A 144,179-nucleotide genomic window follows, 5' to 3' on the forward strand; every position below is an offset into this window, starting at 1 on the left:
GTATAACCTGGGTATCTTCTGTATATAATTATATATGTACAGGTGGTATAAGCTATACATCTTCTTGTATATAGTGATATGGAGCATGCTGGTATAACCTGGGTATCTTCTGTATATAATTATATATGTACAGCTGGTATAAGTTATACATCTTCTTGTATATAGTGATATGGAGCATGCTGGTATAACCTGGGTATCTTCTGTATGTAATTATATATGTACAGCTGGTATAAGTTATACATCTTCTTGTATATAGTGATATGGAACATGCTGGTATAACCTGGGTATCTTCTGTATATAATTATATATGTACAGCTGGTATAAGTTATACATCTTCTTGTATATAGTGATATGGAGCATGCTGGTATAACCTGGGTATCCTCTGTATATAATTATATATGTACAGCTGGTATAAGTTATACATCTTCTTGTATATAGTGATATGGAGCATGCTGGTATAACCTGGGTATATTCTGTATATAATTATATATGTACAGCTGGTATAAGTTATACATCTTCTTGTATATAGTGATATGGAGCATGCTGGTATAACCTGGGTATCTTCTGTATGTAATTATATATGTACAGCTGGTATAAGTTATACATCTTCTTGTATATAGTGATATGGAACATGCTGGTATAACCTGGGTATCTTCTGTATATAATTATATATGTACAGCTGGTATAAGTTATACATCTTCTTGTATATAGGGATATGGAGCATGCTGGTATAACCTGGGTATCTTCTGTATATAATTATATATGTACAGCTGGTATAAGTTATACATCTTCTTGTATATAGTGATATGGAGCATGCTGGTATAACCTGGGTATATTCTGTATATAATTATATATGTACAGCTGGTATAAGTTATACATCTTCTTGTATATAGTGATATGGAGCATGCTGGTATAACCTGGGTATCTCCTGTATATAATTATATATGTACAGCTGGTATAAGTTATACATCTTCTTGTATATAGTGATATGGAGCATGCTGGTATAATCTGGGTATCTCCTGTATATAATTATATATGTACAGCTGGTATAGGTTATACATCTTCCTGTATATAGTGATATGGAGCATGCTGGTATAACCTGGGTATCTTCTGTATATAATTATATATGTACAGCTGGTATAAGTTATACATCTTCTTGTATATAGTGATATGGAGCATGCTGGTATAACCTGGGTATCTTCCGTATATAATTATATATGTACAGCTGGTATAAGTTATACATCTTCTTGTATACAGTGATATGGAGCATGCTGGTATAACCTGGGTACCTTCTGAATATAATTATATATGTACAGCTGGTATAAGTTATACATCTTCTTGTATATAGTGATATGGAGCATGCTGGTATAACCTGGGTATCTTCTGAATATAATTATATATGTACAGCTGGTATAAGTTATACATCTTCTTGTATATAGTGGTATGGAGCATGCTGGTATAACCTGGGTATCTTCTGTATATAATTATATATGTACAGCTGGTATATGTTATACATCTTCTTGTATATAGTGATATGGAGCATGCTGGTATAACCTGGGTATCTCCTGTATATAATTATATATGTATAGCTGGTATAACCTGGGTTTCTTCTGTATATAATTATATATGCACAGCTGGTATACGTTATACATCTTCTTGTATATAGTGATATGGAGCCTGCTGGTATAATTTGGGTATCTTCTGTATATAATTATATATGTACAGCTGGTATAAGTTATACATCTTCTTGTATATAGTGATATGGAGCATGCTGGTATAACCTGGGTATCTCCTGTATATAATTATATATGTACAGCTGGTATAAGTTATACATCTTCTTGTATATAGATATATGGAGCATGCTGGTATAACCTGGGTATCTTCTGTATATAATTATATATGTACAGCTGGTATAAGTTATATATCTTCTTGTATATAGTGATATGGAGCATGCTGGTATAACCTGGGTATCTTCTGTATATAATTATATATGTACAGCTGGTATAAGTTATACATCTTCTTGTATATAGTGATATGGAGCATGCTGGTATAACCTGGGTATCTCCTGTATATAATTATATATGTACAGCTGGTATAAGTTATACATCTTCTTGTATATAGTGATATGGAGCATGCTAGTATAACCTTAGTATCTTCTGTATATAATTATATATGTACAGCTGGTATAAGTTATACATCTTCTTGTATATAGTGATATGGAGCATGCTGGTATAACCTGGGTATCTCCTGTATATAATTATATATGTACAGCTGGTATAAGTTATACATCTTCTTGTATATAGTGATATGGAGCATGCTGGTATAACCTGGGTATCCTCTGTATATAATTATATATGTACAGCTGGTATAAGTTATACATCTTCTTGTATATAATGATATGGAGCATGCTGGTATAACCTGGGTATCTTCTGTATATAATTATATATGTACAGCTAGTATAAGTTATACATCTTCTTGTATATAGTGATATGGAGCATGCTGGTATAACCTGGGTATCTTCTGTATATAATTATATATGTACAGCTGGTATAAGTTATACATCTTCTTGTATATAATGATATGGAGCATGCTGGTATAACCTGGGTATCTTCTGTATATAATTATATATGTACAGCTAGTATAAGTTATACATCTTCTTGTATATAGTGATATGGAGCATGCTGGTATAACCTGGGCATCTTCTGTATATAATTATATATGTACAGCTGGTATAAGTGATACATCTTCTTGTATATAGTGATATGGAGCATGCTGGTATAACCTGGGTATCTTCTGTATATAATTATATATGTACAGCTGGTATAAGTTATACATCTTCTTGTATATAGTATATGGAGCATGCTGGTATAACCTGGGAATCTTCTGTATATAATTATATATGTACAGCTGGTATAAGTTATACATCTTCTTGTATATAATGATATGGAGCATGCTGGTATAACCTGGGTATCTTCTGTATATAATTATATATGTACAGCTGGTATAAGTTATACATCTTCTTGTATATAGTGATATGGAGCATGCTGGTATAACCTGGGTATCTTCTGTATATAATTATATATGTACGGCTGGTATAACACAGACTTTATGATTGGCTGATCTTCCTCTCCTTCCTGTCTTCGCGTGCTGTGATTGGACGGGATAGTTTCGGCTCTACCTGCAGCTGCCAGACACACGACCTGTTTGCACTGATTTCCCTTTATATTGTTGGTTGTGACTCCTGAGTTGTTACTTTGGACAAGTTCTGGCAGGAATCGTCGTCTTCGTCTTCTTCTTCTCATAAAGTTAAGGGCACGGATCCAGCAACAACAGCGAGTAGTGAAATACCAACAAAATGAGTCCTAATCTGTGACGGATCCTCAGAGAATATAATAAATGTTTCCTATAAATTGGATTTACGAGAATTAATTCATTAATTTTAATATCTTAATTTATGATTACAGGAGGATCCCAGATTGTATCAGAACTTTCTTATTCTAATCCTTATTCACACGATAGGGTTTCCCGTTCATAAATCGGCCGGCACCCGGCTGCATTAGGAACAATAGACCCCTAATGGGGCTATTCACACGACCGATTTTTTGACGGCCCAGGAAACCTGGCCATCAAAAAATGGGACATGCCCTATTTTCGGCCATTTACCCGGGCGCCCGGCTCCCATAGAAGTCTATGGGGCTGGGTAATACACGGCCATCACCGGAATGTGTCCCGAGTGATGGCCGGGTTTTCCGTCGCTCGCGCTCTCTCTCCTCCTCCTCACAGCGCAGAGTGCATGTGAGGAGGAGGAGGGTCTTTTTTTGCTCCTTGTAGGAGTCGGAATCCCCAATCCCCGGCGGGGGATTCCGCTACAGGAGAAGTGCGTGACTACACTGTCCATATATGGACACAGTGACGTCACTCACTTCTGAAGCGGAATTCCCGACCTGTGGCAGGGATTTCCTCTCCTGGAGTAGTCAGTGACGACACTGTCCATATATGGACATTGAAGTCAGTGACTTCTCCTGGAAGGTGGGGGGGGGGGGGGGATTGGTGCAACCTACAGGGGGCTGTGTGGCATTACCTACAGGGGACTTGGTGGCATTACATACAGGGGGCTGGGTGGCATTACCTGCAAGGGGCTGGGTGGCATTACATACAGGGGGCTGTGTGGCATTACCTACAGGGGACTTGGTGGCATTACATACAGTGGGCTGGGTGGCATTATATACAGGGGGCTGGGTGGCATTACCTGCAGGAGGCTGGGTGGCATTACCAACAGGGGGCTGGGTGGCATTACATACAGGGGGCTGGGTGGCATTACATACAGGGGGCTGGGTGGCATTACATACAGGGGGCTGGGTGGCATTATATACAGGGGGCTGGGTGGCATTACCTGCAGGAGGCTGGGTGGCATTACCAACAGGGGGCTGGGTGGCATTACATACAGGGGGCTGGGTGGCATTACATACAGGGGGCTGGGTGGCATTACCTGCAGAGGGCTGGTGGCATTACCTGCAGAGGGCTGGGTGGCATTACCTGCAAGGGGCTGGGTGGCATTAGCTGCAGGGGGCTGGGTGGCATTACCTGCAGAGGGCTGGGTGGCATTACCTGCAAGGGGCTGGGTGGCATTACCTGCAGGGGGCTGGGTGGCATTACCTGCAGGGGGCTGGGTGGCATTACCAACAGGGGGCTGGGTGGCATTATCTACAGAGAGCTGTGTGTGGCAACAAATTGAAATGAAATTCATCCGATTTTAAAGCAGACAGGGAAAAAAACTGATGCAAAACGGGTCAAAATCGGCCGTTATAAAGGGCAACACGGCCCGGAACGGAATCGGAACAGATGCAAAATGGCCGGGAAAAACGTCCGACACTTGGACCCTGTCGTGTGAATGAGGCATTATCCTTATTACCTATCTTTCGTGTCTCTTAAAAATATTTTTACTATCGTATTCATTTCTAAAGATATCAATAATTGACTTTGGTCCCGTGACAACACTTCCTGTCCACATGCTCTGACCATACAGTGTTAAAACAGGGACACGGAGCTCATAGAAGCCAATCAGGTCTCATATTTAACCTTCTTATCTGTGCTAGAAAAATGAAAGCTGGGTCTAGACTGTTTTTTTCTAGAACGCCAAATGTTTCTATGATAACACTGAGCACAGGGACAGGAAGTGTTGTCATGGGGACACAGGCGCAGACGGTTTTCTTAAAGAAGTCCTGCATTTTACGAATCAGAAAAATATCATCTGAGTCACTTTCACTGGATATTTTTATCAATGTGCGTTTTCTCATAAGATGTGAGGGGGAGGGGCAGCGGACGGGATTGCTCCAATATTCCCTCTTTGACACACAGGACGTGTTTGTTTTTTTCTTAAGGAAATAAATCATTACTTGTAAGCGCTTTTATCTTCTCTGCTCCACCCTCAGACAAGTTTGCACAAAAATACAAGTTGTCGTAGAAAAGATTCCTATGAGATTTGACTTTTTAAAAGATGCAGTGAATGAACCTGTGAATATTTCAGATGTCGCCCCGGGCGGAATATTCTATGTGAGGGCGGAGGCTGCTGACAGATGGACACAAGTGAATCTTATTGTATCTTGTATTCTGTGTAGCATTACATACAACAGGCCACAAATGAAGGCATTTATTACCAATAGGAAGATCTCTGCTTGCTGTCAGAAAATGGGAACACTCCAGAGAATGGGAACCCAGTTTTGGCCTAGTCCTGATGACAAAGCTGATGGATCAATATAGACAAACGTCTGTGACAAACTGTCTCCTGGACTCCAGACTGATACTTCTTAGGTCCTGTTCACATCACGTTTTGTCTCTCCGTCAGGAACAGATGTACAGAAAGAAAAAAACTAGCGTTTCCGTTCGCAATATCATTGATTGCAATGCTATTTTTTTTCGTTCAGTTGCCCTCGGTGTCCGTTCCGCTTGGTTTCCGTTTTTTGACATGAACAATAGCGTGATGTGAACAGGGCCTTAAATGATAACAAACCCTCAGTGTGAACAGAATTATGGGCACTGAAGGGGTTACGGAAAGGCCCTAGGACTGCAGGGAAGGGGGCAGGAGGGGGCAGGAGGGGGCAGTTGAGCGGGAAAGGGACTTGAGGTCATCATTGGTTAAGGGGTGTAAGAAGGGGAGGGGGCGGGACCGCTCTGCCTCTTCGCTGGATTGCGTGCCCCCCCCCTCGTCGTTGGAAGCGGCTGTGGTGCGGCCCACCCGTCTGGTGGAGTTCCAGGCTACCCGAACTAGGAGACCCCCGTCACAAACGTCGGCCGGGAGGGCGGTGTGCAGGGCGTACGGGCGGTGTGCAGGGCATACGGGCGGTGTGCAGGGAGTACGGGCGGTGTGCAGGGCGTACGGGCGGTGTGCAGGGCGTACGGGCGGTGTGCAGGGCGTACGGGCGGTGTGCAGGGAGTACGGGCGGTGTGCAGGGAGTACGGATGGTGTGCAGGGCGTACGGGCGGTGTGCAGGGAGTACGGGCGGTGTGCAGGGCGTACGGGCGGTGTGCAGGGAGTACGGGCGGTGTGCAGGGCGTACGGGCGGTGTGCAGGGAGTACGGGCGGTGTGCAGGGCGTACGGGCGGTGTGCAGGGCGTACGGGCGGTGTGCAGGGAGTACGGGCGGTGTGCAGGGCGTACGGGCGGTGTGCAGGGAGTACGGACGGTGTGCAGGGCGTACGGGCGGTGTGCAGGGCGTACGGGCGGTGTGCAGGGAGTACGGGCGGTGTGCAGGGCGTACGACCGGTGTGCAGGGAGTACGGGCGGTGTGCAGGGAGTACGGGCGGTGTGCAGGGAGTACGGGCGGTGTGCAGGGCGTACGGGCGGTGTGCAAGGAGTACGGGCGGTGTGCAGGGCGTACGGGCGGTGTGCAGGGAGTACGGGCGGTGTGCAGGGAGTACGAGCGGTGTGCAGGGCGTACGGGCGGTGTGCAGGGCGTACGGACGGTGTGCAGGGAGTACGGGCGGTGTGCAGTGCGTACGGGCGGTGTGCAGGGCGTACGGGCGGTGTGCAGGGCGTACGGACGGTGTGCAGGGCGTACGGGCGGTGTGCAGTGCGTACGGGCGGTGTGCAGGGCGTACGGGCGGTGTGCAGGGAGTACGGGCGGTGTGCAGGGCGTACGGGCGGTGTGCAGGGAGTACGGACGGTGTGCAGGGCGTACGGGCGGTGTGCAGGGAGTACGGGCGGTGTGCAGGGCGTACGGGCGGTGTGCAGGGCGTACGGGCGGTGTGCAGGGCGTACGGGCGGTGTGCAGGGCGTACGGACGGTGTGCAGGGAGTACGGGCGGTGTGCAGGGCGTACGGGCGGTGTGCAGGGCGTACGGGCGGTGTGCAGGGCGTACGGGCGGTGTGCAGGGCGTACGGGCGGTGTGCAGGGAGTACGGGCGGTGTGCAGGGCGTACGACCGGTGTGCAGGGAGTACGGGCGGTGTGCAGGGAGTACGGGCGGTGTGCAGGGCGTACGGGCGGTGTGCAGGGCGTACGGGCGGTGTGCAGGGCGTACGGGCGGTGTGCAGGGAGTACGGGCGGTGTGCAGGGAGTACGGGCGGTGTGCAGGGAGTACGGGCGGTGTGCAGGGAGTACGAGCGGTGTGCAGGGCGTACGGGCGGTGTGCAGGGCGTACGGACGGTGTGCAGGGAGTACGGGCGGTGTGCAGGGAGTACGGGCGGTGTGCAGGGAGTACGGGCGGTGTGCAGGGCGTACGGGCGGTGTGCAGGGAGTACGGGCGGTGTGCAGGGAGTACGGGCGGTGTGCAGGGAGTACGGGCGGTGTGCAGGGCGTACGGGCGGTGTGCAGGGCGTACGGGCGGTGTGCAGGGCGTACGGGCGGTGTGCAGGGCGTACGGACGGTGTGCAGGGAGTACGGGCGGTGTGCAGGGCGTACGGGCGGTGTGCAGGGCGTACGGGCGGTGTGCAGGGCGTACGGGCGGTGTGCAGGGCGTACGGGCGGTGTGCTGGGAGTACGGGCGGTGTGCAGGGCGTACGACCGGTGTGCAGGGAGTACGGGCGGTGTGCAGGGAGTACGGGCGGTGTGCAGGGCGTACGGGCGGTGTGCAGGGCGTACGGGCGGTGTGCAGGGCGTACGGGCGGTGTGCAGGGCGTACGGGCGGTGTGCAGGGCGTACGGGCGGTGTGCAGGGAGTACGGGCGGTGTGCAGGGCGTACGGGCGGTGTGCAGGGAGTACGGGCGGTGTGCAGGGAGTACGGGCGGTGTGCAGGGAGTACGGGCGGTGTGCAGGGCGTACGGACGGTGTGCAGGGAGTACGGGCGGTGTGCAGGGAGTACGGGCGGTGTGCAGGGCGTACGGGCGGTGTGCAGGGAGTACGGGCGGTGTGCAGGGAGTACGGGCGGTGTGCAGGGCGTACGGGCGGTGTGCAGGGCGTACGGGCGGTGTGCAGGGAGTACGGGCGGTGTGCAGGGAGTACGGGCGGTGTGCAGGGCGTACGGGCGGTGTGCAGGGCGTACGGGCGGTGTGCAGGGCGTACGGGCGGTGTGCAGGGCGTACGGGCGGTGTGCAGGGCGTACGGGCGGTGTGCAGGGAGTACGGGCGGTGTGCAGGGCGTACGGGCGGTGTGCAGGGAGTACGGGCGGTGTGCAGGGAGTACGGGCGGTGTGCAGGGAGTACGGGCGGTGTGCAGGGCGTACGGACGGTGTGCAGGGAGTACGGGCGGTGTGCAGGGAGTACGGGCGGTGTGCAGGGCGTACGGGCGGTGTGCAGGGAGTACGGGCGGTGTGCAGGGAGTACGGGCGGTGTGCAGGGCGTACGGGCGGTGTGCAGGGCGTACGGGCGGTGTGCAGGGAGTACGGGCGGTGTGCAGGGAGTACGGGCGGTGTGCAGGGCGTACGGGCGGTGTGCAGGGCGTACGGGCGGTGTGCAGGGCGTACGGGCGGTGTGCAGGGCGTACGGGCGGTGTGCAGGGAGTACGGGCGGTGTGCAGGGCGTACGGGCGGTGTGCAGGGAGTACGGGCGGTGTGCAGGGAGTACGGGCGGTGTGCAGGGAGTACGGGCGGTGTGCAGGGCGTACGGGCGGTGTGCAGGGCGTACGGGCGGTGTGCAGGGAGTACGGGCGGTGTGCAGGGCGTACGGGCGGTGTGCAGGGAGTACGGGCGGTGTGCAGGGAGTGCGGGCGGTGTGCAGGGCGTGCGGGCGGTGTGCAGGGCGTACGGGCGGTGTGCAGGGAGTACGGGCGGTGTGCAGGGCGTACGGGCGGTGTGCAGGGAGTACGGGCGGTGTGCAGGGAGTACGGGCGGTGTGCAGGGCGTACGGGCGGTGTGCAGGGCGTACGGGCGGTGTGCAGGGAGTACGGGCGGTGTGCAGGGAGTACGGGCGGTGTGCAGGGAGTACGGGCGGTGTGCAGGGAGTACGGGCGGTGTGCAGGGCGTACGGGCGGTGTGCAGGGCGTACGGGCGGTGTGCAGGGCGTACGGGCGGTGTGCAGGGAGTACGGGCGGTGTGCAGGGAGTACGGGCGGTGTGCAGGGCGTACGGGCGGTGTGCAGGGCGTACGGACGGTGTGCAGGGAGTACGGGCGGTGTGCAGGGCGTACGGGCGGTGTGCAGGGCGTACGGGCGGTGTGCAGGGCGTACGGGCGGTGTGCAGGGCGTACGGACGGTGTGCAGGGAGTACGGGCGGTGTGCAGTGCGTACGGGCGGTGTGCAGTGCGTACGGGCGGTGTGCAGGGCGTACGGGCGGTGTGCAGGGCGTACGGGCGGTGTGCAGGGAGTACGAGCGGTGTGCAGGGCGTACGGGCGGTGTGCAGGGCGTACGGACGGTGTGCAGGGAGTACGGGCGGTGTGCAGTGCGTACGGGCGGTGTGCAGGGAGTACGGGCGGTGTGCAGGGAGTACGAGCGGTGTGCAGGGCGTACGGGCGGTGTGCAGGGCGTACGGACGGTGTGCAGGGAGTACGGGCGGTGTGCAGTGCGTACGGGCGGTGTGCAGGGCGTACGGGCGGTGTGCAGGGCGTACGGACGGTGTGCAGGGAGTACGGGCGGTGTGCAGTGCGTACGGGCGGTGTGCAGGGCGTACGGGCGGTGTGCAGGGAGTACGGGCGGTGTGCAGGGCGTACGGGCGGTGTGCAGGGAGTACGGGCGGTGTGCAGGGAGTACGGGCGGTGTGCAGGGAGTACGCGCGGTGTGCAGGGAGTACGCGCGGTGTGCAGGGCGTACGGGCGGTGTGCAGGGCGTACGGGCGGTGTGCAGGGAGTACGGGCGGTGTGCAGGGCGTACGGGCGGTGTGCAGGGAGTACGGGCGGTGTGCAGGGAGTACGGGCGGTGTGCAGGGAGTACGGGCGGTGTGCAGGGAGTACGGGCGGTGTGCAGGGAGTACGGGCGGTGTGCAGGGCGTACGGGCGGTGTGCAGGGCGTACGGGCGGTGTGCAGGGCGTACGGGCGGTGTGCAGGGCGTACGGGCGGTGTGCAGGGAGTACGGGCGGTGTGCAGGGAGTACGGGCGGTGTGCAGGGAGTACGGGCGGTGTGCAGGGCGTACGGGCGGTGTGCAGGGAGTACGGGCGGTGTGCAGGGCGTACGGGCGGTGTGCAGGGAGTACGGGCGGTGTGCAGGGCGTACGGGCGGTGTGCAGGGAGTACGGGCGGTGTGCAGGGAGTACGGGCGGTGTGCAGGGCGTACGGGCGGTGTGCAGGGAGTACGGGCGGTGTGCAGGGAGTACGGGCGGTGTGCAGGGCGTACGGGCGGTGTGCAGGGCGTACGGGCGGTGTGCAGGGCGTACGGGCGGTGTGCAGGGAGTACGGGCGGTGTGCAGGGCGTACGGGCGGTGTGCAGGGAGTACGGGCGGTGTGCAGGGAGTACGGGCGGTGTGCAGGGCGTACGGGCGGTGTGCAGGGCGTACGGGCGGTGTGCAGGGAGTACGGGCGGTGTGCAGGGCGTACGGGCGGTGTGCAGGGAGTACGGGCGGTGTGCAGTGCGTACGGGCGGTGTGCAGGGAGTACGGGCGGTGTGCAGGGCGTACGGGCGGTGTGCAGGGAGTACGGGCGGTGTGCAGGGAGTACGGGCGGTGTGCAGGGCGTACGGGCGGTGTGCAGGGCGTACGGGCGGTGTGCAGGGCGTACGGGCGGTGTGCAGGGCGTACGGGCGGTGTGCAGGGAGTACGGGCGGTGTGCAGGGCGTACGGGCGGTGTGCAGGGCGTACGGGCGGTGTGCAGGGAGTACGGGCGGTGTGCAGGGAGTACGGGCGGTGTGCAGGGCGTACGGGCGGTGTGCAGGGCGTACGGGCGGTGTGCAGGGAGTACGGGCGGTGTGCAGGGAGTACGGGCGGTGTGCAGGGAGTACGGGCGGTGTGCAGGGCGTACGGGCGGTGTGCAGGGCGTACGGGCGGTGTGCAGGGCGTACGGGCGGTGTGCAGGGAGTACGGGCGGTGTGCAGGGAGTACGGGCGGTGTGCAGGGCGTACGGGCGGTGTGCAGGGAGTACGGGCGGTGTGCAGGGCGTACGGGCGGTGTGCAGGGCGTACGGGCGGTGTGCAGGGCGTACGGGCGGTGTGCAGGGAGTACGGGCGGTGTGCAGGGCGTACGGGCGGTGTGCAGGGAGTACGGGCGGTGTGCAGGGCGTACGGGCGGTGTGCAGGGAGTACGGGCGGTGTGCAGGGAGTACGGGCGGTGTGCAGGGCGTACGGGCGGTGTGCAGGGCGTACGGGCGGTGTGCAGGGAGTACGGGCGGTGTGCAGTGCGTACGGGCGGTGTGCAGGGCGTACGGGCGGTGTGCAGGGCGTACGGGCGGTGTGCAGGGCGTACGGGCGGTGTGCAGGGAGTACGGGCGGTGTGCAGGGCGTACGGGCGGTGTGCAGGGAGTACGGGCGGTGTGCAGGGAGTACGGGCGGTGTGCAGGGCGTACGGGCGGTGTGCAGGGCGTACGGGCGGTGTGCAGGGCGTACGGGCGGTGTGCAGGGAGTACGGGCGGTGTGCAGGGCGTACGGGCGGTGTGCAGGGCGTACGGGCGGTGGGCAGGGAGTACGGGCGGTGTGCAGGGCGTACGGGCGGTGTGCAGGGCGTACGGGCGGTGTGCAGGGTGTACGGGCGGTGTGCAGGGCGTACGGGCGGTGTGCAGGGAGTACGGGCGGTGTGCAGGGCGTACGGGCGGTGGGCAGGGAGTACGGGCGGTGTGCAGGGAGTACGGGCGGTGTGCAGGGCGTACGGGCGGTGTGCAGGGCGTACGGGCGGTGTGCAGGGCGCACAGGCCTACCCAGTCCCGACCTTGGCAGTGGGTGGGGCAGGGTATGCTGAGGGTGTTTCTCTGCAGCACCAGCCGGAGTTTAATTTACAGGGCGATACCGGTGGTCTGGCCCCTTCTTTTGTGCGCGCCTTTACTGGAGACGCGAAATGTTGTAGATAAGGATGTTGTGCGCAATTCTGCCGCTCGTTCTGTTTTTTCTTCCTTTATAGGTTGGCAGAGGCGTCATGGCCGGAGAGATCACGGGTGTCACCGGCGTCATGGCAGATCCGTCTTCACGAGTAGAAGCTTTTCTGGATCAAAGACGTTGTTTTCCTCGTCTGCATCTTCTCCTTCTGAAGAGGGTCGTCGTCGTCATGGAGACAGAAGTCGACGGCGGGCTGTTAGACGTTCGCATCACGCGGGTGACCACGAGATCGGCCTGGCACTTCAGCGACAGGAGATCGGGTTGCCGTGGTTCCGGTTACATCTCCACCACTTGAGGCACCCGCGGTCGTTGCTGGCACGCCTGCTGCGGGTGAGACCGTCCTCCGGCACAGTCTGCTGATGTACGGTCCGCTGATGTACGCTCCGCTGATGTACGGTCCGCTGATGTACGCTCCGCTGATGTACGCTCCGCTGATGCGCGGTCCGCTGATGCACGGTCCGCTGATGTACGCTCCGCTGATGCACGGTCCGCTGATGTACACTCCGCTGTTGTCTCTTCCACACAGGAGAATAATGATGAAGATCTTGTGTCTGTGTTACGTTCTGTGTTGAGCCGTATGGAAAATAGTTCAGTTTCTTCCTCGGTGCGGGGGGCGGGGGGGGGGGGGGTGTTGGTCTGTCAGCCTGAGAAGTCGGTGGTTTCTGGTTTAACGTTTAGGGACTCAGTCTTCTGTGGTGTCGCCCGCTGGGGACTAATTTGTCCCAGGAAACAAGGGAAAAAATCTGGAAAAATGATTACGTGGCTATATGGTCGCTAATCCCGGGTTGAAATGGTGACGGTGGAGAAAGAGAGGACGTTTGAGCCGGGTGCGGAGAAGAAGCCAAAAGTCACTAAGACTTTCGGCAATTGGTTTCCTGAAAAAGGTAGCAAGCTCTTTGTCTATCTGGATACGGTTTTTAGCGCCAAGTTGCAGGGCGGTGCTTCTTGGTGGCGCTATGATGAAGCATTCAGGCGTTGGCTGGCATTGTCGCCAAGCGTTGGCTGAGTGGCGAAGCAAACCGACGTCTGGTTGCCGCTGATTTTGGCACAAAATGTGGTGCGCCCCTTTCATGGCGCTGCTGCTTCCTCGGACCACGAAGGGCAGTGCCAGTTCTTTGCTTCATGCAAATTCCGGCAAGAATGCTCTATCTGCGCAGGGTTCCATTCGACCTTGCGTTGTTTCCGTAAAAATAGGCATCCTGCAAAACTCGGGTTATCCGGCGTGGGGGAGAACCCCTGTGAGCGCACACGCGATGCAGATGTGGCCAGATCAGTGCCCCTAGGAGCGGGCAGCAGAGTTCCTCAGTGACGGTTTTAGGGATGCTTTTTATATTCCGCACGTTCAGTCTGATGTTTTGCTGTTGTCGGACAATTTAAAATCAGTTAATGAGAATGTTGTGATTGCGGTCGAAAAAGTGGAGAAAGAAGCGGCTTTAGGGAGGACGGCGGGTCCTGTTGTGGACCCTCCATTGTGTAATCTCAGGGTCTCTCAGCTTGGCCTGGTTCCCAAAAACAAATCAGGGAAATTTCTCATGATCCATCATTTGTCTTTCCCGGTGGGAGAGTCAGTCAATGATGGGAACTCCAAGGACGGAGGCCGCGGTTTCTTACACTTCGTTGGATGCAGCGGCTGCCTTGGTTTGGGGCGCGGGCGCGGTAAGTCCGATATGGAGTCGCTTCTGGGTTTCTGCCGCTGCATGAGGGTTGTTTTCATCTCCTTGGTCTGGACGGCTTGTTTTACGTGTCTTTGCCTCCGGGCTGCTCCATCTCCTGCATTTTGAAAGTTGTTTTCTAGTGTGAACGGTTCGTTTTGAATCTGTTTTTTCTTCAGTCGTTCATTATCTGGATGACTTCTTGTGGTCCGAAGAATTCCTGTCTGTTCGTATTTGTTACGTGCATTTAGGAAATTGATGTTGCAGATTGGAGCGCCTATTTCGGAAGAGATGGGCGGGGGTGCTGGTCGGTGGTCTCCGGTATCTGGCGCCGCTGACTGCAGAACATCCCACATTTGCTGAAGGGTCCATAGAGGGAACAAGACGATCCAGGCCTGACAGATGTTCATTTGGGTTCAAGTCTGGAGAATTAGGGGCCGGGGAAGTATTTGGAGGTCGGGGTCTTCCTGTCGGACATTTCTAGCCATGTGACATGTCGCATTGTCTCGCTGGAAGATTCCACCTGCCCCAGGGAAGACAGTCATCATGTAGGGGGGACGTGATCTGCAACAATGGTTTCATACCCAAATCAGTTCAGAGCCGTCCACATGGATGAGAGGCCCAGAGAACGCCATGAAATAATCCCCCGACCATAACGCTGCCGCCACCGGCTCGTGTCCTTCCAGCAATGGCTGCCAGATGTTTGTTCTCGGATGTTTCTCGCCTGACGCGCCATCGTCCATCCGTTCCATGAAGCAGAAAACGTGACTCATCGGAGAAGACGACCTGTGCCAATCATCGGTGGTCCAATTCCGATACTGCCGCTCAAATTGAAGCCTTATTTTCCGCTGCACCTTTGTTACACAGGAGCGGTGACCGTCCGTCGGCTCCGGAGCCCAATACGCAGTCGGGTTCGCTGTTGTATTAGACACGTCTGGTCGCCCCCTGGATGATTTTCACGGTGAGCTGCTCCACTGTAGCGAGTCGTTCTACCCTCGCACACCTTCATAGCCGTCGTTCACCTGTCACATCAATGGCGCCTGGTGCTCCGCAGTTTCCACGTCGGTTATTTCCATTTCTCCAATCACGATACACGGTCACCACAGCAGCACGCGAACAGTTCACAAACTGCGCTGTGTGAGAAATACCGACTCCGTGGACCGAAAACCGATAATCATCCCGTATTACAACTCTGATAATCGCTCGTTACCCATGACAACAACGAGTGATATGTGATCAGACAGCCGACCGCACCCCTTATATACCCACCAAGCCACGGCACATCACTCATGGGCTACATACACGCTGCCGACGTGGAAAACAGGAGGTGATCATAATAACGGGACCCCACTGTGTATATGGTATTAGGGGACAGTGTCATCTCCTCATCTTACTATCTGCAGGATCCATTTAAAATTTCATATATTACCTCTGTCCCTAAAAATCCATCTACTGTAATACAGTAATTCTAAGACAGGGAGGAGGGGGGATGCAGCTGCAGGTTCATGCTGTGAGAGGGGATAAGGGGGATGCAGCTGCAGCTTCATGCTGTGAGAGGGGAGGAGGGGGATGCAGCTGCAGCTTCATGCTGTGAGAGGGGAGGAGGGGCAGCAGGATGGGACATTACACCAGGAGGAGATCACCCACCCAGGAGGCATAGAGAGAAAATGTGCAGCTAAAGAAACAAGTAGAGGAAAGAAACTACCCCCATAATCTGCAAGATACACCCATCATTGCTGACTGCTCCACATCTAATCCAGATCTACAGATACAGGACGAATAAGTTCAGTATATATATATATATACAGTATATGTAAGTAACAGCCGCCCTTTCTTCTGGGATCGGTGGTACCTGCTCATTTATTCACCAATATTATCTTCAGACATTTCAGAAGGATATTTAATGGTGTAATTCCCCTTTAAACAGCATTAGTCACAGATTTTTTTTTCACATTGTGTGTTCTGCGCCCACAGGACGGTGGTGGAGCCATTCATGTGGTGCTGTATTTATATTCTCAATTGATGGACTTCCCCTCTAAATCTGCTGCGTGTGAGATCTGATGCTGCGACTTCTTTATTACTTAGTGTTGGAGAACTGCTGACGGTGCGAAGAAGAACGAGTCTGACGGCGGATGATGAGAGTCCCGGCGTCTGTGCAGATAATTACAGAGTCAGAAAGTGTCATCATTTAGATTCCCTGCACTTTCCGGGCTAAGTGTCGGGTGGAGTGAGCTGAAGGCTTGTAAACAGCAGCACAGAGCACCGCAGCACCGCCAGTCTCTGCTGCCCCACAGACTCTACACTTCTTACCGGATTGTTAGGACTCAGGTGCAGCCATTTCTCCCTGTAAATATCCGTCCTGGGGTCTCCTCTTCTGTCATGTCGCTAAAAATTCCATCCAGCTGTTTTATCTGACTCTGGGAAAGCTGGGTGACAACCAATATGGCCTAAACGAGAGAAACCACCAAATAAAGTTCAATTGTTGGTTCTATTCACCCCACACAATGTATGCAACGTTTTCACCCCAGAGGGTCTGTCAAATATGGCGCCATTCCCGTTTCCACATGGGTTATCATCCAGCTTTCCCAGAATCCTGACCCTATGCAATGATATAGTGGGGGGAATATCGTTGCGTAACTAGGTCGATGTGCCATTCAGGAAAGCTGGGTGACCAGCGATGGGGGATGTCTCCGCAGAGGGGTTCTCAGTACAGGAGGGGGTACATGTTGGCCCCCTCAGCCCCCACCCCTGATTTTCCGTGGCTCGGGTATTTCTCTCTCCCGCTCCAGGGCAGACACCAGAACTTGTTTTACTCCATTTCTGCAGGAGGTGGAGACGATTTGACGTAACATTCAGGGTTTTCCATAAATTAATGACACGGCTTTTAAATTAACGAGAATATAAACTTCATCCGTGGATTAAAGAGGCGACATGAACACCCCACACGGGACCCATCCCAGTCCTGGCGCAGTCCCGGAAGTCCCGCAATTTTACTGTGACTCCCACACGACTGCAGGTGACCATCTACTCCGGACCATAACTCATCAGAGAAACCCGTCCTAATCAATGTGTACCGCCCCACCCCCGCTTGTTTAAAAGGGGGGTCCAAACCTGAGTGCGCCCCAATCAATTATTAGGTCCTGATCTAGACTTCCACACACAGCTTATAGATTGTTACAATGTATCAGTGCAGGTAAGAGCGATCAGCCTGGGGTCCAGGACAGGAGAGATTTGTGCTGCTTCTGTGTTTATGTCAGAGGATTGCCTGCACTGTTACATTGTGACAAACCATCAGCTGTGTGAGCAGGACCAGTGTTGAATTTGTTTTCAGCTAATTAAATGAGTATTTCCAATTTAGACATTAAGGTTACGGTCCGACCTCGCGGTAACACCCGGCAAAATCGTGCGGTCATGACCACTGAAAGTGAGCGGGGCTTGTGCCTCATACGTCCACCGCTATGTCAGGCCTTAATATCCACGGGATATTCCAAAAACGTCTTATAGATGCGGGTCCTAACTCTGCGACCTGCACCAACCTCTGCAATAGTCGTCATTCGACCCCCGTCCCTCCTGCTGAGACGGTGGCCGCGTCCAGGCGGTGAATTATTGGGGAGGTGGGTGCGTGCTGAGCGCATCTCTCTCCATTCACTTCCATAAAAGTTAGAGCAGAGCCGGACCCCACCTGTCGGACCTCTCGTGGATATGCCATAAACGGCTATGCTGGGAAATGTTATGTTTTCAATCATTGACAGCAAGCAGTGATCTTGTAACGTGTGACCAGCTATTTCAGAGCATGAAGTCTTTTGGATTTCTCTGTTTAGCCACTAGGAGCGCTGTTCTGGGTTCTGCTCCTTTTTATGGCGCACCTGAAAAAAAAAGTTGTAGGTTTTCTTTCAAATAATAATAATTAAAAAAACACAAATATGTAAAAAATGAGGTTTGGCGGTAAAATGTGGTCCGGGGTCTCAGGTGAAGCTCGGCATGTGTCATGTGATAGTGCGATCAGGTGCACTGGTGACAGGTAAGGTGGGGGATGGTCTACACGAGGCGTCAGTAAACACTACGCGTTTGCCTCGCGGCTCTAATGTACATTCTCTGTAGCCCTGAATTATCGTTCCGTGTCACCGGAGCAGGGACCACAGTGTCCCCACCAGTGTCCAGTCATCTCTGTGGGGGAGGGGGAGGGCTGCGTGCACATAGGACAAGTTTGTGAACCTGAAGGCAAATGTGAGACCTTGACATCTGTCCTTGTCATATTACTGATTCCAGTGCAGAAGTCCTAGTCCCCGAGATCACTGCAGTACCTCCACCAAACACTAGGGGTGCTGTAATCCTCCTCCCGGGGGCATCAGGTCTATAGCAAATATTAATAATCCGGTAAACGCCATTCTATAATATTTGAAACTTCTGGGACAATGTGCTGCTGAGCCATGTATCTAATCCTATCATGTGTGATACTGTCTGCTGAGCCGTGTATCTAATCCTATCATGTGTGATATTGTCTGCTGAGCTGTGTATCTAATCCTACCGTGTGTGATACTGTCTGCTGAGCCATTGTATCTAATCCTATCATGTGTGATACTGTCTGCTGAGCTGTGTATCTAATCCTATCATGTGTGATACTGTCTGCTGAGCTGTGTATCTAATCCTATTATGTGTGATACTGTCTGCTGAGCCATTGTATCTAATCCTCTCATGTGTGATACTGTCTGCTGAGCTGTGTATCTAATCCTATCATGTGTGATACTGTCTGCTGAGCCATTGTATCTAATCCTATCATGTGTGATACTGTCTGCTGAGCTGTGTATCTAATCCTACCATGTGTGATACTGTCTGCTGAGCTGTGTATCTAATCCTATTATGTGTGATACTGTCTGCTGAGCCATTGTATCTAATCCTCTCATGTGTGATACTGTCTGCTGAGCTGTGTATCTAATCCTATCATGTGTGATACTGTCTGCTGAGCTGTGTATCTAATCCTATCATGTGTGATACTGTCTGCTGAGCTGTGTATCTAATCCTCTCGTGTGTGATACTGTTTGCTGAGCCGTGTATCTAATCCTATCATGTGTGATACTGTCTGCTGAGCTGTGTATCTAATCCTATCATGTGTGATACTGTCTGCTGAGCAGCTGTATCTAATCCTATCATGTGTGATACTGTCTGCTGAGCTGTGTATCTAATCCTATCATGTGTGATACTGTCTGCTGAGCTGTGTATCTAATCCTATCATGTGTGATACTGTCTGCTAAGCCGCTGTATCTAATCCTATCATGTGTGATACTGTCTGCTGAGCTGTGTATCTAATCCTATCATGTGTGATACTGTCTGCTGAGCTGTGTATCTAATCCTATCATGTGTGATACTGTCTGCTGAGCTGTGTATCTAATCCTATTATGTGTGATACGGTCTGCTGAGCTGTGTATCTAATCCTATCATGTGTGATACGGTCTGCTGAGCTGTGTATCTAAACCTCTCGTGTGTGCCTGTCCTCGCTCTCTCGTTTTACACCTGACATGGGGGGAGTTACGTGATAATATTGGATGATAATCGTCGGTCGCTCTTTTTTCGGAGGTTTTAGTAATGGAGTTTACGCGGCGCCTCCTTCCCTCGCTTGTCGTACGTGTTTTATGCCACATTTCTTATGAAAGGTAAAGGTTGCAAATATTGGCGCAAATTTACACCAGGTCATAGCAGGCGTCCGTTTCATTTTCTGTCAGTTTAATATGCGCCAAATTTATTATAAAATGCGCCAGTCTTCGTGGCTACAGCCCGGTGGAGTTGCGGTTATTTTGGCCGCCAGCTCCTGATTTGTTCTGTGGACATTCATTATATTCCGCGCCTTCCACCGCATCGTCCCCGGAGGCGACCAACACCGTAAAAATAATTTACTCATCGCTGGAAAGTATCGTAAAACGTCACCGCTCATAAATCTGACTCCAAAAACTCCATTGACTGAAATCTTCAAAGACTGTCACATCTGCTAAGCGAGCGCACGGGGGATGGGGTGTCAGTCTACACTGCGTCTCTGTCATTCTGCTCGTGAAGCAGGCAGCACAGGATGAGCAGAGCTGCAGGTCCACACCAGGTAGAAACGATGTTGCAGTTTCTGGAATTGTGCGGGAGACAAAGGAAAAAAGAAACAGAAGGATTTGGTTTTCTACGTTACAATGTGATTATCGGCGACTTCTCGCGGCAGAACTCCGATACGCGGCGCAGCTGAGCCTTTGGTTGGCACGTTTTTAGGGCGATACATGGGATTATTTTAGGCGGACTCTCCTGGATGTTGTGACAGGACGATGATTCCTTGTTATAATGAGAAGATGGATGTGACATCACGGCGCCGCGCAGCCCCCACCTCGTCCTACAAGAAGTCGCCTCCTGCGCTAAAAGTGTCACACCCGACAGCGTAGCCCCCACAACCTGCCGCCATCTGATCCATTATAGTCCTGGAGGCGACGACTCCACCCGGGAGATCCAGTCTGAGGCTCGGCTGGGATTACCAGTATTTCTCACTTTTCTCCCATGATCCTTTGTTCTGCCGCTTCCTGTCCGTTGGAGCGTAAATTGAATTGTTACGTTTGTTTGTTTTTTTGCACGTTGCGGTCCCTCGGTGATAAGGGGGTCTCTTTGCTGGGAGCCCCCAATATCTGCCACACCCTGATTTCGGTGGATGTCTATGGGTATATTCAGACGCAGCAGAGACGTCCTGTTGCGGTTTTTGACAAATGGCGCAATTTTGCAGCGATCTCCCAAAAAATGTAGCATTTTGCAGCGATTTTGCTGTCGTTGCCAGAATAAACCTTTGACCTTTATGTCTGAATGAACCCTGTGACCTCCAAAGCCAAGAACTGCGCTGGACGCGGCTTTAGCTGATGGATTTCTATCGCTCCCCCGGGGGTCTTCATTAGAGATTTCTGGGCCCCATATAGTAAAATGCTCAGGGGCCCCTCCCACTGGATTGTGCATGTTATTGATGGATTAGATTGTGAGCTCTGCTGGGGAGAGGTGATTGAAGGAACACCCAATACTGATACACTGTGTTATGTCTGGTGCACGAGGGGGCGGAGCATGACACGATTCCATGCAGCACCGGCTTCTACCTATAAGATCTCTGTAGGCTTCTTGTTCATCCTGATCTTCCTGGTTCATGAATAGAATGACAGAAGTCCACTATAGACTGACACCGGCCGGACACATTAGATCAGCTCCGGTATTAATATTCTGCTGCTCCTCGCCGGTGACGACGGTCCTGGGCTGGGGCGACAGAGACCGCGGTCACGTGACCAATAAACGTTTGCGATTTGTCTGCGACCAATAATACGGCAGGTTTGGATTTTTGGCGACTGCCGTTTGTTGTAACGCGACTACGGTCATTACTTGCTTAGTCGGATTACGACATGGCGGTCCTCACGTCGCTCCACTGAAGTCGCCGCGTGTGACTGATGTTTTCCTGCGGGGATGCGTGAAATCATTTATACAACAGTCCAGCGCGGCTCCGCCACAAATCGCAGAAATCACGTGGAATTGTTTTTTTGGATATTCTTTCTTTTTTGTGACTTTTTGCGGTGTAACAGAACATTGCCGCGGCCTTATTAACATCACTGACTGTGGCCCCCGGAGCTGTGAGGGCCCCTGGCAGATATTCCACATTATAACCTGTAGATTTGCTGGAAGCCGCAGATATAAGCTCCGTGTGTTGACAGTCCCGAGAATAGAGGGAGCCGCGTGTGCAGCGCTATCTCAGGTGAGTGTCTGCAGGAGGAGGAGCCGCATGAGGGGGAGGAGCCGCAGGTCAGCACACCTGTCTGCCGCGTCACCAGTGCGTTGTGGCCCCGCCCCCTGCCGTGTGTGACGGGGCTCTCAGCCTATAGCCGCCCGGTGTGGGTGTGGTTGTCCCGGCCCAAACATTGTGCTGAGAACTGGAAGTCCCAGTGTGGACGGAGACAAGAGGAGGAAGCATCGGGGAAGCGGCTTCTGCAGGTACGGAGTCCTGTATATAGGGGTCTCTGTGTATATAGGGGTTCTGTATGTAGGGGGCTCTGTCCTGTATATAGGGGTTCTCTGTGTATATAGGGGTTCTGTCCTGTATATAGGGGCTCTGAGTATATAGGGGGGCTCTGAGTATATAGGGGGGGCTCTGTGTATATAGGGGGCTCCGTCTCACCTCCCCTCTGTCCTGTTCTTGCGCTCGTACAGGTAATTACAGTGTGCGTGTTCTTTCCTGCGGGTTCTGTGCTGTAGTAACAGGTGGCACAGGAGATAATGGCAGCCGGGTGTTTGGGGGGCACCTTATAAACACCAGTATTAGTCACACAAGTCGGAGCTGTCACTTCGGCCTCATTATACGGGGTCTATAGGTGATTTACCGTGTGACGTCATCATCCGCAGCTGGTGGTCGGGTTCAGGTTTTGCATTGCACCCAGTAAAGGGGAAGTGTAGGGACTGGCAGCAGCTGCCACTGCCCTGTACCAGACCGGACCCTCCCAGGTGACTGCGGCATTATGGGAACTCTGGCACATCACTGACCGGGCGACATGATGAGTGTTATAGTCCTCCACAACCCACAGTTATCAGCGACCCTCCCTCCCTTCTGAGGCTGCGGCCCCCACAACGGCAGCTACGCCTGGTCCCCGTCCCCCCCCCCGCCCCGGTGATGGAGGTCCAGGAGAACGAAACCTAAAGTTTATTTTATGTCCATGAAATGGAATGCAAACTACTGCTCTCTGTTATCAGCCGTTTCAGGTCTGGGAAAGTCTTCTATGTGACATATCTGAGTGTGAAGAACCTCCAGAGACATTTACAGCATGATCCCCCCCCCCCCCTCCTCTTATAACGCTGCTGCACATTATAGGGTACTGGCCCTTTAAATGTTGATTTGTTTGAGGTGTCGGATCTCCGGACCCCGTATACAGCGCTGCACATTATATAACAGGAGGGACGTCGTGCTCGCTGTAATCTGACTACAACCGGATTGTTTCGCCTGAGGTCAGAGGAGGGGATTGGACTTGCAGAGTGTCTGCTCTACACGATGTGTTGAGACTACAACTCCCAGCATCCAGTATAGTCGCCGGCTCAGATCGCTGCTTTAGTGCCGGTTCCTGTATTTACAGTTGTGTCTTTTCCGCAGGTAGAGAGGCAGTTTGTGTGACCGCGTTATCCGAGATGTCCACCTCCAGCTACTGGGTGTCCGAGAACGGCAGCTCCTCCGACAAGGACAACGTCTTCTATGAGCGATTGAGGACCTATAACCCCATCAGCAAGGCCGTCCATGTCCTGGATAACTCCGCCCCTCTGTCCCCCGTCTCTCCGGGCCCCGGGGTGCAGTCATTGGTTTGGGCCCCAGAGCAGCAGGTTCATCAGATCCAGGTGAGTAGGACACTGGGGGGACAGCCGCCTCCTTACTCCTCACCACCGGCTGTTCTGCTGGGACTTGTAGTGCTGCGGAGCAACAGGTCAATAGGGTTGTGGCTGAGGAAGACTGGAGAGAGGCAGATTTTATCTTTTTGGAGAACAGTTTCATATAATATTTCGGTGCACACCATCCAGTTGGGGCGGGATCTGTAGCTATGTACGTCCTGATCTTCCTGGTTCATGAATAGAATACCAGGACTACAGTACAGACTGACACGTCGGGCTGGTTCATTAGTCAGCGTTGCGATGTTTCTGTGCAATGTCGTTCGTTTGCATAAATTCTCAACGAGGAAAAAAGGGACAATAAACCTGAAGATAATTTTACTGCCATGTAGTTGAATGCAAAACGATTGTCCCCTGTTATCAGCCAGTTGTAGCTGTACAGCAGCTCAGCAATAGTAGATGTGAGGTCCCTATGAGATCAGGAGATCCTGCACAATCCACTCCACAATCTGCAAGGAATGATCAGTCCGTAAATAGATTCTTATTTGAGCGCGGGTTTTATTCCTCCTGTGGGATCTGCCGCTCTGCTCATCCTGATCTTCCTGGTCCACGCGTGGAGCGTCCACTACATTTACTAATGAGATTTGGCGTTCAGTGATTTTTTTTGCCGCGTTTTTAATGTCGCCGCCGTCGCGTGTCTTGGGTTTTCTGCTGAGGATTTCGTCTTTAGGGGGATATTTTCCTGGGTTGGAGGATTCCGGAGAACGCACGCCCTCTCATCATTTCACAGTTCAAAACTGAAACGCCGCGCCCTGTGTCAGCAATGTACGCCGCGTCCAGCCCGACACGCAGTTAACCCTTCAAATCCCCGGGGAATTCCTGTTATTAATATCTCGTCTTATCTTATTGTTGTTTTTGCTTTATTCTTCTTCTATTATTATTATTTTATTATTTATTTATTTTTATTATTCTTCTTCTTTTATTATTATTATTTGTACTTTTTTTATATTCGTTTTCTTGCTCCGACGCCGTTTCTCCCGCTCGCTGATTGTCCCGTTAGTTTTCTTACTGCACTCGTCTCGTAGATTGTATGTGGTTGAGGCGTCACAGGCAGCTGCAAAGGGTCCCATGAGGAGAGGGGCCACAACTCAGAGTATTTCCCTTTCCTATGGACGGTGTGAACTTTCCCTTCTCCAAAATCACTGCAATGGAGGGGGAAACGGTCGGGGGGAAGGGGGTGAGGAATGGGCAGCAAGTCAGTTTTGGTCTTTAATATGGGGTCCTATTTGCTCCATGTAAGCCCCCGTTATGCTGATCACGGAGTGTGATGGGTTAATGATAGCGGCGGGCCAGGTCTCGTATCCATCTTTATAGGATCCTGAATGAGACTTCATTATATTTATCGTCATTCTCCGGCTGCGGCGCGTCCTACAATGTAGGTGATGATTGTGTTACATGTGTGCAAATCCGCCGATCAGCCGTAACGTTACAACCACCGGCATAATGTTGTGCAGTCGCCCTCGTGCCGCGCGTACAGCTCTGACACATTTCGCGGCATCGACACCACAAGACGTCGGAGGTGCCTGTATCTGGCACAAGATGTTGGCAGCAGATTCTGTAAAGCGACGGTCACCTCTCCGGTCTACAAATACTTCTATTCCCCATGAAACAACAATTCTGGGACGTATCTTCTTAGAACTCTGCATTGTGCTGTTCCTCTGTTATTCCTCTTAGAAATGTATTACTAAATTGACAATTAGGTGTTACCAGCAGGGGGCGTATCCCTAGAGAGACTAACATTGTCCAATCACAACTGATAGTGAGACTGTGTTATCTGTGGTGTTACATAGGACTGCAGGTAACACTGCTACATTATCTGTACTCAGAGTTATCACTGTGTTATCTGTGGTGTTACATAGGACTGCAGGTAACATCTACTACATTATCTGTACTCAGAGAGATATCACTGTGTTATCTGTGGTGTTACATAGGACTGCAGGTAACACTACTACATTATCTGTACTCAGAGAGTTATCACTGTGTTATCTGTGGTGTTACATAGGACTGCAGGTAACACAACTACATTATCTGTACTCAGAGAGTTATCACTGTGTTATCTGTGGTGTTACATAGGACTGCAGGTAACATATACTACATTATCTGTACTCAGAGAGTCATCACTGTGTTATCTGTGGTGTTACATAGGACTGCAGGTAACATCTACTACATTATCTGTACTCAGAGAGTTATCACTGTTATCTGTGGTGTTACATAGGACTGCAGGTAACATCTACTACATTATCTGTACTCAGAGAGATATCACTGTGTTATCTGTGGTGTTACATAGGACTGCAGGTAACACAACTACATTATCTGTACTCAGAGAGATATCACTGTGTTATCTGTGGTGTTACATAGGACTGCAGGTAACATCTACTACATTATCTGCACTCAGAGAGTTATCACTGTGTTATCTGTGGTGTTACATAGGACTGCAGGTAACATCTACTACATTATCTGTACTCAAAGAGTTATCACTGTGTGTTATCTGTGGTGTTACATAGGACTGCAGGTAACACAACTACATTATCTGTACTCAGAGAGATATCACTGTGTTATCTGTGGTGTTACATAGGACTGCAGGTAACACTACTACATTATCTGTACTTGAAGTGTTCTTTCCTTTCACAAAAGTAACAGTTACATTGTAAACTCGGCTCTGCTACATCTTTGCGCATATTATGTATGTACGATGGCCTGCTCTGTTATTTTGTGTGCAGTCCCAGCGTAGTGTGAGGATGCTCTAGATACATTCTGTTGTGTCTTGTCTGAATCTCCATGGTGACAGTGCAGGGTGTACAAAGCTGCATTGTTTGTTGCTATAGAGTCCGCTCTTCCCTCCTATCACTTCTGCAGTGCTCTTGTTGTGTTTGTTACATTGTAACACTCAGGCAATAAATGACCAAAACAGTGGTAAGGTGTAATGTGGTGGAGTGGCCACTAGAGGCGCTGTCTGGTGAGGCCTATGTCAAAGAGAGAGAACCTAGACAGGCTGAAAACTGCTGGTGAAGTCCTTACCAGTCCTAAGTTACCACTGATGATGAATCACCCAGCTTTCCACATACCCTGAATGTGATATAAAGTTGCAGTGCTGTGCAGAGTTCCATTTATCCCTTCAAGCTCTCTTACAGCTCTTCAAGTGTCAGTCTTCACTGTAGTTCTGAAATTCTATTCATGTATTCGGCTCTCTGGATGAACGGTTATAAGTCCCTCATGGATAAGCACTGCAGATCATGGAATTATTATACTAATTATAAATAATGAAAAAGAACGATATAAATACGAAAAAACAAAACGATATATATTACACTTCTGTGGCTGGGCTGCACGGGGCCATGACTGTTGTCCTATATAGGGCTGACCTTATGTTGGATGCTGAACTGTGCGGTACCTTCTATTTACGGCCCCTTCCACACATGGTGTTTTGTCATACAGTGTACAAATATCCATACCAACACCATACAGCGCCATGTGTTGGCCAAATAACAACTATACACTTTCCTAAAATACTATACAGTGCCATCCCCATACGCTGCAAAAAGAATACATTGTATAGTGCCTAAGTAGTGCAGTGCCACATAATGCAAATGCCACCATAGAGTACTCAAATAACACCACCATACAGTGCCAAAATAATACCACCATACAGTGCTCAAATAATACCACCATACAGTGCTCAAATAATACCACCATACAGCGCTCACATAATACCACCATACAGTGCTCAAATAATAACAACATACAGTGCCCAAATAATACCACCATACAGTGCTCAAATAATACCACCATACAGTGCTCAAATAATACCACCATACAGTGCTCAAATAATACCACCATACAGTGCTCAAATAATACCGCCATACAGTGCTCAAATAATACCACCATACAGTGCTCAAATAATACCACCATACACTGCTCAAATAATACCAACATACACTGCTCAAATACCACCATACACTGCTCAAATACCACCATACAGTGCTCAAATAATACCACCATACACTGCTCAAATAATACCACCATACACTGCTCAAATAATACCACCATACACTGCTCAAATAATACCACCATACACTGCTCAAATACCACCATACACTGCTCAAATACCACCATACACTGCTCAAATACCACCATACAGTGCTCAAATAATACCACCATACAGAGCCCAAATAATACCAACATACAGTGCTCAAATAATACCACCATACAGAGCCCAAATAATACCACCATACAGAGCCCAAATAATACCACCATACACTGCTCAAATAATACCACCATACAGTGCTCAAAAAATACCACCATACAGAGCCCAAATAATACCACCATACAGTGCTCAAATAATACCAACATACAGTGCTCACATAATAGCAACATACAGTGCTCAAATAATACCACCATACAGTGCTCAAAAAATACCACCATACAGAGCCCAAATAATACCACCATACACTGCTCAAATAATACCAACATACAGTGCTCAAATAATACCAACATACAGTGCTCAAATAATACCACCATACAGAGCCCAAATAATACCACCATACAGAGCCCAAATAATACCACCATACACTGCTCATATAATACCACCACACAGTGCTCAAATAATACCACCACACAGTGCTCAAATAATACCACCACACAGTGCTCAAATAATACCACCACACAGTGCTCAAATAATACCACCATACAGTGCTCACATAATACCAACATACAGTGCTCACATAATACCAACATACACTGCTCAAATAATACCACCATACAGTGCTCAAATAATACCAATATACAGTGCTCAAATAATACCGCCATACACTGCTCACATAATACCACCATACAGTGCTCACATAATACCACCATACACTGCTCAAATACCACCATACACTGCTCAAATACCACCATACAATGCTCAAATAATACCACCATACAATGCTCAAATAATACCACCATACACTGCTCAAATAATACCACCATACAATGCTCAAATAATACCACCATACAGTGCTCAAATAATAGCACCATACACTGCTCAAATAATACCAACATACAATGCTCAAATAATACCACCATACAGTGCCCAAATAATACCACCATACAGTGCTCAATACCACCATACACTGCTCACATAATACCACCATACAGTGCTCACATAATACCACTATACACTGCTCACATAATACCACCATACAATGCTCAAATAATAGCACCATACACTGCTCACATAATACCACTATACACTGCTCACATAATACCACCATACACTGCTCACATAATACCACCATACAATGCTCAAATAATAGCACCATACACTGCTCAAATAATACCAACATACAGTGCTCATATAATACCACCATACAGTGCTCAAATAATACCACCATACACTGCTCACATAATACCACCATACACTGCTCACATAATACCACCATACACTGCTCACATAATACCATCATACACTGCTCACATAATACCACCATACACTGCTCACATACCATATGACTAGATGTCACCAGATTACCGCTCCGTGTGTAGTTTAACATACGATTTCTGGTGGTCACAGGGTCCCCCTTCAGTGATGGCTGATGCACCGTGACCGCACAGATCGCACGCCTATAAGGCCGGCTACAGACATGATCTCATGCTTCATATGAACAAAGTCTGAGGTTTGGTCCTTGTCCCTTTAAGAACTTTTGTGGCTGCTGTCAGTGACTTGGGTGCGCCTGTCTCCGGAGCAGCCGGCTCGCTTGAGATTTGTTTGTTCAGCGGAGGTCCCCCTGAGCGCGGAGGTTGTCGGCTGCGTTTACCTGATTCATTGTGTAGTGCAAGGACCACGGCTGAGGTGCCCAGAGCGCGAGCGAGGGCGCAGAAATGGACAGGCGAGGGCTACAATGGGTGAGGACGCGGTGCTTGTAGTAATGCTGTGTGGGTGACGCGGTGACAGGCTCTGGATGTGAGGCCGCAGGTTATCGAGTACAGGTGTCCGCCGTCCCGCCTGAATCAGGGTGTGGACTGAGGCTCCTGCTACACAAGTTGTACCTGGTCCTAACAATTAATCACCAATTACACCCGGGGGTTTCTAGTCCTTTTTTTTTTTCTGCCTGAGGCAAAAATTTAAATGGTCACCCCTTACCCCAATATTGGAAATAGGAAGAGAACAATGAGGGATCATAGATCTGTCAGAATGCTGCCCCCTTGCCACCTGGAAAAGCTGCTTCATGAGGCAAAGCACTCCCCTCAAGAATGGTGCTCCCCTGATGACATCACAGGCTGCTGTATATGGTGAATGATGACATCACAGGCTGGCAGTAAGTTGCATGGTATGATGGAGGAGTGACGCTCATGTTGGTTGCTGAGTGATTTTCCAGTATAAATAAAGCTTTAACCACTGGCCACTGTATACTAAGTTCTTCAACTTTCTAATAGATTTTGATTCAATTATTAACCAACTCAAGATCGCTGCTTGTATATGACATCACATGCTGGTGAATATGGTGTGTGATGACATCACATGCTGCTGAATATGGTGAGTGGTGACATCACATGCTGCTGAATATGGTGAGTGGTGACATCACATGCTGCTGAATATGGTGAGTGGTGACATCACATGCTGCTGAATATGGTGAGTGGTGACATCACATGCTGCTGAATATGGTGATTGATGACATCACATGCTGGTGAATATGGTGAATGGTGACATCACATGCTGGTGAATATGGTGAATGGTGACATCACATGCTGGCGAATATGGTGAGTGATGACATCACATGCTGCTAACTCCAGCACTACTCGGTTGTGCGGAGGAGGCCGTTCATTCATTACAGCGGGCTCTGTACCCGGCTGACGCCCCTTTTATGTCATTTCCCGCACAGTCTTGTTATGAGATGAATGTGGGTCCAGAGTCCGCAGGGATCTCCCTCCATGTCCTGTAGATCATTAACAAACATCATGCTTTTTCTTAGATGAGATGGAATCAAGTGAGGTGTAAATGGTGCAGGGTTTCTAATTGCTAGTGAACCCCTATACGTGGAGGTCCTCACACCCCCTCCCCCAAAACAGAACGGCTCTATAGGGCCGAACTGAGACCCCATGACAACACACCAATACGTTCTTACAGCGTGTACAGATTGTGATGTCACCTCATATGGCAGTGAGTGATGTCATTGGTAGTGAGGTGGGTCCAGGAGCCTCCAGCTTTGGGTCAGGTGGTTCGGTAGTAGGTTGCATGGTATGATGGCGGACTGACGCTCGTGTCGTTTGCTGAAGGATTTACGGTATAAATTTTGCTTAATCACTGGATCCTGAAAGCCCAGCAACTTTCTAATGCACTTTGTTTCAATTATTAACAATTTTTAAGATCTCTGCATGTTGTCAGTGAATGGGAACATTCGTGTTTACATCTAGAGACTAAAAACCTGTCCTGACCTGATACTTCTCACAGCTGAGGGTTTGGTACAATTATATCATTTTAAACAATTCTCTTTGTGCTACATACAGCAGTTTGTTAGTGTAACATGGATATCCGGCTGTTTAGCTGCGCCAGATATGGCATCCATTTTGTCGCTGACGTTTCCTTCTCCTTCTTTGTCTTTTGATGACATCACCAGTTACATGTCAGCTGATCTACTGATACCCTGAACACATGGAACTTGCTATCATCATGGCGGCAGAATGCGGGACGTTGGCTGATTTATTATTTGTCGCTGAGCTGCAGGTGGAAATGTTTTCTTGCAGCAGCGCTATACGTGGCGACTGGCGGCAGCGCAGAGTTGCAGCGACTTCATAATAGTGATGTAATCACACTGGATGGAGCGGTCTCGCTGTAATAATGAACACTCTATAATGGTACACTGTATTAAGCGTGATGTCATTGTATATGGCGGCCGGTGATGTCATTGTATACGGCGGCCGGTGATGTCATTGTATACGGCGGCCGGTGATGTCATTGTGTACGGCGGCCGGTGATGTCATTGTATACGGCGGCCGGTGATGTCATTGTATACGGTGGCCGGTGATGTCATTGTGTACGGCGGCCGGTGATGTCATTGTATATGGCGGCTGGTGATGTCATTGTATATGGCGGCAGGTGATGTCATTGTATATGGCGGCCGGTGATGTCATTGTATATGGCGGCCGGTGATGTCATTGTGTACGGCGGCCGGTGATGTCATTGTGTACGGCGGCCGGTGATGTCATTGTATATGGCGGCTGGTGATGTCATTGTATATGGCGGCCGGTGATGTCATTGTATATGGCGGCCGGTGATGTCATTGGCGGTAGCACGGGGTCCCCGAAGTTTAAGCCTCTGGGGATAGTGCCAAATGTTTTGTTTTTGCACGGGATGGGGATGGGGATGGGAAGCTGCCATTGCAATCTTCAAGGTTGACCTCTGGAACGTTAAACCCAGTCGGGTTCCTGCTCTGGACAATCACTCTCATCTGCTCCACTGCCCTCCAGCAAAACAAAGATTTACCTCCGCTGTGTTTTTGACTTTGGCCTCAGCAGTTTTACGACTTTGAACTCAGCGGATCCCAAATCTTCTTCACTGAGGGCAAAATGAGATGAAATGGTTCTATCTGTGTCTAGGAAAGCTGGGTGACCACCGATATGGCCGCCATTACAGCTTCTATTTACTTATCACGTAGCTGTTAGAAAATGAATTCTGCGGCTTGGAATCTGTCAGCACTGTGCGGACAGAAACGCCTCTAACTGCTCCCAGAATGCAATTCTCCTTACAAAATTCCATTGTGGGTCTATTGCTACATCAAATAACTGCAGCATATGGGTGAAAACCCAACATCTCCCACAATGCACCACAGCAGAGCATGCCCTGTACAGGAGCATGGCACAGTGACACCGGGGGCATAGGAGCATGGCACAGTGACATGGGGGGGCAGGGGAGCATGGCACAGTGACACCGGGGGGCAGGGGAGCGTGGCACAGTGACACCGGGGGGCAGGGGAGCATGGCACAGTGACATGGGGGGGGGCAGGGGAGCATGGCACAGTGACACCGGGGGGCAGGGGAGCATGGCACAGTGACATGGGGGGGCAGGGGAGCATGGCACAGTGACATGGGGGGGCAGGGGAGCATGGCACAGTGACACCGGGGGGCAGGGGAGCGTGGCACAGTGACACCGGGGGGCAGGGGAGCGTGGCACAGTGACACCGGGGGGCAGGGGAGCGTGGCACAGTGACACCGGGGGGCAGGGGAGCGTGGCACAGTGACATGGGGGGGCAGGGGAGCATGGCACAGTGATATGGAGCACTATGAGGTGGATTCTCTGTGGGCCGGGGGTACTTATAGGGGGTGCAGAGGTAGCAGTCGCTCCCAGGACCCCTCTGCCACATAAGACACCAGTATTCGGCTCTGTTAGGGGCCTCCGTTGAAGATCCGGCAGGTTTTACCAGCATGCTGCGCTATTGTGTCCGGTAACATCACGGACACCCCGAGGGAAACTATTAACGTCAATGGGATCCATCGGAAAACGCCGGTGTCGGTTGTGCAGCGAAACAGTTGGTTCCGTCATTCCCTTGTTCTGCTCCTCTGACGGAGCAGAACAGCACGACGCAGGTGTGAACAGAGCCTTATACGTGGCACGTGGTAGGTGTTACAGATTTTGCATTGGGGCCCTGCAGCTTCAGGTTACGCCTCGGTCTCTGGGTGTGTAGACTTTTGGGAGGTGTAATTGGGGAGTCTCCCCTGCTCCGTGCATTGGGTTTTATTTGCAGATGAATGAGCTCCATTATTAGGCCTGTACTCCGCACGGTTTAGTCACATCTGAGTCTTGGATTTTCCTGTTTGGTGGGGCTGAGGACATCACACCTGATCATTATCCCTGACATCGCTGTAATTCTCAGGCTTCACCTTCTAATAAAAGGGCAATTACTGCCGGGACTCGTCTCCTGCTCCGTTCTCTGAGTGTTTTTAGGTTTCTTTAAGGTGGAGCTGAGGCCCAAATGAGACAAAAAGCTAAAAATAAATCCCTGGTTTTCATTCTTCAGCAGGTTCCTGTCTGATTCACGGACGCCCTGTGCAGCTTGTGGGATTTTGCCCCTAATGCTGATGGTTTCCACCGTTGATGGACATTGGCTCTGTAGTCCTCCCCTCGATCATCCAGCCGCTTCTGTTCATTGCAGGTTTTGCCTTTTTGTTATCTTTAATTATTTTATTTTCTACATCGCTATAAAAATAATGTTGGTACAAGGAAGCCACTAACAAGCTGCTGTTGACAGATCCATTTCTTTTCTGTCTAGTAATTTGCGTGTATAATAAATGCTGCTGTGAAGGGATATTCGGCAAGGGATAATAAGGAACCGTAGGGACTCCACGTTTATTCTCCCCTAGAAACAATCCTGGTGGGGGAGAACGCCTCTGTAATACGACGTACGCTTATATACGTCATGATGACATTTCTGGAGGTTGCCGGAGATAATAGGGTTTATAGTCCTGGCAGGGAATTCCTGGGACGGGTCCTCTGGTCGCTCGGCAGCTCAGACCCTGGAAGATGTTTTGTTACTTTGTTGCAGGAGAACAAAACGTAACGGAATGGATGTCCCACAAAAGGGACCTAAGCGATTTTTAAAGAGACAGTACACCTGCAGCGCCTCATGTGGTTTGCAGATGAATTGCTTTATGTGCTTAGATGGGTTTTCCCAACAAAGTGATGTCAGGATATGTCCAAAATTACTGATTGTGGGGTCTAACCTCTGGGACCCCAAACAAGCACTAGAACAAAGGGGTTGTATCACTGGTCAAACACAGCGCCACCTTCAGATTATTTATTTCTCTGCATATCGCTGCTCCCAACATCGCGCCCTGCGGATATAGAAGCGTATGTGATCATTAGCGCTGCAGTCCCTTTATTCTAGTGATCATTGAGGGTCCCTCTGCCTTTTTTTTTCTACTACACGGGGTTTGTTAGTGGTCTGTAACTATGGAGACACATCGGTTTGCGTGGGAGCTGTAGACTTAATACGGGAGGTGAATTTTAATCAAGACTATTTGTAAAGTCGCCTCATTTTGTATTCTTCATGCATGGGTTTCGTAAGCGTTCAATAATGATACCGTCTGTGCTGCGCAGAACGATCGCTATAACCACAAGGTCGTCTAGTTTTGCTCTCTGATTCTGGTCATTTCTTCAGACCTTGTGATGTTGTATCTTCGGCTTCTGTAGGATCCACTTCTCAGGGTCAGATGGTCTTGTCTGGCTGGGCCGCACATTCTCAGCCGCTCCTTCGTGATTTGCTGCTGAGCTCGGGGTCTGATCCTGACCACAGAGATATTTGGCGCGTGGCCTCGGTATGTAACGTGTGCCCGATGATCCGCACATCTCATACCGGGAGAGCGGATGGGGTGTCACCTGTTTAGCATAATATATTTATTTTGCTCAGATTTATGAGCTTCGCATGCAGCGGGGGTAAAATGTGACGCAATATTCCGGAAGGTCAGTGACGCGTTATATAGGAGACATTTTATACTCCCATGGGATTCCCATTTTATCTGAATAAATCCTAATTGTGATATGAAAAATGTGCAACTCTCTAATATAGTTTATTTTCATTCTTTTGCCTTTTTCAAGATCACTGCTTGCTGTTAGTGAATGGGAATGTACATTGTTTGGATCCAGAGGCTAAACACCTGTACAGAACTGATAATTCTCACAGCTGAGGGTTTGTTACAGTGTAGACAAGAGAGCTCAGCCTGGAATTCAGGACCGGAGAGAGATTTGTGCCTGGGCTGGGTTTAGCTCACAGAGCATTGCCTACATTTATATATTGTAACAAACCCTCAACTGTGAGAGCGACGTCCACATGGCTTGTTATCCAGTTTTCCATGAACTTTGAAATGAGAATCTGTCTAGTAAAGTTCCATTCATTGCTCCCTCATCACTATATAATCAGGCTTATTTGCCATTCAGGGGTCTGGGAAAGCTGAATGCTGCAGATATAATGAAGAGGAGACTCCAGGGCTGATATGCGCTGAATGTGACTTTACAAGATTTACTCTCCTGTTTCACCGGAATGCACGAAATGCCCTCAGTGTTTGTGTCAATCTCATAATTGGTCACGTCAGAGGTTGGGGGGAGTTGTCCTCCGAGTGCAGGAGCTGAGATCAGTCATTACAGCACAGGCCGCAGCTTGTAGTGACCGAGCCCTCCGGACGCAGCTCAGATCTGGGCCTCATGAAGGTGAAAGTCACCGACAAACTGGGAAAAGTTCTCCTGACCGCCGAAAATAAACATGTAAATAATATATAATAATAATGACGATAAATAATAATATATAATGATAAATAAATAATAATATGCAGTAAATAATACGACCACTCTATGTTTCCCTTATATTTTAGAGTGGGGGTGGGTTGCTTTTCCTTCGATGCTCTGCTCTGGGTGGGGGTTTATACTGATTTAGGTGTTGGCCCCGGGTGTGACTCCAGTGCAGGGGCCCAGCCGACCTGTCATGATGATCTTCTCTATGAGAAGTCTTGATGACCGGTCACTTATAATGATCGCTGCAGAACCTCTTTACTAGGTGTCGATCCGCCTGCGATCACAGTGAAGTGTTTGTTCTTGGCACTGAGGACTCTTGTAAGAAGCCTCGGGCCGCGCGTCCTCCGTGTTGGAGCAGATCGAGGAGACTCTTGGGATTTTCTTCTGTTTTGTGTCAATGTTTACATGGAATAAAATCCTGTTCCGGCTTCTTACGTTGTCAAGTGTTTCCTGATACAGTAAATACAGACCCGAGATCAGCGGCTCCTTACAATGAACGTGGCTGCTGGGAAAGTCTCCGCTGCATGTGATCTATTCCATTTATTTACTTAGTGAGATACGACGGGCGCGAAGGTTTATGGCTTTTCATTCGCTTTCCAATTTGCTATGTGCTCTGTTGTTTTCTGTTGTCAGCCATTCCAGGTTCTGAAGAGGCTTCTGAGGGATGTGTGAGAGGAATTGTAGAAATCCCCGGCCGCCCCCCCCCCCCGTGATCCCTACTTTGTCACGTGTCTCCAGTACTATCATATGTGTGACTGATATCAGCCGCTCCTCCTATAACACTCCAGCACTATTATATCCTCCAGAGACATTACATCATATGTGACTGATATCAGCCGCTCCTCCTATAACACTCCAGCACTATTATATCCTCCAGAGACATTACATCATATGTGACTGATATCAGCCGCTCCTCTTATATCACTCCAGTACTATTATATCCTCCATAGACATTACATCATATATGTGACTGATATCAGCCGCTCCTCTTATAACACTCCAGTACTATTATATCCTCCAGAGACATTACATCATATGTGTGACTGATATCAGCCGCTCCTCTTATATCACTCCAGCACTATTATATCCTCCAGAGACATTACATCATATGTGTGACTGATATCAGCCGCTCCTCTTATATCACTCCAGTACTATTATATCCTCCAGAGACATTACATCATATGTGTGACTGATATCAGCCGCTCCTCTTATAACACTCCAGCACTATTATATCCTCCAGAGACATTACATCATATGTGTGACTGATATCAGCAGCTCCTCTTATATCACTCCAGTACTATTATATCCCCCAGAGACATTACATCATATGTGACTGATATCAGCCGCTCCTCTTATATCACTCCAGTACTATTATATCCTCCAGAGACATTACATCATATGTGTGACTGATATCAGCCGCTCCTCTTATAACACTCCAGCACTATTATATCCTCCAGAGACATTACATCATATGTGTGACTGATATCAGCCGCTCCTCTTATAACACTCCAGTACTATTATATCCTCCAGAGACATTACATCATATGTGACTGATATCAGCCGCTCCTCTTATATCACTCCAGTACTATTATATCCTCCAGAGACATTACATCATATATGTGACTGATATCAGCCGCTCCTCTTATATCACTCCAGTACTATTATATCCTCCAGAGACATTACATCATATGTGACTGATATCAGCCGCTCCTCTTATAACACTCCAGTACTATTATATCCTCCAGAGACATTACATCATATGTGACTGATATCAGCCGCTCCTCTTATATCACTCCAGTACTATTATATCCTCCAGAGACATTACATCATATGTGTGACTGATATCAGCTGCTCCTCTTATATCACTCCAGTACTATTATATCCTCCAGAGACATTACATCATATGTGACTGATATCAGCCGCTCCTCTTATAACGCTCCAGTACTATTATATCCTCCAGAGACATTACATCATATGTGTGACTGATATCAGCCGCTCCTCTTATATCACTCCAGCACTATTATATCCTCCAGAGACATTACATCATATATGTGACTGATATCAGCCGCTCCTCTTATAACGCTCCAGTACTATTATATCCTCCAGAGACATTACATCATATGTGTGACTGATATCAGCCGCTCCTCTTATAACACTCCAGTACTATTATATCCTCCAGAGACATTACATCATATGTGTGACTGATATCAGCCGCTCCTCTTATAACGCTCCAGTACTATTATATCCTCCAGAGACATTACATCATATGTGTGACTGATATCAGCCGCTCCTCCTATAACACTCCAGTACTATTATATCCTCCAGAGACATTACATCATATGTGACTGATACCAGCCGCTCCTCTTATATCACTCCAGTACTATTATATCCTCCAGAGACATTACATCATATGTGACTGATATCAGCCGCTCCTCTTATAACACTCCAGTACTATTATATCCTCCAGAGACATTACATCATATGTGACTGATATCAGCCGCTCCTCTTATATCACTCCAGTACTATTATATCCTCCAGAGACATTACATCATATGTGTGACTGATATCAGCTGCTCCTCTTATATCACTCCAGCACTATTATATCCTCCAGAGACATTACATCATATATGTGACTGATATCAGCCGCTCCTCTTATAACGCTCCAGTACTATTATATCCTCCAGAGACATTACATCATATGTGTGACTGATATCAGCCGCTCCTCTTATATCACTCCAGTACTATTATATCCTCCAGAGACATTACATCATATGTGACTGATATCAGCCGCTCCTCTTATATCACTCCAGTACTATTATATCCTCCAGAGACATTACATCATATGTGTGACTGATATCAGCCGCTCCTCTTATAACACTCCAGTACTATTATATCCTCCAGAGACATTACATCATATGTGACTGATATCAGCCGCTCCTCTTATATCACTCCAGTACTATTATATCCTCCAGAGACATTACATCATATGTGACTGATATCAGCCGCTCCTCTTATAACACTCCAGCACTATTATATCCTCCAGACATTACATCATATGTGACTGATATCAGCCGCTCCTCTTATAACACCCCAGCACTATTATATCCTCCAGAGACATTACATCATATGTGTGACTGATATCAGCCGCTCCTCTTATAACACTCCAGTACTATTATATCCTCCAGAGACATTACATCATATGTGTGACTGATATCAGCCGCTCCTCTTATATCACTCCAGCACTATTATATCCTCCAGAGACATTACATCATATGTGTGACTGATATCAGCCGCTCCTCTTATATCACTCCAGCACTATTATATCCTCCAGAGACATTACATCATATGTGTGACTGATATCAGCCGCTCCTCTTATATCACTCCAGTACTATTATATCCTCCAGAGACATTACATCATATGTGACTGATATCAGCCGCTCCTCTTATATCACTCCAGTACTATTATATCCTCCAGAGACATTACATCATATGTGACTGATATCAGCCGCTCCTCTTATATCACTCCAGTATTATTATATCCTCCAGAGACATTACATCATATGTGTGACTGATATCAGCCGCTCCTCTTATATCACTCCAGTACTATTATATCCTCCAGAGACATTACATCATATGTGACTGATATCAGCCGCTCCTCTTATATCACTCCAGTACTATTATATCCTCCAGAGACATTACATCATATATGTGACTGATATCAGCCGCTCCTCTTATATCACTCCAGTACTATTATATCCTCCAGAGACATTACATCATATGTGACTGATATCAGCCGCTCCTCTTATATCACTCCAGTACTATTATATCCTCCAGAGACATTACATCATATATGTGACTGATATCAACCGCTCCTCTTATATCACTCCAGCACTATTATATCCTCCAGAGACATTACATCATATGTGTGACTGATATCAGCCGCTCCTCTTATATCACTCCAGTACTATTATATCCTCCAGAGATATTACATCATATATGTGACTGATATCAGCCGCGCCTCTTATAACACTCCAGTACTATTATATCCTCCAGACATTACATCATATGTGTGACTGATATCAGCCGCTCCTCTTATAACACTCCAGCACTATTATATCCTCCAGAGACATTACATCATATGTGACTGATATCAGCCGCTCCTCTTATATCACTCCAGTACTATTATATCCCCCAGAGACATTACATCATATATGTGACTGATATCAGCCGCTCCTCTTATATCACTCCAGTACTATTATATCCTCCAGAGACATTACATCATATGTGACTGATATCAGCCGCTCCTCTTATATCACTCCAGTACTATTATATCCTCCAGAGACATTACATCATATGTGTGACTGATATCAGCCGCTCCTCTTATATCACTCCAGCACTATTATATCCTCCAGAGACATTACATCATATGTGACTGATATCAGCCGCTCCTCTTATATCACTCCAGTACTATTATATCCCCCAGAGACATTACATCATATGTGACTGATATCAGCCGCTCCTCTTATATCACTCCAGCACTATTATATACTCCAGAGACATTACATCATATGTGTGACTGATATCAGCCGCTCCTCTTATATCACTCCAGTACTATTATATCCCCCAGAGACATTACATCATATGTGACTGATATCAGCCGCTCCTCTTATAACACTCCAGTACTATTATATCCTCCAGACATTACATCATATGTGTGACTGATATCAGCCGCTCCTCTTATATCACTCCAGTACTATTATATCCTCCAGAGACATTACATCATATGTGACTGATATCAGCCGCTCCTCTTATATCACTCCAGTACTATTATATCCTCCAGAGACATTACATCATATGTGACTGATATCAGCCGCTCCTCTTATATCACTCCAGCACTATTATATCCTCCAGAGACATTACATCATATGTGTGACTGATATCAGCCGCTCCTCTTATATCACTCCAGCACTATTATATACTCCAGAGACATTACATCATATGTGTGACTGATATCAGCCGCTCCTCTTATATCACTCCAGCACTATTATATCCTCCAGAGACATTACATCATATGTGACTGATATCAGCCGCTCCTCTTATATCACTCCAGTACTATTATATCCCCCAGAGACATTACATCATATGTGACTGATATCAGCCGCTCCTCTTATATCACTCCAGCACTATTATATACTCCAGAGACATTACATCATATGTGTGACTGATATCAGCCGCTCCTCTTATATCACTCCAGCACTATTATATCCTCCAGAGACATTACATCATATGTGACTGATATCAGCCGCTCCTCTTATATCACTCCAGTACTATTATATCCCCCAGAGACATTACATCATATGTGTGACTGATATCAGCCGCTCCTCTTATATTACTCCAGCACTATTATATCCTCCAGAGACATTACATCATATGTGTGACTGATATCAGCCGCTCCTCTTATATTACTCCAGCACTATTATATCCTCCAGAGACATTACATCATATGTGTGACTGATATCAGCAGCTCCTCTTATATCACTCCAGCACTATTATATCCTCCAGAGACATTACATCATATGTGTGACTGATATCAGCCGCTCCTCTTATATCACTCCAGTACTATTATATCCTCCAGAGACATTACATCATATGTGTGACTGATATCAGCCGCTCCTCTTATAACACTCCAGCACTATTATATCCTCCAGACATTACATCATATGTGTGACTGATATCAGCCGCTCCTCTTATAACACTCCAGTACGATTATATCCACCAGAGACATTACATCATATGTGACTGATATCAGCCGCTCCTCTTATATAACTCCAGTACTATTATATCCTCCAGAGACATTACATCATATGTGTGACTGATATCAGCCGCGCCTCTTATAACACTCCAGTACCATTATATCCTCCAGACATTACATCATATGTGTGACTGATATCAGCCGCTCCTCTTATATCACTCCAGTACTATTATATCCTCCAGATACATTACATCATATGTGTGACTGATATCAGCCGCTCCTCTTATATCACTCCAGTACTATTATATCCCCCAGAGACATTACATCATATATGTGACTGATATCAGCCGCTCCTCTTATATCACTCCAGTACTATTATATCCTCCAGACATTACATCATATGTGACTTGTGACGATCACCGATCTCTGGTCACGTCACAGGGGTGAACTACACTACTGAGTTTATTAATTTACCTCATAAATCCACGCCCACCTACTCTAGATGACAGGATTATGCTAAATTACTCCCGTAGTTTCCAACACCCCAATAATTTATACCACAGTATGCTACCACCACCTATACTTATCTAGGCAATAGGGGCCTACGTCTCTATGTTCCCTTAACACCAGTTCCTATAACACAGGTTATCTAAATTGAACATAAAATACAGGTAACGTTCCTCACCTTCGGAAGATTAAGTTCTGTAAGACTACAAGGAAGAGACTTATAAATATTTCAGATTTAATACACAATAGTGCAGTGCAATACATAAAATAGTTGTCAGAATAAAAGATAAAAAAATATACATACAGTTACAATGCAATCAAACAGTTTATGAAAATAAAAGGGATAAAAGAAACAGAACAAAACCTTACTGATGTACAGCGGCGATATCCTGGCTGTGGGGACAGCTGAAAATATGGGCAGTCACTCCAACCGAGATATGGATCCCCAACGACTGACACTGACCCTAACTTCTCATGGCATTTTAAACCCAGTTTTTTCCCTCCAGTTCACTGGCTGGTGATGTCACTGAGAGGAGGCTGTTCATATGATAATGAAGGGTACTCCTCCCATTACACAGTTGTATTTCTATAGAGAAACATAAAAGTGATCATGTGTCCTTGCAGGAATCCCCTAGAAATATAATATTACCTGCATTCACCTGTGCAGACATTTACCAACCAGGGCATATCAAACACCACTATAATAGGCCCATGTTTTTAGCCAATAGCCAATCCCCGGTAGTTCCTCTGAGGGTAGGGATCTGAATTTGACATATATATGAGGGCTATTTTCCCTGATCATAACTAGCTATGTGGGTCATTACAAATATAAATTATGACGGGGTTTGCCTTGATGTATCATACTTTCTTTGAACACCATGCCATTCTCCCATGTTTCTCCTGGTCCACAGACAGACACACCACAGGCATCCATTTGCATAGCTTTAGATGTTTGGTCAGCCCTAGTGACAAATCCTTAATCAGCACATCTCGCACCTTGGTGAGGAAAGAGCCAATTAAACATTTGTCAGACAGTGGACATCCTTTGATGGCCAAAGATCTGCATTTCCTATGCAAATCAGATGTATCTTCTGTGTCAGAGGGAGTTATGAAATTACCTCCTAGTAACCTACTTTTGATTCTCTTACCTATAACACCACATGACTGATATCAGCCGCTCCTCTTATATCACTCCAGCACTATTATATCCTCCAGAGACATTACATCATATGTGACTGATATCAGCCGCTCCTCTTATATCACTCCAGTACTATTATATCCTCCAGAGACATTACATCATATGTGTGACTGATATCAGCCGCTCCTCTTATATCACTCCAGTACTATTATATCCTCCAGAGACATTACATCATATGTGTGACTGATATCAGCCGCTCCTCTTATATCACTCCAGTACTATTATATCCTCCAGAGACATTACATCATATGTGTGACTGATATCAGCCGCTCCTCTTATAACACTCCAGTACTATTATATCCTCCAGAGACATTACATCATATGTGTGACTGATATCAGCCGCTCCTCTTATAACACTCCAGCACTATTATATCCTCCAGAGACATTACATCATATGTGACTGATATCAGCCGCTCCTCTTATATCACTCCAGCACTATTATATCCTCCTGATATCAGCCGCTCCTCTTATATCACTCCAGTACTATTATATCCTCCAGAGACATTACATCATATGTGACTGATATCAGCCGCTCCTCTTATATCACTCCAGTACTATTATATCCTCCAGAGACATTACATCATGTGTGACTGATATCAGCCGCTCCTCTTATATCACTCCAGCACTATTATATCCTCCAGAGACATTACATCATATGTGACTGATATCAGCCGCTCCTCTTATATCACTCCAGTACTATTATATCCCCCAGAGACATTACATCATATATGTGACTGATATCAGCCGCTCCTCTTATATCACTCCAGCACTATTATATACTCCAGAGACATTACATCATATGTGTGACTGATATCAGCCGCTCCTCTTATATCACTCCAGCACTATTATATCCTCCAGAGACATTACATCATATATGTGACTGATATCAGCAGCTCCTCTTATATCACTCCAGCACTATTATATCCTCCAGAGACATTACATCATATGTGACTGATATCAGCCGCTCCTCTTATAACACTCCAGTACTATTATATCCTCCAGAGACATTACATCATATGTGTGACTGATATCAGCCGCTTCTCTTATATCACTCCAGTACTATTATATCCTCCAGACATTACATCATATGTGTGACTGATATCAGCCGCTCCTCTTATATCACTCCAGCACTATTATATCCTCCAGAGACATTACATCATATATGTGACTGATATCAGCCGCTCCTCTTATATCACTCCAGTACTATTATATCCTCCAGAGACATTACATCATATGTGACTGATATCAGCCGCTCCTCTTATATCACTCCAGTACTATTATATCCTCCAGACATTACATCATATGTGTGACTGATATCAGCCGCTCCTCTTATATCACTCCAGTACTATTATATCCTCCAGACATTACATCATATGTGTGACTGATATCAGCCGCTCCTCTTATATCACTCCAGTACTATTATATCCTGCAGAGACATTACATCATATGTGACTGATATCAGCCGCTCCTCTTATATCACTCCAGTACTATTATATCCTCCAGAGACATTACATCATATGTGACTGATATCAGCCGCTCCTCTTATATCACTCCAGCACTATTATATCCTCCAGACATTACATCATATGTGTGACTGATATCAGCCGCTCCTCTTATATCACTCCAGCACTATTATAAGCTTTGGATACATATTTCTATCTGGTGATCACAGTATACAGAGACCGATTAATGTGTCTCTAGGTGAACAATATACCTGCTGCATGAGTTTGTTATAATTCACAGGTCTTACCTTTTATCATCTCCAGTTATGTCTGATATCTATTAAAACCCAAGTAGGAGGAGAAGTTAGCTACTTCCTGCCTCACAGAGGTCACCTTTGAACCATACTTCCCATCAATTCTTGTTTCTCACTCGGGAGGCGGATGGGTCTGTTGTTCTCTCAGTGTGATTGACTGCTGGGGAAGTTGAGCAAGGGAAGGGGTGGAAAAATTAACCCCATGAGAGCCAATATGGCTGACAGGAAGTCCGTTTTGCAGATTTTATTCTCTAACTTGTTATTCACGTTGTATACAAATTGTAAAAATACTGGAAATATAAATGGTGGTAACTGAGTGTTTGTTGCAGGAAGTGCAGTCACCCGGCCCCTACACACAAGGAACGATCAGAAGATACATTGTGCAGAACCCGGAGCAGGTGCAGGTGAGTTATATGGCGGCATTTACGTGAACACGTGTGTCGGGGGCAGCGGCGCCTCCGGTCGGGTGACGATGCCGCTGTGTTAGGCGCTTGCTGCAAGGATGGACCAGAATTGTTAAAAGTGAACTTCCCCTCTAACACAATGTAGCCCCATTCACACACCGCGCAGTGATGCAGCAGAGTTGAGCCACTAACACAATCCTAGAGTTCACCTCATTACGGTGGAGTTCTCCTTTAAACAAGGTGCAGTGTTGAATGAATGTTTTTGGTTCATCCGTTACGTTTTAGTATAATAATAATAATATTTATTTTTTTCTCAGGACGTCCAGGCTCCGTTCACACAGGGAACAATACGACGTTACATCGTTCAAAACCCTGAAACGGTGAGATTACGTGATGCCTAAAATGAACTTTTCTGAGCTTCCTGATCTGCTGCAGTGCATTGTGGGAGATATAGTGTTCGCTTTAAACTACTGTACAGTACCTCAGAATCACGGTGCATCATAGAACCTCAGCAGAGGTTTTACGGACTCACTGTAGCAGACAGATGAATTGTGAATGCAGCTCTGGTAGTGGCTGGAGTATAAGACATGATGTAACTAAAAATCAGCAAAGTGTTTGAAGTTACTCAAAATGATCTGTGGATTATTAAAGGTGACGGTGCATCTTCTATAGTTACTTCTCCATGGGTATCTGTGGCCGCATTGGGGGGTTTATATCTATTTTTGTGGGGCGTCCGGAGAACAAGCAGGAAAATCACAAAAATAATAGAACATGTAAACTCCATGCAGATGTTGCTCCGGTCAAATCATTCCTTAAATTAGTGATCTTCATCTTGCAGATGTCAGAGCAATGCTGGGAGTTGTAGTTTAGCGAGAGCTGAAGACCAGTACATTGAATGATTGATGGTTCTGCTCCGCACACTCCACATACAGCGGAGACAGATCAGACAGAATATTATTCATGAGAGCGCAGGCGATCGCTTCTGTAAGAACCAGTTTTGCAATTATCTTTAGTCTCCGGAATCTCACATTATTTCATGCAAATGGTTATTAATAAATTACTGGGTGACTCTCATTATTCATGTGTGGAGATGAGAGGTGCAGTAATACCATGGTGGGGAATGTTGTAGGGTGGCTCTCAGAGAACGTATCACACATGATAGGCTTAGATACACGGCTCAGCAGACAGTATCACACATGATAGGATTAGATACAAGGCTCAGCAGAGAGTATCACACATAATAGGATTAGATACACAGCTCAGCAGACAGTATCACACATGATAGGATTAGATACAGCAGCTCAGCAGACAGTATCACACATGATAGGATTAGATACACAGCTCAGCAGACAGTATCACACATTATAGGATTAGATACACAGCTCAGCAGACAGTATCACACATGATAGGATTAGATACACAGCTCAGCAGACAGTATCACACATGATAGGCTTAGATACACGGCTCAGCAGACAGTATCACACATGATAGGATTAGATACAAGGCTCAGCAGAGAGTATCACACATAATAGGATTAGATACACAGCTCAGCAGACAGTATCACACATGATAGGATTAGATACAGCAGCTCAGCAGACAGTATCACACATGATAGGATTAGATACACAGCTCAGCAGACAGTATCACACATTATAGGATTAGATACACAGCTCAGCAGACAGTATCACACATGATAGGATTAGATACACAGCTCAGCAGACAGTATCACACATGATAGGATTAGATACAGCAGCTCAGCAGACAGTATCACACATGATAGGATTAGATACACAGCTCAGCAGACAGTATCACACATGATAGGATTAGATACAGTGGCTCAGCAGACAGTATCACACATGATAGGATTAGATACTCAGCTCAGCAGACAGTATCACACATGATAGGATTAGATACACAGCTCAGCAGACAGTATCACACATGATAGGATTAGATACACAGCTCAGCAGACAGTATCACACATGATAGGATTAGATACAGCATCATCAGACAGTATCACACATGATAGGATTAGATACAGCAGCTCACTGTGCTGTGTGGTTCTTCCATATATATATATATAAACTTCTCATCACCAGCCTATGTGGGGGTCATAAATTGTAAAGTTTTTTTATTTTTTTTTATTTTTACAAAAAAGACAGACAGACGTCCATCAAGTTCAGGATAGAGTTTCTTACCTCTTCCCCCCCCCCCCCCATCCTAGCAACGAAAAAAAGTTTTTCCCCCTTCAGTCCATCCAGAGATCGTGTTTCACAATGTATCTCCGCTCCGGGCGCGGTTACAAGCGTGAGGTGTTAGGAGTGTCAAAGAACAACACTAGGAGTTCCCACGGGCAGGAGACGCCTCAGCACAAAATCTGCAGGTAAACCAGTCCCAGAAATCCCCAGCAAATAATGCAATATAATGCAAGCGTTGCTGCAGCGGTTTTACTTGCGGATTTCGTGTTCTGCATTGATTATAACAGATTTCATGTACACCTGAGGATCTGCGGATCGCTGTACAAGCCGCATTACAACTCAACTTGCAATTTTTAGTGCCGAATTAATCCTGCTCCTTTAGGCGACACACAGAGCATCTCCGCACAGAGTACGCAGCGTAAACTGACCTGCTGCAGATTTGAAAGTCGTATCACAGAACACTTTCTGCAGAACTTTGCGGAAATAAATTGCAGAACTGTTTATGCTGTGTGGGGACCAAAACTTAGGACGCCATAAGATGAGATACAAAATGAGTACAGTAAAACCAGCCAGACGATGGAGGAGGAGGAGGAGGAGGAGGAGAATCAGCTTCTCTGTCATCCGATGCCAAATTCCTGAAATTAAAATAAGATTCAACCTGATATGAGATCAGAGCAAGGATGACTGATAAAGTGATACAATGTAACGTCATACAGCTCCGTGTCCTGCAGGTTACAGCGCCAGCACATAGTACAATGCAAGGAATGCCACCAATCACCTGCTCTACATCCTGCCAAAAATAAACCCCACACTCATCCCGGATTATCTCATGTAGGAAAACTCTGCAGGACAAGGCCGAGTACTAAATAACAATATTGTTCAGCAAAATATGGAGGATTTTATCAGCCAAGTTCAAAAGCTCGACTCACATCTGCTTTATGCTGCAAGAAGAGCTCTGCTCAGTATCTCCCCCCCCCCCCCCCCTTTACTGGATAACACATACTATAATACTGCCCCCTACGTACAAGAATATAACTACTATAATACTGCTCCTATATACAAGAATATAACTACTATAATACTGCCTCTATATACAAGAATATAACTACTATAATACTGCCTCTATATACAAGAATATAACTGCTATAATACTGCTCCTATATACAAGAATATAACTACTATAATACTGCCCTCTATATACAAGAATATAACTACTATAATACTGCTCCTATATACAAGAATATAACTACTATAATAATGCCCCCTATATACAAGAATATAACTACTATAATACTGCTCCTATATACAAGAATATAACTACTATAATACTGCTCCTATATACAAGAATATAACTACTATAATAATGCCCCCTATATACAAGAATATAACTACTATAATACTGCCCCCTATATACAAGAATATAACTACTATAACACTGCCCCCTATATACAAGAATATAACTATTATAATACTGCTCCTATATACAAGAATATAACTACTATAATAATGCCCCCTATATACAAGAATATAACTACTATAATACTGCTCCTATATACAAGAATATAACTACTATAATAATGCCCCCTATATACAAGAATATAACTACTATAATACTGCCCCCTATATACAAGAATATAACTACTATAACACTGCCCCCTATATACAATAATATAACTACTATAATACTGCCCTCTATATACAAGAATATAACTACTATAATACTGCTCCTATATACAAGAATATAACCACTATAATACTGCCCCTGTATACAAGAATATAACTACTATAACACTGCCCCCTATATACAAGAATATAACTACTATAATACTGCCCCTATATACAAGAATATAACTACTATAATACTGCCCCTATATACAAGAATATAACTACTATAATACTGCCCCTATATACAAGAATATAACTACTATAATACTACCCCCTATATACAAGAATATAACTACTATAATACTACCCCCTATATACAAGAATATAACTACTATAATACTGCTCCTATATACAAGAATATAACTACTATAATACTGCCCCCTGTATACAAGAATATAACTACTATAATACAGCTCCCTATATACAAGAATATAACTACTATAATACTGCTCCCTATATACAAGAATATAACTACTATAATACTGCTCCTATATACAAGAATATAACTACTATAATACTACCACTATATACAAGAATATAACTACTATAATACTGCCTCCTATATATACAAGTATATAACTACTATAATACTGCCCCCTATATACAAGAATATAACTACTATAATACTGCCCCCTATATACAAGAATATAACTACTATAATACTGCCCCCTACATACAAGAATATAACTAATATAATACTGCCCCTATATACAAGAATATAACTACTATAATACTGCTCCTATATACAAGAATATAACTACTATAATACTCCCCTATAGACAAGAATATAACTACTATAATACTGCCCCCTATATACAAGAATATAACTACTATAATACTGCTCCTATATACAATAATATAACTACTATAATACTGCTCCTATATACAAGAATATAACTACTATAATACTGCTCCTATATACAAGAATATAACTACTATAATACTGCTCCTATATACAAGAATATAACTACTATAATACTGCTCCCTATATACAAGAATATAACTACTATAATACTGCTCCCTATATACAAGAATATAACTACTATAATACTGCTCCCTATATACAAGAATATAACTACTATAATACTGCTCCCTATATACAAGAATATAACTACTATAATACTGCTCCTATATACAAGAATATAACTACTATAATACTGCCCCTATATACAAGAATATAACTACTATAATACTGCCCCCTATATACAAGAATATAACTACTATAATACTGCCCCTATATATAAGAATATAACTACTATAATACTGCTCCCTATATACAAGAATATAACTACTATAATACTGCCCCTGTATACAAGTATATAACTACTATAATACTGCCCCTATATAAAAGAATATGACTACTATTAGGGTATGTTCACACGAGGGCGTCCGTAACGGCTGAAATTACGGGGATGTTTCAGCCTGAAAACATCCCCGTAATTTCAGCCGTAACGGCATGTGCAGGTGCTTGAACGCCGCGTCAATTACGGACGTAATTGGCGCTGCTATTCATTGGAGTCAATGAATAACGGCTCCAATTACGGCCAAAGAAGTGACAGGTCACTTCTTTGACGCGGGCGTCTATTTACGCGCCGTCATTTGACAGCGGCGCGTAAATTACGCCTCATGTGAACAGACAAACGTCTGCCCATTGCTTTCAATGGGCAGATGTTTGTCAGCGCTATTGAGGCGCTATTTTCGGACATAATTCGGGGCAAAAACGCCCGAATTACGTCCGTAAATAGGCCGTGTGAACATACCCTAATACTGCACCTATATACAAGAATATAACTACTATAATATTGCCCCTATAGACAAGAATATAACTACTATAATACTGCTCCGATATACAAGAATATAACTACTATAATACTGCCCCCTATATACAAGAATATAACTACTATAATACTGCCCCCTATATACAAGAATATAACTACTATAATACTGCCCCCTATATACAAGAATATAACTACTATAATACTGCCCCCTATATACAAGAATATAACTACTATAATACTGCCTCCTATATACAAGTATATAACTACTATAATACTGCCCCTATATACAAGAATATAATTACTATAATACTGCGCCCTATATACAAGAATACAACTACTATAATACTGCCCCTATATACAAGAATATAACTACTATAATACTGCTCCCTATATACAAGAATATAACTACTATATTACTGCCCCTATATACAAGAATATAACTACTATGATACTGCCTTCTATATACAAGAATATAACTACTATAATACTGCCTCTATATACAAGAATATAACTACTATAATACTGCCTCTATATACAAGAATATAACTGCTATAATACTGCTCCTATATACAAGAATATAACTACTATAATACTGCCCTCTATATACAAGAATATAACTACTATAATACTGCTCCTATATACAAGAATATAACTACTATAATAATGCCCCCTATATACAAGAATATAACTACTATAATACTGCTCCTATATACAAGAATATAACTACTATAATACTGCTCCTATATACAAGAATATAACTACTATAATAATGCCCCCTATATACAAGAATATAACTACTATAATACTGCCCCCTATATACAAGAATATAACTACTATAACACTGCCCCCTATATACAAGAATATAACTATTATAATACTGCTCCTATATACAAGAATATAACTACTATAATAATGCCCCCTATATACAAGAATATAACTACTATAATACTGCTCCTATATACAAGAATATAACTACTATAATAATGCCCCCTATATACAAGAATATAACTACTATAATACTGCCCCCTATATACAAGAATATAACTACTATAACACTGCCCCCTATATACAATAATATAACTACTATAATACTGCCCTCTATATACAAGAATATAACTACTATAATACTGCTCCTATATACAAGAATATAACCACTATAATACTGCCCCTGTATACAAGAATATAACTACTATAACACTGCCCCCTATATACAAGAATATAACTACTATAATACTGCCCCTATATACAAGAATATAACTACTATAATACTGCCCCTATATACAAGAATATAACTACTATAATACTGCCCCTATATACAAGAATATAACTACTATAATACTACCCCCTATATACAAGAATATAACTACTATAATACTACCCCCTATATACAAGAATATAACTACTATAATACTGCTCCTATATACAAGAATATAACTACTATAATACTGCCCCCTGTATACAAGAATATAACTACTATAATACAGCTCCCTATATACAAGAATATAACTACTATAATACTGCTCCCTATATACAAGAATATAACTACTATAATACTGCTCCTATATACAAGAATATAACTACTATAATACTACCACTATATACAAGAATATAACTACTATAATACTGCCTCCTATATATACAAGTATATAACTACTATAATACTGCCCCCTATATACAAGAATATAACTACTATAATACTGCCCCCTATATACAAGAATATAACTACTATAATACTGCCCCCTACATACAAGAATATAACTAATATAATACTGCCCCTATATACAAGAATATAACTACTATAATACTGCTCCTATATACAAGAATATAACTACTATAATACTCCCCCTATAGACAAGAATATAACTACTATAATACTGCCCCCTATATACAAGAATATAACTACTATAATACTGCTCCTATATACAATAATATAACTACTATAATACTGCTCCTATATACAAGAATATAACTACTATAATACTGCTCCTATATACAAGAATATAACTACTATAATACTGCTCCTATATACAAGAATATAACTACTATAATACTGCTCCCTATATACAAGAATATAACTACTATAATACTGCTCCCTATATACAAGAATATAACTACTATAATACTGCTCCCTATATACAAGAATATAACTACTATAATACTGCTCCCTATATACAAGAATATAACTACTATAATACTGCTCCTATATACAAGAATATAACTACTATAATACTGCCCCTATATACAAGAATATAACTACTATAATACTGCCCCCTATATACAAGAATATAACTACTATAATACTGCCCCTATATATAAGAATATAACTACTATAATACTGCTCCCTATATACAAGAATATAACTACTATAATACTGCCCCTGTATACAAGTATATAACTACTATAATACTGCCCCTATATAAAAGAATATGACTACTATTAGGGTATGTTCACACGAGGGCGTCCGTAACGGCTGAAATTACGGGGATGTTTCAGCCTGAAAACATCCCCGTAATTTCAGCCGTAACGGCATGTGCAGGTGCTTGAACGCCGCGTCAATTACGGACGTAATTGGCGCTGCTATTCATTGGAGTCAATGAATAACGGCTCCAATTACGGCCAAAGAAGTGACAGGTCACTTCTTTGACGCGGGCGTCTATTTACGCGCCGTCATTTGACAGCGGCGCGTAAATTACGCCTCATGTGAACAGACAAACGTCTGCCCATTGCTTTCAATGGGCAGATGTTTGTCAGCGCTATTGAGGCGCTATTTTCGGACATAATTCGGGGCAAAAACGCCCGAATTACGTCCGTAAATAGGCCGTGTGAACATACCCTAATACTGCACCTATATACAAGAATATAACTACTATAATATTGCCCCTATAGACAAGAATATAACTACTATAATACTGCTCCGATATACAAGAATATAACTACTATAATACTGCCCCCTATATACAAGAATATAACTACTATAATACTGCTCCTTTATACAAGAATATAACTACTATAATACTGCCCCTATATACAAGAATATAACTACTAGAATACTGCCCCCTATATACAAGAATATAACTACTATAATACTGCCCCCTATATACAAGAATATAACTACTATAATACTGCCCCCTATATACAAGAATATAACTACTATAATACTGCCTCCTATATACAAGTATATAACTACTATAATACTGCCCCTATATACAAGAATATAATTACTATAATACTGCGCCCTATATACAAGAATACAACTACTATTATACTGCCCCTATATACAAGAATATAACTACTATAATACTGCTCCCTATATACAAGAATATAACTACTATATTACTGCCCCTATATACAAGAATATAACTACTATGATACTGCCTTCTATATACAAGAATATAACTACTATAATACTGCCTCCTATATACAAGTATATAACTACTATAATACTGCCCCTATATACAAGAATATAATTACTATAATACTGCGCCCTATATACAAGAATACAACTACTATAATACTGCCCCTATATACAAGAATATAACTACTATAATACTGCTACCTATATACAAGAATATAACTACTATAATACTGCCCCTATATACAAGAATATAACTAATATAATACTGCTCCTATATACAAGAATATAACTACTATAATACTGCGCCCTATATACAAGAATACAACTACTATAATACTGCCCCTATATACAAGAATATAACTACTATAATACTGCTACCTATATACAAGAATATAACTACTATAATACTGCCCCTATATACAAGAATATAACTAATATAATACTGCTCCTATATACAAGAATATAACTACTATAATACTGCCCCCTATATACAAGAATATAACTACTATAATACTGCCTCCTATATACAAGAATATAACTACTATAATACTGCTCCTATATACAAGAATATAACTACTATAATACTGCTCCTATATACAAGAATATAACTACTATAATACTGCCCCTATATACAAGAATATAACTACTATAATACTGCCCCTATATACAAGAATATAACTACTATAATACTGCTCCTATATACAAGAATATAACTACTATAATACTGCTCCTATATACAAGAATATAACTACTATAATACTGCTCCTATATACAAGAATATAACTACTATAATACTGCTCCTATATACAAGAATATAACTAATATAATACTGCTCCTATATACAAGAATATAACTACTATAATACTGCCCCCTATATACAAGAATATAACTACTATAATACTGCCTCCTATATACAAGAATATAACTACTATAATACTGCTCCTATATACAAGAATATAACTACTATAATACTGCTCCTATATACAAGAATATAACTACTATAATACTGCCCCTATATACAAGAATATAACTACTATAATACTGCTCCTATATACAAGAATATAACTACTATAATACTGCCCCTATATACAAGAATATAACTACTATAATACTGCCTCTATATTTTAGCGTTTATGTAATTGTGTATTAAATCTTTGAAAGTTGTTGATATGTGAAAGGTATTGGGATCTGTAGGTTTGTGTCTCTATTATCTAATTTTTATACTATTTTCAGAAAATCCAGTCGTATCCACAAGAGACTGTGCGCAGATACATTGTACAGAATCCGGAGCAGGTGGGTGACTGTATTATTGATGTCAGGTGCAGATGTAGCAGAGTTTAAGTTTTTTTATTTGTCAAAATCATGCTTCAGATTCTGCATCAGAACGGAGTACAGATAATGTAGTAGATGTTATACCTGCAGTCCTATGTAACACCACAGATAACTTTTTTTTCTTATTTCTTCAGTTATGTGAAAGGACTGAATTATATACAAGAATATAACTACTATAATACTGCTCCCTATATACAAGAATATAACTACTATAATACTGCTCCCTATATACAAGAATATAACTACTATAATACTGCCACTATATACAAGAATATAACTACTATAATACTGCCCCTATATACAAGAATATAACTACTATAATACTGCCCTCTATATACAAGAATATAACTACTATAATACTGCTCCGATATACAAGAATATAACTACTATAATACTGCCCCTATGTACAAGAATATAACTACTATAATACTGCTCCTATATACAAGAATATAACTACTATAATACTGCTCCTATATGCAAGAATATAACTACTATAATACAGCTCCTATATACAAGAATATAACTACTATAATACTGCTCCTATATACAAGAATATAACTACTATAATACTGCCCCCTATATACAAGAATATAACTACTATAATACTGCTGCTATATACAAGAATATAACTACTATAATACTGCCCCCTATATACAAGAATATAACTACTATAATACTGCTCCTTTATACAAGAATATAACTACTATAATACTGCCCCTATATACAAGAATATAACTACTATAATACTGCCCCCTATATACAAGAATATAACTACTATAATACTGCCCCTATATACAAGAATATAACTACTATAATACTGCCCCCTATATACAAGAATATAACTACTATAATACTGCTGCTATATACAAGAATATAACTACTATAATACTGCCTCTTATATACAAGAATATAACTACTATAATACTGCCCCTATATACAAGAATATAACTACTATAATACTGCCCCTATATACAAGAATATAACTACTATAATACTGCCCCCTATATACAAGAATATAACTACTATAATACTGCCCCCTATATACAAGAATATAACTACTATAATACTACCCCTATATACAAGAATATAACTACTATAATACTGCCCCTATATACAAGAATATAACTACTATATTACTGCTCCCTATATACAAGAATATAACTACTATAATACTGCCCCCTATATACAAGAATATAACTACTATAATACTGCCCCCTATATACAAGAATATAACTACTATAATACTGCCCCTATATACAAGAATATAACTACTATAATACTGCCCCCTATATACAAGAATATAACTACTATAATACTGCCTCCTATATACAAGAATATAACTACTATAATACTGCCTCCTATATACAAGAATATAACTACTATAATACTGCCTCCTATATACAAGAATATAACTACTATAATACTGCTCCTATATACAAGAATATAACTACTATAATACTGCCCCTATATACAAGAATATAACTACTATAATACTGCCTCCTATATACAAGAATATAACTACTATAATACTGCCCCTATATACAAGAATATAACTACTATAATACTGCCTCTATATTTTCAAGTTTATGTAATTGTGTATTAAATCTTTGAAAGTTGTTGATATGTGAAAGGTATTGGGATCTGTAGGTTTGTGTCTCTATTATCTAATTTTTATACTATTTTCAGGAAATCCAGTCGTATCCACAAGAGACTGTGCGCAAATACATTGTACAGAATCCGGAGCAGGTGGGTGACTGTATTATTGATGTCAGGTGCTGATGTAGCAGAGTTGAAGTTTTTTTATTTGTCAAAATCATGCTTCAGATTCTGTATCAGAACGGAGTACAGATAATGTAGTAGATGTTATACCTGCAGTCCTATGTAACACCACAGATAACTTTTTTTTTCTTATTTCTTCAGTTATGTGAAAGGAGTGAATTATATACAAGAATATAACTACTATAATACTGCTCCCTATATACAAGAATATAACTACTATAATACTGCCACTATATACAAGAATATAACTACTATAATACTGCTGCTATATACAAGAATATAACTACTATAATACTGCCCCCTATATACAAGAATATAACTACTATAATACTGCTCCTTTATACAAGAATATAACTACTATAATACTGCCCCTATATACAAGAATATAACTACTATAATACTGCCCCCTATATACAAGAATATAACTACTATAATACTGCCCCCTATATACAAGAATATAACTACTATAATACTGCCCCCTATATACAAGAATATAACTACTATAATACTGCTGCTATATACAAGAATATAACTACTATAATACTGCCCCCTATATACAAGAATATAACTACTATAATACTGCTCCTTTATACAAGAATATAACTACTATAATACTGCCCCTATATACAAGAATATAACTACTATAATACTGCCCCCTATATACAAGAATATAACTACTATAATACTGCCCCCTATATACAAGAATATAACTACTATAATACTACCCCTATATACAAGAATATAACTACTATAATACTGCCCCTATATACAAGAATATAACTACTATATTACTGCTCCCTATATACAAGAATATAACTACTATAATACTGCCCCCTATATACAAGAATATAACTACTATAATACTGCCCCCTATATACAAGAATATAACTACTATAATACTGCCCCTATATACAAGAATATAACTACTATAATACTGCCCCCTATATACAAGAATATAACTACTATAATACTGCCTCCTATATACAAGAATATAACTACTATAATACTGCCTCCTATATACAAGAATATAACTACTATAATACTGCCTCCTATATACAAGAATATAACTACTATAATACTGCTCCTATATACAAGAATATAACTACTATAATACTGCCCCTATATACAAGAATATAACTACTATAATACTGCCTCCTATATACAAGAATATAACTACTATAATACTGCCCCTATATACAAGAATATAACTACTATAATACTGCCTCTATATTTTCAAGTTTATGTAATTGTGTATTAAATCTTTGAAAGTTGTTGATATGTGAAAGGTATTGGGATCTGTAGGTTTGTGTCTCTATTATCTAATTTTTATACTATTTTCAGGAAATCCAGTCGTATCCACAAGAGACTGTGCGCAAATACATTGTACAGAATCCGGAGCAGGTGGGTGACTGTATTATTGATGTCAGGTGCTGATGTAGCAGAGTTGAAGTTTTTTTATTTGTCAAAATCATGCTTCAGATTCTGTATCAGAACGGAGTACAGATAATGTAGTAGATGTTATACCTGCAGTCCTATGTAACACCACAGATAACTTTTTTTTTCTTATTTCTTCAGTTGTGAAAGGAGTGAATTATATACAAGAATATAACTACTATAATACTGCTCCCTATATACAAGAATATAACTACTATAATACTGCCACTATATACAAGAATATAACTACTATAATACTGCTCCTATATACAAGAATATAACTACTATAATACTGCCCCCTATATACAAGATTATAACTACTATAATACTGCCCCCTATATACAAGATTATAACTACTATAATACTGCTCCCTATATACAAGAATATAACTACTATAATACTACCCCCTATATACAAGAATATAACTACTATAATACTGCACCCTATATACAAGAATATAACTACTATAATACTGTCCCCTATATACAAGAATATAACTACTATAATACTGCTCCTATATACAAGAATATAACTACTATAATACTGCTCCATATATACAAGAATATAACTACTATAATACTGCTCCTATATACAAGAATATAACTACTATAATACTGCTCCTATATACAAGAATATAACTACTATAATACTGCCCCTATATACAAGAATATAACTACTATAATACTGCTCCCTATATACAAGAATATAACTATACTGCTCCTATATACAAGAATATAACTACTATAATACTGCCCCCTATATACAAGAATATAACTACTATAATACTGCCCCTATATACAAAAATATAACTACTATAATACTGCCCCTATATACAAGAATATAACTACTATAATACTGCCCCCTATATACAAGAATATAACTACTATAATACTGCTCCTATATACAAGAATATAACTACTATAATACTGCCCCTATATATAAGAATATAACTACTATAATACTGCTCCTATATACAAGAATAACTACTATAATACTGCCCACTATATACAAGAATATAACTACTATAATACTGCCTCCTATATACAAGAATATAACTACTATAATACTCCCCCTATATACAAGAATATAACTACTATAATACTGCCTCCTATATACAAGAATATAACTATTATAATACTCCTCCTATATACAAGAATATAACTACTATAATACTGCTCCCATATAAAAGAATATAACTATTATAATACTCCTCCTATATACAAGAATATAACTACTATAATACTGCCCCCTATATACAATAATATAACTACTATAATACTGCCACTATATACAAGAATATAACTACTATAATACTGGTACTATATACAAGAATATAACTACTATAATACTGCTCCTATATACAAGAATATAACTACTATAATACAGCCCCTATATACAAGAATATAACTACAATAATACTGCCCCTATATACAAGAATATAACTACTATGATACTGCTCCTATATACAACAATATAACTACTATAATACTGCTCCCTATATACAAGAATATAACTACTATAATACTGCCCCCTATATACAAGAATATAACTACTATAATACTGCCCCCTATATACAAGAATATAACTACTATAATACTGCCCCTATATACAAGAATATAACTACTATAATACTGCCCCTATATACAAGAATATAACTACTATAATACTGCCCTCTATATACAAGAATATAACTACTCTAATACTGCTCCGATATACAAGAATATAACTACTATAATACTGCCCCCATATACAAGAATATAACTACTATAATACTGCCCCCTATATACAAGAATATAACTACTATAATACTGCCCCCTATATACAAGAATATAACTACTATAATACTGCTCCTATATACAAGAATATAACTACTATAATACTGCACCTATATACAAGAATATAACTACTATAATACTGCTCCTATATACAAGAATATAACTACTATAATACTGCTCCGATATACAAGAATATAACTACTATAATACTGCTCCTATATACAAGAATATAACTACTATAATACTGCTCCTATATACAAGAATATAACTACTATAATACTGCCCCTATATACAAGAATATAACTACTATAATACTGCCCCTATATACAAGAATATAACTACTATAATACTGCCCCCTATATATAATAATAATATAACTACTATAATACTGCTCCTATATACAAGAATATAACTACTATAATACTGCCCCCTATATATAATAATAATATAACTACTATAATACAGCTCCTATATACAAGAATATAACTACTATAATACTGCCCCTATATACAAGAATATAACTACTATAATACTGCCCCTATATACAAGAATATAACTACTATAATACTGCCCCTATATACAAGAATATAACTACTATAATACTGCCCCCTATATACAAGAATATAACTACTATAATACTGCCCCTATATACAAGAATATAACTACTATAATACTGCTCCTATATACAAGAATATAACTACTATAATACTGCACCTATATACAAGAATATAACTACTATAATACTGCTCCTATATACAAGAATATAACTACTATAATACTGCTCCGATATACAAGAATATAACTACTATAATACTGCTCCGATATACAAGAATATAACTACTATAATACTGCTCCTATATACAAGAATATAACTACTATAATACTGCCCCTATATACAAGAATATAACTACTATAATACTGCCCCTATATACAAGAATATAACTACTATAATACTGCCCCCTATATATAATAATAATATAACTACTATAATACTGCTCCTATATACAAGAATATAACTACTATAATACTGCCCCCTATATATAATAATAATATAACTACTATAATACAGCTCCTATATACAAGAATATAACTACTCTAATACTGCTCCGATATACAAGAATATAACTACTATAATACTGCCCCCATATACAAGAATATAACTACTATAATACTGCCCCCTATATACAAGAATATAACTACTATAATACTGCCCCCTATATACAAGAATATAACTACTATAATACTGCTCCTATATACAAGAATATAACTACTATAATACTGCACCTATATACAAGAATATAACTACTATAATACTGCCCCCTATATATAATAATAATATAACTACTATAATACTGCTCCTATATACAAGAATATAACTACTATAATACTGCCCCCTATATATAATAATAATATAACTACTATAATACTGCTCCTATATACAAGAATATAACTACTATAATACTGCACCCTATATACAAGAATATAACTACTATAATACAGCTCCTATATACAAGAATATAACTACTATAATACTGCTCCTATATACAAGAATATAAATACTATAATACTGCTCCTATATACAAGAATATAAATACTATAATACTGCTCCTATATACAAGAATATAACTACTATAATACTGCCCCCTATATACAAGAATATAACTACTATAATACTGCCCCTATATACAAGAATATAACTACTATAATACTGCCCCCTATATACAAGAATATAACTACTATAATACTGCTCCTATATACAAGAATATAACTACTATAATACTGCCCCCTATATACAAGAATATAACTACTATAATACTACCCCCTATATACAAGAATATAACTACTATAATACTGCGCCATTATACAAGAATATAACTACTATTATACTGTTACTATATACAGGAATATAACTACTATAATACTGCGCCATTATACAAGAATATAACTACTATTATACTGTTACTATATACAAGAATATAACTACTACAATACTGCTCCCTATATACAAGAATATAACTACTATAATACTGCCCCTATATACAAGAATATAACTACTATAATACTGCCCCTATATACAAGAATATAACTATACTGCTCCTATATACAAGAATATAACTACTATAATACTGCCCCTATATACAAGAATATAACTATACTGCTCCTATATACAAGAATATAACTACTATAATACTGCCCCTATATACAAGAATATAACTATACTGCTCCTATATACAAGTATATAACTACTATAATACTGCCCCTATATACAAGAATATAACTACTATAATACTGCCCCCTATATACAAGAATATAACTACTATAATACTGCTCCCTATATACAAGAGTATAACTACTATAATACTGCTCCCTATATACAAGAATATAACTACTATAATACTACCCCCTATATACAAGAATATAACTACTATAATACTGCACCCTATATACAAGAATATAACTACTATAATACTGTCCCCTATATACAAGAATATAACTACTATAATACTGCTCCTATATACAAGAATATAACTACTATAATACTGCTCCCTATATACAAGAATATAACTACTATAATACTGCTCCTATATACAAGAATATAACTACTATAATACTGCTCCTATATACAAGAATATAACTACTATAATACTGCCCCTATATACAAGAATATAACTACTATAATACTGCTCCCTATATACAAGAATATAACTATACTGCTCCTATATAGAAGAATATAACTACTATAATACTGCCCCCTATATACAAGAATATAACTACTATAATACTGCCCCTATATACAAGAATATAACTACTATAATACTGCCCCTATATACAAGAATATAACTACTATAATACTGCCCCCTATATACAAGAATATAACTACTATAATACTGCTCCTATATACAAGAATATAACTACTATAATACTGCCCCTATATATAAGAATATAACTACTATAATACTGCTCCTATATACAAGAATAACTACTATAATACTGCCCACTATATACAAGAATATAACTACTATAATACTGCCTCCTATATACAAGAATATAACTACTATAATACTCCCCCTATATACAAGAATATAACTACTATAATACTGCCTCCTATATACAAGAATATAACTATTATAATACTCCTATATACAAGAATATAACTACTATAATACTGCTCCCATATACAAGAATATAACTATTATAATACTGCCCCCTATATACAAGAATATAACTACTATAATACTACCCCTATATACAAGAATATAACTACTATAATACTCCTCCTATATACAAGAATATAACTACTATAATACTGCCCCCTATATACAATAATATAACTACTATAATACTGCCACTATATACAAGAATATAACTACTATAATACTGGTACTATATACAAGAATATAACTACTATAATACTGCCCCTATATACAAGAATATAACTACTATAATACAGCCCCTATATTCAAGAATATAACTACTATAATACTGCCCCTATATACAAGAATATAACTACTATGATACTGCTCCTATATACAACAATATAACTACTATAATACTGCTCCCTATATACAAGAATATAACTACTATAATACTGTCCCTATATACAAGAATATAACTACTATAATACTGCTCCTATATACAAGAATATAATTACTATAATACTGCCCCTATATACAAGAATATAACTACTATAATACTGCTCCCTATATACAAGAATATAACTACTATAATACTGCCCCCTATATACAACAATATAACTACTATAGACTGCCCCTATGTACAAGAATATAACTACTATAATACTGCTCCCTATATACAAGAATATGACTACTATAATACTGTCCCTATATACAAGAATATAACTACTATAATACTGCCCCTATATACAAGAATATAACTACTATAATACTGCCCCCTATATACAAGAATATAACTACTATAATACTGCTCCTATATACAAGAATATAACTACTATAATACTGCCCCTATATACAAGAATATAACTACTATAATACTGCCCCTATATACAAGAATATAACTACTATAATACTGCCCCTATATACAAGAATATAACTACTATAATACTGCCCCTATATACAAGAATATAACTACTATAATACTGCTCCTATATACAAGAATATAACTACTATAATACTGCCCCTATATACAAGAATATAACTACTATAATACTGCCCCTATATACAAGAATATAACTACTATAATACTGCCCTCTATATACAATAATATAACTACTATAATACTGCCACTATATACAAGAATATAACTACTATAATACTGGTACTATATACAAGAATATAACTACTATAATACAGCCCCTATATACAAGAATATAACTACTATGATACTGCTACTATATACAACAATATAACTACTATAATACTGCTCCCTATATACAAGAATATAACTACTATAATACTGCCCCCTATATACAAGAATATAACTACTATAATACTGCTCCTATATACAAGAATATAACTACTATAATACTGCTCCCTATATACAAGAATATAACTACTATAATACTGCCCCCTATATACAAGAATATAACTACTATAATACTGCCCCCTATATACAAGAATATAACTACTATAATACTGCCCCCTATATACAAGAATATAACTACTATAATACTGCTCCTATATACAAGAATATAACTACTATAATACTGCTCCTATATACAAGAATATAACTACTATAATACTGCTCCCTATATACAAGAATATAACTACTATAATACTGCCCCCTATATACAAGAATATAACTACTATAATACTGCTCCTATATACAAGAATATAACTACTATAATACTGCTCCCTATATACAAGAATATAACTACTATAATACTGCCCCCTATATACAAGAATATAACTACTATAATACTGCCCCCTATATACAAGAATATAACTACTATAATACTGCCCCCTATATACAAGAATATAACTACTATAATACTGCTCCTATATACAAGAATATAACTACTATAATACTGCTCCCTATATACAAGAATATAACTACTATAATACTGCCCCCTATATACAAGAATATAAACTATTATAATACTGCCCCTATATACAAGAATATAACTACTATAATACCACCCCCTATATACAAGAATATAACTACTATAATACTGCTCCCTATATACAAGAATATAACGACTATAATACTCCTATATACAAGAATATAACTACTATAAGGCTGGGTTCACACGTGGCGGAATTTCACTTAAATTCCGCTGCGGACACTCCGCAGCGTTAATCCGCAGCGGAGCCGTTTCTGCATTGACTTCCACTTCTATTTAGAAGTGTTCGTTTAGACGATGCGTAACATTCCGCTGCGGAGCATAGGCTGCGGAGCGGAATTTGGTGTCCGCAGCATGCTCTGTCTGTTGCGGAGCAGTGGCGGACTCATGGCGGAATTTCTCCATTGACTTCAATGGAGATTCTAAGTTCCGCAATGAAGTCCGCAGCTGTCATGCACATGTTATGTGTGCTGCGGATGCGTCTTGCTTTTTTGCCATGACATTTCTTCATTCTGGCTGGACCTATGTATTTCTAGGTCTACAGCCAGACTGAGGAAGTCAATGGGGCTCCCGTAATGACGGGAGCGTTGCTAGGAGACGTCAGTAAATAGTCACTGTCCAGGGTGCTGAAAGAGTTAAGCGATCGGCAGTAACTGTTTCTGCACCCTGGACAGTGACTACCGATCACAATATACAGCAACCTGTAAAAAAATATAAGTTCATACTTACCGAGAACTCCCTGCTTCTGTCTCCAGTCCGGCCTCCCAGGATGACGTTTCAGTGTAAGTGACGGCTGCAGCCAATCACAGGCCAATAACAGGCTGCAGCGGTCACATGGACTGGCGCGTCATCCAGGGAGGTCGGGCTGGATGCCGAAAGAGGGACGCGTCACCAAGACAACGGCCGGTAAGTATGAAAGTCGTTTACTTTCACTAGGGAAAGTGCTGTCCCTTCTCTCTATCCTGCACTGATAGGGAGAAGGGAAGCACTTTTCCCGCAGTCCGCAGCAGCTAGTCCGCATCAATTTACTGCACATTTTGTGCAGATCCGCAGCAGAATCTGCAACGCAGATTCTGTGCGGCATTGATGCGGACAGTTGCGGAGGAAATCCGCCACGTGTGGTCATGCCCTAATACTGCCCCCTATATACCAGAATATAACTGCTATAATACTGCCACTATATACAAGAATATAACTACTATAATACTGCCCCTATATACAAGAATATAACTACTATAATACTGCCCCTATATACAAGAATATAACTACTATAATACTGCCCCCTATATACAAGAATATAACTACTATAATACTGCTCCTATATACAAGAATATAACTACTATAATACTGCTCCTATATACAAGAATATAAATACTATAATACTGCTCCTATATACAAGAATATAACTACTATAATACTGCCCCCTATATACAAGAATATAACTACTATAATACTGCCCCTATATACAAGAATATAACTACTATAATACTGCCCCTATATACAAGAATATAACTACTATAATACTGCCCCCTATATACAAGAATATAACTACTATAATACTGCTCCTATATACAAGAATATAACTACTATAATACTGCCCCCTATATACAAGAATATAACTACTATAATACTACCCCCTATATACAAGAATATAACTACTATAATACTGCGCCATTATACAAGAATATAACTACTATTATACTGTTACTATATACAGGAATATAACTACTATAATACTGCGCCATTATACAAGAATATAACTACTATTATACTGTTACTATATACAAGAATATAACTACTACAATACTGCTCCCTATATACAAGAATATAACTACTATAATACTGCCCCTATATACAAGAATATAACTACTATAATACTGCCCCTATATACAAGAATATAACTATACTGCTCCTATATACAAGAATATAACTACTATAATACTGCCCCTATATACAAGAATATAACTATACTGCTCCTATATACAAGAATATAACTACTATAATACTGCCCCTATATACAAGAATATAACTATACTGCTCCTATATTCAAGTATATAACTACTATAATACTGCCCCTATATACAAGAATATAACTACTATAATACTGCCCCCTATATACAAGAATATAACTACTATAATACTGCATCCTATATACAAGAATATAACTTCTATAATACTGCCCCCTATGTACAAGAATATAACTACTATAATGCTGCTCCCTATATACAAGAATATAACTACTATAATACTGCTCCTATATACAAGAATATAACTACTATAATACTGATCCTATATACAAGAATATAACTACTATAATACTGCCCCTATGTACAAGAATATAACTACTATAATACTGCTCTATATACAAGAATATAACTACTATAATACTCCTATATACAAGAATATAACTACTATAATACTGCCCCCTATATACAAGAATATAACTACTATAATACTGCCACTATATACAAGAATATAACTACTATAATACTACCCCCTATATACAAGAATATAACTACTATAATACTGCGCCATTATACAAGAATATAACTACTATAATACTGTTACTATATACAAGATATAACTACTATAATACTGTTACTATATACAAGAATATAACTACTATAATACTGCCTCCTATATACAAATATAACTACTATAATACTGCCCCTATATACACAAGAATATAACTACTATAATACTGTTCCTATATACAAGAATATAACTACTATAATACTGCCCCTATATACAAGAATATAACTACTATAATACTGCCACTATATACAAGAATATAACTACTATAATACTGCCCCTATATACAAGAATATAGCTACTATAATACTGCCCCTATATACAAGAATATAACTACTATAATACTGCTCCTATACAACAAGATATAACTACTATAATACTGCTCCTATATACAAGAATATAACTACTATAATACTTCCCTATATACAAGAATATAACTACTATAATACTGCCCCTATGTACAAGAATATAACTACTATAATACTGCCCCTATATACAAGAATATAACTACTATAATACTGCCCCTATATACAAGAATATAACTACTATAATACTGCCCCCTATATACAAGATATAACTACTATAATACTGCTCCTATATACAAGAATATAACTACTATAATACTGCCCCTGTATACAAGAATATAACTACTATAATACTGCCTCTATATACAAGAATATAACTACTATAATACTGCCCCTATATACAAGAATATAACTACTATAATACTGCTCCTATATACAAGAATATAACTACTATAATACTGCCCCTATATACAAGAATATAACTACTATAATACTGCTCCTATATACAAGATATAACTACTATAACACTGCCCCTATATACAAGAATATAACTACTATAATACTACCCTATATACAAGAATATAACTACTATAATACTGCCCTATATACAAGAATATAACTACTATAATACTGCCCCTATATACAAGAATATAACTATAATACTGCTCCTATATACCATAATATAACTACTATAATACTTCCTCCTATATACAAGAATATAACTACTATAATACTGCCTCCTATATACAAGAATATAACTACTATAATACTGCTCCTATATACAAGAATATAACTACTATAATACTGCTCCTATACAAGAATATAACTACTATAATACTGCCCCTATATACAAGAATATACTACTATAATACTGCTCCTATATACAAGAATATAACTACTATAATACTGCCTCTATATACAAGAATATAACTACTATAATACTGCTCCTATATACAAGAATATAACTACTATAATACTGCTCCTATATACAAGAATATAACTACTATAATACTGCCCCTATATACAAGAATATAACTACTATAATACTGCTCCTATATACAAGAATATAACTACTATAATACTGCCTCTATATACGAAGAATATAACTACTATAATACTGGTCCTATATACAAGAATATAACTACTATAATACTGCCTCTATATACAAGATATAACTACTATAATACTGCTCCTATATACAAGATATAACTACTATAATACTGCCCCCTATATACAAGAATATAACTACTATAATACTGCCCCTATATACAAGAATATAACTACTATAATACTGCTCTATATACAAGAATATAACTACTATAATACTGCTCGTATACTACAAGAATATAACTACTATAATACTGCCCCCTATATACAGAATATAACTACTATAATACTGCCCCTATATACAAGAATATAACTACTATAATACTGCCCCATATATACAAGAATATAACTACTATAATACTGCTCCTATATACAAGAATATAACTACTATAATACTGCTCCTATATACAAGAATATAACTACTATAATACTGCCCCTCTAGTACAAGAATATAACTACTATAATACTGCTCTATATACAAGAATATAACTACTATAATACTGCCTCTATATACAAGAATATAACTACTATAATACTGCTCTATATACAAGAATATAACTACTATAATACTGCTCCTATATACAAGAATATAACTACTATTATACTGCCCCCTATATACAAGAATATAACTACTATAATACTGCTCCTATATACAAGAATATAACTACTATAATACTGCCTCTATATACAAGAATATAACTACTATAATACTGGTCCTATATACAAGAATATAACTACTATAATACTGCCTCTATATACAAGATTAATATACTACTATAATACTGCTCCTATATACAAGAATATAACTACTATAATACTGCCCCCTATATACAAGAATATAACTACTATAATACTGCCCCTATATACAAGAATATAACTACTATAATACTGCTCCTATATACAAGAATATAACTACTATAATACTGCTCCTATATACAAGAATATAACTACTATAATACTGCCCCCTATATACAAGAATATAACTACTATAATACTGCCCCATATATACAAGAATATAACTACTATAATACTGCCCCATATATACAAGAATATAACTACTATAATACTGCTCCTATATACAAGAATATAACTACTATAATACTGCTCCTATATACAAGATATAACTACTATAATACTGCTCCTATATACAGAATATAACTACTATAATACTGCTCTATATACAAGATATAACTATTATAATACTGCTCCTATATACAAGATAATAACTACTATAATACTGCTCCTATATACAAGAATAAAACTACTATAATACTGCCCCCTATATACAAGAATATAACTACTATAATACTGCTCCTATATACAAGAATATAACTACTATAATACTGTCCCCTATATACAAGAATATAACTACTATAATACTGCTCCCTATATAACAAGAATATAACTACTATAATACTGTCCCCTATATACAAGAATATAACTACTATAATACTGCCCCTATATACAAGATAATAACTACTATAATACTGCTCCTATATACAAGAATATAACTACTATAATACTGCTACTATATACAAGAATTAACTACTATAATACTGCCCCTATATACAAGATATAACTACTATAATACTGCCCCTATATACAAGAATATAACTACTATAATACTGCCCCCTATATACAAGAATATAACTACTATAATACTGCCCATCTATACTGCCCCTATATACAAGATATAACTACTATAATACTGCCCTATATACAAGAATATAACTACATATACTGCCCCTATATACAAGAATATAACTACTATAATACTGCCCTATATACAGAATAAACTACTATAATACTGCCCCCTATATACAAGAATATAATACTATAATACTGTCTAGTACAATATTACTATTAGCGTTTATGTAATTTGTGTATTAAATCTTTGAAAGTTGTTGATATGTGAAGGTATGGGATCTGTAGGTTTTTGTCTCTATTATCTAATTTTTATACTATTTTCAGGAAATCCAGTCGTATCCACAGAGACTGTGCGCAGATACATTGTACAGAATCCGGAGCAGGTGGGTGACTGTATTATTGATGTCAGGTGCAGATGTAGCAGAGTTGAAGTTTTTTATTTGTCAGAATCATGCTTCAGATTCTGCATCAGAACGGAGTACAAATAATGTAGTAGATGTTACCTGCAGTCCTATGTAACACCACAGATAACACAGTGATAACCCTCTGAGTACAGATAATGTAGTGGATGTTACCTGCAGTCCTATGTAACGCCACAGATAACACAGTGCTAACTCTCTGAGAACAGATAATATAGTAGATGTTACCTGCAGTCCTATGTAACACCACAAATAACAGTGATAACTCCTTGACATACCCATAATGTAGTAGATGTTACCTGCAGCCCTATGTAACACCACAGATAACACAGTGATAACTCGGAGTACAGATAATGTAGATGTTACATGCAGTCCTATGTAACACCACAGATAACACAGTGATAACTCTCTGATTACAGATAATGTAGTAGATGTTACCTGCAGTCCTATGTAACACCACAGATAACAGTGATAACTCTCTGATTACAGATAATGTAGTAGATGTTACCTGCAGTCCTATGTAACACCACAGATAACAAAGTGATAACTCTCTGATTACAGATAATGTAGTAGATGTTTCCTGCAGTCCTATGTAACACCACAGATAACACAGTGATAACTCTCTGAGTACAGATAATGTAGTAGATGTTACCTGCAGTCCTATGTAACACCACAGATAACACAGTGATAACTATCTGATTACAGATAATGTAGTAGATGTTACCTGCAGTCCTATGTAACACCACAGATAACTCGGGGTACAGTTTGTGTATCATTGTATTAGATAAGAAGTTTAACTTTTTTTCTATTTTCCTCAGAATTATGTGAAAGGAGTGAATTATATCCCGTCCAATAATGTAATCTATGAGAAAACCATCCGCAGAGTGGAGGTTGCTAATCCTGAGGTCAGTCTGAGAACGCGGACGCCAGGAGACGCGTTTTTTGGAGACCTCGTCTGGTCTGTAAATTAATCTGATTTATGGTACAATGAAGTTCTGCAACTTTCTATTAGACTTTGGGAGTAATTGACCAACATTTCTGCACCACTCTTGTCCCTTTTTACCGCCCTCGTCACTTTTGTGGAAAGGGGAGCGTGGCTTCGGGAAAAGGGGGCGTGACCATCGCAGCCAGACTCATTTATTTCCATTTACGCATAATTTATAGTGGAAATCTACGCCAGCTCGTAGTTGGCGTAGATATTACTCTTTGGGGCGTACCACTGTAGCTGCCCGTGCCCCAAGCTTACCACCACCACATTGAATAGTTAGAAAAATGATACTCACCGTTTGCTCCTTCTTCGCTCCGGCGCAGCTCGTACAATCTACTGAGGCCGGACAGCATCGGGACGTTGTACGTGATGACTATGAAGTACTGCATCGTGTATATGGTCCTGGCGCTGCTTGACGTCAGGACCTTGTGCAATCAGCACTGGAGTGATGAGGGCGCTGGAAGAGAGGAGCGGTGCGGGGGGGGGGCGCGGCTGGAGGATGCGACCATTATTTTGAGGCTTTGAGCTGTTAAATGTGTCACATCTGTCTCCAACTTTTATTAGTGTTAAGGCTGGCGTATGAAAGGCCAGTCTGAATATATTGCTCCCTATGTGGTTTAAGTCCGCACAATTTGTAAGATCTCTGCTTGCTGTTAGTGAATGGTAATATTCTTGTTCATATCAAAAGGGTGAAAACCCGCCCTGACCTAACACTATTCACAGCTGAGGGTTTACTGAAATGTTTCAGCGCAGACAATTTTCGGTGGTAAACGGCAGCACAAACCTTTCTCCTGTGCTGAAAGTTACGTTTTACCTGCACTGATACATTGTATCTGACTGTTTAGCTCACAGAGAATTGTCTAAACTGGAAACAAACCCCCAGCTGTGAGCAGGATTAGGCTAGGATGTGTTTTTAGCCTCTACAATGCAAACAATAAGTCTTTCCATTCATTGATTGCAAACAAAAATCTTGACAATGTTGAGGTATTTAAAAACCTGGTTACCAGCTGTAACGTGGATAAGGAGTATATACAGCTCTGACAGTGGAGAAGAGGGGCCCCTTATACACCGGCTCACACCACCCATGATGAACTGGGATAGTATGAAGTTATTCTGGGGTCTCCTCTATCCTTGGGCCCCATCACCGCAGCAGGGATTGCCCCCAGTTATTTCAGATGTCTGATTGCAGGAGCTGCAGACCGGTAGATGATGAATATAATGCGAGGCAGTGTGCGGACTGCAGCAGGAATTCTTCGCTTTGTGTCGGTGGAATGAGTCAGGTCCTGAGGGGCTCCAGGTGATGGAGACGCAGCTCCCGCAGGCAGAACCTCATCCCAGCACAATGCTTGTTCTGTAACAACCTCGTAATTAATGGTTCCCAAGGTTCCTGCCAAGATCCTCACGTCGAGCCGCTCTGTCACTCTGCAGCGGGGGCGTGATCACTTCTCATCTGAGAATTCTTTATTGATGATGAGAGTTAGGCCCTGTTCACACAGAGTATATTGACAAGCTTCTTGAGGCGAAAACCGCTCCACAAAACTCGTCAAAAACCGGCCGAAAATGCCTCCCATTGATTTCAATGGGATGCGGGGTCGGTTTTCTCCCGCGAGCGGTAAAACCGCCTCGTGGGTGAAAGAAGGGACATGCCCTATCTTCGCGCGGTTACGCCTCTGACCTCCCATTGACATAGCCCGTAGCACTCAATGGGCGCGGGTGGAAAACGCGACAAACGACATGCAGGAAGGACAAAATTTTGAGGCAGAATTTTCCTCTTGCAAAAAACTCAGTGTGAATGAGGCCTTAGGGTATGTTCACACGGCTTATTTTCGGCTGTTTTTCGGCCCGTAAACGGCCGAAAAATCGGAGGTAGAAAGTCTCCAAACATCTGGCCATTGATTTCAATGTAAAAAACGTTGTTCTGTTCTGACGGCCGTTTTTTTACGCGGCCGTTTTGAAAAACGGCTACGAAAAAGAACTGCACTTCTTGGGACGTTTTTCATAGACTCTATTGAAAACCGCTCCAAAAACGGCCGTAAAAAACTCGAATGGCTTAAAAAATGTCCGAAAATCAGGAGCTGTTTTGTTTTCCCTTGAAGCTCCGTATTTTCAGACGTTCTTGAGTTTGTGTGTGAACAGAGCCTTATACTTAAATCTACCAGGATCATGAGATCTAAGCCCAGGTACAATCTAAGACAAGTGGCTGCTATACGTCTATCTATAGGTCCGGCATGTGACACATCCTGGAGTATCGATCGTTGCCTAAACTTGTGACTTTCCTCCACAGGAGCGGCAGAGTCAGGTGATCAGAGAGACGAGCGTTTCTTCCATTAATGACCAGGTGATTGATCAAAGCAACCAGAGGAAGGTCTCCGTCCAGTCCACTGAGGTGAGTGCGGCCACGGCACCTCACGGACTCGTGTCTGACATGTGCGGGGGAGGCACAGACGTCAATGAAAGGGACAACATAAGCTAGAGCGATGATACCGGCCCTTTAAATGACATCCTGGGGGTAGTAGTGTTTCATTGTCTTCCATTGTTGTTCCTTGTCTTATAGGACGTGATATCTGAACAGAACTTCCAGCAGAAGGTGACGGTGCAGAACATCGAACAGGTACGAGGAGACGCGGGGGAGGAGGCGAGAGTCCGTGTTTTAGCGCCGCTTGATCTTTACCATCGTTGTCTCCGGTGGATATTGACGTTCGTTCTGATACATTGGGGAGAATCCCAAATTTACGAGTCAGTGAAAACGTTGCAAATTGCACCTAATGTATAAAAAATAGCGCACATGGCATAGTATAGCGCCGCCCTCTAGGCACGTTAGACACATTTCTCGTCCTCTCTCCACCTCATTAATGACGTACATGGACACCAAGAACTTGCACTAAAAATGGCGCACGTCTTTAATAGATTTTCTGACTCTTCGCCCCTTTTTTGACACTTTTGAAAACGGTTGTGGTAAAAGGTTTCAAAGACACACAATAAATTTGGCGCCTGTGACGGACTCCATCGTTCTGCACAATATGTTGTAGAATTCTCCAGTATTGTTCAGCGGCGCCCCCTGCAGAGCGTTGCTCCTTGCTCTGCAGTGTCTGGACGTCACTGTTGTGTCGTGGCAGTGAATGGAATCTATGAGGAATGTGATCTGTCCGCTCGCTAGGTCTCGCTACGTAAAAGCCTGGTGATTGTGGATATTCTGTCCCCAAAAATTCAGGGTTGTGCGGGAACCAGCGCGTAACACGATGTAAACCACGGCTGCTGTACCGCGTGTCGGCCATTGTGTGAATCCGTACACTTACATAGAACATGGCGGTAAATTAATTTCACTCTAATAGACAGCGCAAAAGAGAATGACCCCCCACCCAGATTATTCACAAGAAGAACGCAGCTGCTGAGCAGAGCTGAATCTATCTTTTAAAGGGCCAGTGTCCAGTTTTCTGTAACTAAAGTTTCATCATCGTATCAAAAAAAGATCTGCAACTTTCTAATAGAATTTGCGTTTTAATTCCTCATCATTTCCAAGATCTCTGCTTGCTGTCAGCGAAGGGGAACTTACATCCAGAGGCCGAAAACCCGTCTTGACCTAGTCCTGCTCACACAGCTGAGGGCTTGTTACAGTGTATCAGCGTAGGTAAGAGCTATCAGCCTGGAAAGATTTGTGCTGATGAGTTTAGATCACAAAGGATTGTCTAGGCCGGATGCAATTGTAACAAACCCTCAGCCTCTGGGTCTAAACAAGATGTTTCTATTCACTGACAGCTAGCAGAGAAAATGGTGAGGAAATTAAATAAAAATCGATTCGAAAGTTGCAGAACTTTTTAGACTACAATGATTGTTTTATTGACCGAGGATCGGACTGGCCCTTTAATACATTTATTTAGGCTACAGACACACATAGCGGCCTCTGTCTGGGGCGGTTTTCAAATAATTGTTGTTGTCTGCACGTTTTTTTGACGCTGCGGCGAACCTGCAAAAAAAGGACATTGACAATCATTTGAAAACTGTTCACACTGTGCAGATTTACTGCAAATTCTGCATTCATTTTTTTTTTAATCCAAAACCAGAATTGGATCTTGGAGAGCCGACCTATAAGACCTTCCTTAATATATTTCTTCTGTTTAAGTTTCGCTCCAGGTTTTAGTTTGAACAATTCATGTAAAATCTGCAGCAAATCTGCACTGTGTGAACAAGGCCTTCATCTTAATGCAGCTGTTTCTGCAGCAGGTGCAAAAACTTAGATGAATGGGACAGTGGCAGGAATTTCTGCAACAAAAAGTTGCGTGTGAAAATGCTCTAATACTGGGGGACACGTATAGATTGGCCTCCTTGTAACATCCGGTGGATCCCCCTCCCCGGAGAGCCCCCAGATCTCCCCACATCAGCCAAAATCGTCATAACCCAATTAAGTTCCCGTGAAGCCGTAAAGGTGCCAACAAGTCACAACGTGAGGGAAGGTGCGGCCGCCGGGAGTCGCTGAATATCCCTGACTCACGCGTGAAATGGTTCCTGGCGCCAGAATTTTCCCGGTTATTTTGCCGCTTTCATTGGCTTTTTGTTGCAATTATTTCTATATAGAAATATCAGAAGACGCAAAGTATAGCATGAGATATTAGTGATGATGGGATCCATGTCACCCACCCCCGCACTGTAATATACCCACCTGGGGGCTGCGGGGGAACCTTACACCCAACATTTGTCTGCCATTGTTCCCTGTTATCAGCTATTTCAGGCTGGGAAACGGCTGACTTTTTTTTTTCCCTCTGTCCATCCACAATATACATAGAATTGAAAGGGGACCTATGGCTGCAGCCTGCCTGAGCTTCATGGATCACACATAGAATGCCAGAACTAGTCAGTGAAGACTGACACACGGGCTGAGGGGTGGAAGCCTAAATAACCCTGAACATTTATAGGGTGTGTAGAAATCTGCAACATCTCCTCCTACCCCAGAAGTCTCCACTCCGCGGCAGATTGTTGGTTCTGTGACCCGCTCAGTCTATAACACTGAGGTCATTGCCGCTTATCCTCTGGTTTCAGCAGCGCAGCAGCGTCCGTTCCGGTCCGGAGCAGCTGGACGCGCGTTATTTTGGTGAACTGTTGGCGGAGCTGAGCAGGAAGAACAATGATCTGCACAGCTGCTTGTTGCAGCACGTGGAGAAGATTGGCGCCAGGTAAGCTCTGCCCTAGTTGGTGTATTTTTGGGGATCTTTGTTTTCCGGTTCTGATGCGCAGAGACGTCGTTACCGCAGATTCTCTAACGGAAACGTTTTCTTGTGTTTTCAGGAAACCGTCAGACTCCGAGTATCAGGTAATTCTTAACTCTGCTGCAACTGTAACAATCGCACGTGTCTGGTACCGCCGCGCCGGGTACAACGTTACAGGAAGGTCTGCAGCTTCTATTAGACGTCAGATTACACGCCGTCACTATTTAAGATCTCTGCTTGCGGTCATTGAATGGAAACAATCTTCTTTACAGCCAGAGGCTGAAAACCTGTACAGACCTAGTCCTTCTTACACAGCTGAGAGTGCGTTATAATGTATCACGTCTTGCAGAATGTAGCATTATATAATTATTACACTATGAACAGTAATATCGGGGTTCACCTTGTTATGGATTGTAACTCTCATCATCTTGTAGTTCACATTAGATGTGTTTATATGTGAGGAAGTAAACCAGTGAATAGTTAGCGGGGATGACACGAACGATCCTGAGAGCTGATAAACTGATTCTTATTACATTATTGCTGATACTGGACGTTTCTTCCTTACAGTCGGAGGATATTGAATCATTGATCCCTAAAGGAGTCTCAGAACTCACCAAGCAGCAGATCCGCTACCTCCTCCAGGTATATTGATCACTTCTCCAGATATGGACACCGTATTATATTCATCGCCTCTCCTTATATGGACGCTGTATTATATAGCTCACCTTTCCTTATATGGACGCTGTATTATATTCATCGCCTCTCCTTACATAGACACTGTATTATATTGATCACCTCTCCTTATATGGACGCTGCATTATATTGATCGCCTCTCCTTATATGGGCGCTGTATTATATTGATTGCTTCTCCTTATATGGACACTGTAATATTATGATCGCCTCTCCTTACATAGACACTGTATTATATTGATCACCTCTCCTTACATAGACACTGCATTATATTGATCCCCTCTCCTTACATAGACACTGTATTATATTGATCACCTCTCCTTATATGGGCGCTGTATTATATTGATCGCTTCTCCTTATATGGGCACCGTATTATATTGATCCCCCTCTCCTTATATGGGCACTGTATTATATTGATCCCCCTCTCCTTATATGGACACCGTATTATATTGATCCCCTCTCCTTATATGGACACTGCATTATATTGATCCCCTCTCCTTATATGGGCGCTGTATTATATAGATTGATTCGTTACATTGTATTTCTATCCTTCCAGATGCGGCAGACCTCAGATAAGTCGATGAGACTGGTGTTATCCACTTTCAGCAGCCTGCGGGAGGATCTGGGGCATTTACAGGACGATTTAAATGTGAGAATCACCACGACTGTAATGTTGTATGGGAAGCGGTGGCATCGGGGTTAATAATAATCGTTACATAATGGAAATTTGTGCCATTTTGAGCTGTCAGAATCTGTATGATCGCTCCAGGACAATGTAGATGTTGATCTGCTGCGTTCCTCCATTTTCTGATAAATATGGCGCATTTTTCCAACACTTTATGCCCAAAAATATTTGCACCTTTATTGTGCTCTGAGGTTCTGTACACAAGTCCCTCTCAATGAATTAGAAGATCATCAAAAAGTTCATTTATTTCAGTAATTCAATTCATAAAGTGTCTCGTATATTCTATAGATTCATCACACACGGAGGGATCTCGTACATTCTATAGATTCATCACACACAGACGGATCTATTTCCAGCATTTTTTTCTTCTAATGTTGATGATTATGGGAACAGTTACTGAAAACCCAAAACATAGTCTCTCAGAAAATGAGGATATTGGGTAAAAGTTGCAGATTGTCGTCTCCTGGTGTGACACTCTAATCAGAACAAAATGCCTGCAGAGGTTTCCTAAGCCTCTAAATAGTCCCACAGTCGGTTCAGGAGGCGACACAATCCTGGGGGAGATGCGGACCGGACAGTTGTCCAGAAGAGACATTGACACCTCCACAAGGAGCGGAAGCCACAAAAGGACATTGCTAAAGAAATACAGAGCGCTGTATCCAAGCAGATTAATGGAGAGGAAGGAAAAAGTGTGGTAGAAAAAGGTGCACAAGCAACAGGGAGAACCGCAGCCTTGATAGGAATGTCAAGAAAAGTCCATTCAAGAATCTGGGGGAGATTCACAAGGAGCGGCCTGCGGCTGGAGTCCGTGCTTCAAGAGCCGCCGCCGCCGCACACAGACGTATCCAGGACGTGGGAGAAAAAGGTCACAACCCCAGAGACCACGTCAGAAGCGTCTTACCGGGGCGAAGGAGAAAAAGGACGGGTCTGCTGCTCGGTGGCCACAGTCCTGTTCTCAGATGAAAGTCAATTTTGCATTTCATTTGGAAATCTCAGTCTGGAGGAGAGTGGAGAGGCGTCTGTCCAAGTGTCCTGCGCTCCAGTGTGAAGTGTCCGCAGTCAGTGATGGTTTGGGGGCCGTGTCCTCTGCTGGTGTTGGTCACTGTGTTATATCAGGTCCAGAGTCAGCGCAGCGTCTAGCAGGACATTCCCAGCACTTCATGCTTCCCTCTGCTGACAAGCTATATGGAGACGCTGATTTCATTGTCCAGCAGGACTCGGCACCTGCCCACACTGCCAAAAGTGCCAACACCCGGTGCAATAACCACAGGATCACTGCGCCTGATTGGCCAGCAAACTCGACTGACCTAAACCCCATAGAGAATCTATAGGGTCAAGTCAAGAGGAAGATGAGACCCCAGACCCAACAATGCAGACGAGCTGAAGACCGATATCAAAGCAACCTGGGCTTCCATAACACCTCAGCAGTGCCACAGGCTGATCGCCCCCATGCCACGCCGCATTGATAACACCTCAGCAGTGCCACAGACTGATCACCTCCATGCCACCCCGCATTGATAACACCTCAGCAGTGCCGCAGGCTGATCACCTCCATGCCACCCCGCATTGATAACACCTCAGCAGTGCCACAGGCTGATCTCCTCCATGCCACGCCATTGATGCAGTAATTCATGCAGAGTCGGAGCCCCGGCCAAGTATTGAGGGCAGATACTGGACAGACTTCTCAGTAGGACGATATTTCGGCATTAAATATCATTTTTTATATTGGGCTTATATAATATTCTCATTTTCTGAGACACAAAGTGTTGGGTTTTCAGTAACTGTTCCCGTAATCATCAACATTAACAGAAAAAACTGCTGGAAATAGATCCCTCTGTGTGTGATGAATCTATAGAATATATGAGATCCCTCTGTGTGTGATGAATCTATAGAATATATGAGATCCCTCTGTGTGTGATGAATCTATAGAATATATGAGATCCCTCTGTGTGTGATGAATCTATAGAATATAAGAGATCCCTGTGTGTGATGAATCTATAGAATATACGAGATCCCTGTGTGTGATGAATCTATAGAATATATGAGATCCCTCTGTGTGTGATGAGTCTATAGAATATATGAGATCCCTCTGTGTGTGATGAGTCTATAGAATATACGAGATCCCTCTGTGTGTGATGAGTCTATAGAATATATGAGATCCCTCTGTGTGTGATGAGTCTATAGAATATATGAGATCCCTGTGTGTGATGAATCTATAGAATATATGAGATCCTCTGTGTGTGATGAATCTATAGAATATATGAGATCCCTCTGTGTGTGATGAATCTATAGAATATATGAGATCCTCTGTGTGTGATGAGTCTATAGTATATATGAGATCCCTCTGTGTGTGATGAATCTATAGAATATACAATATCCCTCTGTGTGATGAGTCTATAGAATATATGAGATCCCTGTGTGTGATGAATCTATAGAATATATGAGATCCCTCTGTGTGTTGAGTCTATAGAATATACAATATCCCTCTGTGTGTGATGAGTCTATAGAATATACGAGATCCCTGTGTGTGATGAATCTATAGAATATATGAGATCCCTCTGTGTGTGATGAATCTATAGAATATAAGAGATCCCTGTGTGTGATGAATCTATAGAATATACGAGATCCCTGTGTGTGATGAATCTATAGAATATATGAGATCCCTCTGTGTGTGATGAGTCTATAGAATATATGAGATCCCTCTGTGTGTGATGAGTCTATAGAATATATGAGATCCTGTGTGTGATGAGTCTATAGAATATACGAGATCCCTCTGTGTGTGATGAGTCTATAGAATATATGAGATCCCTGTGTGTGATGAATCTATAGAATATATGAGATCCTCTGTGTGTGATGAATCTATAGAATATATGAGATCCCTCTGTGTGTGATGAATCTATAGAATATATGAGATCCTCTGTGTGTGATGAATCTATAGAATATATGAGATCCCTCTGTGTGTGATGAATCTATAGAATATATGAGATCCTCTGTGTGTGATGAATCTATAGAATATATGAGATCCCTCTGTGTGTGATGAATCTATAGAATATATGAGATCCTCTGTGTGTGATGAGTCTATAGAATATGAGACATTTTATGAATTTAATTACTGGAATAAAGTAACTTTTTTATCATCGTCTCTAATTCATTAAGGACGGGAGTAACAAATCTGCTCCTCTGCTTCATGCGCTCTGCAGTTCATGATATATTTGTATGTTCTTTTCTCATCTGCGGCTTCCTCGTCTTCTCGTTTAATATTTCGCTTTCTTCTCCAGAAATTAGAAATTGATAAGAAAAGCCTGGAGAGGGACTTGACCTTCAAGGACGCGCAGATCAAGGAGTATGAGACCATTCTGGCCTCTCTACGGGAAAAGAATCGCCAGCAGCAGGTGCGGATTATAATCTCCTAGAAATACTAAAAAAAGGGGAGTTCCCACTAGTAACCAATAAAGTGGGACCTAGATGTAAAATACATCATCGGTTTCTCTCTATGCGCCATTTTCCATGTGCACCATGATAACTCAGTAGTGTCACCTGCAGTCCTATGTAACACCACAGACAACACAGTGATAACTCTGAGTACAGATAATGTAGTAGTGTTACCTGCAGTCCTATGTAACACCATAGATAACACAGTGATAACTCTCTGAGTACAGATAATGTAGTAGATGTTACCTGCAGTCCTATGTAACACCACAGATAACACAGTGATAGCTCTCTGAGTACAGATAATGTAGTAGATGTTACCTGCAGTCCTATGTAACACCACAGATAACACAGTGATAGCTCTCTGAGTACAGATAATGTAGTAGATGTCACCTGCAGTCCTATGTAACAGCACAGATAACACAGTGATAACTCTCTGATTACAGATAATGTAGTAGATGTTACCTGCAGTCCTATGTAACACCACAGATAACACAGTGCTAACTCTCTGAGTACAGATAATGTAGTAGATGTTACTTGCAGTCCTATGTAACACCACAGATAACACTGATAACTCTCCGAGTACAAATAATGTAGTAGATGTTACCTGCAGTCCTATGTAACACCACAGATAACAGTGATAACTCTCAGTAAAGATAATGTAGTAGATGTTACCTGCAGTCCCATGTAACACCACTGATAACACTGAGCACAGATAATGTAGTAGATGTTACATGCAGTCCCATGTAACATAGAAAACATACTCCGCTCTGCTGCATCTGTATATATGTGGTTTAGTGACCCTTTTCCCGTTTTGTTTATGCAGCAAGAACTAAAAGAAGGTCAGATGAAGCTGCGCAGTTTGGAGGAGAACATCCTGTCCATGCGCAACGCAGAGAGTGACAAAGATTATCGCTTAAAGGAGCTGGAATACGCCAAGAACGCTCTGCAGCAGGAGAATAAGAACATGCGTGTACAGGTGGGCTGGGGGCAGGGCACAGATCACCGGGGACGAGGGGCTCTTATAATAGATTTTGAAGATTTCTGCTCTGGGGGCGATTCCAGTCAATGGTGAGGAAAGTCTTAGGTCTTGTTTGGTGGAGTGTAACACTTAAAGGGCCGGTGTCCACTCTCCTGTATAATAAAGCGTGATCATTGTATAATGGAAAGTTCTGTCACTTACTAATATAAATCTTGTTCCAATTTCCCGCCATTAGTAATATCCCTGCTTGCTGTCAATTAATATAAACTTTATTGTTTACATCTAGAGATGGTAATCTGTGCTGACTTAGTCCTGCTCAAACAGCTGCAGGGTTTGTTGCAATGTATCAGTGCAGGTAAGAGCTTTCAGCCAGGAGTCCAGCACAGAAAAGAGATTTTTGCTGTGTTTAGCTCACACAGGATTATCTACACTGATCCAATGTAACAAATCCTCAGCTGTGAGAAGTATTAGATCAGTACAGGTTTTCAGCCTTCGGATATAAACAATATTTTTTCTATTCACTGACAGCTGGCAGAAATCTTGAAAAGGAAGCACAAAGCAGATTAGATAATTGCTGAACTTGTCGTTATTTCTAGAAGACACCGGCCCTTTAATGCTTCTTTTATTTGGTCCCTTCTTTTTCTCAGGTGACTGAAACGGTCTCCAGCCCCCTACTCCAGACCAAGACCGACGAGATCACCAGACACTACAAGGAGATGATCACCACCCTCCAAGATGAGAAGGACAAGGAGATCCGCACTTTAAGGGTGAGTCTGATCAATATCTCTTTCTTTCTTCTAGTTCCACGGTGAGGAATTCTGAGTGATTGGTGCAAAGAGCTGACACTTCACAGTCAATCAACATTGCGCACATAGAAGCATCCTAATAGGATAATAGGAGTCACATGACCAGACATTTCTGGACATGCAAAAAGACAATATATTGACAACGTCCAGCCTTTACCCCTCCCCAACATTGAAACGAGTGGTCATGTGACACAGGCGCTAACAGCATGAGATCTTCTCGAATCCCCGTACACCACAGCTGGGGGAACATTATAGGATGCAGCACGAGCAAATACAAGTGGCTGAAATCCAGGATGTAAACACGATTCCTGGTCACCTATAGAACGGCGCCACCTAGTGGCTGCATCAGTCTGTATTTAATTTTCAGACTACAGACAGAACAAAAGCGATGTTGTATGAGAAGTCCTGACTGTGGGGAGGCTGAGAGGGTGTGCAAGTGATACCTGGTCCTATAGTATATGGTTGTATCTGGTCCCGTGGTGTATGGTTGTATCTGGTCCCGTGGTGTATGGTTGTATCTGGTCCCGTGGTGTATGGTTGTATCTGGTCCCGTGGTGTATGGTTGTATCTGGTCCTCAGGTGTATGGTTGTATCTGGTCCCGTGGTGTATGGTTGTATCTGGTCCCGTGGTGTATGGTTGTATCTGGTCCCGTGGTGTATGGTTGTATCTGGTCCCGTGGTGTATGGTTGTATCTGGTCCCGTGGTGTATGGTTGTATCTGGTCCCGTGGTGTATGGTTGTATCTGGTCCCGTGGTGTATGGTTGTATCTGGTCCCGTGGTGTATGGTTGTATCTGGTCCCGTGGTGTATGGTTGTATCTGGTCCCGTGGTGTATGGTTGTATCTGGTCCCGTGGTGTATGGTTGTATCTGGTCCCGTGGTGTATGGTTGTATCTGGTCCCGTGGTGTATGGTTGTATCTGGTCCCGTGGTGTATGGTTGTATCTGGTCCCGTGGTGTACGGTTGTATCTGGTCCCGTGGTGTACGGTTGTATCTGGTCCCGTGGTGTACGGTTGTATCTGGTCCCGTGGTGTACGGTTGTATCTGGTCCCGTGGTGTACGGTTGTATCTGGTCCCGTGGTGTACGGTTGTATCTGGTCCCGTGGTGTACGGTTGTATCTGGTCCCGTGGTGTACGGTTGTATCTGGTCCCGTGGTGTACGGTTGTATCTGGTCCCGTGGTGTACGGTTGTATCTGGTCCCGTGGTGTACGGTTGTATCTGGTCCCGTGGTGTACGGTTGTATCTGGTCCCGTGGTGTACGGTTGTATCTGGTCCCGTGGTGTATGGTTGTATCTGGTCCTATAGTAGATTTTTGTATCTGGTCCTCTGGTATATGGTTGTATAATATATGGATGATTTGTGTATTCCAGTCTCAGATCTCCAAGTTTCAGCATGATGTGATGGCTCGGGAAGGAAGTAGCGGCGACCTACAGATGAGAATGCTGGAACTGACGTCTTCCCTGGAGGAGAGAGACTCCCTCATTAAGAGGCAGCAGGAGGTAAACCCTATACAGTATCTATACTATGGGGTGAGGGGCTCCGTCTGCCCTCACACAGGCTGAGCGTTCATCACGTGGCTATTAACCCTACTAACCCAGTCACTGTTTATATGGGTCGAGAGTCCGAGCAGTTGCTCTTTAACCCTTTTGCTACATTTTCACACTTTAGACACTTGGAAATAAAACCTGAATTATGAGATAACAAAATATATATTATACCCCCCCCCCACCACTTATATCTTCTGACACCTGACGTATTGGGCTTCACACTCGTGGGCTCCTTCATGCAATTCTACATAAGAGTAACGTCTGGAAAAAATGCATCAAATTCATGATTTGGGCTGAAAGTCTTAGACACACGACGTCTTATATCACATGATCACCACCGAAGAGGCCAAAAATCTCCAAGATCCAGATGTGGTAACATCCCAGTCATAAAGTCCGCAGCCGTCCTGATGAGGGGCAGGGGGCGACTACCTCATCTTCTCACCCCTGTAGTAGGAACAAAAATAAGACACCCCCCCCCCCCCAAACGTGACAATCAGAGATCACACATCCTCCCAGATCGGTGTGGGGGGCGATAACATGTAGAAGTCTCAGCAGGGGTTACAATTAAGCCGGCGCCTCTCTCCTCACTAATATAACTGGAGGGGATTGTACAGAATGGACATTGACTTCTAGGAGAACAAGAAAGTTCCTTCAGTCATCAGCGGATTGATGCTCAGACATTGTGTCCGTTTATGGCGCACGACCTCTGGCGATTACACAGTCGTCCTGCCGGCGCGGTCTGACGGTTTTGTTACTCCTCGTTACAATGTTTCTCTTCTTTGATTTGAATGTTATGATTCCCCCCCAGGAGCTTTTTAAACTGCGCCAACAGAGGGATTCCAAGAGCGTCAGCCAAGAGGTCATCACAAGAAAGTGAGTGAGGGGGGGGGGGGGGGGGGGGTGTGAAGAGTGGAGGGGGGTGCTGGGGAGCACGAGCCAAACAAGGAGCAGAAAAGCAGGAGAGGCTCTGGTGCAGCACGTCCTCTTACAGAACTACTGTTTATTAGTCTGGTGCCGGTCAGGAATGCCACTCCAGTCACATCCACAGTTACCGAGCAGGAAATCAGCAGAATTATGACTGCAGCTCTGGATGTGACTGGAGTATAAGACAGGACAGGACTCAAATCAGTAGAAGATAAGGAGTATTTTTAATGTTAAAGCAGAACTCCAGGCACAATTATGTGACGGTCTCATTTTATTTTTTTTCAATGGGAGTTTATATGCTTGCAATTTATAATAATTCTGTCCTTTGCTGTAAGGGAAATCATGTGATGACTTCCTGCTGAGCTTGTGTTATCCACAGCAGCCACTCTGAACAAGCAGAGCTGCAGTGTAAAGCATGGCAGGACAAAGCGGATGAAACTGAGCTAGACAGAAATCCCCCTTCTGACTCCAATACAATGCAGCTAAACTGGAGTTACTGATCATAGTTGTGTCCTAATGAAGCAGAGCAGCAGTGTAAAGCATGGCAGAGGGATAGATCTGATGCAACAGAAGGGGAATTTCAGACTACGCCAGACCTTAATATACACTGCAGCTCTGCTGGAATCATTATTATAGCTCTGCCCTGGTGAAGCAGAAATAAAGCAGCCAAGACGGAAGGAAATACATAGCTGGAAAGCTTCACCAGTGGGAGAATGACTCAAAGAGAATTATTTTAGGTCTGAACTGGAAACAGTGACTTTGTGTCCATCAGGAATGTGAAGACCAGTTTTTAATCTCATTGAGACCTGATCACCCGACGTTCCAGACACAGACGATCTGAGGACATGTCCCTCCTGAGTCCTGTGGGTCCAGATCTCCACCTCCACGCTGCGTGGCTGGATCAGTGGCAGTTGTGGGTATATGTGGACATTGATGGGGATTTGGGTCCACAGATGGTTTTCTTGACAACACTGCACGTGGCAGAATTTAGTCGGGATCACATTGTCCTCAGATTGACTCAGTGGTGCAGCCTCAGGCTTTGTACCTGTAACTTCCCGTTTTCTTCAGGATGGTTCCTTTAATATTCTTGGCTGGAGCTTTGTTTAGAAGTCACAGAAAGTTGTCCCGTTACTGATATAAAACCTATTAAACGTCCCGTCCCTGCTCCTCTCTTCTGTTTCAGGTACAGTAATAATTACCCCATTCTCCGGCTGCTTTCCGACTATAAGGACACGGCTCCAACGACAGGAACACAGACCATCGTCATAGAGCGGCGGCAAACGTCCAAACACGTAAGAAGATCAATGAATGTGTGTTATCCCTGTAACTTAAAGGGGGAGTCTAGTTTAGAAAACCTATTGTCATGTCCTATAAGGGAATTCTGGGGTAATAGAGGGGGGTCCGCTGTTCAGGGTCCTCACGTCTTGGTCAGAGTGGAGAGCGGTTACATAGAGCGTCTCTCGCTGGAGGACCCGTCTTGTCCTGTATTACACACACACACACACACAACACATGGATATGAATGGACATTGTGTAATGCTTCATTTCTCCTGTGGTGGCGCTGCAGGGAAACTGAACCCTTACTGCCAGGTTTCTCCACAGATCACAGCTGATCGCTGGGGGTTCCAGGTGGGGGACACTTTGTGATCAGCTGATTGTCAAGAGACCCATAGGACAATCTCTACTTGTTATAAGTGACTATACGTGTCTGTATTAGGCCCCATGCACACGACTGTAGATTTCGTCCGTAATTACGGACCCATTCATTTCTATGACCGACAGACACCTTCCCGTATATTCGTGGGAAGGTGTCCTTGCCGTAGAAACCTTCCGTAAAAAAACACGTCCTATTTTTTTATTTTTAACGGACCGTGCGCCCATACTTTATAATGGGAGCACTGTGGGCAAATGCGCATGATCTTACGCGGCCCCCTAATCACGGACCGCGGGGCCTCTGTAGTATTTCTTTTCTTATGAACAAATCATTAGTTGTGTGCATTTATTTCTGACATTGTTTTTTCCTTTTAGGAATGAATGAAGCAGCTGGAGGTCCGGGGTCTGCTGACAGGTCTCATCTGGGGTGGTCTTGGGCACGAGCCGTCCTGTCAGTGTTAGCGGCTCAGTCCATGAGGTTCAGGCCTCGCACACACGCAGATTATTGTAAGGCCGTATTACTGGGGGGGGGGTCTTCATGGGCTTGGGTTTCTTACTTTAACATTTCTTTGCACTGATAATGGATACAGTTTATGCTGCCTGGAAGTTTACCAATAGCTATTTTATGTTTTATTGGATTTATATAAATGATCACACAGCACAGTAAGGGGGGCTCATTTAAGGCTCCCCTTATTAAGATTTTTTTTTTTTTAGATTAAAGTGTGGTAATTGTGAACCACCCCATAATACTGGCAGAGGGCCACGAAGCTGAGCTGTAGGCTGCTGTATGCCGGGTTCTTGCCTGAGGAGGGAGTCACTGGGGAATTTAATGTGAAGTATTTCCACATATCCATTCATTGTGCAGCGGTCACTTTATTAGGAAAACAAATTCAGAAAACTCTCAAAGTCAGGCACCGGGGCTTCTTTATTACACAGAGCCTGCATACAGCCTCCCATATCTCAGCTTCCTGACCTCCGTGGGTATGATTTGGGTAAAGGTCCAGTTAAACCTTAATTTTTAGAATTAGGGCACGGCCAGACGTGGCGGAGATTTTCCGCTGCAAATGTTGGTGCAGATTTGGGGCAATTACGCAATGAATCTGCAGCAACATTTGCATATTTGACAGGTAATTCAGACGTTGCGGATATCACAGCGGACGCCACAGATTTCAGTTTTTGCATTGCAAAGGCCGAAATCCACAGTGAAATTCCACTTCTTTCTCCGCAACAGTCAGTGCATGCTGGGAGGGGAAATTCTGTACCGCAGCCTATGGTCCGCAGCGTCTGAACTGTCATAAAAATTTATTGAAACAAATGTAAAAAACGGCCGCTGGAGAATTTCACTGCAATTCCGCCACGTCTGGCCGTGCCCTTAAGGCGGTGGAGTGCTTTAATATGGAGACGGTCGAGCTCTCTCGCAGACGATTGGTCATTCAGCCTCCAGGAGTTATTAGAAGGCCAATCAAAAGCCCAAGACCATCGTTCCTGAGGAACGGGACGGACAATCTGATCTGTGTGATCTGTCGGTCTCAGGATTACTTAGTCGTGTATAAACTCCATCTCAGGGTTGTGGATGTCATTGGACCGGATTTAATCTGAGGATAGTTTGTGGGGGGAGGGGGGGTCTGTGTGTGTGCGAGACATTATAACACTGGACTGGCGTTCACACTGCGGGGTGGGTGTGATCATTGTATCATATTGTTTTTCTTATGACTTTAATAATCTCCGATCTATTTCCTCGCCTGTCGCCCCTTCCTGCATGACTGCGTGGACGGACGGGCGGCTTATCGTACTTTGTATATTATGATGGGGGACGGACTTATTACTATGGTTTACATGAAATGCTATTACCTGTCGGCTGTGGTTGTTCATGAACTTGAATTGCTGGTTGTTTTTATAGGGAAATAAAATATTCAGAAATAAAAATGCAAATATTTCAAGGGGTTAAATAAACGTCAATAATTATCTGTGCAGATCGACCGTCCAATAATAGTGTAAACTGCAAAATCCCCCAGGTCACGTGGCCATAGGTTTTGGAATAGTTTTACTTCACTTGTCTTTGAATGTTCCTGATCATGTCTTATACTCCAATCACATCTAGAGCTGCATTCACAATTCTAGTTTCTTGTTGCCAGAAAGTAGTGCATTGTTGAGAGCTCAGGGGACAACTACAGTCAGAGCTTAAGTGTCCGGTCACAAAACAAAACTGTGACTACAGCTCTAGAGGTGACTGAAGTATAATAGAAGTCATTAAAGGAACACTTCTAGAGAGCTGCTTAAAAAAAAAAAAAGTCTCTGTACTCCATTTACATCCAGAGCTGCATCCACAATGGTTTTTTTTTGCAGTATGGCATGTGTGAAGCTATTCTACGGTTTACACATAGTGTAAATACTGCAGATTTTGCGCAATGTAATTGAGGAAAATCCACAGCGTATTACAGTAGCAGCAGAGAGGATGAGATTGAAACAAATCTCATCCACACGCCGCTGCATAAATGGACCTGCGGAGCGGGTTTTTTTAATCTGTAGCATGTCAATTGTATTTGTGTAAATGTTGCCTATTTGTTGCGGGATTTCCCCATTTAATTCCATGGGGAGGTAAAACCTGCAGCAAATAGCAGATGTTGCGATTTTTGCGGCAGAAAACCTGCGATTTCGCCGCAAAGATTGCAACTAGGAAAAAAATAAATCTCACACTTGCCCAGAACTCTCTGCTCCTGCATCCAGCCTGGTCTCCAGGGATGACATTTCATCTCATGTGACTGCAGCAGCCAATCACAAGCTGCAGTGGTCACATGGGATGAAACGTCATCTCAGGAACCAGGGCTGCGCCGCCATGGCTACGGGTAAAAAAAATAAACTTCTAAGTGCTGTTTTCCGCAGCGGACATTCTAGACGAAAAACTGCAGCACAATTTAGTGCGGTTTTTCATCCGGAATTCCCTGCGGCGTCCAGGGCGGATACGCGGTGTGCTTTTGTGTGAACATATGTCAATTTGACCTGTGAGATGCTGTGATAGGTGGAGAGTGACCGCTACAGAGTATATACAGAGTTTTCCTTTATTAAACATCTGCATTTCTATTTCTGAATGTTGCGTAACTCTTGATTTTACGTTGGATGGACTTTTGAATCGCTGGATCTATCAGATAAGAGGCACTTACCGAACCGTTGGGCTGATCTCCCGTCTGACGGAGGAACGGGTCTGATAACTGGACTGTAAACGCTAACTCTGCTTGCTGATCCTCGGTGTATACTTTGCATTAACTGCTGCATTTTGTAGGCGGATACTGATGATTAAAAGCCGCTGTGGAACTTATTCTAGAATAAAAAAAAATAACATGAGACTGTGCCCGGGACTGTTTTGTATAATAACAAAAATGCTATGAATGGAAAAATCTGTATTATTAATGTAAACATTCTAATCATCTCATTTACTCTAGTCACATCCAAAGCTGCATTGAAAATGTTACTGGTTCCCGATTACCTTTTGTTGCAGGACCTCACAGCTGCCTTCTGCTTGTTTGTATGGAGTGCTGTGATGCATTGTGGCAGATGTGGGGTTTACACCAGGTACTTTGCAATAGTAGTGTTTTTATAGGCTATGGGTGTTTCTTTCAACAGTAGGGAGAATTGTGAATGCTGCTTTGGATGTAACTACAGTAAAAGACAAGGATTTACAATGCAACCCAGCATTATATGGGGAGTTAATCCACAAAGAAAAAAAAAAAAAGTAGGTACCAAGACTATCCCCATCAGTCAATAAATGTGTTTGCAAGAACGAGACAGACTCCGGGGGGAATAAAATGCAAGATACGTTCTTTATTTGATGCTCATTATGATGAGGAAACACAAGTATCCGCACATGAACAATCTCATCTTACGTCTTTTACACCCACATACAGCCACATTACTGGTTTATTTCAAAGAGTAACTTTTACCTGAAATTAAAGAGAAATAAAAAGGAAAAATGTCATCGATCCGTAAAAAAAGACAAGAAAAACGCAAAACTGTTAAAAATGGAAACAAAATTGTAACAAAGTTTTCGTCTTGTACAATTGTGCAAAACATTTGCAACTTGATGGGAATCAATCACCGGGTCAAATGCCTATAAATATGGGAGTCTACAAGAGGAAGATTCGCTACAGGTACAAAGGGGCGCCCCAAAAGTGCTGCTGGAAAATAGGGAGAAATCTCCATGTAAAATCGGTGGTGTTTTTGGAAAGAAAATATCCACACATTTAGGCCCCATGCACTTTGTATGGGAGCACGGCCCCGAAAATGCGGGTGGCAGTCAGCGGCCGGCCGTGCCTACAATCGCGGGCCGTGATTACGGGCATGGCCGTGTGCATGGGGCCGAACTGTGGTTTTGATGCACTTTTTTTTTTTTGGGGGGGGGGTTACCAGTTACTACGGTATTTAGATGCCTCAGTGGTGCAGTGTTCCCTAAGCCTCCTGCACATAAGATGGAAATTCTGCGGAATTTACATGCGGAATTTCATGTTTTCGGTGGATTTTTTCCTCAGCGTGAGGATGGGAAATGTTCAAATCTCATCCACTTTACTTCCAGCATTTCCATCCCGTGTGCAGGACTAAGAGTAAATCCACAGAGAGCAGCAACGTTACTGCAGCCACGGCTGGTGCGGAGGAAGCCGTCGCATACAAGCACTTTTATAAATGGTAGTTTGGGCCCCGACACAGATTTTGCAGTTGGACCCAGGAGCTTTAAGTATCAACCACACGTGTACAGGACGCGTTTCCTGCGGTGTTGCGGCTGTGCGTTACCCAGAATGCCGCTTATTGTTTTTCATGCAGTTTTCAATGTTGGGATTTTCCCTGCTAAAGTCAGATTTCATCAAGTCCTATTGAATACTCCCAAAAGGTGCCCATACACATTAGTTAAGTCGGCCGAACGGCCGATTCCACGGGACCGCCCGAAGATCTAGTGTCTCCCAACTATTTTACGTGGGCAGAGGTCATGAGAAAGGAGGATTTTTGGATTTCAACATGTTCAATCCCTGGATCCAGCGGGAGATAAGCTACTCTGAGGTGTCTGGCAGCCGCTTATTCCCCACTCCCTACTGAAATAATCACGCACACTCATCCGATCACGCAGGTTTGGAGAAATAGCCGTCTGCGGAACGAGCGGTCTCAGAGATCTCTGAAGTATTTGGGCACCTTCAGGTTATCCCGGGAGGCTGCAGAACTTTACAGTGATTAAGTTTCAGCCTTTGCGTCCAGCAGAACTCGAATGTATTTCTCTGTATTTCTATTTTGCACTTTTATACTTCCCCTAATATAGGGTCTGTGCCGGTGATGGACGTCCCACAAACAAATATAAGAAAACATAAAACGTTCATCATTGCAGGACACTTCTTCATGAGCGCGGTTTGGTCGGCGGCGGCGGCGGCATGCTAACACACACAGAGAGAGGTGCGGATATAGTCACTGTAAACCGGAGGATCTGCGGCCCCTTCACTGGGAGGCAGCAAGGGCTGATGGGAAATCACACACTAAGGATTCCCTCAAATGACAAAATTGAGGCCGTTGTACTGATCCGGTCAGTGTAAAGCTTAAAGGACAACGACTGCAAAACTGCAAAATATAGAGCGACATGGAATTGTCATTCTGGTTATTGCTAATCTAAGCTTCTAAAAGGGCCATTTCCTGCAATAAGGCTACATTGTGGGCGGGGCAGTGACAACCAATCATGTAACACTCTCTGAAGAGCAATATAACAATCTACAAGTTCAAGTTTCTCCCATATAAGAGGGCCCCTTCTTCCCACAAACAGCCAAAGGTGAAACCAGTGGCCCTCCCCTATAGAAAACACCCTTCCCCATATAGTCTATGCAGGTATGGATGGAACTGGGTGAGACGGGTTATCCCCCTCCTGTGTGGGAGGAGTTTCTTTAAAGGATTATTCCACCCAAAACATTTCTGTGACGCTCCACTAGAACTGCAGGAAAGTGTCCTTTAAGTATCGTCTATCCCTGTTCTGTGGGTTACAACGTTACATTACAATGTATTGTCACCGGAGGATTCAGTGAAATGACGTCTCTTACTCTCTTAACCATATACAGTGAGAGATTTCCAAAAGGCCGCCTATAATCCAGACCAGATTTCCGGTGACAGATTTTCAGTTCCACCGTATACTATGCGGACTGACCATCTTTGAGGAGACCACTTTTCAATGCAATTTTGGGTGGTCGTCATAAGGAGGTTTCACTATGAGGCCGTGTTCAGACGCTGAGTCAAAAACGGCTGAAAATTACGGAGCTGTTTTCAGAGAAAACCGCCTCGGATTTTCAGCCGTTTTTGTAGCTGAAAACTTTTTTTCTGGTGTTTTTTGAAGCTGTTTTTCTATGGACACAAAATAAAACCGCTCAGGAAGTGACCCGCTACTTCTTTTTACGGAGCGTTTTTTTACGTGCCGTTTTTTAAACCAGCGGCACAAAAAACGCCCCGCCTGAGTGAAACCGTTTCTCCCATTGGTTGTAGCTGTTCAGCTACTGTTTTTCGGGGTTTTTACCCCCCGAAACCACATCGTGTGACATACCTTCACTTATACTAGACCTCGTCGTTTTACAGCATTGCAGTGCTTGTCCTTTAACAGCGCAGAACCGGGACCGTCTCCTGCCGTCCCTCACTCATAACAGACGCATCAACAGATAAAAGTGCTAAATTTCTGGTATATTCTTCCATCTATAGATATAATATATATTTATTTACATATATTTAAAATAAAAAATGAGAACCGTCATCAGACTCATACATACGTACAATAAAACAAGATCCTACCGAACGACATTCCACTGAAATAACGATAAGAAGGTCTTTACTGGAGACGCCGTTGCCTTATCTAGCACCTTATATCTTGCTGCACTCGACCTTTAGTGTCAGGGAAAAAAAAATATATGCTACTGAATCAATACTGTATCCTGTAACACCGTCACGCTAGCAGCGCTGTAAACTCTCAACTACAAACACGTTATTCGCCACTGCGGCGTTCCCCGGAAGGTAACAATCGCTTCATTTTGCAGCACGCGGTAATTGCAATGTTCAGGCACAAAGTTGAAAACGAGCGATTGTGAAACTTCGACCAGTCCTCGTTAGATCACGCCTTTTACATCGGTGGCTGGATCTAGGCAGAGAAGGCAAACTGCAGCATGCTGGTACTTGTTGTTCACCACCTTCTGACCTACAGATTAAAATGAACCCCTCCCCCACCTCAACCCCTTCCTTCAGCATTGGTCAGCTCCAGTGTGCAACCTGCTCTGGTCTCCCTAGGAGTGTTTGCAGTGCACGATTAAAGATTAACCCCTTCATGACTAAGGAACGCACAGCAAAGTGCAAAAAAAGAAAAAGTAAGGCTGCGGTTCCCGACTCTGAAGCGGCTGAATCTTTTGCCTCGTATGTGGCAGTTACCGCTACATGATCGCCTCTTTGTGGTGCCTCAAGATGTGCTGATTTTTTTCTGACGGCCTACGGAATCCCTTCTTGCAGAACTCGCAGCGGTGCGGGTAGTCCTTTGTGTGTATGGAGATGACGTGCCGTTTGAATCCCGAAGCGTCCGTGGTGCTGTACTCGCAGTACTGGCACTGGTACACTTTCTTGCCGCTGTGAGTTTTCATGTGCTTCTTGAGTTCAAGTTGAAGCCGGAAGCCTCGTTTGCACTTTTTACATTTAAAGGGCAAGTCCTTGGTGTGAACAGAGAGGATGTGGCCGCTCAGTATGAACGGATCGGATGTTTTAAAGTCACAGTGTCGGCACTGGTGAATCTTTTTGCCTTTGTGGGTCTCGCTATGCTTCTTGAGTTCTGAGGGGCGGTGGAACCCTTTCTCACACACCTCACACTTGTGGGGGAATTCCTTGGTGTGAACAGATATGATGTGCCGTTTAAGGTCGCTCGAGTTGGTGCTTTTGTGGTCACAGTGGGGGCACTGGTGGGTTTTGTGACCTTGAAAAAGCTCTGTGTGCCTTAAAAGTTCCTTTTCGTCAGTAAAAGCCTGCGGGCATTGCTCGCACTTATACGGCAAGTCCGTTCCGTGGCGGCTTTTAATGTGCGTTTTTAGGTTAGATTGGTCGGCGCACCTAAATTCACAATAGTGGCACAAGTATGGCTTTTCGCCCGTGTGTGTCCTCATGTGTTTTTTGAGCTCAGAAGGGTGTCGGAAACCCTTTCCGCATTCTACGCACACGTGGGGGAAGTTCTTGCTGTGGACTGCCAGGAGATGCCGGTTCAGCAGCCCCTGCTCGCTGGTCTCGTAGTCACAATATTTGCACTTGTGAAGTTTGGGCTCCTTGTCTCGCAGGATGAGCTTGTTGGAGTTGAGGGGGCTCGCCTCACGGTATCTTCGAGTGTATTCTGTGAACTCATGCGTCTTGTCCACCTTGCTGCTCAGCTTGTGGCTCTCCAGGTGGTTGTGGAAGCTCACCTTCTTGTTGGTGGTGAAGTCGCAGTCGGTGCATTGATACTTTTTTTTGATCATGTGATCAGGGTGATTCTTCATGTGTCGTTTCAGGAAACCTCTGGACTTGAACTTCTTTCCGCATATGTGACATGGGTAGACCGTCAGTGGCTGCCCGTCTGGACCGATGATGACAGCTGTGTGGAAAACACAAAAGGAATAGACTAAATACGCAACAGGGGATCAGAATATGCCGCAGATGTATTTAATGGGGCCCTTTTTAATTAAGGAATCTATGAGATGCCCTATTAAAACCAACCAGACCCAAAAGTGCCGGATCACGGGGCCATGAAATGAAGTGCGCCCTTAATGCTAATGCTGCAAGATAAAAGGGGGCCCTAAAATGAAGTGTTAAACAGCCAAATTAGGGGGACCATGAGTGGTCCAGATTAGGGGGACCATGGGTGATCCAGATTAGGGGGGCCATGGGTGCCAATACTGCTCCAAATGCTCAGTGGCTTCTCTATCTTGGATTTCTCAGCTTGCGTCCCGGCTCTACAGTGTATCCAGGCAGGGTTATACCGGGAAGTTTTATGCCAGTCTGTGTCTCATACAAGCTGCTGCACAACCTATAGTAAACGGCAAGGATTTCCTGCATTTTATATGACATAAGTATGTTTAATATTCCTGACTACGGTGTGTGCCAGTCTCCAGTCTGGGCGTTACCTGTCTGCCACTGCCTGGCATCGCCTCTTCTCCTCTTCTTGGCTTTTTGTTTCAGAGCTCTGCTGGTGGTAATGCTGTCACAGATCTGCAGGTACTGGGTTGCTGTTCCATTCTTGTTTTCCAGCCGCGGCTCCAAGTTTCCTGGGAGCAGAAAATGTCAAATTATTAAAGGACTTAGTTTTTATTCTTATTAATAAACTCTACAGTCAGCCTCTCCATGGCCTGAACTGGCTGCTCCCAAAAAGATAACATTCAACTGCAAAGTAAAAGTACACAGCATATCCGCTCTGGACGCCGCAGGGAATTCCGGCCGAAAAACCTCCCCAAATCGTGGTGCAGTTTTTAGGCCGGAACGTCCACTGCGGAAAACAGCACATGTAATAAAGTCCATGCATACCCATAGTGACGCGTCCCTTTTCAGTCCTGTAGCCCGGGCCTCCTGGGATGACGTTTCATCCCATGTGACCGCTGCAGTGGTCATATGGGAAAAAACAATCCCTGGAGGTTGGTTGGACGCAGGAGCAGAGAGATCTGGGTAACTATAATTTGCGATCTTTGTGCGGGTTTAACCTCCCCATAGAATTCAATGGGCAAAACCCGCAACAAAAAAACAGCAATACTGCAGCATAAATTGGCATGCTGCGGACTAAGGCCCCATGCACACAACCATGTTCAGCCCGTGATATATTGTCCGCATGTCGGCTGCATGTCCCGGACCAAACACAGTGCAGGGAGCCGGGCTCCTAGCATCATACTGATCTATGACGCTAGGAGTCCCTGCCTCGCTGCGGGACAACTGTCCCGTACTGTAATCATGTTTTCAGTATGGGACAGTAGTTCTGCGGACAGGCAGTGACACCGAGCGTCATAGATAACTATGATGCCAAGTGCCCGGCTCCCTGCACTGTGTTCGGTCCGGGACTTGCAGCCATGCGGACCGTATATCACGGACCAAACAACGCAGGTGTACATGGGGCCTAAGAAACCACAGAAAGTCAAAATTCTGAAAGTTTTTTTGTCGTAATTTATATGCATCGTGTGGATGAAATTTGTTCAAAATCTCATCCACTTTGCTGCTACTCTAAAACGCTGTGGATTTTCCGCAATGAAATCTGTTGCAGAAAATTCGCAGTATTTACGTTACATGTGAACCCGGCCTATATGTACAATATACCTGTAAACTTATGTTTAAAATTTAGGTCATAATTTATTATACGAAGCCTATGGTTCTTTAGGGTCATCAAAGATTGAAACAGTCGGTAGAATAATCCTAGCACTTAGTTTGAAATGGAACTTTAAGTCTACCTCCAACCAAAACCTGAAAATTCAGATGTGACTGCAGTGAACACCAACATACCTCTCCTCTCATAGGGGTCTAGGAAGCTGAGATATAGGGAGCTGTTTGCAGCGTCTTCACACTGTGGAGCTTCCTTAGCTGTCCCTGCCTGTGGTGGCTCTGGGTCAGAGGAAAAGAAATTCCCCCGGTGACCAGTGTTCCCTCCATGTCACAGGCGCGGACCACTGCAGCTCTACACAGTGAAGTCCCTGAAAACAGCTCCTCTCAGCTTGTTCGGGTATGTTCACATGTAGCAGATTTGTTGCAGAAATTTCTGCAACTGAAAAAAATCTGTCCCATGCATCTGAATAGAACAGAATATGCAGTGAAGAAAGTGCAACGAGATATGAACTCTGGGTGGGATATTGGGGCTAGGTTTGCTCTGTCATAACTCACCAGTTTCCTGCCAGTCTCCATATTTCCTGGGCAGCTCCCTCTCTTCTACAGTAGAAAAGAAAAACAAAAAATTCACTAACAAATCTAAGTAGTTATTTCGGATTACATCTGTAGTGAAACTTTCCTGGTGAGTATAAGGTGACAGCAGCGGATGGCGACACTCGTTGCCATCCCGCACAACAGTAAGGCCCCATGCACACGACCGTAAAAAACTGACCCATTCACTTTTATTGAACGCAGATGCCTTTCCGTATCGCTACGGAGGAGTGTCCGTGCCGCAGTACTGTGTCGGGAATTATGGAGCATGTCCGTTCTTGGTCCGCAATTGCGTCACGGACTCCTCCATAGAAGTCCATGGGGAAGCCAAAATTGCGGATTGCTACGGAGGTGCGTCCGCAAATACCGGTAGCCATCCGCAAATACAGACATGTTGCTAAGCGACACAAAGGGGATTTCACATCAACCAGGCTTCTTTTTTTTTTGCGGATCCGTATATACGGATGCAATACGGACCGTATTTGCGAATACCATTTAGCAGAAATGGGTATGTTGCTGATGATTTGCTGATGTCTATAAAAGCAATACGGAACCGTATTTACGGTCAGTGTTTGCGGACACTGTCGTGTGCATGAGGCCACCCACAAAGTATGGGAGCACGGCCCGCAAAATGCAAAAGAACGGCCATGTTCCATAATTTTCGGAACATTTCTACGGCACGGTCACCCATCCGTAGCGCTACGGAAAGGAGTCTGCGTTCAATGAAAGTGAATGGGTCTGTTTTTGCGGACCGCAATTGCGGTCCGCAAAAACTGAGGTTTTTTACGGTCGTGTGCATGGGGCCGTATACAGATGAACTCTCAGGCCCCATGCACACAACCGTGCCCGCAATCACGGCCCGCGATTGCGGGCACGGCCGGCCGGTGACCGACAGCCGCATTTTCGGGCCGTGCTCCCATACAAAAGTATGGGAGCACGGCCCGCAAAATGCGAAAGAACGGACATGTTCCATAATTCCCGGAAAATTTCCACGGCACGGACACCCTTCCGTAGTGCTACGGAAAGGTTTCAGGGTTCAATGAAAGTGAATGGCTCCGTTTTTGCGGACCGCAATTGCGGTCCGCAAAAACGGAGGTTTTTTGCTGTCGTGTGCATGGGGCCTTAATCAAAGATCTGACAATTTCCAGCAGCCCTTCCACAGAAACTAGTTACTTCGCTTTTCTTTTTTTGCACCGACTTTCCATTATTTCATGTTGTTTTTTTACTATTCATAACCAGAGCTTTATTAAAAATTCTGCTTTGAGCTATTTTTTTTTTCTTCTCCATTAACATCTGGACGCCACGCAAGATAAGAAAAGCAAAGTACCGTATGTACAAAGTTACTTGGCCTTTAAGGGTATGTACACACACAAAATCAAAAACGTCTGAAAATACGCAGCGCTTTTCAAGGGAAAACAGCTCCTGATTTTCAGACGTTTTTTTAATCAAACTTGCGTTTTTGACTGCGTTTTTTGAGCTGTTTTTCTATAGAGTCAATGAAAAACGGCTCCAAAAACGTCCCAAGAAGTGACATGCACTTCTTTTTCGCGGGCGTCTTTTTACGTGCCGTTTTTGAAAAATGGCCCGGTAAAAAACAGCCCATTGAAATCAATGGGCAGATGTTTGGAGGCGTTCTGCTTCCGATTTTTCAGCCGTTTCTCGGGACGTTTCCAGCCTGAAAACCCTCTGTGTGAACATGTAAGTGTTCCTTTAAGAAAGGGTCGGGAGCTTTATTGTAAATTTTATTTGGTTTATGGCGCCAACAGAAGAACCCGTCACTATGACAATGGTTGGGGGAGTGAAGTATAAACATTTTTTTTTCTGAGTTGCGATTTTTGAGGCAGAAAACACATCTTATCTGCTGCAAAAAAATGCAACTCTGCTGCTACTGTAATACGCTGTGGATTTTCCACAATGAAATCGATGGTGGAAAATCCGCCATGTTTACGCAGCGTGTGAACATACCCTAAAGGTCCACAGGCACTACAGATATTTCGCTTACCATAAGCAGCTGCCCAGGCCACAGGAACAAACGTTTTGCTCAAGTTGGAGTCCTCTGTCTGAGCCTCCGGTAGAGAAGCAGCTTCCTCTTCCCCCACAATAACCTCCATGTAAACTTCATCTGCGATTTCCGCGCAGCCTGTAAATAATGGAGAATACATTACAATTCGCCTCTTATCAAATATTCCTGGATAATATGAAGCAGATGGCACGTTATAAAAGTGAGCGTTCATGCACTGTAGATATGGGACTGCCCCATACACCTTACATTGCTGGCGGATCACATAGAAATGGTCAGAATCAGCCGACACAGGTGACCAGCAAAAACTGTAAATGCAGCTCTGGATGGAAGTATAGTCATGGCAAAAGTAAGGAAAATATTTACAAAGCTGCTCAATTTTATATGGCAATTTACCCTACAGGGTGTTGCTGTACAGGAATAGAAAAACATGGCTGCTTTCTTCCAGAAATAGCACCACACCTGCGCACTGGTTGCACGTGGTATTGCAGCTCAACTCCATTTAGGCTAAATTCACGCTTGTGTTGTATAATCTGTTAGGGCCTGTTCACATCACCGTTCATTTCCGTTCCGGGGTTCCATCGGAGGTTTCCGTCGGGAGTTGACTCCGCTATTGATTCCGTCGGAAAACCGGAAACCTGCCGGAATGGTGACGAACGGAAATCATTAGCAATGTTTCCGTCACCATTGAGATCAATGGTGACTGAAACGGAAGCTGTGCTGTCACTTTCACTTTCCGTTGCAGGGTTCACCCAACGGAAACACGGAACGGAAATGAACGGTGATGTGAACAGGCTCTTGCTCTAATTCGTTTTTAGATCAGAATAAGGATAAAAACTAGTCAGTTAAAAACCCCATTAAAATCAAAATAACGGGATGCAAACTGATTACAATCCGTATGTATCCGTTTTACATGAACACACCAATGATAAAAATAACCCATCCGTTAGACATCCGTTTTTTTGAACAGAGCAAGGCTTAGTTCACATCTGCGTTGGGGTCTTGATCTGTAGTAGACTACGCTATTGCCTCCGCCAAAACGACTGATCCGGTGCACAAAAGAGACAAACGAAAATCAATGGTGATGGAGACGGAAACCTCTGGTTTCCGACGGTGTCAGTTTGTGTCTGCTCAGGGTCCCGTTCTGACGTAAACCTCAGACGGAACGGGACCCCAACGCAAATGTGAACAGAGCCTAAAAGTCCTGAACTCTGCACTTTTATCTCGGATGACTAACATAACGAATGCAAACGGATGCAATTAAAAATCCCATTGATTTCAATGGGATTTTTATCATCCGTTTTTATCCTTTATTCTGATATAAAAACGGATCAGAGTAACGGATTATACAACGCAAGTGTGAATTTAGCCTGCAATCGAGCGGAGCTGCAATACTAAACACAATCCAAACAAAGGTGTGGCGCTGTTTTTGAAAGAAAGCAGCCATGTTTTCTAATCCTGCACACAACCCCTTTAAAATCTAACAATATCAGGTCAGTCCATGTGTACCCCAATATGAACGATTATTATAACGTCTTCAAAGCGGGTCATATTGTCAGGAAGTGACTCAGGAATAAAGAGGTTTATTTCTTTACCGATATCTTCATCTTCTTGAGTGGAGTCTTTAACAGTCATGTAAACCATCTTCTCTCTCTGTACTCGAGCCAGACCACTCTGCTCGATGACTCCAGCGATGGGGTGTCCATTGTGGAAGTCGCTTTCTGTAACAATTTCCGTCCCCCCTGGAAGAAGACTTATTAGTTAGGGAGAACATGACAGGACGACAGCTTTTCCAACCATTCAGCTATAGATGTCTCTTATGTGCACAGCCAGGGAGCAGAGGAGTTGCCGTTGACTTTGTAAGATACAATATAGTTGAGCAACATTTGTACCTCAATAGAATGTAATGGTAGATGACATGCAACATTAACCATCGACTTCCACCAGGGCGGTGATAATATACTGGAATGAGGTCAGTGATGTTAAATATTCACACTCTACATTTCCAATAATCCAGCATCCTCAGCGCCATATTATCAGGTAGCTCTAGTCCATATATACACTTACCTCCTGTACTTATAAAACACCACGGTCTATAACAGGGTTGTGTCCCAACACTCATCTGCAATTACAATTTGTGACACATCTTGTGCTATGGGATTATCAGGACGCCGAAAAACATAAGCGGCCACGCAGTTTAAAAGGATAAAACGCACAGCAATTAATCCCAAAATATAATAATCACGTTAAGATAGACCTTTCCATCTCTTGTATGTATTTTTTGTTGTATTGAAGTACTTTGTATAAAATATATTGTTTTCGCTTATTAACCCCTCCTTTTCCTCTTTGGATTATTTAATATGGCCAACACTATATTTTGTTGTTAGTCTCCTGAGGAAGCGATTAGTTAAATGCGAAACAATGATTTAAATTATTTTTTTTTTATTTAGTTTCTAATGCAAAAGTAATAATAAAAATGATAAAACAAAATTATAAACAGAGGAGTTGGGATTTAATCTCATGTCCCACGGACAATCTCCTTCATTAGAACAGAGGTCTATGAACCTGCGCGATCCGTTAATCCAACGAACCTTCTCCCACTTGGCATTTTGTTAATACGTTTCAACTCTTCTATCCGGCGGATTGCAAAAATACTAGACTACTAGGCGCAGGTCTCGCTCTTATTTGTCACCTGCCGGATGATCAAGGTTTTTAATAAGCAGGACCAGTGTAAAGACGGTCTACACCTTTGACATCGTTTGTTTTTTTTTAAACAAAAATGTGCATCAGTCTGATTGGTGCAACTTTCTAAATACAAATTTAAAATAATTTTTGCTTTGAGATACAGCTGCTTTGTATCCTGTATATAGAGCAGCTGTATAGTTCGCTAAGACCTGAATCCGTCAGGTCAGCGGGACTGACGGGTTCAGGGACAGCGGTTCCTGCGTGTGTCTGACAATTAAGGACAAAAAAATACAACATTTTAAAAGCAGCTCTGGATGTGAATGGAGAAATGATCTAACTCGAATTAATACAGCAAACAGTAAAGCAAATTATTCAGTTACTTGGCTTTGTACGTAGGTTTAGACCGACACATTGTTATAAAGAAACATTACATTTGCAAATGTATTTCTATTTAAACAGGTGAGATTTAGGGTATGTTCACACGGCCTATTTTCAGACGGAATTCGGGTGTTTTACGCCTCGTATTACGCCTGAAAAGACGGCTCCATTACGCCTACATACATCTGCCCATTGCTTTCAATGGGTTTTACGATGTTCTGTTCAGACGAGATGTAATTTTACGCGTCGCTGTCAAAAGACGGCGCGTAAATAGACGCCCGCGTCAAAGAAGTGCAGGACACTTCTTTGGACGTTTTTGGAGCCGTTTTTTTAATGACTCCATTGAAAAACAGCTCCAATTTCATCCGTAATGGACGCTGCGAAAAACGCGAGTACTTGCAAAAATGTCTGAAATTCAGGAGCTGTTTTCGCCTGAAAACAGCTCCGTAATTTCAGAAGACGTGTGAACATACCCTTAGGGTGATGATTAGGTCTCCTGCAATAGAGCAGCCCCTCACAGGTACAGACAGAGCTGGGACGTATCCTACAGAGACCTGATCATTTATTCCAGCAGCGTGTCCGACAGCTGCGACCGTGGAGAAATAAAGGCTGTTCATTCCACGGCTGATCTGAGGTGTAAGCGTCAGCTGGCGGATACAAGGTAATACATATACAGAGGCTGAAGCACAATCTAGGATTTCACGGTGTGATGGTTTGATGGCCGCGTGTGAATTGTACTGACCTATTTCCACATCATCATCTGCCTCCGCTTTGAATATGTAAACTTTAATCACCTCTGAACCAAACCCATCTTCTTTAGACGCCGCATCCCCATGGGAAACCTCTGTGCTGATTTTTAGAGGCACGCTTCCGATGCGTTCTAACTTGTCCCCGACGTCATCTACTGGAGGAAGAAAATGTGTTTACAGGTCATGAATTAACCAGAATCAGAGTAACAGCCATGACATGGCGACAGACAAGAAGCCCCTACAGAGCAATGAACCTGTGCGCACGGATTTGAGGAGAAGGTGCAGAAATATAAATCCACAGAATGCCCTGGACGTCCGCGATTTCTTGCGCAAATGTTGCATCTGTTCACCATTTACTTGAATATTAAAACGACAAGTATGTGTTTCTGGGCCCCAGTTCCCGTATGGACAGTCCTAGGAACTACATTTACAGGGACAAAATAAGCTTACCAAATAATGTCTCCTCCTGGTGTGGTCCTGGTCCTTCCAGTGGTTGGAACCAAAATAATGCAGAGACCACCAGAAGGACAGGGACTGTGCCAGAAAGATGCTCTTCCTTTTTGGAGGGTAAACCAAACTGCTACCAACAAGTATAAGGGACGCTATCCCCTAAAAATCTGGTCTGGCTAAGACAAAAACAAGCAGCAAGACTGCAGTCTTATACCATATATTTATATTTTGACACCATTTTACACAAGTCACAGCCTGTATTCACAATTCTGCAGGTTTCAGAGCTGAAATCTCCCAGCATTCCCTGCTTTCTCAGTGTCTGCACAGAACTTGCTCTAGTGATTTGCATTCTGGCAAATGGTGTCTTTACACCAGACACTGTACAGTCATCTGCTCCCTGCTTTATAGGAGCTCAGCTAAGCTGTTTAGGGGGGGGGGGGGGGTGAGTGCAGCTCTGGAGTATAATACAGGATGTAACTCAGGATCAGTACAGGATAAGTAATGTAATGTATGTACACAGTGACTCCACCAGCAGAATAGTGAGTGCAGCTCTGGAGTATAATACAGGATGTAACTCAGGATCAGTGCAGGATAAGTAATGTAATGTATGTACACAGTGACTCCACCAGCAGAATAGTGAGTGCAGCTCTGGAGTATAATACAGGATATAACTCAGGATCAGTACAGGATAAGTAATGTAATGTATTTACACAGTGACACCACCAGCAGAATAGTGAGCGCAGCTCTGGAGTATAATACAGGATGTAACTCAGGATCAGTACAGGATAAATAATGTAATGTATATACAGTGACTCCACCAGCAGAATAGTGAGTGCAGCTCTGGAGTATAATACAGGATATAACTCAGGATCAGTACAGGATAAGTAATGTAATGTATTTACACAGTGACTCCACCAGCAGAATAGTGAGTGCAGCTCTGGAGTATAATACAGGATGTAACTCAGGATCAGTACAGGATAAGTAATGTACACAGTGACTCCACCAGCAGAATAGTGAGTGCATCTCTGGAGTATAATACAGGATAAGTAATGTAATGTATGTACACAGTGACTCCACCAGCAGAATAGTGAGTGCATCTCTGGAGTATAATACAGGATAAGTAATGTAATGTATGTACACAGTGACTCCACCAGCAGAATAGTGAGTGCAGCTCTGGAGTATAATACAGGATGTAACTCAGGATCAGTACAGGATAAGTAATGTAATGTATGTACACAGTGACTCCACCAGCAGAATAGTGAGTGCAGCTCTGGAGTATAATACAGGATGTAACTCAGGATCAGTACAGGATAAGTAATGTAATGTATGTACACAGTGATTCCACCAGCAGAATAGTGAGTGCAGCTCTGGAATAGAACACAGGATTTAACTTAGGATCAGTACAAAACACAATATATAAGATAAGTCGTATACAGTGACAATCATTTCATTATATGGTCAAATTCTGCCTGAAGCCACCACTAGGGGGCGCTCACTGCATACAGACTTATACTTCCATCACAGTTCTCATTGAAGTCAATCATATATCTCAAGAAAGGGAGTTCTCCCTAGTGGTGGCTGCAGGTAGCAGAATGTTATAGTGTAAATCTATGGGAGATGTGTATCTCTGTATGTAGTGAGCTCCCCCTAGTGGTAGCTATAGGCAGAAAGCAATTTATCACGTAACTATAGTTACGTTAAAGGGGTTAGCCACGTTTCTAAAATTGATGGCCTATCCTTAGGATCGGCCATCAATATTAGATCGGTGGGGGTCCAACTTTCAACACCTCCGCCGATCAGCTATTTAAAGGGGCGGCGGTGTAGTACGAGTGCTGCAGCCTCTGTTGTTTACATGGTTCTCTTCCTCGTAAGTACTAGCAGGCGCCATTACATTTGTAGAAGCCGTGCAAGGTATTGCACCACTGTCCCGTTCAAGTGAGTGGGAAAGTAATGCAATACCTTGCATGGCTGCTACAAACGTAAAGGTGCGTGCAAGTATGAACGAGGAGAAGAACCCACGTATACAATGAAGAGGCTCTCTTCAAACAGCTGATCGGTGGAGGTGTTGAGGGTCGGACCCCCACCGATCTAATATTGATGGCCTATCCTAAGGATAGGCTATCAATTTTTAGAAACCCAGATAACCCCTTTAAGAGCAGTAGGGTATTTGGAGCATTGTATCACAAAACCTTAGCTCCTGCCCTTATAAAGATATATTATGAAATTAACCAGTATATCATTTTGGACCTAAAACATGAAAAGTTATTTGAAAAGTGGAGATAAATGTTAAAACTTCAGGAATGACAATGGGAATCATCAGTACATAAGTACAAAGTCTTATAGATTACAGGCAGTTTAATCACGGAGGTCTATATGTATAGCAGGCTATAGGTGCGGGTACTTACACAACCAACGTACAATGTCATGTGATGAGATAGTGACAATAATCTTTCAGGCTCTTAATAACGGGGTCATGATCCCCTCTCATGAGGAATACAAGCTTAAGGAGCCCGACATGAAATCTGGGCTCTCTGAGTTTGAAACCTCATTCAAATACACTGTAAATAAAAAAAACAAGGACAGGGTTTAGAAAAGTCTTACTGTTATTCTTATCCATTACTCCCCCCTCCCAAGCAAATACACAGGGGGAAATGTACACTCTTGAACTTCATGTTATAGTTCAGTTCTACATACGTTACTATTTCTTTAATCCGGCACTTTATGGAATAAACCGGATAGTCTAACACTTGACAGGTTCAGGGTCTCTATTGGTGGTCTCGAGGGGGGTTACGTTGTCATTTTGGTTGCTAGCGACCACATGACCGTTTCATGGCTCTTGCTGAAATGCTGCTGTGCCGGATGACCAGCGTGTTTATCATGACTGTCGCATAGAAACTTCGTCTTCATCGCTTAACAATCAGCTTTGGAGCAGTCAAGGAGTCGCTGGGGATCTGAGAGATGATGTGGACGCCCCAGAGAGCAGATATGTACATTATATGTCAGTGTATCCTGCAAAACTGAGCGACGGGGGCCTCAGCTATGCCAGATTGTGACTACATTGAGACTACTGGAAACCTCCATTAGCTTTAGGATGGAGATCCCCTCTAAATTGTGGCTTTTCTTCAGACTATGCACCTGCCCTGAATGATGGGAGATTTACTTACATGATATCATGAGGTAATCTTCAGCAGGACCCTTCATATCATCATCGTCCTCAGTTTTAATGATTACGGAGGAGCCGGCAGTTTGGATGTCCGGGGAGTGAATTATGGCATCAGATTCACAACTGGCCACCAGAACCTCCTGTGAGACCATGATGGGAGAGTGAGATTCGGACATTGCGTCCTGCACCACATGGACCAAGTGATCGTCAGCCCCAGCAACAAGATCGGCCACAAACACTTGGTCGGTAACGGTTTCAGTAATAATGTTAGACTCCAGAACATGATGGCTGCCGTCCAGCTCCTCCTCAATAGCGACGTCGGTTTCCAGGACAGCCTCCGGTACAATGACGCTCTCTGTAACAACATCATCTTCACTGATTATGTCTGGACCTTGCACAACGTCATCCGACAGCTCCTCCTGCGCCAATGTGATGTCATCATCTGTAATGACGTCGGACACTAACACGGCCTCAGGAACAGAGACAACAATGTGGTCGCCATCGACATGGGCTGTGCCAGCCATCCCAACTACAGAGACGATCAGAGAAGATACAAGATGTTTAGACCGGAGGTAAGACGTGCGCGCTCGTCATTACATGGTCGCAATGAGAAGTGGCCGATGTTGATCTTTAATGCACATAAATGCGAATGTTTGACTAGAATCTATAGGGATAAAAAAATAAAGAGGGGGATGATCGTACCAAAGTCCTGCATGATCATCGTATGGGGAATTTTGGCTTCTTGTATCTGGAGTTCCAGCCCTCCACCTCCCGGATCCATGGTTATTCCGAGGCATTCACAAAACCTGTGGGCAAATAAAGCCACATAAGAGGGGATGACAATGAGCGCCTGATCAGGGTTCTTATTGACAGGGAACGGATTGTTTCAGCTCCGGGTCACAGTTGTGGATCGATGTAAATAGCCCCATCCCCCAAGGAAAGGAGCCACAGCCATTGGGAGAAAACGTAGGACCTTCAACGGGGCCACGCTCCGGAATCATCCAATCCTAGGTCTGAATAAAAAAATATTTTGTTATCCACATACCCCGACTTCTAGGATTGGATTCCTCCGGAGTGCGGCCCCGGTGAGGGGCCTACGTTTTACCCCATTTTCTTCGCCTTGCTGTGTTTGTGACAAGAGAGAGCGAGGGAGACCGCTGCACCTCCATACATAGTTCACATTCTGAAAGTATTGTTACTCTGCACAACTCAGCCAGAGGAGCACATTAGCTATTGCTCTCTGCTATCAGACATTTGATGTACAAACATGCTGTCCTATGTAGCGCTTTCTAAGCCATAGAGACAATAATCTATCAATTTACATAGAATGGTAAGGGGCCAAACAAAGTCATCTATGAGATGTTTATACAGGAATAAAACGCTAGGTGCTCAGTACCACAATTAATACACCCCCCCCCCAACCAGAGATTGGGGTCCATCAGGGAGGGACATTTGTAGAGAGTGTTGCAAGCTGCGGTCTTTCCATCAGCATGACGACAATGAGTAGACGGCGTACTGTATGAAGAGGACGGGTGAACTGTATGAAGATGACGGGTACAATGTATGACAGGATAAGGTGACGGGTGTAATGTATGAAGATGACGGGTGAAATGTATGAGGATGACGGGTACAATGTATGACAGGATAAGGTGACGGGTGAACTGTATGAAGATGACGGGTACAATGTATGACAGGATAAGGTGACGGGTGTACTGTATGAAGATGACAGGTACAATGTATGACAGGATAAGGTGACGGGTGACCTGTATGACGAGGACGGGTGAACTGTATGAAGATGACGGGTGAAATGTATGAAGGTGACGGGTACAATGTATGACAGGATAAGGTGACGGGTGTAATGTATGAAGATGACGGGTACAATGTATGACAGGATAAGGTGACGGGTGTAATGTATGAAGGTGACGGGTACAATGTATGACAGGATAAGGTGATGGGTGTAATGTATGAAGATGACAGGTACAATGTATGACAGGATAAGGTGACGGGTGTAATGTATGACAGGATAAGGTGACGGGTACAATGTATGACAGGATAAGGTGATGGGTGTAATGTATGAAGGTGACGGGTACACTGTATGACAGGATAAGGTGACGGGTGTAATGTATGAAGATGACAGGTACACTGTATGACAGGATAAGGTGACGGGTGTAATGTATGAAGGTGACGGGTACAATGTATGACAGGATAAGGTGACGGGTGTAATGTATGAAGATGACAGGTACACTGTATGACAGGATAAGGTGACGGGTGTAATGTATGAAGGTGACGGGTACAATGTATGACAGGATAAGGTGACGGGTGTAATGTATGAAGGTGACGGGTACAATGTATGACAGGAAAAGGTGACGGGTGTAATGTATGACAGGATAAGGTGACGGGTGTAATGTATGAAGGTGACGGGTACACTGTATGACAGGATAAGGTGACGGGTGTAATGTATGAAGATGACAGGTACACTGTATGACAGGATAAGGTGATGGGTACAATGTATGACAGGATAAGATGACGGGTACAATGTATGACAGGATAAGGTGACGGGTGTAATGTATGAAGGTGACGGGTACACTGTATGACAGGATAAGATGACGGGTACAATGTATGACAGGATAAGGTGACGGGTGTAATGTATGAAGATGACGGGTACAATGTATGACAGGATAAGGTGACGGGTGTAATGTATGAAAGTGACGGGTACAATGTATGACAGGATAAGGTGACGGGTGTAATGTATGAAGATGACAGGTACACTGTATGACAGGATAAGGTGACGGGTGTAATGTATGAAGATGACGGGTACAATGTATGACAGGATAAGATGACGGGTACAATGTATGACAGGATAAGGTGACGGGTGTAATGTATGAAGGTGACGGGTACAATGTATGACAGGATAAGGTGACGGGTGTAATGTATGAAGATGACGGGTACAATGTATGACAGGATAAGGTGACGGGTGAAATGTATGAAGGTGACGGGTACAATGTATGACAGGAGAAGGTGACGGGTGTAATGTATGAAGATGACGGGTACAATGTATGATAGGATAAGGTGACGGGTGTAATGTATGAAGATGACAGGTACAATGTATGACAGGATAAGGTGACGGGTGTAATGTATTGCAGGATAAGGTGACGGGTGTAATGTATGAAGATGACGGGTACAATGTATGACAGGATAAGGTGACGGGTGTAATGTATGAAGATGTCGGGTACAATGTATGATAGGATAAGGTGACGGGTATAATGTATGAAGATGACAGGTACAATGTATGACAGGATAAGGTGACGGGTGTAATGTATGACAGGATAAGGTGACGGGTGTAATGTATGACAGGATAAGGTGACGGGTGTAATGTATGACAGGATAAGGTGACGGGTGTAATGTATGAAGATGACGGGTACAATGTATGACAGGATAAGGTGACGGGTGTAATGTATGAAGATGTCGGGTACAATGTAGGACAGGATAAGGTGACGGGTGTAATGTATGAAGATGTCGGGTACAATGTATGACAGGATAAGGTGACGGGTGTAATGTATGAAGATGACGGGTACAATGTATGACAGGATAAGGTGACGGGTGTAATGTATGAAGATGACAGGTACAATGTATGACAGGATAAGGTGACCGGTGTAATGTATGAAGATGACGGGTACAATGTATGACAGGATAAGGTGACGGGTGTAATGTATGAAGATGACAGGTACAATGTATGACAGGATAAGGTGACGGGTGTAATGTATGACAGGATAAGGTGACGGGTGTAATGTATGAAGATGACGGGTACAATGTATGACAGGATAAGGTGACGGGTGTAATGTATGAAGATGACAGGTACACTATGATAGATTAAGGTGACGGGTGTAATGTATGACAGGATAAGGTGACGGGTGTAATGTATGAAGATGACAGGTACAATGTATGACAGGAGAAGGTGACGGGTGTAATGTATGAAGATGACAGGTACACTGTATGATAGGTTAAGGTGACGGGTGTAATGTATGACAGGATAAGGTGACGGGTGTAATGTATGAAGATGACGGGTACAATGTATGACAGGATAAGGTGACGGGTGTAATGTATGAAGATGACAGGTACAATGTATGACAGGATAAGGTGACGGGTGTAATGTATGACAGGATAAGGTGACGGCTGTAATGTATTAAGATGACTGGTACAATGTATGACAGGATAAGGTGACGGGTACAATGTATGACAGGATAAGGTGACGGGTGTAATGTATGACAGGATAAGGTGACGGGTACAATGTATGACAGGATAAGGTGACGGGTGTAATGTATGAAGATGACGGGTACAATGTATGACAGGATAAGGTGACGGGTGTAATGTATGACAGGATAAGGTGACGGGTGTAATGTATGAAGATGACAGGTACAATGTATGACAGGATAAGGTGACGGGTGTAATGTATGAAGATGACGGGTACAATGTATGACAGGATAAGGTGAAGGGTGTAATGTATGACAGGATAAGGTGACGGGTGTAATGTATGAAGATGACGGGTACAATGTATGACAGGATAAGGTGACGGGTGTAATGTATGACAGGATAAGGTGATGGGTGTAATGTATGAAGATGACGGGTACAATGTATGACAGGATAAGGTGACGGGTGTAATGTATGACAGGATAAGGTGACGGGTGTAATGTATGAAGATGACGGGTACACTGTATGACAGGATAAGGTGACGGGTGTAATGTATGAAGATGACGGGTACAATGTATGACAGGATAAGGTGACGAGTGTAATGTATGACAGGATAAGGTGATGGGTGTAATGTATGAAGATGACGGGTACAATGTATGACAGGATAAGGTGACGGGTGTAATGTAGGACAGGATAAGGTGACGGGTGTAATGTATGAAGATGACGGGTACAATGTATGACAGGATAAGGTGACGGGTGTAATGTATGACAGGATAAGGTGACGGGTGTAATGTATGAAGATGACAGGTACAATGTATGACAGGATAAGGTGACGGGTGTAATGTATGAAGATGACGGGTACAATGTATGACAGGATAAGGTGACGGGTACAATGTATGACAGGATAAGGTGACGGGTGTAATGTATGACAGGATAAGGTGACGGGTACAATGTATGACAGGATAAGGTGACGGGTGTAATGTATGAAGATGACGGGTACAATGTATGACAGGATAAGGTGACGGGTGTAATGTATGACAGGATAAGGTGATGGGTGTAATGTATGAAGATGACGGGTACAATGTATGACAGGATAAGGTGACGGGTGTAATGTATGACAGGATAAGGTGACGGGTGTAATGTATGAAGATGACGGGTACAATGTATGACAGGATAAGTTGACGGGTGTAATGTATGACAGGATAAGGTGACGTGTGAACTGTATGACAGGATAAGGTGACGGGTGTAATGTATGAAGATGACGGGTACAATGTATGACAGGATAAGGTGACGGGTGTAATGTATGAAGATGACGGGTACAATGTATGACAGGATAAGGTGACGGGTGTAATGTATGACAGGATAAGGTGATGGGTGTAATGTATGAAGATGACGGGTACAATGTATGACAGGATAAGGTGACGGGTGTAATGTAGGACAGGATAAGGTGACGGGTGTAATGTATGAAGATGACGGGTACAATGTATGACAGGATAAGGTGACGGGTGTAATGTATGACAGGATAAGTTGACGGGTGTAATGTATGAAGATGACGGGTACAATGTATGACAGGATAAGGTGACGGGTGTAATGTATGAAGATGACAGGTACAATGTATGACAGGATAAGGTGATGGGTGTAATGTATGAAGATGACAGGTACAATGTATGACAGGATAAGGTGACGGGTATAATGTATGAAGATGACGGGTACAATGTATGACAGGATAAGGTGACGGGTGTAATGTATGACAGGATAAGGTGATGGGTGTAATGTATGAAGATGACGGGTACAATGTATGACAGGATAAGGTGACGGGTGTAATGTAGGACAGGATAAGGTGACGGGTGTAATGTATGAAGATGACGGGTACAATGTATGACAGGATAAGGTGACGGGTGTAATGTATGACAGGATAAGTTGACGGGTGTAATGTATGAAGATGACGGGTACAATGTATGACAGGATAAGGTGACGGGTGTAATGTATGACAGGATAAGGTGACGGCTGTAATGTATGAAGATGACGGGTACAATGTATGACAGGAAAAGGTGACGGGTACAATGTATGACAGGATAAGGTGACGGGTGTAATGTATGACAGGATAAGGTGACGGGTACAATGTATGACAGGATAAGGTGACGGGTGTAATGTATGAAGATGACAGGTACAATGTATGACAGGATAAGGTGACGGGTGTAATGTATGAAGATGACGGGTACAATGTATGACAGGATAAGGTGACGGGTGTAATGTATGACAGGATAAGGTGACGGGTGAACTGTATGACAGGATAAGGTGACGGGTGTAATGTATGAAGATGACGGGTACAATGTATGACAGGATAAGGTGACGGGTGTAATGTATGAAGATGACGGGTACAATGTATGACAGGATAAGGTGACGGGTGTAATGTAGGACAGGATAAGGTGACGGGTGTAATGTATGAAGATGACGGGTACAATGTATGACAGGATAAGGTGACGGGTGTAATGTATGACAGGATAAGGTGACGGGTGTAATGTATGAAGATGACGGGTACAATGTATGACAGGATAAGGTGACGAGTGTAATGTATGACAGGATAAGGTGACGGGTGTAATGTATGAAGATGACAGGTACAATGTATGACAGGATAAGGTGACGGGTGTAATGTATGAAGATGACGGGTACACTGTATGACAGGATAAGGTGACGGGTGTAATGTATGAGGATGACAGGTACAATGTATGACAGGATAAGGTGACGGGTGTAATGTATGAAGGTGACGGGTACAATGTATGACAGGATAAGGTGACGGGTGTAATGTATGAAGATGACAGGTACAATGTATGACAGGATAAGGTGATGGGTGTAATGTATGAAGATGACGGGTACAATGTATGATAGGATAAGGTGACGGGTGTAATGTATGAAGATGACGGGTACAATGTATGACAGGATAAGGTGACGGGTGTAATGTATGAAGATGACAGGTACAATGTATGACAGGATAAGGTGACGGGTGTAATGTATGAAGATGACGGGTACAATGTATGATAGGATAAGGTGACGGGTGTAATGTATGAAGATGACGGGTGGTGTAATGTATGAAGATGACGGGTACAATGTATGACAGGATAAGGTGACGGGTGTAATGTATGAAGATGACAGGTACAATGTATGACAGGAAAAGGTGACGGGTGTAATGTATGACAGGATAAGGTGACGGGTGTAATGTATGAAGATGACGGGTACAATGTATGACAGGATAAGGTGACGGGTGTAATGTATGACAGGATAAGGTGACGGGTGTAATGTATGACAGGATAAGGTGACGGGTGTAATGTATGAAGATGACAGGTACAATGTATGACAGGAAAAGGTGACGGGTGTAATGTATGACAGGATAAGGTGACGGGTGTAATGTATGAAGATGACAGGTACAATGTATGACAGGATAAGGTGACGGGTGTAATGTAGGACAGGATAAGGTGACGGGTGTAATGTATGAAGATGACAGGTACACTGTATGATAGGATAAGGTGACGGGTGTAATGTATGACAGGATAAGGTTACGGGTGTAATGTATGAAGATGACAGGTACAATGTATGACAGGATAAGGTGACGGGTGTAATGTATGACAGGATAAGGTGACGGGTGTAATGTATGAAGATGACAGGTACAATGTATGACAGGAAAAGGTGACGGGTGTAATGTATGAAGATGACGGGTACAATGTATGACAGGATAAGGTGACGGGTGTAATGTATGAAGATGACAGGTACAATGTATGACAGGATAAGGTGACGGGTACAATGTATGACAGGATAAGGTGACGGGTGTAATGTATGACAGGATAAGGTGACGGGTGTAATGTATGACAGGATAAGGTGACGGGTGTAATGTATGAAGATGACGGGTACAATGTATGACAGGATAAGGTGACGGGTGTAATGTATGAAGATGACGGGTGTAATGTATGACAGGATAAGGTGACGGGTGAACTGTATGACAGGATAAGGTGACGGGTGTAATGTATGAAGATGACAGGTACAATGTATGACAGGATAAGGTGACGGGTGTAATGTATGAAGATGACGGGTACAATGTATGACAGGATAAGGTGACGGGTGTAATGTATGAAGATGACGGGTACAATGTATGACAGGATAAGGTGACGGGTGTAATGTATGAAGATGACAGGTACAATGTATGACAGGATAAGGTGATGGGTGTAATGTATGAAGATGACGGGTACAATGTATGATAGGATAAGGTGACGGGTGTAATGTATGAAGATGACGGGTACAATGTATGACAGGATAAGGTGACGGGTGTAATGTATGAAGATGACGGGTACAATGTATGATAGGATAAGGTGACGGGTGTAATGTATGAAGATGACGGGTGTAATGTATGAAGATGACGGGTACAATGTATGACAGGATAAGGTGACGGGTGTAATGTATGAAGATGACAGGTACAATGTATGACAGGATAAGGTGACGGGTGTAATGTATGACAGGATAAGATGACGGGTACAATGTATGACAGGATAAGGTGACGGGTGAACTGTATGACAGGATAAGGTGACGGGTGTAATGTATGAAGATGACAGGTACAATGTATGACAGGATAAGGTGACGGGTGAACTGTATGAAGATGACAGGTACAATGTATGACAGGAAAAGGTGACGGGTGTAATGTATGACAGGATAAGGTGACGGGTGTAATGTATGAAGATGACGGGTACAATGTATGACAGGATAAGGTGACGGGTGTAATGTATGAAGATGACAGGTACAATGTATGACAGGATAAGGTGACTGGTGTAATGAATGAAGATGACAGGTACAATGTATGACAGGATAAGGTGACGGGTGTAATGTATGAAGATGACAGGTACAATGTATGACAGGATAAGGTGACTGGTGTAATGAATGAAGATGACAGGTACAATGTATGACAGGATAAGGTGACGGGTGTAATGTATGAAGATGACGGGTGTAATGTATGACAGGATAAGGTGACGGGTACAATGTATGACAGGATAAGGTGACGGGTGTAATGTATGAAGATGACAGGTACAATGTATGATAGGATAAGGTGACTGGTGTAATGAATGAAGATGACGGGTACAATGTATGACAGGATAAGGTGACGGGTGTAATGTATGAAGATGACGGGTACAATGTATGACAGGATAAGGTGACTGGTGTAATGAATGAAGATGACGGGTACAATGTATGACAGGATAAGGTGACGGGTGTAATGTATGAAGATGACAGGTACAATGTATGACAGGATAAGGTGACTGGTGTAATGAATGAAGATGACAGGTACACTGTATGACAGGATAAGGTGACGGGTGTAATGTATGAAGATGACAGGTACAATGTATGACAGGATAAGGTGACGGGTGTAATGTATGAAGATGACAGGTACAATGTATGACAGGATAAGGTGACGGGTGTAATGTATGACAGGATAAGGTGATGGGTGTAATGTATGAAGATGACGGGTACAATGTATGACAGGATAAGGTGACGGGTGTAATGTATGACAGGATAAGGTGACGGGTGTAATGTATGAAGATGACGGGTACAATGTATGACAGGATAAGGTGACGGGTGTAATTTATGAAGATGACGGGTGTAATGTATGACAGGATAGGGTGACGGGAGCACTGATTGTATAGGGGATGATGAGTATAGATGTGACAGGTACATTACATGGGGTATCGGGTACATTATATGGGGCGACAGGTACGTGATATGGGATTGTCGTGTACGTGCAAACGATACGGGGGAGACGAGCACGCGATATGGGTGCGTCCTACAAATGGTACGAGGGTGTCCTGCAAGGCATACGGGGGGGGGGGGTGTCGCGCACGCGATACAGGGTGGGGGGGTTGCGCACGCCATAGGGGGGGGGGTCGTGCACATTATACGGGGGCGTCCTGCACATTATACGGGGGCGTCCTGCACATTATACGGGGGCGTCCTGCACATTATACGGGGGCGTCCTGCACATTATACGGGGGTGTCGTACATTATACGGGGGTGTCAGTCAGGAGCTGCTGCAGTGATGTAATGATGGGGGATTAGTAGAACATAAGGTGGATATTCAGGTGATTTCGATGTGGAATCAGGTCTATATCTAATAAGCCGGTGCTCTGGGTCAGGATTTGGGGGTCTCTCAGGCTGTATGGGCAGGATTTTGGGGTGTCCTCCCTCCCACACAGGGCTCGGCCTATATCCCGGGTTTGGGGGGTCCCCGTCCTGAATGAATGGACTGTATATTCGGGGGTCATTCAGCCCAGGCCCCCCACTACCGAGCCGGCCTCCATGGACAGGGACGGCCTGTAAATCGAGGATTTGGCGTCCCCGGGCCGCGGCCTGTCCTCCCCCCGATGTCTCCGGTTACCTGCCAGGCTCCGGGCGTCCTCTCTCCGCCGGGGTCTCGGGTCTACGGATCAGGGGGCTGCGGGGGCCTCGGCCAATGAGCGAGGGGAGCGGGCGCGGCCTCCTCCTCCTCCCCCCGGCCCGGAGCGGCCTCCTCCCCTCCGCACCTCACGTCACTGGCGGCGGAGCAGGAGTGAGAACCGGTAGCTCCAGGCCGCAGCGCCCTCACAGCCGGGCCCGGGAGTGTGCGGGACCACAAGTTCCAGCAGTATCAGTCACCTCATCCCCCTTCACAGCCGGGCCTTGAAAGTGTACTCGTCACAGGAACATAGTCATGTGGTACTACAACTCCCAGCATGTCCGCTCTCCTCCTCAGACGCAGGCGGTGGGCTGCTGCCGCTGTAATGTTAACTGGGCCTCCATTATCCGGCGATGATAACGTGACGCCGGGCAGGAGAAGCTTCTGGACAATGATTTATTTCTAGCTGAAAGAAGCCGCCATTTTATCCTACACCGGGCTCCGTGACTAAAAACCAGCGCAGGCAAATAATGGAGCAGTTACCAATAGCAACCAATTACATAACTGCTTTCATTTCTACCTTACGCTGGAAACAACTAAAGCATTCATTTGATTGGTCGCTATTGACCACTCCTCTAAAAAAAATAAAAGCAGTGATTTGATTGGTTGTTGTGGCCAGCCGTCTAAAGAATAAAACGGTGACATGATTGGTTGCTGTATTTATAAAAGAGTTTACAGCGATGAGACTGGTTGATATAAGCAAAACAACCACCTGATCCTCTATGCAGTGTTTTGATTGGTTGCTATTGGCCACTCCACTAGGGCGCCAAAGCAATGATCTGATCGGTTTCTGTTTACCAAATGTGAAAAAAACAGCCATAATCTAGTTGCTATGGGAAACGCCTCAATTTTCTTTCCGCACAACAGTCTTATATTTAGACCCATTTATGCACAGAAGAAAGAGAAGGAGAATACGAGCCTATATATTAAAATATAACTTTATTGACATAAACATATAATATATTAAAAACAGATACACACAATGGACTAAAGGACACTTACAATTAGGGCGGGTTCACACATGGCGGAATTGCACTTAAATTCCGCTGCGGACACTCCGCAGCGTTAATCCGCAGCGGAGCCGTTTCTACATTGACTTTCACTTTAATTTAGCAGTGTTCGTTTACACGATGCGTACAATTCCGCTGCGGAGCATAGGCTGCGGAGCGGAATTTGGTGTCCGCAGCATGCTCTGTCTGTTGCGGAGCAGTGGCGGACTCATGGCGGAATTTCTCCATTGACTTCAATGGAGATTCAAAGTTCCGCAATGAAGTCCGCAGCTGTCATGCACATGTCATGTGTGCTGCGGATACGTCTTGCTTTTTTAACTTGACATTTCTTCATTCTGGCTGGACCTATGTATTTCTAGGTCTACAGCCAGACTGAGGAAGTCAATGGGGCTCCCGTAATGACGGGAGCGTTGCTAGGAGACGTCAGTAAATAGTCACTGTCCAGGGTGCTGAAAGAGTTAAGCGATCGGCAGTAACTGTTTCTGCACCCTGGACAGTGACTACCGATCACAATATACAGCAACCTGTAAAAAAACATATAAGTTCATACTTACCGAGAACTCCCTGCGTCTGTCTCCAGTCCGGCCTCCCAGGATGACGTTTCAGTGTAAGTGACGGCTGCAGCCAATCACAGGCAAAGCACAGGCTGCAGCGGTCACATGGACTGGCGCGTCATCCAGGGAGGTCGGGCTGGATGCCGAAAGAGGGACGCGTCACCAAGACAACGGCCGGTAAGTATGAAAATCGTTTACTTTCACTAGGGAAAGTGCTGTCCCTTCTCTCTATCCTGCACTGATAGGGAGAAGGGAAGCACTTTTCCCGCAGTCTGCAGCAGCTAGTCCGCATCAATGTACTGCACATTTTGTGCAGATCCGCTGCAGAATCTGCAACGCAGATTCTGTGCGGCATCGATGCGGACAGTTGCGGAGGAATTCCGCCATGTGTGGTCATGCCCTTACAGTAGAAAAAGACACATATGTTCAGACTGTGTAATGATCATGCCAACGAGCAAGAGAAATGAGTACTGAGGTTGTGCTATATAGCTCTAAATACAAACCCCTTGAGGAAGCAAAGTGCGAAACGCGTGTTGGGGTCCAGTGCACGTTGTCAGACTGCAGTAACAGCCGTTTATGGGTAAGAGATTTGTTTCTATCACTGAACTTCCCATAAACCTCTTTTGGGTTGTTCTTTAAGCTCTGTGAGTCACTGCATAGTATACTAGTCCATCTCTGCACACTGTTTTGCCTTTGACCCTTTATTGTTAGGTTCAAGTACTGGTACTATGCATGCTAACATATGGCTGTATTTAGAGCTATATATATATATATATATATAGCACAACCTCAGTACTCATTTCTCTTGCTCGTTGGCATGATCATCACAGTCTGAACATATGTGTCTTTTTCTACTGTAATTGTAACTGTCCTTTAGGCCATTGTGTGTATCTGTTTTTAATATATTATATGTTTATGTCAATAAAGTTATATTTTAATATATAGGCTCGTATTCTCCTTCTCTTTCTTCTGTGCATAAATGTCTATATAGGAGTGCCTTTATTGTTACCTGGGGAGCATGCTTTACCGTATAGCAGCTAGCCCCTTCTTTTTTCATTGCTGTAGGAGCTTTTCTGTTTATATTATATTTAGACCCAAACCATGTTGTTCACACGGGGTCTTTTGCCGAGTTTTTTGACGCGGAAACCGCGTCGCAAAACTCGGGAGAAACGGCCCGAGAACGCCTCCCATTGATTTCAATGGGAGGCGTCGGCGTCTTTTTCCCGCGAGCAGTAAAACTGCCTCGCGGGAAAAAGAAGCGACATGCCCTATCTTCGGGCGCTTCCGCCTCTGACCTCCCATTGACTTCAATGGGAGGCAGGAGAAAGTGTATTTCTCGCTGTTTTATGCCCGTGGCGCTCAATGGCCGCGGGCGAAAAATGGCGCGATAATTGCTGCGAAAATCGGCGTGCAGGGAGAGGAATATCTGCCTCAAAGTTCCAAACGGAATTTTGAGGCAGATATTCCTCCCCCAAAATACTCCGTGTGAACATAGCCTAAAGCAGCGATGTACTCAAATGTCTTGTGTGGATCCACTCGTGCCCGATTCTGACGTGGTGGTTGAGGATCATCACAATCAGCACAGTGATCTAGTAATAACACACAGTGACTGCCGCTCATTCATTTTAATAAACCCCCAGATTCATTTCTCTGTAAAGGATGATTGTGATTCGTGCGTTTAGCAAAGAAATGATTCTCTCTACTGTTTTAAACACTTTCAGCGCTCGCCGGCATCGTATCTCTACATTACATAGAAATATATACTCGAAAACTGGTGTTTTTTAACCCTTTCACGACCGAGCTCCATTGACCTTCACGACCAGCCCCATTTTCTCAAATCTAACATGTGTCAATTTATGTGTTAATAACTCTGGAATGCTTTTGCCTATCCAAGCGATTCTGAGATTGTTTTCTCGTGACATATTGTACTTTATGTTAGTGGAAAAATTTGATCAATAAATTCATTGCTTATTTGTGAAAAACACCAAAATTTTGAGAAAATTTGCAAAAATTATGATTTTTATTATTTTAAATGTATGTGCTTGTAAAACAGATAGTAATACCACACAAAATAGTTACTATTTTACATATTCCATATCTCTACTTTATATTTGCATTGTTTTTTGAACATTATTTTATTTTTCAAGGACGTTACAAGGTTTAGAACTTTAGCAGCAATTTCTCACATTTTCAAGAAAATTTCAAAAGGCCATTTTTACAGGGGCCAGTTTAGTTGTGAAGTGGCTTTGAGGGCCTTATGTACTAGATAGACCCCATAAATCACCCCATATTAAAAACTGCACCCCTCAAAGTATTCAAAATAGCATTCAGAAAGTTTCTTAACCCTTTAGGCGCTTCACAGGAATTAAAGTACAGGTGAAATTTACAAATTTTATTTTTTAAGCTGAAATTCATTTGTAATACATTTTTTTTCTGTAACACAGAAGGTTTTACCCGAGAAATGCAACTCAATATTTATTGTCCAGATTCTGCAGTTTTTAGAAATATCCCACATGTGGCTCTAGTGTGATAATGGACTGAAATACCGGCCTCAGAAGCAAAGGAGCACCCAGTGGATTTTGGGGCCTCCTTTTTTTAGAATATGTTTTAGGCACCATGTCAGGTTTGAAGAGGTCTTGTGGTGCCAAAACAGTGGAAATATCACAAAAGTGAGACGGTTTTGGAAACTACACACCTCAAGGAATTTATCTAGGGGTATAGTTTAGCATCTTGACCCCACAGGTCTTTTGCTATATTTATAGGAGTATGTCTGTGAAAGTGAAAATCTACTTTTTTTCTGAAAAAATATAAAAAAAAATAATATTTGCAAGGAATAAAGATTAAAAAGCACCCCAAAACTTGTAAAGCTACTTCTCCTGATTACGCCAATACCCCATATGTGGTACTAAACTGCTGTTTGGACCCACGGCAGAGCTCAGAAGGGAAGGAGCACCATTTGGATTTTGAAGCGCAGATTTTGCTGGATTGTTTTTCAGTGCCATGTTGCGTTTGCAACGCCCTGGAGGGAGCAAAACAGTGGAATCCCCCCAAAACTGACCCCATTTTGAAGACTACACTCCTCAAGGAATTGTTCTAGGGGTATAGTTAGCATTTTGACCCCACAGTTTTTTTGCTGAATTTAGTGGAATTAGGCCGTGAAAATGAAAATCTACTTTTTTCTGAAAAAACATAGAAATGTTTAATTTTTACAATGAATAAAGGAGAAAAATGACCCCAAAATTTGTAAAGCAATTTGTCCTGATTTCAGCAATACACCGTATGTGGTAATAAACGGCTGTTTGGACCCACGGCAGGACTCAGAAGGGAAGGAAAAATATTTGGCTTTTGGAGCTCAAATTTAGCTGGAATGGTTTTCGGGTGTCATGTCGCATATGCAAAGCCCCTGAGGTACCAAAACAGTGGAAACCTCCCAAAAGTCCCTTTAGGGGACTGGAACGAGCGATCATTAGGTCGCTGGTACAATACACTGCAGTACTAATGTATTGCAGTATAATGTCATTTTACAGGCTCCTGCGCGATCGCTGTTCCTGTCCGTTAGTCCCGGGTGTCAGCTGTAATACACAGCTGACACCTGCAGAATATGGAGCGGGCGCAGCGCGTGAGCCCGCTCCATATATAACTCCTCGCACCACGACATGCTATTAAGTCGTGGTGCGCGAAGGCGTTAATGCGCAGCGGATGGTGCAAATTGAAAATTAAAATTTTCCACTGATATGCCATTTTAATGCACAATACCTTGTGCCCAGTTTGTGCCACAGAAGACAAATACCTTATACCATGTTGAGCGGGTTCTCCAGGATATAAAATATCATATATGTGGACGTAAGCTGGTGCTTGGGCATGCTGTGGGGCTCAGAAGGAAGGGAGCGCCATTTGGCTTTTGGAGCGCAGATTTTGCTTGGTAACTGTTCTGTTTGGGGTTTTGCTGGTATTTCAATTTATAATTTGGGGGTATGTGTAACCTGTGCGGAGAACATCAGGACATAATAAGAGGGTATAATAATGGGGTACATAAATAATAATCCGCAGATATGTGGCCGGTGTCGCACTCATAAATGGTCGCCCGATCTCATCTGCTTTTGGAACACTCTGCACATTTTGCATCGCCATATTCAGAGAGCCAGAACTGTTTTATTTTTTTCTCCAACGGAGCCGTGTGAGGGCTTATTTGTTGCGGGGCAATCTGTACTTTTCATTGGTACCATTTTAGGGTACATGAGATTTTTTTTTATCACTTTTTATTAGATTTTTTGGCAAGCAAAGTGACAAAGAAACATAAATTCTGACAATGTTTTTTGTATTTTTTTTTTTACAATGTTCACCGTGCGGTATAATTGACATTTTACTTTATTCTGCGGGTCGGTACGATTACGGCGATACCATATGTATATAGGTTTTTTATGTTTTGCGGCGTTTGCGCAATAAAATCACTTTTCTATAAAATTATTTATTTTCTGTGTCCCCATATTCTGAGAGCCATAATTTTTTATTTTTCCGTCAAAAAAGCGGTGTAAGGGCTTGTTTTTTGCGGGACGGGTTGTAGTTTTTATTGGTATTATTTTGGGGTACATGCGACTTTTTGATCACTTTTTATTCTATATTTTGGGAGGGCTGATGACCAAAAAATAGTGATTCTGACATTGTCTTTTAATTATTTTTTTGGCGGTGTTCACCATGCGGGAAAAATAATATTATAGTTTTATAGTTTGGGTCGTTATGAACGCGGTGATACCAAATATGTGTACTTTTTTAACATTTTCATTTTTTTTCCTATAATAGCCTTATTATAGGAAAAAAAGCATTTTTTGTTTTTGTAACTTTTATAACTTGTTTTTACACTTTTATAAAACAATTTTATTACTTTATTTTTTACTTTTTACTTGAAGCCTGGCAGCACTGATCGCTGCTATAATACATTACACTACCTAGGTAGTGTAATGTATTATAAACTGTCAGTGTGACGCTGAGAGTCACACTGACAGGAAGCTTATGCTGATTCTCATAGGCTGTCGTGCATGGCAGACCCGGGGGCTGTTATATGGCCCCCGGTTCTGCCTTATAACCGACTGCAGCACCAGCAATCGGTCCCCGGGAAAGTTTGTTGTAGCAACAAACTTTCCAGTTTGTTATAGCAACAAACTTTCCAGTTCGTTGCTACAACACACTTTCCCTGCGATCACATGACCGGGACCTGAACTAATCAGGTCCCGATCATATCTCCGGGACCAGAGGCAGGTGATAACAGCGCGATCCGGGTGTCAGCGCTACTCTGAGACACCCGGATCGTGCTTTTAAGGGCATGACCACACATGGCGGAATTCCTCCGCAACTGTCCGCATCAATGCCGCACCTAATCCGGGTTGCGGATTACGGCTGCGGATCTGCACAAAATGTGCAGAAAATTGATGCGGACTAGCTGCTGCGGACTGCGGGAAAAGTGCTTCCCTTCTCCCTATCAGTGCAGGATAGAGAGAAGGGACAGCACTTTCCCTTGTGAAAGTAAAAGAAATTCATACTTACCGCCCGTTGTCTTTATGACGCGTCCCTCCTTCGGCATCCAGCCCGACCTCCCTGGATGACGCGCCAGTCCATGTGACCGCTGCAGCCTGTGCTTGGCCTGTGATTGGCTGCAGCCGTCACTTACACTGAAACGTCATCCTGGGAGGCCGGACTGGAGACAGAAACAGGGAGTTCTCGGTAAGTACGAACTTCATTTTTTTTTACAGATACATGTATATTGGGATCGGTAGTCACTGTCCCGGGTGCAGAAACAGTTACTGCCGATCGCTTAACTCTTTCAGCACCCTGGACAGTGACTATTTACTGACGTCTCCTAGCAACGCTCCCGTCATTACGGGAGCCCCATTGACTTCCTCAGTCTGGCTGTAGACCTAGAAATACATAGGTCCAGCCAGAATGAAGAAATGTCAAGTGAAAAAAGCAAGACGCATCCGCAGCACACATAACATGTGCATGACAGCTGCGGACTTCATTGCGGAACTTTGAATCTCCATTGAAGTCAATGGAGAAATTCCGCCATGAGTCCGCCACTGCTCCGCAACAGACAGAGCATGCTGCGGACACCAAATTCCGCTCCGCAGCCTATGCTCCGCAGCGGAATTGTACGCATCGTGTAAACGAACACTGCTAAATTAAAGTGAAAGTCAATGTAGAAACGGCTCCGCTGCGGATTAACGCTGCGGAGTGTCCGCAGCGGAATTTAAGTGCAATTCCGCCATGTGTGAACCCGCCCTAACACCCACCGTGACTTCACGTCGGCACTGCACAGAGCCCAGCAAGTGCCGACGTGAATATACAGTGGGTGGTCGGGAAGCGGTTAAGAAACGGGGCTATGAAACCTGTGTGAAAGGGAAACTGTCTGTTGCCCGGAGCAACCAGTCACAGCACAGCTTTCATTTTTCAAGAGCAGAATATGAAACAAAAGCTCAGCTGTGATTGGTTTCTATGGACAACAAAGCCAGTTTCTCTTTCACCCAGGTTTCCCCAAAAAATAGATGATTTGGATGATGTATTGAAATTAATGAACAGTGATAAAGTAATAATAGACAGACAGTGATATAGTAATAATAGACAGTGATATAGTAATAATAGACAGTGATAAAGTAATAATAGACAGACAGTGATATAGTAATAATAGACAGTGATATAGTAATAATAGACAGTGATATAGTAATAATAGACAGACAGTGATATAGTAATAATAGACAGTGATATAGTAATAATACACAGACAGTGATATAGTAATAATAGACAGTGATATAGTAATAATACACAGACAGTGATATAGTAATAATAGACAGTGATATAGTAATAATAGAGACAGTGATATAGTAATAATAGACAGACAGTGATATAGTAATAATAGACAGACAGTGATATAGTAATAATAGACAGTGATATAGTAATAATACACAGACAGTGATATAGTAATAATAGACAGTAATATAGTAATAATAGACAGTGATATAGTAATAATAGACAGACAGTGATATAGTAATAATAGACAGTGATATAGTAATAATAGACAGTGATATAGTAATAGACAGACAGTGATATAGTAATAATACATAGACAGTGATATAGTAATAATAGACAGTGATATAGTAATAATAGACAGACAGTGATATAGTAATAATAGACAGTGATATAGTAATAATAGACAGTGATATAGTAATAATAGACAGTGATATAGTAATAATAGACAGTGATATAGTAATAATAGACAGTGATATAGTAATAATAGACAGACAGTGATATAGTAATAATAGACAGACAGTGATATAGTAATAATAGACAGTGATATAGTAATAATAGACAGACAATGATATAGTAATAATACACAGACAGTGATATAGTAATAATAGACAGACAGTGATATAGTAATAATATACAGACAGTGATATAGTAATAATAGACAGTGATAAAGTAATAATAGACAGACAGTGATATAGTAATAATAATACACAGTGATATAGTAATAATAGACAGTGATATAGTAATAATAGACAGTGATCTAGTAATAATAGACAGACAGTGATATAGTAATAATAGACAGACAATGATATAGTAATAATACACAGACAGTGATATAGTAATAATACACAGACAGTGATATAGTAATAATAGACAGACAGTGATATAGTAATAATAGACAGTGATATAGTAATAATAGACAGTGATATAGTAATAATACACAGACAGTGATATAGTAATAATAGACAGTGATATAGTAATAATACACAGACAGTGATATAGTAATAATAGACAGACAGTGATATAGTAATAATAGACAGCGATATAGTAATAATAGACAGTGATATAGTAATAATAGACAGACAGTGATATAGTAATAACACACAGACAGTGATATAGTAATAATAGACAGACAGTGATATAGTAATAATAGACAGTGATATAGTAATAATAGACAGTGATATAGTAATAATAGACAGACAGTGATATAGTAATAATAGACAGTGATATAGTAATAATACACAGACAGTGATATAGTAATAATAGACAGTGATATAGTAATAATAGACAGACAGTGATATAGTAATAATAGACAGTGATATAGTAATAATAGACAGACAGTGATATAGTAATAATAGACAGTGATATAGTAATAATACACAGACAGTGATATAGTAATAATAGACAGTGATATAGTAATAATAGACAGTGATATAGTAATAATAGACAGTGATATAGTAATAATAGACAGACAGTGATATAGTAATAATAGACAGTGATATAGTAATAATACACAGACAGTGATATAGTAATAATAGACAGTGATATAGTAATAATAGACAGACAGTGATATAGTAATAATAGACAGTGATATAGTAATAATAGAGACAGTGATATAGTAATAATAGACAGACAGTGATATAGTAATAATAGACAGACAGTGATATAGTAATAATAGACAGTGATATAGTAATAATACACAGACAGTGATATAGTAATAATAGACAGTGATATAGTAATAATAGACAGTGATATAGTAATAATAGACAGTGATATAGTAATAATAGACAGACAGTGATATAGTAATAATAGACAGTGATATAGTAATAATAGACAGTGATATAGTAATAGACAGACAGTGATATAGTAATAATACATAGACAGTGATATAGTAATAATAGACAGTGATATAGTAATAATAGACAGACAGTGATATAGTAATAATAGACAGTGATATAGTAATAATACACAGACAGTGATATAGTAATAATAGACAGACAGTGATATAGTAATAATACACAGACAGTGATATAGTAATAATAATACACAGTGATATAGTAATAATAGACAGTGATATAGTAATAATAGACAGACAGTGATATAGTAATAATAGACAGTGATATAGTAATAATAGACAGACAGTGATATAGTAATAATAGACAGTGATATAGTAATAATAGAGACAGTGATATAGTAATAATAGACAGACAGTGATATAGTAATATTAGACAGACAGTGATATAGTAATAATAGACAGTGATATAGTAATAATAGACAGTGATATAGTAATAATAGACAGTGATATAGTAATAATAGACAGTGATATAGTAATAATAGACAGACAGTGATATAGTAATAATAGACAGTGATATAGTAATAATAGACAGTGATATAGTAATAGACAGACAGTGATATAGTAATAATACATAGACAGTGATATAGTAATAATAGACAGTGATATAGTAATAATAGACAGACAGTGATATAGTAATAATAGACAGTGATATAGTAATAATACACAGACAGTGATATAGTAATAATAGACAGTGATATAGTAATAATAGACAGTGATATAGTAATAATAGACAGACAGTGATATAGTAATAATACACAGACAGTGATATAGTAATAATAGACAGTGATATAGTAAGGGCGGGTTCACACATGGCGGAATTTCACTTAAATTCCGCTGCGGACACTCCGCAGCGTTAATCCGCAGCGGAGCCGTTTCTCCATTGACTTTCACTTTAATTTAGCAGTGTTCGTTTACACGATGCGTACAATTCCGCTGCGGAGCATAGGCTGCGGAGCGGAATTTGGTGTCCGCAGCATGCTCTGTCTGTTGCGGAGCAGTGGCGGACTCATGGCGGAATTTCTCCATGGACTTCAATGGAGATTCAAAGTTCCGCAATGAAGTCCGCAGCTGTCATGCACATGTTATGTGTGCTGCGGATGCGTCTTGCTTTTTTAACTTGACATTTCTTCATTCTGGCTGGACCTATGTATTTCTAGGTCTACAGCCAGACTGAGGAAGTCAATGGGGCTCCCGTAATGACGGGAGCGTTGCTAGGAGACGTCTGTAAATAGTCACTGTCCAGGGTGCTGAAAGAGTTACGCGATCGGCAGTAACTGTTTCTGCACCCGGGACAGTGACTACCAATCTCAATATACATGTATCTGTAAAAAAAAATGAAGTTCATACTTACCGAGAACTCCCTGCTTCTGTCTCCAGTCCGGCTTCCCAGGATGACGTTTCAGTCTAAGTGACGGCTGCAGCCAATCACAGGCCAATCACAGGCCGCAGCGGTCACATGGACTGCCGCGTCATCCAGGGAGGTCGGGCTGGATGCCGAAGGAGGGACGCGTCATAAAGACAACGGCCGGTAAGTATGAATTTCTTTTACTTTCACTAGGGAAAGTGCTGTCCCTTCTCTCTATCCTGCACTGATAGGGAGAAGGGAAGCACTTTTCCCGCAGTCCGCAGCAGCTAGTCCGCATCAATTTTCTGCACATTTTGTGCAGATCCGCAGCCGTAATCCGCAACCCGGATTAGGTGCGGCATTGATGCGGACAGTTGCGGAGGAATTCCGCCATGTGTGGTCATGCCCTTATAATATACAGACAGTGATATAGTAATAATATACAGACAGTGATATAGTAATAATAGACAGACAGTGATATAGTAATAATAGACAGACAGTGATATAGTAATAATAGACAGACAGTGATATAGTAATAATAGACAGCGATATAGTAATAGACAGACAGTGATATAGTAATAATACACAGACAGTGATATAGTAATAATACATAGACAGTGATATAGTAATAATAGACAGCGATATAGTAATAATACACAGACAGTGATATAGTAATAATAGACAGACAGTGATATAGTAATAATACATAGACAGTGATATAGTAATAATAGACAGTGATATAGTAATAGACAGACAGTGATATAGTAATAATACACAGACAGTGATATAGTAATAATACATAGACAATGATATAGTAATAATAGACAGACAGTGATATAGTAATAATAGACAGCGATATAGTAATAATAGACAGTGATAAAGTAATAATAGACAGACAGTGATATAGTAATAATAGACAGTGATATAGTAATAATAGACAGTGATATAGTAATAATAGACAGTGATATAGTAATAATACACAGACAGTGATATAGTAATAATAGACAGACAGTGATATAGTAATAATACATAGACAGTGATATAGTAATAATACACAGACAGTGATATAGTAATAATAGACAGACAGTGATATAGTAATAATACATAGACAATGATATAGTAATAATACACAGACAGTGATATAGTAATAATAGACAGTGATATAGTAATAATACACAGACAGTGATATAGTAATAATAGACAGACAATGATATAGTAATAATACATAGACAGTGATATAGTAATAATAGACAGTGATATAGTAATAATAGACAGTGATATAGTAATAATAGACAGTGATATAGTAATAATAGACAGACAGTGATATAGTAATAATAGACAGACAGTGATATAGTAATAATAGACAGACAGTGATATAGTAATAATAGACAGACAGTGATATAGTAATAATACACAGACAGTGATATAGTAATAATAGACAGTGATATAGTAATAACAGACAGACAGTGATATAGTAATAATACACAGTGATATAGTAATAATAGACAGTGATATAGAAATAATAGACAGTGATATAGTAATAATAGACAGTGATATAGTAATAATACACAGACAGTGATATAGTAATAATAGACAGCGATATAGTAATAATAGACAGACAGTGATATAGTAATAATACACAGTGATATAGTAATAATAGACAGTGATATAGTAATAATAGACAGTGATATAGTAATAATAGACAGTGATATAGTAATAATACACAGACAGTGATATAGTAATAATAGACAGTGATATAGTAATAATAGACAGTGATATAGTAATAATACACAGACAGTGATATAGTAATAATAGACAGCGATATAGTAATAATAGACAGACAGTGATATAGTAATAATATACAGACAGTGATATAGTAATAATAGACAGACAGTGATATAGTAATAATAGACAGCGATATAGTAATAATAGACAGACAGTGATATAGTAATAATACACAGACAGTGATATAGTAATAATAGACAGTGATATAGTAATAATATACAGACAGTGATATAGTAATAATAGACAGACAGTGATATAGTAATAATAGACAGCGATATAGTAATAATAGACAGACAGTGATATAGTAATAATACACAGACAGTGATATAGTAATAATAGACAGTGATATAGTAATAATAGACAGTGATATAGTAATAATAGACAGTGATATAGTAATAATAGACAGTGATATAGTAATAATAGACAGTGATATAGTAATAATAGACAGACAGTGATATAGTAATAATAGACAGACAATGATATAGTAATAATAGACAGACAGTAATATAGTAATAATAGACAGACAGTGATATAGTAATAATAGACAGACAATGATATAGTAATAATAGACAGTGATATAGTAATAATAGACAGTGATATAGTAATAATAGACAGACAGTGATATAGTAATAATAGACAGACAGTGATATAGTAATAATAGACAGTGATATAGTAATAATAGACAGACAGTGATATAGTAATAATAGACAGACAATGATATAGTAATAATAGACAGTGATATAGTAATAATAGACAGACAGTGATATAGTAATAATAGACAGACAGTGATATAGTAATAATAGACAGTGATATAGTAATAATAGACAGTGATATAGTAATAGACAGACAGTGATATAGTAATAACACACAGACAGTGATATAGTAATAATAGACAGTGATATAGTAATAATACACAGACAGTGATATAGTAATAATAGACAGACAGTGATATAGTAATAATAGACAGTGATATAGTAATAATAGACAGTGATATAGTAATAATAGACAGACAGTGATATAGTAATAATAGACAGTGATATAGTAATAATAGACAGTGATATAGTAATAATAGACAGTGATATAGTAATAATAGACAGACAGTGATATAGTAATAATACACAGACAGTGATATAGTAATAATACACAGACAGTGATATAGTAATAACAGACAGACAGTGATATAGTAATAAGGGGAGATTCACACGAGCGTTGCGTTTTTGCGCGCGCAAACAACGCGGCGTTTTGCGAGCGCAAAAACCATTTGACAGCTGCGTGTGTCATGCGTGTCTGATGCGCGGCTGCGTGATTTTCGCGCAGCCGGCATCATAGAGATGAGGCTTGTCGACGCCCGTCACTGTCCAAGGTGCTGAAAGAGCTAAATCTTTCAGCACCCTCGACAGTGAATGCCGAACACAACAGCGAAAAACCTGTAAAAAAAAAAGATAAAGTTCCTACTTACCGAGAACTTCCCGGCCGTTGCCTTGGTGACGCGTCCTTGGTGACGCGTCCTTGGTGACGCGCCTCTCTTGACATCGGGCCCCACCTCCCTGGATGACGCGGCAGTCCAAGTGACCGCTGCAGCCTGTGCTTGGCCTGTGATTGGCTGCAGCCTGTGCTTGGCCTGTGATTGGCTGGAGCTGTCACTTGAACTGAAGTGTCATCCCGGGAGGTCGGACTGCAGGAAGGAGACAGGAGTAATCGGTAAGTTAGAACTTCGTTTTTTTTTACAGGTTCATGTATTTTGGGATCGCAAGTCACTGTCCATGGTGCTGAAACAGTTTAACTCTTTCAGCACCATGCACAGTGAATCTCTCCCGACGTCGCGGACCGGAAATTTTTTTGCCGGGTTCGGCCAAAACGAGTTTGGCCGAACCCGGTGAAGTTTGCCTCGGTTGTCGGGGTTCGCTCCTCGCAAAGACACTCCGTTTGGATGCTTGGAAACAGAAAAGCACGTGGTGCTTTTCTGTTTTCATTCATCCTTTTCACTGCTGTTGCGCGAATCACGCTCGTCCCACGGAGGTGCTTCCGTGTGGTGCGCGTGATTTTCACGCACCCATTGACTTCAATGGGTGCGTGATGCGCGAAATACGCAGAGTTATTGAACCTGTCGCTCTTTTTGCGCAGCAGACAAACGCTGCGCAAAAAGCACGGACTGTCTGTACTGCCCCATAGACTTGTATTGGTCCATGCGTGCCGCGTGAAAACCACGCAGCCCGCACGGACCGAATACACGCTCGTGTGAATCCCCCCTAATACACAGTGATATAGTAATAATAGACAGTGATATAGTAATAACAGACAGACAGTGATATAGTAATAATACACAGTGATATAGTAATAATAGACAGTGATATAGTAATAACAGACAGACAGTGATATAGTAATAATAGACAGTGATATAGTAATAATACACAGTGATATAGTAATAATAGACAGTGATATAGTAATAACAGACAGACAGTGATATAGTAATAATAGACAGTGATATAGTAATAATACACAGTGATATAGTAATAATAGACAGTGATATAGTAATAACAGACAGACAGTGATATAGTAATAATAGACAGTGATATAGTAATAATAGACAGTGATATAGTAATAATAGACAGTGATATAGTAATAATACACAGACAGTGATATAGTAATAATACACAGTGATATAGTAATAATAGACAGTGATATAGTAATAACAGACAGACAGTGATATAGTAATAATAGACAGTGATATAGTAATAATAGACAGTGATATAGTAATAACACACAGACAGTGATATAGTAATAATAGACAGACAGTGATATAGTAATAATACACAGACAGTGATATAGTAATAATACACAGACAGTGATATAGTAATAATAGACAGTGATATAGTAATAATAGACAGTGATATAGTAATAATACACAGACAGTGATATAGTAATAATAGACAGTGATATAGTAATAATAGACAGCGATATAGTAATAATAGACAGTGATATAGTAATAATACACAGACAGTGATATAGTAATAATAGACAGTGATATAGTAATAATAGACAGTGATATAGTAATAATAGACAGACAGTGATATAGTAATAATAGACAGTGATATAGTAATAATAGACAGTGATATAGTAATAATAGACAGACAGTGATATAGTAATAATACACAGACAGTGATATAGTAACAATACACAGACAGTGATATAGTAATAATACACAGACAGTGATATAGTAATAATAATACACAGTGATATAGTAATAATAGACAGTGATATAGTAATAATAGACAGACAGTGATATAGTAATAACACACAGACAGTGATATAGTAATAATAGACAGACAGTGATATAGTAATAATAGACAGTGATATAGTAATAATAGACAGTGATATAGTAATAATAGACAGACAGTGATATAGTAATAATACACAGTGATATAGTAATAGGACAGTGATATAGTAATAACAGACTGACAGTGATATAGTAATAATAGACAGACAGTGATATAGTCATAATAGACAGACAGTGATATAGTAACAATACACAGACAGCGATATAGTAATAATAGACAGACAGTGATATAGTAATAATAGACAGTGATATAGTAATAATAGACAGACAGTGATATAGTAATAATAGACAGACAGTGATATAGTAATAATAGACAGTGATATAGTAATAATAGACAGACAGTGATATAGTAATAATAGACAGACAGTGATATAGTAATAATACACAGACAGTGATATAGTAATAATAGACAGTGATATAGTAATAATAGACAGACAGTGATATAGTAATAACACACAGACAGTGATATAGTAATAATAGACAGTGATATAGTAATAACACACAGACAGTGATATAGTAATAACACACAGACAGTGATATAGTAATAATAATACACAGTGATATAGTAATAATAGACAGTGATATAGTAATAATAGACAGTGATATAGTAATAATAGACAGTGATATAGTAATAATAGACTGTGATATAATAATAATAATAGACAGACAGTGATATAGTAATAATAGACAGTGATATAGTAATAATACACAGACAGTGATATAGTAATAATACACAGACAGTGATATAGTAATAATATACAGACAGTGATATAGTAATAATAGACAGACAGTGATATAGTAATAATACACAGACAGTGATATAGTAATAATACACAGACAGTGATATAGTAATAACAGACAGACAGTGATATAGTAATAATACACAGTGATATAGTAATAATAGACAGTGATATAGTAATAACAGACAGACAGTGATATAGTAATAATACACAGTGATATAGTAATAATAGACAGACAGTGATATAGTAATAACAGACAGTGATATAGTAATAATAGACAGTGATATAGTAATAATACACAGTGATATAGTAATAATAGACAGTGATATAGTAATAACAGACAGACAGTGATATAGTAATAATACACAGACAGTGATATAGTAATAATAGACAGTGATATAGTAATAATACACAGACAGTGATATAGTAATAATAGACAGTGATATAGTAATAATAGACAGTGATATAGTAATAATAGACAGTGATATAGTAATAATAGACAGTGATATAGTAATAACACACAGACAGTGATATAGTAATAATAGACAGACAGTGATATAGTAATAATACACAGACAGTGATATAGTAATAATACACAGACAGTGATATAGTAATAATAGACAGTGATATAGTAATAATAGACAGTGATATAGTAATAATACACAGACAGTGATATAGTAATAATAGACAGTGATATAGTAATAATAGACAGCGATATAGTAATAATAGACAGTGATATAGTAATAATACACAGACAGTGATATAGTAATAATAGACAGTGATATAGTAATAATAGACAGTGATATAGTAATAATAGACAGACAGTGATATAGTAATAATAGACAGTGATATAGTAATAATAGACAGTGATATAGTAATAATAGACAGACAGTGATATAGTAATAATACACAGACAGTGATATAGTAACAATACACAGACAGTGATATAGTAATAATACACAGACAGTGATATAGTAATAATAATACACAGTGATATAGTAATAATAGACAGTGATATAGTAATAATAGACAGACAGTGATATAGTAATAACACACAGACAGTGATATAGTAATAATAGACAGACAGTGATATAGTAATAATAGACAGTGATATAGTAATAATAGACAGTGATATAGTAATAATAGACAGTGATATAGTAATAATAGACAGTGATATAGTAATAATAGACAGTGATATAGTAATAATAGACAGTGATATAGTAATAATAGACAGTGATATAGTAATAATAGACAGACAGTGATATAGTAATAATACACAGTGATATAGTAATAGGACAGTGATATAGTAATAACAGACTGACAGTGATATAGTAATAATAGACAGACAGTGATATAGTCATAATAGACAGACAGTGATATAGTAACAATACACAGACAGCGATATAGTAATAATAGACAGACAGTGATATAGTAATAATAGACAGACAGTGATATAGTAATAATACACAGACAGTGATATAGTAATAATAGACAGTGATATAGTAATAATAGACAGACAGTGATATAGTAATAATAGACAGACAGTGATATAGTAATAATAGACAGTGATATAGTAATAATAGACAGACAGTGATATAGTAATAATAGACAGACAGTGATATAGTAATAATAGACAGACAGTGATATAGTAATAATACACAGACAGTGATATAGTAATAATAGACAGTGATATAGTAATAATAGACAGACAGTGATATAGTAATAACACACAGACAGTGATATAGTAATAATAGACAGTGATATAGTAATAACACACAGACAGTGATATAGTAATAACACACAGACAGTGATATAGTAATAATAATACACAGTGATATAGTAATAATAGACAGTGATATAGTAATAATAGACAGTGATATAGTAATAATAGACAGTGATATAGTAATAATAGACTGTGATATAATAATAATAATAGACAGACAGTGATATAGTAATAATAGACAGTGATATAGTAATAATACACAGACAGTGATATAGTAATAATATACAGACAGTGATATAGTAATAATAGACAGACAGTGATATAGTAACAATACACAGACAGCGATATAGTAATAATACACAGACAGTGATATAGTAATAATACACAGACAGTGATATAGTAATAATAGACAGCGATATAGTAATAATAGACAGACAGTGATATAGTAATAATACACAGACAGTGATATAGTAATAATAGACAGTGATATAGTAATAATAGACAGTGATATAGTAATAATAGACAGTGATATAGTAATAATAGACAGTGATATAGTAATAATACACAGACAGTGATATAGTAATAATACACAGACAGTGATATAGTAATAATACACAGACAGTGATATAGTAATAATACACAGACAGTGATATAGTAATAATACACAGACAGTGATATAGTAATAATACACAGACAGTGATATAGTAATAATACACAGACAGTGATATAGTAATAATAGACAGTGATATAGTAATAATACACAGACAGTGATATAGTAATAATAGACAGTGATATAGTAATAATACACAGACAGTGATATAGTAATAATAGACAGTGATATAGTAATAATACACAGACAGTGATATAGTAATAATACACAGACAGTGATATAGTAATAATACACAGACAGTGATATAGTAATAATAGACAGACAATGATATAGTAATAATAGACAGTGATATAGTAATAATACACAGACAGTGATATAGTAATAATACACAGACAGTGATATAGTAATAATAGACAGACAGTGATATAGTAATAATAGACAGACAGTGATATAGTAATAATAGACAGTGATATAGTAATAATACACAGACAGTGATATAGTAATAATAGACAGACAATGATATAGTAATAATAGACAGTGATATAGTAATAATACACAGACAGTGATATAGTAATAATAGACAGTGATATAGTAATAATAGACAGTGATATAGTAATAATAGACAGTGATATAGTAATAATAGACAGACAGTGATATAGTAATAATAGACAGTGATATAGTAATAATACACAGTGATATAGTAATAATAGACAGTGATATAGTAATAATAGACAGTGATATAGTAATAATAGACAGACAGTGATATAGTAATAATACACAGACAGTGATATAGTAATAATAGACAGACAGTGATATAGTAATAATAGACAGTGATATAGTAATAATAGACAGTGATATAGTAATAATAGACAGACAGTGATATAGTAATAATAGACAGACAGTGATATAGTAATAACACACAGACAGTGATATAGTAATAATAGACAGACAGTGATATAGTAATAATAGACAGTGATATAGTAATAATACACAGACAGTGATATAGTAATAATACACAGACAGTGATATAGTAATAATAGACAGTGATATAGTAATAACACACAGACAGTGATATAGTAATAATAATACACAGTGATATAGTAATAATAGACAGTGATATAGTAATAATAGACAGTGATATAGTAATAACACACAGACAGTGATATAGTAATAATACACAGACAGTGATATAGTAATAATACACAGACAGTGATATAGTAATAATAGACAGTGATATAGTAATAATAGACAGTGATATAGTAATAATAGACTGTGATATAGTAATAATACACAGACAGTGATATAGTAATAATAGACAGACAGTGATATAGTAATAATAGACAGTGATATAGTAATAATAGACAGTGATATAGTAATAATAGACAGACAGTGATATAGTAATAATACACAGTGATATAGTAATAATAGACAGTGATATAGTAATAATATACAGACAGTGATATAGTAATAATAGACAGACAGTGATATAGTAATAATAGACAGTGATATAGTAATAATAGACAGTGATATAGTAATAATACACAGACAGTGATATAGTAATAATAGACAGACAGTGATATAGTAATAATAGACAGTGATATAGTAATAATAGACAGCGATATAGTAATAATAGACAGTGATATAGTAATAATAGACAGACAGTGATATAGTAATAATAGACAGTGATATAGTAATAATACACAGACAGTGATATAGTAATAATAGACAGACAGTGATATAGTAATAATAGACAGTGATATAGTAATAATATACAGACAGTGATATAGTAATAATAGACAGTGATATAGTAATAATACACAGACAGTGATATAGTAATAATAGACAGTGATATAGTAATAATATACAGACAGTGATATAGTAATAATAGACAGTGATATAGTAATAATATACAGACAGTGATATAGTAATAATAGACAGTGATATAGTAATAATAGACAGTGATATAGTAATAATAGACAGACAGTGATATAGTAATAATACACAGACAGTGATATAGTAATAATAGACAGACAATGATATAGTAATAATAGACAGTGATATAGTAATAATAGACAGTGATATAGTAATAATAGACAGACAGTGATATAGTAATAATACACAGACAGTGATATAGTAATAATAGACAGACAGTGATATAGTAATAATAGACAGTGATATAGTAATAATACACAGACAGTGATATAGTAATAATACACAGACAGTGATATAGTAATAATAGACAGTGATATAGTAATAATAGACAGTGATATAGTAATAATAGACAGACAGTGATATAGTAATAATACACAGACAGTGATATAGTAATAATAGACAGACAGTGATATAGTAATAATAGACAGTGATATAGTAATAATAGACAGACAGTGATATAGTAATAATAGACAGTGATATAGTAATAATACACAGACAGTGATATAGTAATAATAGACAGACAGTGATATAGTAATAATACACAGACAGTGATATAGTAATAATAATACACAGTGATATAGTAATAATAGACAGTGATATAGTAATAATAGACAGACAGTGATATAGTAATAATAGACAGTGATATAGTAATAATAGACAGACAGTGATATAGTAATAATAGACAGTGATATAGTAATAATAGAGACAGTGATATAGTAATAATAGACAGACAGTGATATAGTAATAATAGACAGACAGTGATATAGTAATAATAGACAGTGATATAGTAATAATACACAGACAGTGATATAGTAATAATAGACAGTGATATAGTAATAATAGACAGTGATATAGTAATAATAGACAGTGATATAGTAATAATAGACAGACAGTGATATAGTAATAATAGACAGTGATATAGTAATAATAGACAGTGATATAGTAATAGACAGACAGTGATATAGTAATAATACATAGACAGTGATATAGTAATAATAGACAGTGATATAGTAATAATAGACAGACAGTGATATAGTAATAATAGACAGTGATATAGTAATAATACACAGACAGTGATATAGTAATAATAGACAGACAGTGATATAGTAATAATACACAGACAGTGATATAGTAATAATAGACAGTGATATAGTAAGGGCGGGTTCACACATGGCGGAATTTCACTTAAATTCCGCTGCGGACACTCCGCAGCGTTAATCCGCAGCGGAGCCGTTTCTCCATTGACTTTCACTTTAATTTAGCAGTGTTCGTTTACACGATGCGTACAATTCCGCTGCGGAGCATAGGCTGCGGAGCGGAATTTGGTGTCCGCAGCATGCTCTGTCTGTTGCGGAGCAGTGGCGGACTCATGGCGGAATTTCTCCATGGACTTCAATGGAGATTCAAAGTTCCGCAATGAAGTCCGCAGCTGTCATGCACATGTTATGTGTGCTGCGGATGCGTCTTGCTTTTTTAACTTGACATTTCTTCATTCTGGCTGGACCTATGTATTTCTAGGTCTACAGCCAGACTGAGGAAGTCAATGGGGCTCCCGTAATGACGGGAGCGTTGCTAGGAGACGTCTGTAAATAGTCACTGTCCAGGGTGCTGAAAGAGTTACGCGATCGGCAGTAACTGTTTCTGCACCCGGGACAGTGACTACCGATCTCAATATACATGTATCTGTAAAAAAAAATGAAGTTCATACTTACCGAGAACTCCCTGCTTCTGTCTCCAGTCCGGCTTCCCAGGATGACGTTTCAGTCTAAGTGACGGCTGCAGCCAATCACAGGCCAATCACAGGCCGCAGCGGTCACATGGACTGCCGCGTCATCCAGGGAGGTCGGGCTGGATGCCGAAGGAGGGACGCGTCATAAAGACAACGGCCGGTAAGTATGAATTTCTTTTACTTTCACTAGGGAAAGTGCTGTCCCTTCTCTCTATCCTGCACTGATAGGGAGAAGGGAAGCACTTTTCCCGCAGTCCGCAGCAGCTAGTCCGCATCAATTTTCTGCACATTTTGTGCAGATCCGCAGCCGTAATCCGCAACCCGGATTAGGTGCGGCATTGATGCGGACAGTTGCGGAGGAATTCCGCCATGTGTGGTCATGCCCTTATAATATACAGACAGTGATATAGTAATAATATACAGACAGTGATATAGTAATAATAGACAGACAGTGATATAGTAATAATAGACAGACAGTGATATAGTAATAATAGACAGACAGTGATATAGTAATAATAGACAGCGATATAGTAATAGACAGACAGTGATATAGTAATAATACACAGACAGTGATATAGTAATAATACATAGACAGTGATATAGTAATAATAGACAGCGATATAGTAATAGACAGACAGTGATATAGTAATAATACACAGACAGTGATATAGTAATAATACATAGACAATGATATAGTAATAATAGACAGACAGTGATATAGTAATAATAGACAGCGATATAGTAATAATAGACAGTGATAAAGTAATAATAGACAGACAGTGATATAGTAATAATAGACAGTGATATAGTAATAATAGACAGTGATATAGTAATAATACACAGACAGTGATATAGTAATAATAGACAGACAGTGATATAGTAATAATACATAGACAGTGATATAGTAATAATACACAGACAGTGATATAGTAATAATAGACAGACAGTGATATAGTAATAATACATAGACAATGATATAGTAATAATACACAGACAGTGATATAGTAATAATAGACAGTGATATAGTAATAATACACAGACAGTGATATAGTAATAATAGACAGACAATGATATAGTAATAATACATAGACAGTGATATAGTAATAATAGACAGTGATATAGTAATAATAGACAGTGATATAGTAATAATAGACAGTGATATAGTAATA

The 144,179-nt window shown here is 41.9% G+C and overlaps 2 protein-coding genes and 1 long non-coding RNA gene across 11 annotated transcripts; 1 reads left to right on the forward strand and 2 right to left on the reverse strand.

Annotated features, from left to right (window-relative positions):
* Positions 1-15,882: 15,882 nt before the first annotated feature.
* On the reverse strand, positions 15,883-20,575 carry LOC142659967 (uncharacterized). Of its 2 annotated transcripts, none has more exons than XR_012850398.1 (4): positions 20,456-20,575; positions 17,715-17,898; positions 16,343-16,479; positions 15,883-16,183 (listed from the first exon to the last, which is right to left on the reverse strand). It is a non-coding gene; the product is annotated as an uncharacterized LOC142659967 (long non-coding RNA). The 2 variants fall into 2 exon arrangements; XR_012850399.1 differs by having other exon boundaries at positions 20,391-20,575.
* Positions 20,576-21,891: 1,316 nt separating this feature from the next.
* POF1B (POF1B actin binding protein) lies at positions 21,892-91,934 on the forward strand. 3 transcript variants are annotated; one of them, XM_075836615.1, is made up of 21 exons: positions 21,892-22,015; positions 23,163-23,401; positions 45,251-45,325; positions 45,643-45,705; positions 55,552-55,611; positions 57,337-57,396; positions 58,771-58,830; positions 72,508-72,594; positions 74,962-75,063; positions 75,232-75,288; positions 77,715-77,845; positions 77,958-77,982; positions 78,446-78,520; positions 79,125-79,217; positions 82,532-82,645; positions 83,509-83,661; positions 84,312-84,431; positions 85,841-85,969; positions 86,826-86,890; positions 88,125-88,233; positions 88,970-91,934. In XM_075836615.1, exons 2-21 carry the CDS (start codon positions 23,198-23,200, stop codon positions 88,973-88,975), a joined length of 1,788 nt encoding a protein of 595 aa, XP_075692730.1. In that variant the 5' UTR covers positions 21,892-22,015; positions 23,163-23,197; the 3' UTR covers positions 88,976-91,934. The 3 variants fall into 3 exon arrangements, with proteins under 3 accessions (XP_075692730.1, XP_075692729.1, XP_075692731.1); XM_075836614.1 differs by having other exon boundaries at positions 21,893-22,015; positions 77,712-77,845; XM_075836616.1 differs by lacking the exons at positions 57,337-57,396; positions 58,771-58,830 and having other exon boundaries at positions 21,894-22,015; positions 77,712-77,845.
* On the reverse strand, positions 91,771-120,058 carry ZNF711 (zinc finger protein 711). Of its 6 annotated transcripts, none has more exons than XR_012850401.1 (10): positions 119,796-120,057; positions 109,644-109,747; positions 108,943-109,470; positions 105,322-105,483; positions 103,112-103,258; positions 101,499-101,636; positions 99,461-99,505; positions 97,729-97,869; positions 95,151-97,199; positions 91,771-91,912 (listed from the first exon to the last, which is right to left on the reverse strand). XR_012850401.1 is itself a non-coding variant. In XM_075836610.1 (9 exons), exons 1-9 carry the CDS (start codon positions 119,798-119,800, stop codon positions 96,022-96,024), a joined length of 2,445 nt encoding a protein of 814 aa, XP_075692725.1. In that variant the 5' UTR covers positions 119,801-120,058; the 3' UTR covers positions 92,394-96,021. The 6 variants fall into 6 exon arrangements, 4 of the variants coding, with proteins under 4 accessions (XP_075692725.1, XP_075692724.1, XP_075692727.1 ...); XR_012850400.1 differs by lacking the exon at positions 91,771-91,912 and adding an exon at positions 92,394-92,532; XM_075836610.1 differs by lacking the exon at positions 91,771-91,912 and having other exon boundaries at positions 92,394-97,199; positions 105,322-105,480; positions 119,796-120,058.
* Positions 120,059-144,179: the final 24,121 nt, after the last annotated feature.

Source organism: Rhinoderma darwinii, chromosome 8, assembly GCF_050947455.1.
Source record: "Rhinoderma darwinii isolate aRhiDar2 chromosome 8, aRhiDar2.hap1, whole genome shotgun sequence".
NCBI lineage: Eukaryota > Metazoa > Chordata > Amphibia > Anura > Rhinodermatidae > Rhinoderma > Rhinoderma darwinii.

What these genes read in the sequence shown, in the direction of transcription:
- POF1B (XM_075836614.1), top strand. Translation starts at nt 23,198, where the DNA reads ATGTCCACCTCCAGCTACTGGGTGTCCGAGAACGGCAGCTCCTCCGAC. An exon ending in AGCAGGTTCATCAGATCCAG is followed by an intron (nt 23,402 to 45,250) that starts GTGAGTAGGACA and finishes TGTTTGTTGCAG; the next exon opens with GAAGTGCAGTCACCCGGCCC. An exon ending in CGTCAGACTCCGAGTATCAG is followed by an intron (nt 77,983 to 78,445) that starts GTAATTCTTAAC and finishes TCTTCCTTACAG; the next exon opens with TCGGAGGATATTGAATCATT.
- ZNF711 (XM_075836609.1), bottom strand. An exon ending in AGATGATGATGTGGAAATAG is followed by an intron (nt 103,259 to 105,321) that starts GTCAGTACAATT and finishes GTCTTCTTCCAG; the next exon opens with GGGGGACGGAAATTGTTACA. An exon ending in TCAAGAAGATGAAGATATCG is followed by an intron (nt 101,637 to 103,111) that starts GTAAAGAAATAA and finishes CATTATTTACAG; the next exon opens with GCTGCGCGGAAATCGCAGAT.